This window comes from Lepisosteus oculatus, chromosome 5 (assembly GCF_040954835.1).
Source record: "Lepisosteus oculatus isolate fLepOcu1 chromosome 5, fLepOcu1.hap2, whole genome shotgun sequence".
NCBI lineage: Eukaryota > Metazoa > Chordata > Actinopteri > Semionotiformes > Lepisosteidae > Lepisosteus > Lepisosteus oculatus.
Genome location: NC_090700.1, coordinates 51,542,667 through 51,675,057, shown reverse-complemented (window position 1 = coordinate 51,675,057; position 132,391 = coordinate 51,542,667). Strand labels below are relative to the sequence as shown.

The 132,391-nt window shown below is 36.6% G+C and overlaps 2 protein-coding genes across 7 annotated transcripts; one reads left to right on the top strand and one right to left on the bottom strand.

The window, feature by feature from the left end:
- Positions 1 to 10,867: 10,867 nt before the first annotated feature.
- LOC102698332 (ubiquitin-like protein 7) lies at positions 10,868 to 18,089 on the bottom strand. 2 transcript variants are annotated; one of them, XM_006628853.3, is made up of 11 exons: positions 18,042 to 18,089; positions 17,552 to 17,741; positions 17,125 to 17,244; positions 16,621 to 16,703; positions 15,376 to 15,460; positions 14,854 to 14,911; positions 13,892 to 14,025; positions 13,410 to 13,459; positions 12,507 to 12,680; positions 11,636 to 11,764; positions 10,868 to 11,183 (listed from the first exon to the last, which is right to left on the bottom strand). In XM_006628853.3, exons 2-11 carry the CDS (start codon positions 17,739 to 17,741, stop codon positions 11,046 to 11,048), a joined length of 1,161 nt encoding a protein of 386 aa, XP_006628916.2. In that variant the 5' UTR covers positions 18,042 to 18,089; the 3' UTR covers positions 10,868 to 11,045. The 2 variants fall into 2 exon arrangements, with proteins under 2 accessions (XP_006628916.2, XP_015198856.1); XM_015343370.2 differs by lacking the exon at positions 18,042 to 18,089 and adding an exon at positions 17,904 to 17,985.
- Positions 18,090 to 26,285: 8,196 nt separating this feature from the next.
- cd276 (CD276 molecule) lies at positions 26,286 to 101,038 on the top strand. Of its 5 annotated transcripts, none has more exons than XM_015343784.2 (8): positions 26,286 to 26,573; positions 35,685 to 35,783; positions 45,891 to 46,241; positions 51,170 to 51,466; positions 73,050 to 73,184; positions 79,645 to 79,808; positions 83,444 to 83,485; positions 88,008 to 88,042. In XM_015343784.2, exons 2-6 carry the CDS (start codon positions 35,738 to 35,740, stop codon positions 79,788 to 79,790), a joined length of 975 nt encoding a protein of 324 aa, XP_015199270.1. In that variant the 5' UTR covers positions 26,286 to 26,573; positions 35,685 to 35,737; the 3' UTR covers positions 79,791 to 79,808; positions 83,444 to 83,485; positions 88,008 to 88,042. The 5 variants fall into 5 exon arrangements, with proteins under 5 accessions (XP_015199270.1, XP_015199269.1, XP_015199268.1 ...); XM_015343783.2 differs by lacking the exon at positions 88,008 to 88,042 and adding an exon at positions 99,903 to 99,917 and having other exon boundaries at positions 26,289 to 26,573; positions 73,047 to 73,184; XM_015343782.2 differs by having other exon boundaries at positions 26,289 to 26,573; positions 73,047 to 73,184.
- The last annotated feature ends 31,353 nt before the right edge of the window (positions 101,039 to 132,391 follow it).

Below are 132,391 nucleotides of genomic sequence, written 5' to 3'. Positions count from 1 at the left end.
TGTAAGTGACATTTTGTGCCTACAGTACATGAAATGTATTTTCTCATCCCAGCTGAAGGAATATCTTATGCTTTTCCTTGCAAGTCTCAATCCAGCCTCTCAAATGTGAAGTTTAAGTCAATGCTGTCTAGAATGCAAATCTTACCACAAAATTCACAGTTTTAAATGTATCCTGAGTATAAAAATCAAACTTAATTCTAGCATGTATTTAGAAAAAGTATGTGTATTATGAATATTAAATGCTTCTGGCATCTTTTAGATGTGATGTGCTCTGGTCACATTATTGCATAACCACTGAATCACTTCATTAGTGAGACAGCTGAGTAGGCACAGGTGATGAGGTTACCTGTTGAATTTCAAGCCTGGAGAAAATCAAGTATGGGAAAAGAAACAATAAGACCTATTTATTATGTCTTTGTGCCACAAGTATGTTTGAGGCTGGCTCAAGTCACCTCGGGTGGATCAGGTGATTGATGACGATGTGACATTTTGGCTCTACATTGCTCAGGTCCCGAGATCTCATTTATTACCTCTCCTGTGGGCCTATCCTTACATGACAATATTCCAGCAGGTTAATGCATGTCCTGTTGTTTCTTGTGTAACATCAGGTTTCTTGCAAGTTGAGGATGTGATGTGACATCAACACCCTCTTCTCCAGAAATGAGGACCATTAAATATTTTTAGGTTGTGGTAGAATGACATAGCATGCAGGGCTCAAGGAACAGGTACTGTATATGCTTGTATACCAGGCTACGTGAGAGGAATGGGACAGAGGAGCACAAGACAGCATCTGCCACTGAGTTCAAAACATATATTGCATATGTACGGCTTGTAACAGTAGCCACACACTCTAGTAATCTGTGACTTTTACAGTAGACCCCCTGTTGTTCACCCCCATTAAAGACCAATGTTAACAGGAATAATGAATTTACTTCTGTCTTGCTAGTTTGAGGGGCAGTACAATGGCACAATGGTTAGTCTGCTACCTCTGGGTTCCTGGGTTTGATTCTGGACCTTGAGTGCTATCTTGGGTGCTATTTCCCCATTTTTTTATGGGTTTTCTCTGGGTGCTCCAGTTTCCCCCTATAGTCAAAATACATACTGGTAGGTTAATTAGTATCTAGGTAGACTGGCCCCTCTACTGGTGTGTGTATGTGTCTGCCCTGTGATGGACGGTTGTCCTGTCCAGGCTCTATCCTGCCTTGCGTCTGTTGCTTGCTGGGACAGGCTCCCCTGTGACCCTGAATTGGAAAAAGTGGTTAGAAAATGGATGGAATGTCAGTTTGCTAAAGTGTCAATGCACATACTACACAAAACTGAATTTGTTTATAATTTATTAGAAGTGCAACTGTTTCATTTTTATGTCATTTTTGACATGCTCAGTTGTAGTTACCTCTGTAGTATATGCATTCTAACATCCGGCACCCCAACCATCCTGTATTGGGTAAAGTTGACTCCTACACAGGAGTGAACAAATCAAATTAGATTTCTGTCTGGTTAAAGTATGGTTATCATTTGGAAAAATTTGGTAATAATAAGTCTTCAGTAGAAAGTAAAATGATTTCCCACTCATCTTTTTTTATGTGGTAAAGACTTGTACCATGCGACAACGTAATTGAGCTGCAACAGTTGCACTTCTAATAAATTCTATGAAGAGGCTTTACGAACATCAATTACCAGAATTATTCTAGTCAATTGTGTTCTCAATAAAAACAAGCTACAAGTATCAAAAGCAATTGGAATGAGTCAAACTGTGGAACACAAATCTCATGGTGTTAAATTTTCAGGTGTTAGACTATTATGGATTTTGTCATTTCTGTTTTGTTGTTAAAATAACAAGCCCCAGGCTAGGTATAATTAATTGTTTTACTGAGCTTTCACTGTAGGGATGATGATGTGAAAAATAGTCTTGTAATTTTCTTCCCTGTAACTGAATATACTAGCTTTTCCTGAGTTATCTTGGTTATCAAGCTTGATATGTTTGTGGAAGAAAATGTTTGTTAAATTAATTTAGTATTAGTATTGCTGTATCCCTTATGTTGGGTCTTTTTTGAAATATAAAACAAATTAATTTGTTTGATTAAGAGCCCTCCCTACAAATAAGAGACTTTCTATACATATTGCTTTAACTGTTTGAGACTTCTGGGCTCTCAATGGGGAAATGTAGTGCTACTACTGTATAGAATATAAACAGAAATCTAACAGAAATAATAGAGGGTTTATATAATGATTTGTGAGATTTTGACTTGAGGTTGCTGTTTTCTAAGCATATTGAGTATTGATTCAAATTATCATAGAGAAATCGCTAGTTCATAAAATTGTTGGGAAAATATGTTTTCCATTTTCCAAACAAAGATTTGTTTGAAAAATGATTTAAAAACATCTTTATGTATGTCAGTATATCTCTAAATTGTTTTAAGATGTCTTCAAAATCTCATCCCATTTTGAGATATATTGAAATACACTTAAAAAAGAAGCAACGTTATACACATTGGAAGATCTCTCCATTTAAGATGTCTTCAATGATTGTATATCTTTCAGAATATTGTAAATCATTACACATGTTATTAGTCTTGAGAACATTTTGTTTTTCTATGCAGTCTGGGGTTACTGATGCCCTGTTTGTTTTAAGTTAGAATCTAAAGTTGTTTATACAGTGTGCATTTTATTCCAAAATGTAATTACTTGTGATATATATTAGGGCAGCACAGTGTTTAGCATTGCTGCCTCACATTGCCGGGGCCCTGTGTTCAATTCATGGGGTGGTATTTGCATGGAGTTTGTATATTTTCCTCATGTTCACTTGGGTTTCCTTGGGACTCTTTGGGACCCAAGTCCAAAAACACACTGGTAGGTTAATGGCTTCTGCGAAAATCGTCCTTGGTGTCTGTGTGTGTGTTTGTGTCTGTCTTTGCCCTGCGATGGACTGGGTATATTCTGCCTTGTTCCCATTGCTTGCCAAGATAGACTCAGGCTCTCCTGCAACCCTGTATTGGATAAAGCAGTTAGACAATGGATGGACAATATACAGTGCCTTGCGAAAGTATTCGGCCCCCTTGAACTTTTCAACCTTTTGCCACATTTCAGGCTTCAAACATAAAGATATAAATTTTTTATTTTATGTGAAGAATCACCAACAAGTGGGACACAATTGTGAAGTGGAACGAAATCTATTGGATTTTTGAAACTTTTTTAACTAATAAAAAAATGAAAAGTGGGGCGTGCAAAATTATTCGGCCCCTTTACTTTCAGTGCAGCAAACTCACTCCAGAAGTTCAGCGAGGATCTCTGAATGATCCAATGTTGTCCTAAATGACTGATGGTGATAAATAGAATCCACCTGTGTGTAATCAAGTCTCTGTATAAATGCACCTGCTCTGTGATAGTCTCAAGGTTCTGTTGAAAGCGCAGAGAGCATCATGAAGACCAAGGAACACACCAGGCAGGTCCGTAATACTGTTGTGGAGAAGTTTAAAGCCGGATTTGGATACAAAAAGATTTCCCAAGCTTCAAACATCCCAAGGAGCACTGTGCAAGCGATCATCTTGAAATGGAAGGAGTATCAGACCACTGCAAATCTACCAAGACCTGGCCGTCCCTCTAAACTTTCAGCTCAGACAAGGAGAAGACTGATCAGAGATGCAGCCAAGAGGCCCATGATCACTCTGGATGAACTGCAGAGAACTACAGCTGAGGTGGGAGAGTCTGTCCATAGGACAACAATCAGTCTTACACTGCACAAATCTGGCCTTTATGGAAGAGTGGCAAGAAGAAAGCCATTTCTCAAAGATATCCATAAAAAGTCTCGTCTAAAGTTTGCCACAAGCCACCTGGGAGACACCCCAAACATGTGGAAGAAGGTGCTCTGGTCAGATGAAACCAAAATCGAACTTTTTGGCCACAATGCAAAACGATATGTTTGGCGTAAAAGCAACACAGCTCATCACCCTCAACACACCATCCCCACTGTCAAACATGGTGGTGGCAGCATCATGGTTTGGGCCTGCTTTTCTTCAGCAGGGACAGGGAAGATGGTTAAAATTGAGGGGAAGATGGATGCAGCCAAATACAGGACCATTCTGGATGAAAACCTGTTGGAGTCTGCAAAAGACCTGAAACTGGGACAGAGATTTATCTTCCAACAAGACAATGATCCTAAACATACAGCAAAATCTACAAAGGAATGGTTCACAAATAAACGTATCCAGGTGTTTGAATGGCCAAGTCAAAGTCCAGATCTGAATCCAATCGAGAATCTGTGGAAAGAGCTGAAAACTGCTGTTCACAAACGCTCTCCATCCAACCTCACTGAGCTCGAGCTGTTTTGCAAGGAAGAATGGGCAAGAATTTCAGTCTCTCGATGTGCAAAACTGATAGAGACATACCCCAAGCGACTTGCAGCTGTAATCGCAGCAAAAGGTGGCTCTACAAAGTATTAACGCAAGGGGGCCGAATAATTTTGCACGCCCCACTTTTCATTTTTTTATTAGTTAAAAAAGTTTCAAAAATCCAAGAGATTTTGTTCCACTTCACAATTGTGTCCCACTTGTTGGTGATTCTTCACATAAAATAAAAAATTTATATCTTTATGTTTGAAGCCTGAAATGTGGCAAAAGGTTGAAAAGTTCAAGGGGGCCGAATACTTTCGCAAGGCACTGTATATTAAACCCCCGGACCAGATATGACAATACCCTAGCAATATTTAATCAATAAATCTTGATATATCCTAATTACAATATTGTAATAATAGTAACACTTTTTAATTTCCGGATGGATTTTTCTTTTTAGATATGGATGTTCTACTGTATGTAATTCCTTCCTACTATTCAACAATAAACAGAAGAATTACATAATTTAGTAGAAATATCTATTTTTTTATCCCTTTTTTTAGTAATTATGTGATGAGGTTTCTAATCTAATTTTTGATGACTAAGCATAACTAGCACAACTAGGTAAAAGTTCACTGCATCAGGTTGCAACAGCTAGCTAGCTGAAGAGTTGATTTAGCACATTTCTGTTTAAGAATGGGATTCATGATAATGTAACCTTTGATTTTACCCTTAGGCCCCCTATCATGTGTTAAATATAAAACAGCAACCTGACATGGACTTAACATTTAACAAAAAAAAATCCAATAGCCATCTTTTATCTGGACTGGAGAGATTGTATTCATGTAACCAGTCTTCATCTCTGGTAGCATTCACTCTCAGGATTAACCTTGAGCTATTGTGAAGGGATTATGTACCAAGGGTTAAATCATATGAAAGGAGATTGGTAACAATATCCTTTTTTGACAGAGGTGACCTAGAAAGAAAGAAAGAAAGAAAAAGGACATTGCTTGAAAGCAGCAAATTCATTCACTGAATATTCTCTAAAAGGCTGTGTCAGTCAAAGTCTAATTTTATATTCTGCTCAGTCCCTTCAAACTGGAACCAATTTCAGGTAACACTGCTGATGCTAATGGCCCATGAGCCACATCATAAAAAGTAACTGTCTCTGTTTTTTTGTGAACGTGTTAATTAAGGATACAGCTTTAACTGAAACCTACCATTACAATCTCAAGCATTCTGGCAGCTTGATTAGCCGTGCTTTGTATGACTAAGTGTCCCATTAGGCCCGGGATAGAAAAAGACCAGACAAAGGTAATGACTGGGTCGGCAGCTCAATTTTCAGATTAATTTTGCCCATCACAATAATCTGCTGTCTTTAATCGGGGTGCTAACACGGCAAGTCTCACTGTTACAAACACTTTAATTCAAACTGCCTCTTACAACAGCAGAGCTGTTAAACCCAGGAGTAGAGAATTAAAGACTGGTACTTCCAGCAGGTCCTCAGGTAAGTGGCTGTATACTGGCATATCACATTAAATCTTCACTGCTCCAGTTTTCCAACATTTTTCTTGAAAATGAAATGACATACTTTGAAGAAAATGGCAGTCCTCACCATGAAAGTACTAAAACACAACACCTGCCTGCTCAAAATACTAACAGGAAGAAAGTAGCAATGCTAATACTGATAGAACACACTGGTGCTTGCTGGGAAGATGCCCGTGTACAGTACTTCAGCTGAAAAGCTCACAATCAAAAAGACAAGGTTCTGGGGAAACAAATAGCTGGGAGGCATTCTGCACCATTTGCCTGTGCACTCCTCCTGTCATTGTGCATCAGCCATGTTTAGTTGCCTCAGGGAGACGTGAGGCAGCTCAACCCTTATATCTGCTATCCACAGCTGCCCGTGACCTCTCCCCTCACTGGATGCTCTCCTCAGGTCTTTCCACTCTGCCTGCAGCCATGGCAACCCAGGAGCTTGCTCGTGCGTCCAGGCAGGGCTGGTCACCTCTAACTGAATGGGTGACATTCAATGAAAACCTGATGCTGTGACTACATAAAGGAGTGCTGGCATTTCTCCGCATATTGAAGAAGCATATATAGTATTGTAAATGTCTGTACTTTTGTTTTGCAAGATGTTTTTTTTTTTAAATTTAGATATACAGAAGTAAAAACAGTGATTACTTGCATTAGTCTGTTTTCTGTGATGTTCTTATTTAATAATAATTAATAATGGCTTACACTTATATAGCGCTTTTCTGGGCACTCCACTCAAAGTGTTTTACAGGTAATGGGGATCCCCTCCACCACCACCAATGTGCAGCATCCACCTATTTAACAGGGGTATCACGTATCATTTTAATGGTTTTCTTTTTAGCATTAGAAATTTCATTTCATGACTCTTTTAAGTGAAAAAAATCTCAGTTGATTTATGGTAATGGACATTTAACCAGAGAGTCAAATGCTTTTTTTTTTTTACAAATGGATTAGTGTTGGTACATGAATATAGAAGTATAATAAAAAAAATAACTATGGTATATTAAATAATGAAATCCCCACTGCTCATTATGGGTACCGAATTAGTGCTGAATGCTTTTAGTGTTATCAAGGTACTTTATTTGGTTAAGCAGAGACAGCTGTCTCTAAAAGACCACAGGGGTGTCAGGTTTGTTGTATATATTCAGATACAGAGAGTCTTCTAAACTTCTTTGTATATGGTCCCTGTTTTACAATGATAAATCATGGCTATATCATGATCAACAGTGGCCTGACTCATATTACCCTTAGGCAGCAAGCACAGAAATACAATCAGTGCTGTCATTGACAGACCACACTGGACATGTTTTCTACCGACAGAAAATCCCACCTCTTCAGATTCTCTCCTACAAGAACAATGCCAGGCATGGGGTATAGTCCCACCCATCAGCTTATTTTGAATTGCATACAGAGTTGATTTGTTTGCTTTTCAAAACAGGAAATGAATATTGAAAAAAAACAATCTCTAAAAGTCCTTTTAAAAAAGTAAAATAAACAAATCTGAGCAGCCGCTTTATCTCACTAATGCTTTTTTTTTCTTGAAACCTGAACTCTTGTTTCCATAGCTACATGTAAGGCTTGTCTCCATAGAAACATTTCAAGTGGTACAATACAGGTTAAAGCTTTAATAGAGGTGTACAGATACAGTTCTCTCAGAGGGCTTTGCTGTGCTGCAGAAATACTGTACAGGCTCCTGTGTTAAACTTGATCTAGGATGAATTTAAGGACTGGAAGGAAGTGATGGCAAAGATGTAGTGAATGGAGTGTCTTACACGATTGTTATATGGAAGTCTTTTCTCTTTTTGAGGTGAATTGTACTGTACAGAATTTTTCTGCATTCTATACCTTTCTTTGCAGTTTCATGGTGAAAGTTAGATTTCAAAATGGCATGTTGATTTTAGTGGTGGGATGCAATGCATAATCAATAAACAGTAAAGGGCAAAGGATGTGTGAACTGAAAGTTTCGTTGACAACACAAGTACAAAACAAACAGTCAATTTAACAATAATTACACGCCCTACAGGAGCCTCAAGTGTGTAAAAACAATTTCTCAGTGCTATCTGAGAGGAAGAAGAGCTAAGCAGTGTGAAGGAATATTTATTTGCAGCTTATTATTTTCTCCACGGACACTGGTTAGAGTTGTTAGCTTAGATGATTAGGCAAAATGCATTCTCCTGTTTTCTCTTTGTTTAGTCTTTGCATTTCCAGGCTCCTAAAATTACACAGCTTGTCCAATGTTCCAAAATAGATTTTCTAAATATTAGGAATTTTAAATTATGCCTTATCTCTTTATGAAGATTTGCATTAGGCCACTGGAGCATGCCTGTTGCTTATCACAATATTCCAGCGAGCTCTGTGTCTCATGATCTTAGGACTCAAGCAAAAAAAAAATGTGTTTCTTAAAAGGAAAGAAAAAACAGACTACCTTGATGAAGATACTATTGAGTGAATTCCATTTATTAAAATAGCATCCACTGGGCACCTGCCAAATAGTGCAGTCCACTAAAGTCACCGTGAGACAACGTGTGACCAAGGACTTATAATTGTAGATAATAGTATTCTTTTACATCCATGTGTCATATTACACTTCACTGTCGTTTGGTATCGTTTGAAAATAAAAAAACCCAAGTGCACCATTATTCACAACACTTTATCCACTATTATAATTAAAAGTCATCTTATCAGATTCATGATTCAAGAAACCTTAAATTTCTTTTAAGAAGTCTTCTCAAACTAAATTTACCTGAAGAGCCAAGGACCCTTTTTGAATTGATGAGATTCATTTATTACCAACACTTGCATTTGGTAGGAAGTACCTTGCTTTTCTTCCAATTCCAAGAATTAACAATATATTACATATAAATATGCCATTTTTACTGTATGTAATTCATTTTTAAAAGGGGTGATTTTTGGAAGCATAGTTGTCAAGTTAATATATTTATATTATTATCTTACACAAAAAAGGGCAATTTCATATTTGGAATGCAAAATATTATGATCTTCTTGACCGGACAAGGCTTGTTTTTCAGACAGTTCATTTCCAGTTATTACTGCTTCAGTTATTTGGCTACAAAGATTCTAGCAATCAGGGCTGCCTTTAGAATATCCTTTGTTTTTTTAATATTTATTTCCTGAATTATATTCATCTCATATACAGTATATAATAGTTTAGGATATGTCTTAACTCATCTTTTAACTGTTGTCCAGGGAAATTACTTTAGTCTTTTCTGTAACTTCACTTTTACGAAGAGTACTCTTTAAATACAGAGGACTCTCCACTTTTAAAAGTAGCTCCAGTTTCCTATTTTAAATGGAGCATCAGGCAACATTCAGAATATTCACATCACAATGTTCATAACATGTTGGAATGGTTTCTGCTCCATCCACCTACTGTATATTAGGGCCATTAGAGACAAACTATTTTCCCACAATCTAAAATATATATCGAAGGTGTTTTGATGATATATGAGAATAGATAATATGCAGTGAAAGGAGTAAATAATAGCTTAATTCAAGTGTCTGCAAAATGAGCACGAATTTATTGTATACAGGTGCATGCAGTGTATTTCAAAAACTGGGCCCCAGCTGTGTTTTAGTATTTTATAGTGAGGATCTGAAATCAAATGATTGAGCTGCGCGGCTTTGATAGACAGCAGTTGCCAAAAATAAAGTACAGTAATTAACTAGAATTGAAGGCTTTTTAAATAGCAGCTGGCAGGGGTCTTTAGGGTTTTTAAATACCTCTGAATCTTGAGAAAATGATGAAAGGACAAGAAACCTGTACAGAAATTGCATCTATTCAGGCAGTTGTATGAAATCCAAATTATTATGTTTGTAAGAAGGATATGCAACTCAACTTTCAATGGTAGCAGAGAGCCTGGTTCAACTAAACTACCAAATCAAACATTACATCATGGATTGTCAGTAAGAAATCAAAAAAAGGTTAGGTAAGTAAATAAAAACAAACACATTTTTAAATGCTGCAGTAAATTAACTCAACAAAATCCTATTTTGTTTGTTCAATGACAGATTGTTATGCCAGACAAGTGATACCTATTCTCATGTTCACATCAAAATAAAATCTGGCTTCAAAGAACTTGTGCATCCTTGCTTGTGACACACACACAAAACGTGAAATCCCTTGCATTAAGTCATAAAAAAATCACTCCTTTTGAATATCTGTTGAGGGTCAGTTTACTCAGTAGGTCCATCTTAAGACTTTTTTTAATCTTTACCAGTTCAGACAGCATTGACAGCCAAAAGAAAAAAAAAATATGATTTGAAAGTCTGAGCAAACAAAACATCTTTCCGCACAAGGTAAAACATGACCTTGAAAAATACATTTTAATAAACCTAGAAGCTTAGCCATCTCCTCGCCTAAAAAAAAAGATGTAGACCATAAAAAAGAGTCTGTATATATTTATTCTTTATTTAAATAAAAACTTCCATTTACCACCAGGGTGTATCATCAGAGTAGGTGTCTAAACTGAAGGAAAGCAAACAAGCAAGACTGACACCTTCATGAAATTTTGCACCCAAGATATTTTCATCTCATTTAAAACTGGACAGTCAGGTGCATTTAATGGAAGTGCTATATATATATTTTACTGTTTCATTAAGCATGTGTCTAATGTGTCTAATCACTAACTGTATATCTGCCTGTTGTTCACTAAGGTATGCATGTGTTATTTGTTAAGGTACTAAACCCTTAAAGCCTTTACTCATAAGACGCAATGTGGTAAACATTGCCCCCAAGTGGGGAATTCTGCTCCTTACTCAATTTCTATTTCATTAAACAGCACTCTACAGAAACAATGATAGATTCACTTTTTATACAATTTGCAACTGTATGGATCTCACTTAATGCTTTAACTATCAGGGTCGAACCATATTTTTGAAAATACTGCGGTTAGGGGGCTTGAAACATTTATATGTTTCTTTATTAAATTCATGCTTTTCTTCAGAGATGGCTGAAAAAGGTAAGCATATAAAACATGGGAAAATTGATCTCATACATCTTTTATTTGTAGCATTAGGGTTTTTTTTTTAAAAAAAAAGCACATGGGAAAAGTCGTATTAAGGGCCTAGAAATTCCTGGGGGTTGGGGAATCAGTGGGTTCAGTTCCATTGCGTCACAAAGTGGTACTGTACAGTCAAATCCTGAATGGGTTCACTTGTAGATCAAGGGGCTCCCCCAGCAAAAATAAGCTCCAAAGCAGCCTGTATATCGCCTCCCGTCGCCTGCAGTGCCCTCAGGATCAGCTCCTCGTCTTGGATCCCCATGTCCCGTAGCTGCTGTAGCTGAGACTGCCATTGGCTCTGTGAAGATAAGCCACAATCTAACACTGCTGAAGGGAAAGGAAAAAAATGCATCCCATTCTTTTTAGTAGGTAAGCTAGTTACTGGCAAAACTCCTTACTGATACATTAAATAATAATAATAATGAATAATGGTTTCCATTGAAAGCACTGCTCCTTTCCAATGCTAAGCACTATACTGTAGTATCACACAGAGAAAGATTTTTAATACATTTTTTGGTTTGAGAGGATAATTTTGCCTTTCATACATCAGATCACAACACAAACACAGCACATGTCAATGATGGGGCAAGAAAAGAAAAAGACTGAACAGCACCCTCCCTGTCACTGTCAAAGACCATCTATGAAAAGAAGGGTTATAATCGCGTTCACACTGTGCTCGTGTGGTAACCAGGGTCTGTGGTTTGTTGTTCTCTTCCATTAAAACTGAGTCGCTCAGCTTGTGCAGCTCACCTGCAAGGTTGAGAGACTGGACACCTGCAGTGCCTGCTGCAGTGCCTGGGTGAAAATATCATTGGTGATGGGCGTTCCTGCAGGCATTCCTGAAGAACCCATGACAGGTGAGGCCCCAGATGAGGCTCCCTGAAAAAATAAGCACGCATACATTAAAAAGTAAAGCAAACAGTATGAGTGCCCATGTCTAATCTATCTGTTTGGTGATCTAGGTTTCTATCAAACATACTGTCGATATTAAAACCAGTTTATGAAGGCTAGTTAGCAGCACACAGTTTTGATCAGGAAGTTGAAAGGGGTTGGGGGTGAGTCAAAATGTTTTAGAGAAGGTTTAAAGAATGTTAGTAGAAAGCATCCTTACTTTTGGTATCATGGTATGTATAGCCTATGAACAGTAAGTATTATATTGCAGATCAAAGGAAAGCTCAGCTTTTCATTGAAGACCACTCCCACCCTCTTCATTCCCAATTTCAGCTGGGACCTTCAGCGAGGCCGTTTAGAATGCCTTTGGCCAAGAAAAATGTCTACATTAAATCTTTTTTTCCCTCCCAAACAATCAGTATATAAACACAGCTAAGTGACCATTTCCTGTGTGAAGCTATCAGATTAATGCAATGATAGTGTAACATGGGCAGAGCAAGATGTGTGTGCGTATGTATTGTTGCATGGCTAGGACTATTGTTTCTTTTTAACGTGTATTTATGTTCAGTCTTGATTTTTTATGGAGATGTCAATGATAAATTTCCACTCCCTTGGATGGACAATTAATTTTTTTCTGATCTTTTTTTAGATCCTTTTCTAATTATTTACATATTTAATTTGTTTTTACTTTGATTTTTACATGGCTTATGCAAGGAACTGGAGGAAGCACCTGGTTGCCAGTGGTAGGAGTGACTGCACTGCTTTCCGGTGTACTGGCAAGGGCAAGGGCGGTAGCTAGTTCACTCTGAGTGATGGGCCGAGGGCCAACAGCACCACTGTAGCCGAGCGTGGCTGGCCGTGTGCCAGGGGTCCCTGTGCTGGTGGAAGGGGTGGCCCGGCTGCCCTGTGGGAGAAACGCAGCAGACTACAACATCAAAAGGAGAACAGCCATAGACTTCTGACAAAATACCATCAGCATGTGCAGATTTTCTTGGGCCAGTGATGCAATGCAATTTCTTAACAACACTACTGTAGAGTAGCACTATGTAGATTTACATTCAATTTAAGAAAAGGAGAAACCTTTACACAATATTTTAAAATAATAAATTTGTCTATTCCTCAGTTGCTTGGAGGACCAGGTGGTCTTCCATCTGGTCATTTCCTTCATAATTCTGGGCGGTAATTCATTAATGAGTGCTGCAGTGGCTCTGTGGCTAAGGATCTGTGCCTGTGGCTGGAAGGTTGCTGGTTCAAATCCTGCAGCTGGCAGAGGAATCCTACTCCGTTGGGCCCCTTAGCAAGGCCCTTAACCCCAACTGCTCGAGGGGCACCGTATAAATGGCTGACCCTGTGCTCTGACCCCAGGCTTCTCTCCCTGTCTGTATGTTTCATGGAGAGCAAGTTGGGGTATGCAAAAAGACAAATTCCTAATACAAGAAATTGTATATGGCCAATAAAGTGATCTTAATTGCTTCAACAAACTGCATAGTTTTGAGAATTGTGTAATACCCATCAACAGGCCAGAACTAAATGTTTGTTTCTGCAGTGGAGTCTGTGATATAGCTGCAATACTGAATTCCCAGGTCTTTTTGAGATAGTGTTGACTTTTAAATTAAACTGGATTTTATCTTACCGATTGGAAATCCTCTTCATCATCAGACAGGCCCTCAAAAAGAAATCCTCCTGCAGTGCAGATAAAAAAGTGCATGTATTGTATTAATCCTCTGGTGAAAGCTAGTAGATTAAGTATCAAGAGTTTGGGAAAGGTCTTCGCTTATCTACCCGACAGATTACCAGATTGTTAGTAGCACAACACAACCAATGGAGAAGAAAAAGCTGTCATTATAAGTGCAAATGCTCTTCGAAGCTTCCCATTTTCTATTGAAATGATAGTTTTGTCCTAATCCCAATAATATCATTGGTAATATTCACCACTGTATAAGACAGATCTGCAGTTTCACTAAAAATGTGTTGAAACAGAAACTAAAAAGAAATTCAAAACATCTGCATTGACTTAAAATAACCCTCCTTCTTCGGTGTTACCTCTACTGGATATAGATGTCAAGACCTCTTAGGACTCCCTGAAACATCTAGGACACAACAGTCTATAGTCACCTGGCATGTCGCTGTAGGAGCTTGCCGAGACATTGCGAGATGTGCTTGCACTCTGTGGTGAAGGGACACTTCCAGCCACTGAATGTAGGACCAGAATGATAGCATTGACTAGGGCTGGGTGCGAAGTGATCAGCCTAGGAAAGGACAAGCAGGAGTCTTAGAAATTCTGAGTTAAACACCTCTGGGTTCTACAGGTAATGGGAATATGTACAGTTATGTACGTTACTGTAATATGTATATTATATTTGCAGGTTTCTGGAAGAATGACTTTAATAACTAATTTGAAGGTAGTACTCAAAAAGAAAAGGTGCTGTAACAAATCAAACCTCACTGATTGATGTAATCCAAGACATAACACAATCCTGGGAATATGGCTGCACAGATTGAACAGCAACAACTGATAAATTAAAAAATAAGATGTCAGAGGTAATGAAGTAATGAAGTAGGAGGGCATGTGATCTTAAAATTGTATGAAAGGGGAACCATTGATGCACTGTGCTTTAAATGAAAGGGTTTAAAGGCTATGTGGGCATATACTAAGGATGAGAATACAGTGGAAGCTTTGTCAGAGGACTATCATTTAGTAGTTGGAATACAAACTATTTTCCTATGACTGAAGTTTGAGACAGAAGACAGTTTAGAATTGTGGGTCTTTGAGACAACATGGCTGAGTGTTCAGGGCTCTAGAATTGAGAGTTCGGCATCATGATCTACTGCTTGCATTGAGAGAACTGAAAGACAGTAGAGCTGTTAGGGTTAATGAATTAGGAAGTAGTGTAAAGCTACTTGAATTGTGTAGGTAAGAGGGTTACAGCTCAGAATTAAAATGGTATGTGAGCTACCGATTAAAGAGACACTGATAGCTTTTCCTAGTGTTTTAAGATGAACCTATGGTTTTAATAAACTGGGTGTTTTTTCGTTGCAGAAAATAGGTACAGAATATTCTGGAAGATGTTACTTACGTATCCAACATGTTAGGGTCAGTAAACAACACAAACAGATCTTTGTCTTGCAGCACACCTAGAAAAGCAGAATAAGAATACATTTTCACACTTCTGAAGTTCCAGGGTATGTCACAAAGCATCATCTCTAAGACAATACTGCAAATCTATACCCGTAATTTAATACTACTTTTATTGATATTGAATATCGAATATTGAAAGGTGAAAGGGTGTGCATACATTCCTCTGAATAATTCAGTATTGATGCTTCTGGTGATGTTTATCCAAAGGATATATAAATATAAATAGAGGTTTTCTTTATACATTGGGTTCAACTCTGCATATTGACATTTTCTGAAATACTTAAAAAGTAGTGAATAATTTAAAAATGATGAAGATGAGGACAGAATAAATATAAAATGCTCTAGAAGGGCCAATAGTCAATTACCCAGCACAGACCATTAGTAGTCAACCTTTAAAACTAACAACTCCAAGCAAGCACGTATACAAAGACATGGATACTCAAAGGATGTTTCTACTTGCCCAGTGCCACCGGATCACTGCTCAGGCCTGGCGTGGCTACAATGATCTGGTCCAAGGACTCCCTGTTGTTTAACATCTTAAACACCTGCATAAGGGGAAAAACAATCAGCTTCCAAAAGGATGACACAATGGGCATATGTTTACATAGCTATTTGTGAGGCAGTGCATCAAGTCCATAGATGATCAAAAGAATGATTGGTAGTAATCATTAACATAAGGTAAACTAATTCTGTTAAAATATTAAGAAAGCCATTTTAGAACATCAATATCCAACACTGAGCAGATAGTTATTGGTGAAATCGTTAAGCCAGCCTTCACAGACCAGTCTTAAGACAAACTAAGCCTCAAGGATAAATATGACATAAAATAAACAGGGAGGAGACACATCCCAGAAGAGAGGGGAAGGAAGACTAGAAGTGATTAGGCCATTAGAACATTTGTCCTCCTTAAAACAGATTACGAAACTAGAATCTTCACAGTGCTGATCTCAGCACTTGAAGGGTACTATACTCTTAAATAATAATACTGAAAATATTGATATCCTTCATTGTGAATCCACAGCCTAAAGCACATCCCTCATTTGTTAGTGATGTGTTATTCTGAACAAGGAAATAAGATTCCCATTTCCTTAGCTTCCAATCTAAACAAAATGAGTCCTTCCAGAATCCTTATTTATTAGAATACAGGTTCTCTCTCTGCCCATTTTAAAGTGTTTTGACCTCATGTAGAAAACTGTCTATAGAAGGCAGAACTTGGATGACACACAGTAGTGAACATACCTGTATATAGCCAAAAAATGTATATTATATATTTGTTTAACTATCTTTATAAATATTTGTGTTGCCAAACTATGCCTGAGCAGCCAAAATCACACATTCTATGTACCACTGGTATTCCCTGGCTATAAGGAGTGTAAGTATGGTCATTGCGAAATACTTCGGAGTTATCTGAGGGACTTTGTGCTTTGCTTCAACACCTGAGAGAAACTTAAGGAAATATTATTTGTTGCCCCCTCTGAATCTGTTACTTCTGTTCAGAATCAAACAGAAGTGACAGATATAAAAGTCACTGAGCAGAACATCATTTCACAATGCAAGTAATGCAATGCTGGGGGGCTGTTTTCACTTTTCGTAAGTAAAGCATCTTTTGTCTTCCAAACACAACACCTCCTTTTTAAACTATGAAACATTTTGCTTGTTTGTTGAAACTTCTAGTATGAGGCAAAGTTTCTCAGTGCAGTCTCACCGAGTCTCTATAAGCAGTACTGGTATGTAGAGCTGCCTGAAGCACACGGAACTCCCTGGCAGCAGCTGTTCTGTCCACAGGCTCTGAAAAGGAATTGTACAGCACAATGGAAAACTCTGTGATGTCACAATATAAAGCCAGCCGTGAGACGGTTCGTAAATTCCATAGCCATTCATTTCTGAATTTTAAAAAAAGAAGGCTTCAGTTCAAAGAAGTCATTTAATTTCTGCTTGTAATTTTGTCATAAACTTCAGTGCCCTCTAAACTGGCTTAATTTATTTTGTTCCCCAGCAGGACTTCAATATTGTATTAGCATGAACATAAATCAAGATTTGATACTTTTTTCAAAAGACAGAACAGTGATTAAAAAGCCAAACAATGCTGTGCATAAGCAATTTCAAAGAAAGTACAGCAATTTCGCTCCACACTAAATTACTGAAACAGACACCACGTACTTAGCACTAAATGGTTCTGTGTAGAGAGAGTGGACTGGCTCATACACACCTGGCTTGACTTCTGGTTCTGGCCACGATTTCTTTAAAATGTGGACAGTTGATCCTGGCTGAATCCCATAAAATTCCAATGTCTGCTCATCTTTCAACTTTCTGCCACAAAATACCAGTTCTGAAATATAAACGCATACGTTTGAATTGGAGAGACAATCCTGTGTTCTAGCTGATTTCCAAACGTTGCACCAACACGCTGTAAAAATAATGTACTTTATAATCCCCTGCCTCTTGATTGATAGAAGGTTATATCAAAAAGTGTGCAACGTCAACTTGGGCTACCAGAATCCAGCGGGTTTTCTATGACTATATATCATCAATAGCTGATGGCTTTTGAAAAATGTTATCCCGCCCCCACCAAACGGAGTTATGTACCACTGAATTAATGTGAAAGGAACATCTCTTGAAAGCCAGTTTTTACTGACCTATAAACTCCGGATCAGGTACTAAATCTGGCAAATGGGCTGCTACCAGCTGCTTCAGTGTGGCGATACGATATCCTCCCGGTGCCACATCTCCCGGTTCCGTTTCGGGAAACTGCAGAACCGACTTGGGGACCGAGGGCTGGTCCATCAGTTTCAGTGAAATGCGCCACTCTGGAACTGCCATAGTCATCTGAAGGAGGCAAAAATATAAACAGCATACATTGAGTAGAGTAATAAAGAAAAATTATGCATATTACATGTTTTAAACTCAACTGGATCAGATTTATCGATTAATAACACTGGTTGTTTTTAACATTCGAGATTACGACTGAACATAAAAAGACTATTATACCGTATCTGACTATGTAACTAGCTATGACTTAAAAACTGAATTTCATGAATTCAGAAAAGTTTTTTTTAAAATAGAAGTATAATGTTAAATGAACACATAATTAAAAAATAACAAAAAAAGAGAAAGAGCGATGTTTACACTTATGCTCTGTCACCTGGAAACGGAAAAAGTTCTCGATGATTTCTGGGATTTGTAGTTTTTTCCCTCTGCACACGCCACTCTGTTATTTATAGAATTAAGAGGAAAAACTCTGCTGCTAATAGAGGTGCTAGTGATTTTGACTGAACAGTGCCTTCGACTTCACATTTTGATCAAATGTAAGCATATGGATCAAAAGAACTCCACTTGCATCCAAACAAAAACGGTATTAAAAACGCTAAATGTTTTACCAATTTCTACCATAAATTTATAACGTCTTCCTGAAAGACTGGTTAGACTTTATTCAATATATAATATTAATAACGTAGTGATACAATATTCGATATACTACATAGTTTGTCATTTTAAATGTCTGCTAGGTAATGTTTTTGAAATAAAAACCACATACCAAAACTGCGGAATTCCTTTAACTTAATTTTTACCAATACACCGCTCAGACCTGACTAAGAAATTGATAAATTAACGTAAAATGTCCGAATTCATTAGTTCGTATTCTAGTGTAATTTTTGGGGGAACTCCATTACCCAGAGACCTTTGCTGTCTCTTGGGCGGAGAAAAGGAGAAATGGCTCTGTATAGAAGAGGAGGTGGAAGGTGTTGCGCTGTGTCAGGGTGCACTAATAACCAGAGGAAACTCAGCATCTGGCGGCGGGACATTTGTGAGCTCCATTCCCCTTTGCAACACAATGCGTGCTCGTGTCTTGAGCCTTTCTCTTTTTATTATTTCCCCCGTGATAAGGAGAAGCAGCAGGCATGGTTGGGAGCAATCGGCAGAAAAGACTTTCTGCCAGGCAAGGGGACAGTCGTTTGCTCGATGCACTTTGTAAAGGGCTCGCCAACCGCCGAGCATCCAGTGCCAGTGCTAAACATGGGGTCCTCCGAAAACGAAGACCTGACGGAAAGCAAGAGTGGTGGGGATGAGAGACCGGCTAGGAAAAGAGTTTACAAGGCACTGCTGGAGGACACGGGCGGCGGCCCCCCCACGGGGTCTGCAAAGAAACTTGAAATAGACGGGCGATACCCCCAAGGCTCCTGGGAGCAGGCCACTGTTGAAGCCATCATGCAGTTACGCAACTTCGATAGCCCCAGCAGCTCCCTTGTGGCGCAGACGACCATCGCGAACCTGAAGGATGAAAACGATTTCCTCCGTGCTCAAAACAGCAGTCTTAAGGCGGAGCTGAAGTCAACCCAAGAGGGACTGGAGGCGGAAGTGAGAGCAGTCAAGGAGGAGCTGGAGACGGTTAAAGGGGCTTGCCGGTGCAGGGTTGAATCCAGGACAGCGAAGCCCGCTACGGCGGAAGCTGTGCCGGAGCTAGAAGGTGTAACTGTAACTGTAACTAAAGACGAGTTGGATGGTATCGCTGTCTCAAACGAGGAGGAGGTCCCTGCTAGAGGAGATACTGCTGCGTGCATCCCTCTTGAAATTGGCACTGTAATCCTAACTCGGACACTCTAAAATTCTGCTTTGTTTTATTGTGTAATTATTTGTTACGGATTTTTATTTTGCAGTCGGAAGGAGCATCTAGACAACCGTAGCAGTATACTATATACTGAGTTTCTGGAGTTCTCAACTGTATTTCCTCTATGTCTTAATGCCATATTTACAGAAGGTTCCCCAATTAACTTTTGGTTTAGGAAGAGGTATGTTAGACACTGGAAATGTGTACGGATCACGGAGAAATCTGCCACGGTGTCTTTAAGGATTTTTCATCGTGTGTGTGTGTTTTTTTTCCAGGACTTAAAATGGTATGAATCATACCTCAGTGATATATTTGTGGATATGATTACCATAATCACCTTTGTTTTACAGTTACGATCTATTTATTTTAAGCTTCTCTGCCAAGGAGAAGTCTTTATTTTTTTTTTGTTTTGGTAAACATAACAGATTTGGGAGAAAAAAAAGTTTCTTGATATTTTAAAAGAACAAGCAGTTTATTGTTTTCTTTTAACACCGTGTCAAAAATAATTTTCGTGTAAAAATAAAGGCCTTTTTTTGTCCTCACAGATCTCTGTTCTAGTCTTTGTGATTGTAGGATAGGCTGTTGTCAAAGCCTACGTACTGCAGAGCTGAATATGGGAAAGGAAGCAGAGATAACTCCTAAGTGGTGTGGCCTTTTTACAATGGATGGGTTTGCATCACATTCTTACAGCTTCCAAAGAGGAAAACATTCCCAAAAAACATTTACTTGGTGTGATATTGTACACAGTATTTGCAAAACATTTACAAAGTGCTACATGCTGAAATGTTTTACAATAACCATGTTATTGTTGGAATAAAGGTGTTTTTTATTGGAAAAAATGCATCTTTTAGTCCCATAGGTTTATACCTCTCAATCCGCACACGAGGAAAAGTAGAGCATTATGCAACAGGCTTCTGTTTAAAGGGGAACAGTTACAGTAACTACTGTATTTAAAGAGTTATGAAGCTCTATGTGAATGGTTATGAAGCTATGATTTGCTGTATAATGTATGCATGTAAAAAATAGAAAATGGTTATCATCTTTCTAAGAGTATTGTTTATTCAAGTTTGGTAATGACAAATAAGTCTTCTAATTAAAACTAGTGGCTGGTTAAAAGAACATAAGAAATGTTACTTTCGGAAGAATGGCATCTCCAGTTTGCATCTGCCCCAAGGTTAGAGCTTTGGTAGTAGCTTTTGATCTAAGGATCTCATCTGTCTGTGTCGGGAAAGATGCCAGTGTCTCAGCTTCAGGCCCAGGGCTGGGGTAGATTTTTAAATACCCCTCACAGCCTGGGTACAGTGCTTCCTGTTCTAATTTCTAAATGCACTTCTACATAGGCCAGCAGCCATATCACCCTGCAACTCACAACTGGAAACCCACTGAAGCTATGCAGGTGTAAGCCTGGTCAGTACCTGGATGGGAGACCTCCTGGGAAAAACTAAGGTTGCTGCTGTAAGAGGTGTTAGTGGGGCCAGCAGGGGGTGCTCACCCTCTGGTCCATGTGGGTCCTAATGCCAAAGTATGGTGAGGGGGACACTATACTGTAAACAGGCGCCATCCTTCGGATGAGACGTAAAACCGAGGTCCTGACTCTCTGTGGTCATTAAAAATCCCAGGGCATTTCTCGAAAAGAGTAGGGATGTAACCCCGGCATCCTGGCCAAATTTCCCATTGGCCTTTACCAATCATGGCCTCCTAATAATCCCCATCTATGAATTGGCTTCATTACTCTGCTCTCCTCCCCACTGATAGCTGATGTGAGGTGAGAGCTCTGGCGCACTATGGCTGCCATTGCATCATCCAGGTGGGGCTGCACATCGGTGGCGGTGGAGGGGAGTCACCATTACCTGTAAAGCGCTTTGAGTGGAGTGTCCAGAAAAGCGCTATATAAGTGTAAGCAATTATTATTATTATTATTAAAGTGGACTTTCTTTACTGAACTTAAAGCTGTTGCTCACCATTGCACTTTGGTCAAACATTTTGCTCTATCCAGCATACTGGACCATTTCAAAGAACAGTGGAGAGGCACGAATGGGCTCTAAACCACTCCTTAACAATATGTTGTCGTCCACGTCTAACATCAATCTCCCCAACATATGGAAATTGGTAGGGTAGCAGAAATTCTTTGGCATTGTTTCTGTGTTTAAAATGACAAATGCGCTTTTAAAACTGAACACTTGCATCATATTTTAGGTTTTAGCAAGTGGAAAGTTAAGATAGATCTGTTAATGCGCTTAATGATACATGACCACAGAGGGTGAGTCAACTCCTGAACTGTCTGTACAGGGCAGACAGCCTTTTAACTTCCAGAACTCATTCACTTTCAACAGGAGACCAGAGAAGACACCTATCCTATCAGCCAAAGACTTTGCTCGTTCTTCCACTGCAATGTTTTTCATTATGTAGTCAGTGCTTATGTCAAAAAAATTAACAATCATTAATAGATATGGGCTTGCCACCAAAAGATCCGTCTCTCCCCCATGATTCCAAATTGGATGAAGTGATTGGATAATAGATAAGGATTAATTTGTATAGCAAACCAAATTATGTCATTACATATTGGGGTGGTATTTAGTGCTCCTGCCTTATAAATTCAAGGGCATGTGTTTGATTCTGGAGTTTGACACCATGTGGTATTCTTTCTGTGATCCTGTGGGTGTTTGCCATGTACTGTACTCCGGTTCTTCCTAAAGTTGTGTAGAGTAGGTTTGATTGGCTAATATAAATCAGAATATGAGTTTATTTCTAATTAAGATCATATGTTTTTTTAAAGCAAAGCATTTGTTTAAGGAATCTTCATTCTCTTTCCATTATTTTTGTTTTCTAAGAAAGCTGTGTTGTGTTGGAGTATCTAGATTAGAATCACCATGCAAGTTTCTCCAGTATGTACCATTTCAGAAAAAGATTCTCATGCTGAAAAAGAAGAATATACAGTATGATTATAACTCAGGTTTATTGTCCAGGTCTTACTAAATTGGCTTGTTAGCAGTGTTGGCAAACCTTCCTGTGTATGTTTATTGTCTTTACACAATAAACCCATAATAAATAAGTGAAAACAACAAAAAATGTAACTCACTGTAAAATGTGAGTAAAGACATGTCCCTTTTCCACAATTTCAGATTTAGAAAGATCATGGATGTTGTTTTTTTCTTTGTGATTCACAGATGTTGTGAAAATGCATAAAAGCAGGATTTGAAAAATGGATTTGAAAAAAATTCCACTCTTTAATATGCTTCCAAAGGGTAATTGTAGGGACGCGCCCCATACTGAGTCACACTGGCAAGCAGACAGGAAGTAATCTGCTGGAAAAGGCTGATGTGCAGATTTGGAGAACAATGAGTGCGCATATTTTTTAATAGAAAATGCTGTAGATTAACTTGAAATCACCACAATATTTGTGTCTTGTATTACACTCAGTAAATATCTGCATTCCCTTTGTAGATAAGAAATATTATTTTAGTTCACAGTTTTGACATCTGCAACCTACAGTAAGTAAACTCTGAACAATATTTATGACAATTAGATTACACAAAATATTTCCTGTAAATGTCTCCTTACTCTATGTACTAGTAAAATAGAGAATATTTAGGACTTTGAGGGCAATTTTAATAAACTATTTCAAGTTTTTAATTATGTTTTCATGTTTTTTCTCAGCAAAAGAGGCACATTTATACTTTTTACCTTTATAATTTGTTGTCTTTGATAATCTCATCTCATCTCCTGGTGAGGTTCACATTGGTAACTGGCCAGGGAAGAGTAGACCAGAATTCCCTTTCCCCAGTAAGTCTCCAGCTCCTTTGGGAGGATTCCCAGGTGTTCCCAGGCCAGCGTGTGTCCTTCTCCAGGGTCTTTTCCCAGTGGGCATGATACACCTCCAGGAAGAGGTCCCAGGGGACATTCCTCATCAGATTGTTTTTTTCTCAGAATAAACTTTATTTCACAACAAATATATCACAAAAGTACACATTCATGCAAAGTCATGCAATCTCTCATTTCTACTGTATCACAACAGTTCTTTAAAAGGGTGATTGTCTTTTATCAATCAGAGCAAGTGGATGTTGGGGCTGGATTTGCACAATGAAAGAGTCCCTCCAAACCCTATCACTTGCTGTCATCCATGCCTTTCCCCTGTCCCGGCTCTGAAACTGCGCTCGTCCAGTCCTCCGCAGGACTGGACTGTACAGGGCCCACAATCCCTTCCAGCACTCCTTTGCTGTTACGAAGCCCCAGGTCTCACTTCATCCTCCTTCTGAGGTTCACAAGCATCCTCTCCTCCAGCTCCCTCGCTCCCCTTTTCTGTGTGGCGCTGGATGAGAGTGTTCCTTTCGTTCCACAGTCCTTGTTTTGTTAGGGATACCGGCAGCCATAGCAAGTACTGTGTCCCTCTGTCCAATCTGGTCGGTGTGAGCCCCAGCATCTGAGCACCATTTCCACTCCCAGAAGTTGTGTAGTGTTGTCCATTCTGCCCCACAATGCTTTGGCGAAGGGGCGAAGGGGCAGCTCCAGAACACATGCTCCTGTATTTCTTTGAAACAGTGTCCCAGGGGCAATGCGGGTTCCTGGTGACTGAGTGTCTGTAGAGGACCTTTCTGGTCGCCAGCCTTTGGTGCACTGCCACTCAGTTGAGGTCCTTTAGCTTGTTGTCCAGTTCTTTAGGCTGCGTTCTTCTCTGGGAATCCACAGCCTCTCTCTGGCTACCAGTTGCCCTCTCACCGCCTTGTACAGGGCCCTGTGGTTGGTGCAGAGCTCTGGCTTTCTCGTGGGCTCGTACCTCCAGCTCCCCTTGACAGTGTGGGTGTAGGTCTCCGGTCGCTTTTCTGCTTTTGGTCCCAAGAACTGCACCGGTGGGAGGTCGAGTCCATTGACCCTGTCTGGGTCATCCCTCAGGAGAAACCGGTATTGGCGTTTGCCAGTCCAGACACTGAGCTCTTCCCTCACGTCCTGGGGCTGGGATATCACATTCACGTGCCGTGTCAGGAAAGCTGTAACCAGCTCCGTTTGGCACATGGGGGTCATACATTAGAAGCGTGATGGTTTCTCCTTTCTCATGGGTTCCAACCGTGAAATTACAAACTGGAGATTTAGATCCCAGCTCCCTACATTTTTTGTTACCTTCTGGTATCTCTCGTCGGAAAGCCAGGAAAACCTCCATGTACCTTTCTGATCGATTCTGCAGGATGCAGAAGACTTCCCCCTCTGTGTGTTGTAGCAGTACCTGGAGGACAGGCGGCATGAAGTGGCAATGTGTCGGCATCTCCTCTCCCATCTTCTTCCAGTGGAAGTGCACTGTATTCCTGGTGTTCAACATTCCTGAGGAGGGGAACAAACACGAGGCTGTGGTGAAAGACAAGAATAGAGGGAACGAGTCCTGGCCTTGTTTTGCTCGGGGTTACCCCAGCCAGGTGCAGGCGCAGGGAGAGTCACAGGGAGAGAGCCTTCGCTGGTCTTGAGGAGGGAGATGATTACTGGGTTTATTTTGTTGGGGGTAAATGTTATATATACTGTATGACATATGACATTTGCAATGGTTCTTTTTGCCCCCTATTGACAAGTCAGAGGTGAAGTACCCTTGCTTGTATAATACTTTTTTAAAATCCATGCTCATATATACAGTTGGTTGTACTTTATCATGTGTGAGAGAGAATTTGACTGCATTTTGCACTTTTTTTTCCATCTTGGTTCATTTTGCTCTGGAAGCCAGTTATTTTTGTCAACGAGTCAGAAGAGGACGAAACCACAATATCCCAGTTGTGAAACAGGGAAAGGCTGAATTTCCTGTAGAGCACATGATAGCTCCATTTGTTGTCTGGGACAGTCACTCACTTTAGAACCACAGTATATGATTTCTGAATCCTTTGTCTGGGTGTTTCTGTCTGCATAGCCTGCAATATTTTTTTTTAATTGGAAAAGGATTCTATATTGCACTTTGAATGACTATTCTGACTAACCACATAACTACAGCTTTTTATGTTATTCTGTACTTTTCACAATGTGTGTTTGCTAAAGAAAACATGAATTCATCAAAAATAAAAAAACGTTTTTTAAAAAAGAATATACAATGAAGAAAGGGAGCATCATTATATGTGGAATTTTTACAGTTCGATAAGCGCGACATATTTGTACGTTTATTTACAGGACGTCTTTGTGTCTGCATGTCTCTTTGGCTGTTGTTATAATACTGTTGCTTAATAACTACAGGAACACGTAATTCAATCTAGAAAAAAAATAGGGTATTTAATCATATTGTAACGCTCCCGGGGTTCGCCGACGGGAAGAAACAGGCGGGTTGGCAGGACCTTTATTAAAGACGCTGAGGGGGGTTACACACATTTGGACAGTGGAGATACAGCACTGCACTGCAACACATCTTCACAGACACAAGAGGGAAGAGGGCGTCTCCGGCCCTCGCCTTACTATATACGGGCCCCTCAACCCCCAGTTCGCAGCCTGCCTAGCGTGTGCATGGCTACAGCGCCCCACGTGGGCGCTACAATATCAATAAACTTTACTAATCATTTGAATATATGCAAGTTTTCCTATTACACATCTGAAATGGAATCTTTGGATTAAATGTGTATTGCAGCAAAAAAATACAGTACATTACAGACACTGTTAATAACTACTCAAAATGAATTGATCTGAGCAAAAACTCGGCACCTAAGCGCACAAATAGATGAGTAGATATCTGACACATAAAAAGGCACTAAATGGTTAATTTGTATAGGAGGGGGAAACCTTTTTTTTTCCCAGTGCACCAGGAGGGAAAAGTCCTGCCCTGATACATGACATCATGCTGGACAAAAAAGCCGAAAGAGCCGACTAGGAAGGAGGAGTTGGATGATTATTTTTTAGTTCCGAACGGACAGTCACAAATGGCTTCGAGTCTAAAGGCTTTTTAAAACGCCGAGCTTAGACGACACTTTATAACGTTATACCTTGAAGTAACGGAAGTCAGCGGGAATGCATAAATTAAGGGTTGCTTTATGAAGCTTTTTAAGATCACTTTTACTGGCTGAAGGGTGCACTGTGAATAATCTGTTTTCTGGCTGGTAAGTTCTTTGTCTAATTTCAGCATCAATATACTAGTTTTCCAAATAATGGTTCCTTGGATGATATCTTCTCATATCTGAGAGTGAAAGATATGAGAGAGTGAGTTGTAGAGCAATGCAGTTTCCGACTTTTTATGGCTGACGTCCACATTTTTAGCGAATCCCTTTGTTTTGTATTTATTTGTTATTGTACAGTATCTATTTTTCCTCAATAAGATGTCCTCAATCTTCGCATGATAATCCTAAACTGCCTAAATTAAGAATATTAAGTTAATACTAGTTCGTTAAATGAACTGTTGTGAATGATACGCGATTTTATTGTTACATTCGGTCATTCCAATTACTTATTAGAACTAACTTAAAACATAAAATGTAAGTAACTACAGTCTCGGTGCGACTGTTTTGAAATGAAGCCTGTGACTTGTTGAGGTCGGAGCTTTTTCTATAATTAAATATAATAGTCAGCAATAGTAAATTAAACGGACTTTACACTTGATTTTCAGTGAATAGACGTTTTAGATTCTAAGAAAGTGTCATTATTAAAGATACCTGATTCAACTAGAATGAGGAATCTCCATATTCCTAGCAGGATAACAATTTACTTGGTTATACGTAAGCATTGGTAATAACTTGTTTCGGGACGAGACTTTGGGAAAGTTTCATTTCCTTGAAGCCAAGTAAAAGAACTGATTGTCAGTGTGCAGAATCCCCGTGTTTCTCTGCTGATTATTCTACATCCTGTGAAATAACTGAAGTTTGTGAAATTAAAACGTTCTTATACATATTAAAAATGTAAGAAGTACGAAAATTCATTTTTTTGTGAATATCAAAAACACACATTCCCACAAAATATAAATACGCCTAGGGCTATGAATAAAGATCTTTCTTATTCACGTATTATGTATTTTAAGCAATATTACTGTTGCAATATAGTATAGTAATGTTTAGTATAGTAAGTATATTTCTACAATTGTAATGTTAAATCAGGGTAGTTATCATGAATAAACAATAATTAAACAATTAAGCATTCCATAATTCAATGATAGATTAAGATAAAGCTTTAATACATAATTAAAAAAATGCAAGTGCTGAAATGATTTCATGAGTGAACCCCTTATTCTTGTAAACACTTTGATGCCTCATTATAAAACACAGTCTGGTCAGTTTATCAGGATACTGAAGTCTTGGACTGTGCAAAATAAGAATGCCAGTCTTTAAAATCTATTTTACAGTTGGTGTTTCCCCCCTGATGTTAATTTGCTGAAGCTCACTTGTTTGTGCCACAAAAACGATCACTGAAGATATAATCATAATTAATAATTGCTTACACTTATAAAGCACTTTTCTGGACACTCCACTCAAAGCGCTTTACAGGGATCCCCTCCACCACCACCAATGTGCAGTATCCACCTGGATGATGCGACAGCAGTCATAGTGTGCCAGAACGCTCACCACACACCAGCTCTCAGTGGGGAGGAGAGCAGAGTGATGAAGCCAATTTATAGGTGGGAATTATTAAGAGGCCATGATTGGTAAGGGCCAATGAGAACTTTGGTCAGGACGCCGGGGTGTACTCCCGGTCTTTTCGTTCCATTTATTTATTCCATTTTATTAAAAAAAATGGGAATGGTTCTTGTGAATATGCTATTTCATTTTAAAGCTGAGCTTTCAAAGCCTCTTAATGAAAATTACAGATCTCACATTTTATTCTGCCATTTACAGTATTTAAGAATATGATTTCGACACACAGCTGCAACAGCTGCATAGTTGTTATTATATCAATTTCCCAGGGTCCTTGATACAATCAGAGTAGTGCCCATGAGAACTTATTGAGATAGCATTTTAATTAGACATGGTGTGAGACATCATGAATCTGAGCCACAGCTTTTTCCAGAGCTATGCAAGACGTTGAGCAGTTTTAACTAATCCAGCACAATAGAATATAAAAGGATATCTTTTCCATGTATTTATTGTTTATTCAACCAAAATAGAATAAATACACACAATTAGAAATGGAAACATGAACAGAAGCGGAATTCAAGTAATTGGATCTGATTTTATCCTTTAGACTCATTTTAGATTTTGCCTTGTGATGAAGATTAAGTGGTAAAATATACATCTATTCTATAGGTAGCATTTCAAAAGCTTGGATTTATATCTCAATATATCTATTACTCACATTAGCATGTGGAAATGTCATTTTTTTGCCTGGAAAGACAAAACTTTCATCAGTTTTGTGTCATCAGTTTTGCCTGGTGTCAGATATTTGATGTTTGTTATAGCACTTTACTTAGTTGAGTAAAGTGGTTTCCTTGATCTCATGCAGATTTTTTCAGATATATTCATTCAATTAAAATAGAAGGTCAAACTGTGGTTTTGTTGCTATTTAAAAATAGCATCAAGGAACAGTTGGATTTAGGACAGTTATTTTTTAATACTTTTTGCACGTGTCCTAGGTTTTTATAAAACTAAGAAAGCACTCAAAGTTGTTAAATTTGTCTAATTTAGACAGTAATAGGCTGATAACACCAAGTTGGATGAAAACCAATACACTATGTATCATAGTCCTTCCAGCATACTGATAGTTATAGTTACTAATGTGTATGACGTCTCCTGCCTGGTTAAGAGAAGTAGATAAAGTGATAGTTACCCTATGCTTGTGACCTGCATTGGTCTGAGTGGAATATCTCTCTACTTAAAAGGGAACTAATGCAACACATGTATTGTATGATCTGCATGTAGAGATGTGCAATTGTGCTCTGCATATGCATGTAAGGACCACTATTTTGGGGAGGAAGGGTTAATTTCATTATTTGCTGCCTATCCATATAAAACAACCACAAACTGTATTTTTATGTTTACTGCTCAGCATTCATGATTCCTGATACATTTTAAGACGGATCAGGCGTTACATATGATGAATGTTGTTGCTTAAGAACAGTGGAGCGGTGGCTAAGGATCTGCGCCTGTGGCTGGAAGGTTGCTGGCTCAAATCCTGCAGCCGCCAGAGGAATCCTACTCCATTGGGCCCTGGAGCAAGGCCCTTAACCCCAACTGCTCCAGGGGTGCTGACAACGGCTGACCCTGTGCTCTGACCCCAAGCTTCTCTCCCTGTCTATGTGTCATGGAGAGCAAACTGGGGTATGTGAAAAGACAAATTCCTAATTCAAGAAATTGTATGGGGCTAATAAAGTGATGTTATGTTAATTACCAGTTATGGCAGATAAGTAATACTCATAAGTCATTCCTAGTGCTGCTGCTGATTACATCTTAAACTAAAAAAGAACAACAATAATAGCAGTTAGCCTAGATGTTAATATTATTATTCATGGCTTCTGAGTCTTGAATGTGGCTATAGAAAGTGACATGGGTTGTTTCTGGGAAAGTTAAAATGTTGTGCTGTGTGCTGTAAGTGGTTAGTGTTAATATGTAAAGTGATTTACTGTACAGTGCTCTGTAGCCCTTTTAAGATGTGCTTTTAGTCTGTTGGAAGGCCATGTAATGGTCATTTTAGTTTTAATTTATGGTCTTGAATATTACTGCTGGTAAATGACTTTATTACGGAAGCGTACAACAGTGAAGTCTTGGTGAGAAATATTCATTAAAACAGTGATGAATAATTAATAGTATAAAAATGGTGGCACAGTGGTTAGGATTGGTGCCTTGCAGCTCTGGGGCCCTGGGTTCAGTTCCTGGAGTGCTATCTGTGTGATGTTTACATGTTCTCTCTGGGTTTGCATGGGTTTTCTCCGGGTACCCCGGTTTCTTCCCGCAGTCCAAATACACTGGTAGGTTAATTGGCTTCTGGGGAACTTTGTGCCAGTGTGAGTTCATGCATATTTGTGTGCCCTGTGATGGACTGGTGTCCTGTCTAGGGTGTCTCTTGCCTTGAACCCAGTGCTTCCTGGAATAGGCTCTGGACCACCGTGACTCTGAATTAGATAAGCAGTTATTGAAATTGATGTGATGTTCAATTGATATAAAAATGCAGTAATTAATGAAAGTCAGCTTAAAATTGTTCTAATGTTTCTTGACTGGGAAGCTTTACTGGCCTTGTTGTTTTTGAAATTGTTAGGTTTTGAGGTTCAACTTCCTTTAAGCTGCCCTTACCTGCAGTGCCTTCTGTGAATTGCTCTGAATTTACTATGTTAATCGGGGTTTTAGAAAAGTTTTGATTAATGTCAGTAATTTTAAGTTTGTATTAGCATATTAAGTGCACAATTTAGTAAGAAAAGTATGCCATTATTTAGTGAGGGATGAAGCAACAAATCAAATGTAAACATAATGTTAAATTCTAGCTGCTTTAATAAGGCAGTCATTGTTTCTGAATATATAAACAATTCCTAAGAATGTTCTGTAATTGTAAATCAAAAAAGGCTTATTTGTGTAGTACAACATGTCCCGTTTTAAATACACACTTATTTTTTCCACATTGTCCATTTGAATATTTTTTTAAACACAGTCATGTTTTGATTTATTTTTTAAATGATCTGTGTTTTTCAATTGAAATAAGGTCATCAAAAGCTAAGCACATCGCTTTTGACACCACAGACATTCTCTGAGAAAGAGTGTGGCCTTTGGTTTTGAAGTTAGTGCAGCAACAACTACAATACAACCTAGCCCGGAGCTGTAATAGGAAAATACTGTACCTCACAAAAATAAAACCTTGCATCAGCAATCCTATTTATAAAACAGTGAACAAAAATGCAAGGTTGAATATTACTGCTCTCACCACATCCTTTTAAGCTTTGAGAACATATGGAAGCAACAATTAAATGGAAAAATCCTGTTTCAGAAGAAAGTGGTGCTTTAAGAACTATCTTTAAGTTTCTTTCTGTTTTAATGCCCTGGCAAAATAATTTTACAGTGGTAACCAGTAACCTTATTAAGATGCTACTGAAACAATCTCTAGTCCAGTTTCCATACTATGAAAATAATAGAAGAAGTGAATCTTCCAAATTAATTGGAGCTAGTTCTACAGAACACTTGAATCAAGCAAAACCTGGTGTTGAGGTAACTTCATGAGAACTCTTAAAATGATTCTGTCACTGTGGAAAACAAATGTAAATTTATTTAAAAAAATAGAATTTCAGAGCCCATACAAAACATTGATTAACTGGGAAAATACAGTCTCTGCATAAAAAAAGTGTCTCTGCATAAAGAATACAGTTGGTGAAATGTGTGAAATGTAGTTTGTACATTTTTGTATTAATGTGTACTGCAGGAAAATACCATAGTTATCAGTATTAAAAAGTTTCATTTTAGATAGAATGCTAATTTAAATTTGATTACTGTATGTACGTGAATGTGGTGTTTTTAGTCAATTATTAATAATATAAAATGTAATTTATTACTTCCTCTAGGACTGTTCTGCTTCATTATCCAAAACAATGTGGTTTAGCTGTCTTAATTTAAAGAGAAGAATGTTAGGTTTTTGACTAAAATCAAAAGCTTTGATTAAAATTGTTTGTATGCATTAACATACACAAAACACTAAATGTAGTGGAACAAAATGTGGTCCCTCCACAAAGCTGAGTAAATATTGTCCAAAACTATTATAAGAACATGACGTTTTGTTATCCAACTCAATAATGTTTTTAATGTGCCATGTAAACCCTTATTGACCCATTTTGACAGTTTAGGCTGATCTCGTCAAATCGTAGAAGGTACATAAGGCTAGGTCTGGTCAGCACTGCAAAGGGACAGACACCTCTAAGGAAAATGAGGTTGCTGCTGCAAGTGGCATAGATGGACCAATATACAATCACTTTATTGGCCATATCCAATTTCTTGCATTAGGTATTCATCTCTTCACATACCCCAGCTTGCTCTCCAAGAGACACACAGACAGGGAGAGAAGCTGGGGGTCAGAGCGCAGGGTCAGTCATTGTACAGCACCCCTGGAGCAGTTGGGGTTAAGGGCCTTCCACTGGGGCCCAACGGAGTAGGATTCCTTTGCCAGCTGTAGGATTTGAACCAGCAACCTTCCAGCCACCGGCACAGATCCTTAGCCACAGAGCCACCACTCCGCCCCCCTGACTTCATGGTCAGGATTGGTTTTCAACTGACATAGTCCTAACTATTTTGTCATAAAATTCCATTGCACTATTTTGGTTGTTAAGGTTTTGGTTGTTAATCCCAGTATCCTGGATAAATTCGTGGTGGGCTTGCACAGTCTGTGCAGTCCAGCTGATCTGTCATGTAGTGGGACCCTTGGAGGATTAGTGCCATGTGTCCCAAATGGGGGAGGAAGTGGATACCATCCTATATATTTGTATGTACTGTATAAACTGTACAGTGGGCTCAAGAATTATTGGCACCCTTGATAAAAATGAACAAAAAAGTTGCTGAAAATAAACACCACAGACACAGACTTATATTTTATGCCCAAGAAATGTGAAAACTGTAGGCTTTTATTCAAATAGTTATTTCAAAACAAATGTTTTTAAATGAGTAAAACTATTTTTTGTTTCTAAAAACATAGGTATCAAACTTATTGGATCCCCTACATTTTTTAAAAGAAAATCTGAAATGAAATTCTGTTTATTTAGATACAACTCACCCCTAAGGAAATGAGCTTTTGGGCTTCCTGTTTTGCTAGGGTATAAAAAAAAGATGACACAAATGAGAAAATCTTTTGTCATCCATCACCATGGGGAAGGACAAAGAACTGACAAATAAAAGAGGCAAATGTCTGCATGTCTATTTCATTAAATGCCTATATAAATACAAGGAATTATCATTATAGATGGGTACTATTATTATATTCACATATGTGTGATATGTCTTTGTACAGTGTACATAAGTTGGGAGTTGATATGATGCTCTCATTAGACTGTCTCGTTTAAAGTGTTTATTGCAGGAGCTCTGAGCACTGCCAAATGAATGGATTAACTCGCTCTGGTGAATCCAACTTATTTTGAACAGAGCTACGGTCCCTGAGGGGAAATCCTAAGCAAATGAGTTTATGTGTTTCCCCACCTTATTTCCTCTGGCATGATTGTTTCCTGATGGGCTGACTAAGGGCAAGATGTAGCAGAGAGTGTGTGGAACAGGAGTGAGGCAGATGTTCTTTCTGTCTCTGGAGGAAGTGGTTCTACAGTATGTAAAATGCTTGATGCTTCAGCAGTTTTTGGCGAGATTTTTTGATAGATTCATGGCTTAATTTTCAACCAAAGTTTAAAATTGAAGGGGTTAAATGCATGTATTTGGCAGAGAAACATTTGATATTCTAGAAGCCCTTAGAGGCTTTTTCAGCTTGTTTTTGGGAAGCTTTTTTAACTGCTGAAAAGCAGCCTCCCCTGAGGCATTAACTGTATTAATGAATGAGTGGATTTATTGCTGAATCATTTCTAACCTTTGAAATTAAGACGGCTTTCATGTGCTTACTAGTGTGAATTGCAAGTGGAAGTTTTCTCTTAATGTGTCCTTAGCCTGGAGGGATTAATCATGAAGAGTAACATTACAGCCCTTCCTAGTGTAGGTAGCTTGCTTGGCTGTTTCCTGTAGAGCCTTAGAGGTCTGTCCACAACTATAACTCCTCCCCTGCCTAATTAGTAGGATGAATCTGGAGATGCCAAGTTGGCACATGTTGACTGAAGTGCTGTTTTATATAGACACTTAGACACTTTAGGCCTGCGCTTGCTAAGGTCTGCTATGTAGGAGACTCACGATAGCTGAGTAATTATCAACAGAAAGTTTCTAAAGCGCACGTGAAATTGGAACGGAGCAAGGACAGCTTTGGGAAAAGCTGGCCTTCAAGAAAGCATACCCCTTGTCCCTTGGATGAATGTCACTTACAAGGAGATTATATATAAAGCTGAATAAAATAAAGAAAAACAACTTATATTTAAATTAGCACATTGATAGGGCCGGTGCGGTGGCTCTGTGGCTAAAGGTTTGCTGGTTCGTATTCCACGGCCAGCAGAGGAGGCCCTTAACCCCAACTGCTCCAGGGTCGCTGTATAAATGGCTGACCCTGTGCTCTGACCCCCAGCTTCTCTCCCTGTCTGTGTGTCTCATGGAGAGCAAGCTGGGGTCTGCGAAAAGACAAATTCCTAATACAAGAAATTGTATATGGCTAATAAAGTGCTCTTATCTTAATAGAAGAAAATTGTACATTGTAGAGTGTATAATGATATAAGCTTTGGTATAATTTACTATGGTGTGTTTGCTGCAGCTTGACAATATTTGTTGATCCTTGCTATACTGTGTTTGTGCATACTTCTTTCCAAAATGCACTATTAGTGAATCTGTAACATAAAACTTTTTCAAAAAGCAATATGACCCAAAGTTGGTAAAACTTTCAACATCAGATTTAAAGCTGTTATTTAAAGGTCTGTCTTTTTAAAACTGAAGCAATCAAAACATTTCATAATCAGCTCATGCACTAAAGATTTTTTTTTCTGATGAGAATCCAAAGCTCTTTGAGTGATGTCAGACTGAGAATCTCTCTTAAAAGTAATTTGTTGTGACTGTTTTTGTACTTAAATTATATATAATAAAAGTATGGTAGCAGTTACATGTGTACTTCTCTGTGGTCTAACAGGTCTGCTTAATTCAATTATATAATTGTTTGCAGAAGTTGTTGGACACCTAAAAAACACACTGCGAGTAAAAGGGTAAAAAATAGATAAACTAGTAAATTGTACGTCCATGACTACAGTGTGTTACTAAAATATTGTGAAACAAGACTGAGCCATAAAGGTTTAAAAATAAAGTGCAGGCCTTAGTCCTCATTCAGCAACAATTCAATCCTGGCAACATTCCTGAAACCTGACACTAAATTTGTAGTTCTGCTTGTCCTCTAAACGTGGCAATTTAGTAAGTTTTTTTTTATTCTTCTATCTTTATATTCTGTGTAGTTGCAGTATCCTTCCATATCACAATTAAAATTTTTATACTACACAATAAAGATTTTTGTCATGGTTTTTAAAAAAAAGTATAATTATGGCAAAGCTTGGGACCATAATGGACTGTTGCCTAAACAATGTATCTCTATTGGCTGTCACATTTAATGTATACATGTGTATATATATATTTTAATAGGCTATAACGTGCATTGGTTGACTTGCATTCTTCAAATTATTGTCCTCGTTTTTTTTTTGCCAGGTCAGTATTTGAAGAGACGTTGTGGAAAAGAATTCTTGATTACTGCCTTCAGAATGCTCCTCTTCCTTATCCCAGCTCTGCTTGTAGTGAGAGTCTTTGGTGAGTTCTGTCAGATCTAATTATTCTTTAAAAAACAGACCTTTTAGAAAGCACAATCTGAACGTTCAGATATAAGGAGTTCATTTTAAAGATGTTTGTATTTCAAGTGTTACTTTGTGTTAAATATTTATAAATCTAGGGCCTGTTTTTGGTCCCTGGCCAAAGTACTGGTCCCAGGATAAATATCCCTGTGGCTGTTTATCAACTTCAAAGTCGTGGAGTGTTATTGACTTTGCAACGGGATTTTGGCACCATGCTTTGCAGAGGGTTTCAGTGCTTGCAACAGTTGCTGAATCAACTTTGAGGCATGGGCTTTTTAACATTTCTTACTAAAGAGATTTTTATGATGGCATAAAATGCATTAGTTTCTTGCATTTGATGACACCCATCTGGAGGGGGCTGTTTTAAGCACGGCCTGCAGGGCAGTTCATTCTAGAGATTATAGGGGGCATCAAGACATAACTTTATGCCCTAGTTTATTAGCTTTTCCAGCTTATAACATTTCTAAGAGAACATGCAATACTTATAATGTTAAATGGTCATGATACAGTCTCCCAACCTGAATTTCTGTAGGTTACAAAGAATTTGGAAGTTTGGGTTGTATACTGTATACAGTACAGGGCATTAGAATGTCTTCTAAGACATTCTTCTAAGACATAAGACATTCTAAGACATTATGTCTTCTAAGACACTCATTTCACAGTTCTTTAATTTCCCCCCTTTAAGCTTAACTTTAACTTTTTAAAGCCTTTGAAACAAATAGTTCTTTTATAAAGCAAGACTTTCTACTTTCTTCTAGGATGAAATTCAATTTAAGCTTATTATTCTCTATCAGTGGTACTAAGTCTAATTTGAATTTACTCAAATTGTCTTTTATAGATTGTCTTTTATAGACAATTGGAGGCAAGCTGAGCGTAGATTCACTTGCAATAAACCATGCATAATAAAACCTCAATTGTTGAAAACTGCTTAATCACTTGAACACATTAAGTATTGCAATTAATGGTACAATGGAAATAATTAAAAACCAGGTACGTTATGATTATTCCAATGATCCCTTAAAAGGAAAACTTAGACACTTAAACATTCATGTCTGCAATGTATGGTTTTTATAACCGCACTATAGTGCCATATGCTGCATAAACAGAGTTTCTGTGGAGTTAGTGGTCTGTAATTAATGGCATGAAATACCCCTGATTGGTGCTTTAAATTCAGTAGATGAAAAAATGGCATTCTCCATTAAATAGCCTTATTAACCAGTGTAACACCCCTGGTTTGTGACTTACTAAATGTGAACCTTGGATTGCTTTTCATGGGTGCTTGTGATTTGTATTGAAATTGAAGGCGCTTTTTATGAAAGACCACTGAAAGAAAGCTGCTAAAATGAAATATTTGTTTCTTTTACGATTGCCTTCCTTACCATAATTTTCCATTTAAATAACACTGAAATCATTAGGATCCTGTGGAGTGATGGACCTTTACGTGTAATTAAGAACATACCGTTCTGTTTCAGATTTGATTTTTGTTGAATACCTCTGTTTTATTTAGGTTTAAATGGCATTACTCAGGAAATAATAAAATGTCCATCGCATAGCAATTTAGTCCATTGTAGGTTTTTATGAGCTGTAGAGCTTGTACAAAAAATTCCTGAAGCTCATAAAACCTGAAATGGTTCAAATTTCTATGCAAAGGATGTCTTTATTCTGTGTATTATACAATTAAAGTAATGGGACAATGTACAGACATAAGAAGCTTCACAATTTTCTCTGATTCTGTCAAGGTACAGTAGGCTGCTACAGTTCCTTAACTTCTAGTTTAGGAAAAGGCTGCATTTGCTGGGTCGAAAAACAAAACCGTCATTTGTCTTAAAGCAACCCTAGACTCATGACCAGATACTGCTGTCTTACACAGTAGAATCCAGCAAACCTTGCTGTATTAATGAGTAACAAGATATGTATGTAAAAAATAGGTTATTGTAAATCAACTTTGGATAAACCAACTAAATTAATACCAGTAACGTTATATTTATAGGAGCATGCAATTCCAAGCTGGTCTGAAAGTGTTCTGTTATATGCTATTATATGATCAGATGGTGACCCTGTTATTTTAAATTCATAGCCCCTGTGTTGTGGTTACCTCTTTCTCCCCAGATCCTATTGTCTGTCTCTAGTCCATCTTTTCTTAATGTTCTCACCAGCCTCAGAGCTAGTACCTTATCTCTGTTCTGTGGCTGGCAACCTTACTACGTATCCTCACGGGAGTTCAGTAACGTGTTATAGGCAGGACATGGAACAATCCCAGATAACATTCTTGCCAATGCCAAATGAGCAATACATGACAGGGGTTCTTTTGTTATTGTGTTACTTAAAAGTCGCCTCCAGGTACAGATTCATGTTCTAGCTCTTGTACTGCACATAGACTTACTACTGTATTTTGGTTCTAGGGGAAAAGAGAAGGTTATGTAGTTTATTTATATAAACTTGTGGATGTTACGAGGTGGGATGTTACAAGGGTTGTCGGAGAGTTGTAGTCTAACTGAATGGGCTATGTTGAGATTAATCTTTTTTAATGATAGAATTTTCTGTCTTGCTGTCTATCGTATAAACATACTGTATTTCATATGTTTTATAAGCATGGAAACGTTTGACAATACAACTAAAGCATCATATTCTGAAAATCAGTAAAGGGGAAATTGGGAAGTATATTAACCTCACATTGGCTTAGATCTCGAATCATTTATCAGCGGAATTTATGAGCCTTGTGAATGTTTTTGTTCTTTTGCTCTCCGAATTGTCAGTTTCTCCATCCAAATCTTAAAAGCACCAAAGATATATTGGCAAGAAAATTTAACCAGCAATACATATTCATTTTGCCTCACTCTCCATAGGTCTAAACCAGAATTAAAATGAATAAAAAAGTACATTAGCTTGCCTTACGAAACAGAGCAGCTTTAGAATGTTCTAGACAAAAAAGTTACATGAAAACCAAAGAATCTTTTGTCTTTATGTCATTACTTTTTTAATATCTCATAGGAAAATAACGAAGTGATTACATGTACCCATACACTTTTTTATTTTTTAAGTAAATTAAATAAAGGGACAGGGGAAAAGTAGTGAAGTTTTGTTTTTGCACATGGACACAGATACTTAAATAATTAAACAGGATGAATAAAAAAGTAAATGTCTATGAATATTTCTAGTATTTTTAAAATAAAAGTAGTTTTTCCCTGAACTGTAGAAAAACACTAGTTAACCACAAGGGGGAAGTATAAGATCATTTTTGTACCTTCTCCACTGAACAGAATATCCAATATATGTGTGATTTATGTTTACTTTGCTAAGTCAAGCCATCTAGCAGTTTGCTATCATGTACAAACTAAGGCATGAGGTCATTACTGTGTAGCTATTATTAAGGGTTATGGAAGTGTGCTGTACTAACATTTATTTAGCTGCAGTCCTGCATTCTCTTTGTCTGGCATGATGGGACTCTAAAAATGTATTCTCTTCAGAAGAGGGAGGTATTAAAAATGTGCCTTGCAGTTCAGCTGTCAAAGGACAGGACTGTGTTGAATAATAATTGCAGGATATTTATGTGGTGCATGAAAAATGATGTTGTCATTGCTTGCTTGCCTGATGAATTAAGGGTTCCTTTGTTTACTGATAACTGTATGTCTTATTGCCAATGTATCAAGCACCCCTTGGTGGCAAATTACATATGACAGAGACTCATCAAATGAATAAGTATGCTCTTGAGCGGTTCTTGCACATGTTAACCCTTTATGTATTAACAGTACTTAGAAAAAGCACTATGTAGATTGCATATACTGTTTCTATATAAGCTTAGATTCTAATGTCAATGTCTGCTAGACCCAATGCATTGCATATGTAGCATTTTTTAAAATTTGGTCCTTAAGGGTTGTAATGTGCATTTAAAATATTTTGGGGAGCATCCTAATGTAAATCAAAAGCAAAATGAATCGATGAACAGTGTGTTGTGAATTACCTGTCATCCCTAAGAGAACGGCATGAAAGCTTATCCTTCCTCACAATGAGTTTTAAAAATGAGTTTATTTTATGCTGATGGTGAGGTGCATGGCAATGTCTCTTATGCACTTAAAGAGAAGATGACCTATAAATACAATGCAGAGATTGAAATTGTCTGGAGCATTAATTCTCTTCAGTTTCCTGTATTGTTTGTTCAAGAGAGCACCTACTGACATTAACATCTCATAAATGCAGAGGTTTTGAAGGACAGAATTGTAGGGAAGCTAGTATATATTAAGGCATTTCTACCATTTTCTACCAATTAAGGCATTTTCTTACAAAGATGGTGGTCTAGCAGCATAATATCCACTCAACATTCAACATTTACATGACAGTTTTTAACACTTCATCTGCTGACACTTGAGAGAAAATTGAATACTTTATATATACAAACCTACCTAAAGCTATGTTTTTAAAATTATATCTTTGGAGGCCTTCATTTTTCGGAGTTCTTAAATCTTAGATAATAAGAAAATGAAATAAAGTACCAGAGCACTGTGAGGATAAAGTTTGTTTTTTAAAATCTGCATTCAGATAGTACTAAACAGGTTTATTACATGTGCAAATAAGAAAGACGTATCTTTTCAAAGTACTTTAGACAGCATTGGGGTTTTTTATGCACAATGGAATGATATCATTTAAAAAAATAATATCAAGAAAAAATATAGAAGGTTTGGTTTCATTATATCTCATAGATCAAGATCTGTATAAATTTATTTTCAATTAAGTCTTGGAAATGCAGTTTTAGGGTCAGTAGGTCATTACAGAAAACCCAGGGAAAACATGTATGAAAAAGGGGTATGGATTGGAATAACAGGAATGTAGCAGTTGCCAGCTGGATTGGGAGGTGAAAGAATGAATGCAGAGTCCATAGTGCATTAAGGTTTGTAATACAGCCTATGAACACATAAGAATTAACAGAAAATCTTCTACTGTACCTATGGTGCATTCAACTCTTTTGCATAGGAACCGATCTGGCTAAGTGCACAAAAGGTCCACACAAGACTAAACAAATTGTGAATCAAATATCAATATAACTCTTGATGGCAAAAGGCTAGAATCCTCGCTTGATTCCTGTTCTAAGTTTAAAAAATAAATTAAAAACAACAAACAGAAGATGATACCTGCTTATTTGCAGACAAACAAGGGACCAAACATGAGTACGATTTTGGTTTATTTTTGCATATTCTCCTGCTTTGAGTGACGTATTGTGATTGTCAGTGTAAATAGAAAGTAGTTCAGCAAGGTGGTAGTGAAGCAGTACTGCTGAATCATTTATTTTTCATCAAAACATGAATAGCCCATTTAGAAATAACACTTCACCATAGTAACACAATAATCAGGGGCAGACAGTCTTAGCAGGCCAAAGTCTCTGTTAGAATCCTTAAAAATGCTTTCATTTATGTTAGCTCTGAGTGTGGAGATTAATGCAGCTTCAAGTACCAAATTGTAAATGAAGAATTGCATGTGTTAAGAGCTTAATAGTACTAAAAACCACTCATACAGTAATTAAGAAATTGAACATGATGCTGCACAAAAGAAATTTGAATAGAAATGCGAAAGAGCAAATATTGTACTCTAGCATCATGATGTGGTAGATTATTTGTAACATTGTGAGTATAGCCCTGTACACTATGATCAGAGCTACAAATGGTGTGAGAAATATTCTACCTCGTTTCAGACACAGCCTTTTTACAGTTTTTATACTTTTGACATCTAATCCTGCTCTCTAAAATGAAGCCTGTTCCTGGAGGATCTCAACTGTTCAGAAGAGCTGTATCTGATCAGTAGCTGGAGGGGAGAGCTGTAAGGAGAATCATATGTTAGATAAAGATGTGTCTACAGAGCCTATTCCTTTTTGCCTAATATTCCATTTTATTGCCTTACCTTTGTGAGTATGGAACTCTGTTGTGCAACAGATGCCATTGTTCAGTCTAACCCTTTTGATCCTTAATTCCTTTATATCTTGTTATGCAAATTACTCTATAACAATAGAGAAATATTTGCCATTCAAACCAGTTATTCAGAAAATCTAGCTTCTTTTAAAAGGAATGGTCAAGTGTAAGTATTGATAGTAAGGGGTGTATTTTCAAATACTTCACATGATTCAATGGATAGACATTGATAGAGATTTTCAGAGCACTGGTGCAAACTCATTAGGTTTCTAATCAAACATTAGTTTGCATTTTTAATTTAGTTTTTAATCTAGAAGAGGAGCAGCAATGTCAAATAAACACAATTCAAATGAAAACACCAGTGGATGATGTACTGTATAATCACGTTAAACAAGTAAAACAACAAATAGACAATATAGTTTAAAAAGTGGCATTGAGCAGTCATTTATATACAGATACAATTTCTGTGTTGTGGTTATGAAAAAGTCTAGTGTCATTGTGAGAATTCCTACATGAAAAAAAGTTATTTTGTATACTGTTGTTTTCCAGAACAAAGTGTATGTGACTGCAAAACCAATAACTCTCCACATAACTGTAATTTAAAGTTGTGCATTATAGAACTAGATTTAGCCACGCACTATGAAATAGTGATTGCTGATAGGTGGCAGTGTAACTGCAGATAGAAAATTAAATTTATACCAATTCAGATGCCGAGGTGAACTCCAGCAATGGCATAGAAATGGTACTTCTGTATTGCTGAATATGTATGGCACCATGCTCTCTACATCACTATACAGTACATTGTTTAAACACCTATACCCACATAACTTGTAACTGGGGCCACGATAAAATATGAGTGTCACAACCTTCATTCGAGCACAGAATTATAAGTAACAGTAAGAGGTTTTAAAGTATTTTCACTTCCAAAAATGAAAAATAATGAATTGAGGCAACATTTTCTACCATGTAGCTTGCATTTCTAACTGTCATATTTGAATGTTCTGCCAGCAAACAAAAAATGTGGATCAGAATATTTAATCATTTCCATATACACTATATCAAGAACTTATATTTTGGTTTCTGTTTAAATAAATGTGAATTGTGAAATTTTGCCTGTGACCATGAGAGCCATGAAGGTCTCTGTAGTCTTATGTTCTTGCTGTAAACTCTACCTTTCACAGTATGTGGCCTAGTTCTTGGCACACAGAATAATCTCTCTTCTCAGAATGTAAGAGACAGGCTTTGTTCACAGGGCAAAAGCAGGTTTGAAATGTAAGTTGGGTCCTGACCCAGGAAGCCTGGCAAGTAAAGCACAGATTTCAAATCACACACTGCAATTTATTGCTGTTGGATTAAATCCCTTCTGTAGGAAATTAGCTGAAACAAGCACGAAGAATAGCAAACTCTGTTTCTTTGTCCATAAACCAGCACTCGACTTTGAAAACTATTTAGGACCAAAAAATGAAAACTGGTGTCCAAACATTATTGTATAACCAAAGTAAGGCAATGTTTGTGTGTACGTGTGGGATCACTTAATAGATGTTTAACACACATTAGTCTCAACTAAAGAAGTAAAGAATGATGGAAGCCAACAAAATCCTGTAGTAGGACAATACCTGTTTAATTGAATTTATGATCACTTAGTTTGGAGCACTGAATATTAAAAGAAAAGATTAACTTCATTTCTAGATTTCATTAAAGCATTTCGTGGCAAGATGATGAGTTAGAACAGTTTGACACAATGGGAATCGTTCTACCCTCCTTCGTTCTACTCATCCTTGGGAATGAGTCCCTCTAAGGCAAACCAGTTTGCTGCTGTAAATAATGTGGGAGGACCCACATTATACACTTTCCTCTAGACCAGAATTTCCACCCCAATGCTCCAGTATTATGAAAGGATGCACTGTGCTGCAGGAAATACTATCCTTCAAATGAGATGTTAAAGTGAGGACCTAACTATTTTGTTATTAAAGATTCAATAGCACTGTTGATAAAAGTAGGACTATTTACCTCTGTATTCTGGCAAGCCAGATTTATGTTTTTTTATTATATTTCTTGAATTATTAATGTAATTTGTAAAATAAAAGTAGTTCAGAAAGAGTTCATGTGCATGCTCTTGTACATAGCAGACTGCCAAATCACTATTAGTTGGTCAATATGATACAGTATATAACTGATTGACATAGCATTAAATGTCAAGGATAAACACAATTTTGACTCTTACAACCCACTTGAGTTCAATATGTTTTGTGATGTGTTATAAATGGTACCTGTTGTTATGTGTTATACTGTACATGTGCAATAGAGTAATGTGCAATGTTTTTCTTTTCTCCTTTTTTTTTCTTGTTTGCATTTAAACGTCAATAAAAAAATTCCCTCAGGGGACATTAAAATCTTATCTTCTTATAACAACACTTAATTCAGCATCCTCAGAACTGGTGATGGAGAAATCTTCCAGCCTTGCTTGTTAAATCAGGAAATAGTTCAAAGGCAAAAAAGCCAATCTGAACTGACTTTTAAATGTACATTGCTGATTGTAAGCTGTTTTTTATACAAATATCCAGAACATTAATTTCTGAAGTAGCAGAAGGTATTTGCATGCATAGGAAATTTACATATATAAGTACATCTAACTGTAGAATACAAATAATTTCTTTCTTCGTAGCCGTAATTGTACTGATCTCTGAAAGTTCAAGACTGAATTGCAAAAGAAAAGATAAATGAGCTTTGAAAAACACACAGCCTTGGTTATAAATTGTTGCATGGGAGTTGTGACGATCAAGTATTGGATCATATAGCACATTTGTGTATTAATATCTTTGCTTCCCTCCAGTCAATTAAAGCAGTCATGAGCAGTCATGCCTGCATTGCTCAAAACAGATTATTGACTGACCAGTGCACTCCAGAAGACATTCTGAGTGATGAACTGTCCTTGGATTCTTTTATCTTTAAGACATGTGCTGGTGTTTTAGGGAGATCCCTTTCCTCCCTTATTCACAGTGACAGATGGGTACGCCTTCTTGGTTTACTTTCCAGTCCCGCCAGTTTCTGAAGTTGTTCACAGGCTGTCGGGTTGACAGTGCGAAAAGCATTAAAGGCTCTGCTCAACAGGGAGCAGGAGCAGTGACTGTAAGTCTGCTTCAAAACTGCAGGTTCTACCAAAGTGATGTGCACTGAGGCATTTACCGATGTGTATGGTTTGTGCAGAGACGGGGACCATTGGTCTCAATTGCTGCTCTTGGCGTGTGTTCGTAAACTGACAAACCTGTCTGTTTTGCCGTTCCCTTCACTTTGTAGTGCTAGCATGCTGAGCAAATTGGATGTTTTTGCTTCTGGTGTAAATATAGCTTTCTTTTTACAACTTGGGTTCAAGTCTTTGAAAGCAAGCCCACCCAACAGAATAAGAGCAAAGAGCATCTTGCATTCATATTTGACGAGTTCTCCACACAGTTTTACACCATTGGCTTGGTTTCTGGGGTGCTTTTGAATCTATTTCAGACTCTTCAGAGCATAATGGTTCTTGGCCCTAGCTATTGCTTTACTAGATATCTGCCTACCTGACATGCCTTCAAAAGCAAACATGTGGACCCCCTGCTGTGCTCATTTGTACCTGGAAAATCTGCACAGCCAGCAGTAAACCCAGCTTGAATGCAAACTCATGAAAACAAAACTCATAGAAGCAAAATATCTTCAAAATCAATTTTGGCTTTATTTGTCACAGTCCATGTGTCAAACACGTGTATATATGTGTTCTTTAATATGCTGTACATTAAAGACATGAAGAACTTTTTGTAACAATTTATAAAAATATGTATCTGCACATGCTACCCGTGGGTTCGTTTTTTCAGTCTCCACAATTGCAAGACCAAAGCTACTTTTACTTAATGGTCTTAGTGTCAAAGAACAGAAAACATATCTTAGTTCCATTTTGCATATCACTACTCTTTTGTTTACTAATGTTAAAGATTACAATACAGAAATGTTTGTTCAAAAGAAATGTTATTTTCCAAAAGAAGTATCCTATAAATGAATTTGAGGCCAGCAAACAAGCAATTGTAGTCCTACACTCCAACCTGAAGATGTGCAAACATTTGCCCTTCAGATATGGTGTATATCTAATGATTTTTGATGATGGGTTACACTGACACATTTCCTTTTCTTTTTTATAGCTGTCTTAGATGTCACAGTTCCTGAAGTTCCAGTAGTGGCTCTGTTTGGAAACGACACAACCCTCAACTGTTCATTCTCCACGGGTGAAACCTTTAATCGCTCAGACATAAGTGTCTTTTGGCAGCTGACTGACACCAAGCGTGTGGTCCACAGCTTCTATGATGGGCGGGACCAGCTGACAGACCAAGGATCCAACTACATCAACCGCACTAGTCTGTTTCTCAAGGAACTGGACTCTGGAAATGCATCTTTGCTTCTCCGTGGTGTCCAGATTGCTGATGAGGGCAGCTTCATGTGCTTTGTCCGAATCAAAGAGTACAAAAATGCAGTATTGCTGCTACAGGTTGCAGGTAAGGTTGCTTAATGGGAGATGTCACCTCTTCATTTACAAATACTTTACAGGAATTCGGTGTTGTACCTAAAATCAGTATGGGATATATTATGCAAATTTAAAACGTTTTTTTCAACAGATCATTTGAAAACAAATTCTTTATACTTCCTCACACCAGACATCTAGAAAGATATCTTTGTACCAGATGAAAAAGGCAACACAGTCATACAGTATGTTGGAATTATAGGCAAACAAACCTTTGAAAGAATTATAGGGGTATTTCACAGTCTTTTTTGTCTCTCAGAAAATCTTCTTAGTTAATTCCAAAGAAAAAATGTTTACTTGGATTATCTTACATTATCTTTGCTCTGCAAAGTATAGGTGCTTCTTTATTGCATTAGCATGTGGAAAACATTTGAACAGCTGTGCCCATTTTTTATACAAACTGATTCAGCTACGTTAAAGAAACAGAAACTTCTAGAATCCAACAATTCTTTTTTTTCTTTTTAATGCATTTTTCTTTTTTTTTGGTACTATAGGGACACCTAGTAACACCCATGTTAAGATTATCTGGATATGACTTTGCAATACTAACAGAAAAATCCATCAGTGTAGCAATATAATATTTGAAATCGAATCACTAAGTCAGGACAGAAGAACAGTGATTCTTAAATGAGTGTGTAATTCTTTTTCAATATAATAAAAAAATGGAAGCTGAGACAACACCCCTTGATGGAGTCAACTTCTTAGATTAAATTTTACAATTTACAAAAAAGCTTATTCTTCCCTTTTCTCTTTTTTTCTGCTCTTCTCTTTTATACATTTATTTGTAATCTCTATCTGATATTCAACCTCTTATACCCTTGAAATGATCTAAGTGAGCTTAAGTCATTTGCTCAATGTCCTGCTTGCTAGGACAGTCTCCATTGGTCTCTGAAATAACTAACTTAAGCAATCAAGTCTATGCTTTATGACAGGCACATCAACTGAAGAGTACCAGCACATTCCTACGTGCAGTGTGGCATGCTTGGCAGTGTTTGAAAAATAAAATTGTCCCTCTGGAGAAACCTGGACAAAGTTGCAAATTGAGGAACCTGTACTCAGCCTGGTGGCACCAAGGTTGCTAGGTTTTTAATCCATTCCTAATAGAGGTTTTTACCAGATGGATTACTTGGCATTCATCCATGTTAGGGGATTTTGTATATTCAGGTGGCAGAACAAAAGAATGGCCCTGTCTCTCCTCCTAGAACTCTAACCTGTGAGTTTACTTAATTGATGCAGGCCCACCAGCTTAAAATTAACACCAGGAGCATCAAGCTAAAATGAACCAAAATCACTAGGACATCTCATTAAAACCAGCCTACAGCACCGCATTTGAATCATTTGCATAAGCTTGTTTTCAGAGTGCTTGCAGCTATTGAACATGATATACAGTACATAGATGCTCTAGCTTTCAGAGCCCTGCTTCTGTGTGAACTATTAATAAAGGTAACTATCTTGTGACTGCTGTTATAGTGGTTGGTATTACTGTTTTTCTTAGAAGAATTATGGTCCCTAAAATTAGACATTAGAAATGAGATTCCTTTCACAAAAGTATCATAAAAAAGTAGACTAGTACTTTTACATCTTTCAGAAACAGCGATATGCTTCTTTTCATACCTTAAATACGGTATCAATAAATATAGTTTATTCCTATCTTTTCTTCTGTGGGCAGGGGTCCCAAAATTGGAATGTGATCATGTTTTCAAAGGTGTACAGTATAATTCATACTAGGCGTCCCAAAATGCTAAGAGCTTTTCTGTCACTTCCAGACAGCCACGGTATGGTGTACTTTGACAAGACCAATTTGGTATTCATCAAGTGACAACTTGATTCACAGGGGTCCATTTTTGTTGTCAAAAACAATCTGTTACTATTGTTTCATTAAGGTGCAGTTCCCTTCAGGAATCGTGTAACAGTGAAAACACGCTGGTGTTACAGTTCCAGCCACCAGAGGGCACCCCAACCACTAGTGCCTACTTCCATCTGTGCAGCAGGGGCACAGATCAAGCAGATGGCAGTAGCCAGTCCCTGCTTGCCCAGTGTCCCTAACTCACCACGCCTCCCCTCCCCAAACCTATTTAAACCCTGCTCTTTGTTCAAGCTGTGTTCAGTATTGTTTACAATTCTTTGAGCTCTTGATCTAGCCTTTGCTGAATTCTTCCTGGACTCCTTGCCTGGCTTTTGGATTTTGGCCTGTTTCCTGACCTTGGCTTTTGGATTGTGTTTCTGGGCTTGACATTAAATTTGTCTTCTGGATTTGCACTTTCGCTCGCCCCTTGACCCTGGCTTTGGATTTCCCTTATTTACTGTCTTAGGATTTTTATGACCTTGAAACCCACATATGGTCCATTCCTTGTTTTCTGAGCTGTGGACAAGCTTAACAGCTGGCATCTATAACACTTCAAAAACAAGTGCTTGGCAGTCACAGGCTTTTCCCAGCTTGGACCCACACATGAACCTTGTAAAACAGGTCCATTTGCAGCTGTTATCCAATGAAATAACATACTTTCCACCCACCTCTGAATGGACCACTTAAAAAATAGGATTGGAAGTAGTTTTAATTCTATGATTTTTTTCCGTCATTTCCCTGATGTAAGGAAGGCATCTTCCATAATGTCAATAACTGAATTTGTTGTAATAGATATTTATGATGCTGGATTGTAGTTAGGTTCAGTAAATCACACTACACACCCCCAATAATTTGGCCAGTTTAGGTTTAATGGATGCCCATATGTAAAAAAAAAAAGAAATGTTCCCTCTTAGAAATAGAAGTCAATGCCTTTAATCAATAAACAACCCCCAGCAAAGTCAATAGCCAAGATAATAATGTTTGATAATTAGACTTCAGTATAGCTGATCATTGATAGCAATCATTGGTCAGATTATCTAATGTTACCTTCACAGCCTTTGGGCCTTTAAAAGATAAATATGTGCACTTCATCAATCACTTTGCCAGTCAATATCTACACAAGAATTAGTTTTTGATGTCCCATTCTGGTGATCTCTTCCATTATTATATTCAAAACGATGCACTTATGCACGGAGAGGAATAAAACCTTATTTTTTCTCAAATGAAAAATAAAACATGAAAAAAATATACTGTATTATTCTTCTGTTTGCTTTACCCCTGCCCAATTTCTTTGTGTAAAATCAATAATGTTACAATTGCTTGCAGTCGATACTACAAGCAGATAAACAAAGCAACTAATAAGCCACAGGAAAAAAACTATAAATCACAAACTTATAATATTTCAGCATAGAGAGAACACCAATAGATACATGTAATGCCTTAAGTGACGTGATTACGATGCATGTTTAGAAGGAGGGATACAATGTCTGAAATGTATTGATTTCACCTTTCAGATTAATTGAATTTTTTAACCCTACTGAAATAGAGCTGTCACTTCAGGCCATTTCTTGTTTTGACTGACAAGTTGCTACATCAATCAAACGTGGCCTTATTGATAGCTTTTACTGATGTCAATATGGATTTTGAAGAAACATTTAAATGCATTTTTCTATTATGACTAACCCACTTAATTGTTGACTTTTATGCCACTCCTTATTGTTTTTCTGGATTCATGTTTGTTAGGCCACTTGTCATCTGTCCGTCTTCTATAACAGTATCTACAATTATGGGAATCATCTCGAACTTTTTTTGCTGAAAATTGTGAACAACTCACATTGCAGTCATCGGGTTACGCAACGTCTAAACCTTTTCGGTTGGGGAGTGGGTATACTTTGTTTCGCAATTATATGATTGCTTCAGGGATTAAAGGCAACATTTCAAATTATCTACACTGTACCTTTATTGAGCTCAGGAAACTCAAAATTAATCTCTCGTTCCTTTTTAATTATTGCATTTTGCTCACGTGCTGTAATGCAAGTTTTGATTCCAATCTTTATCCAAATAAACTTAATGTCAAAAGAAACATTTATTTCATTTGTTAGAATTCTAAGTTGAATTAATACTTTTGCCAATGGTCCACTCTTTTGAATTACTCCCATTCACTGAGCTCTACAACTGCATTGCTATTGTTGTGTGTACTGTTAGCTTGAACAGGAGATCCAAGGGGAACTGCAATGCTATTTTTATATTTTGAAGTTAAAAAGAATCAGCACTGATTGAGTGATTTTCAAATAACAATAAAAGTAAAATCTACACAGTAAATTGTACAACCTCCAATTTACATCACAATGTAGATTACATTTTCAGGTATGCGCAGCGCCTGTGATTCAGCATGAGGCAACAAAACGTCTGGTAATATGATGTGGCCTTATTACATTGCAATGAAGCAGTCTTGTGAATATATCTCTTTTAATCCAATAGAAATATTGCTCTTGGTTTTGAAATGTTTTTTCCATCAAGTACTACTTGTTAACTCAGCATGCAGATCTTGTTGGAACATTTCTGCAGTGAAATGTCTGTTGCACAACCTGTTCTTGTTCCTCATACATCACAATTCATTAGTCATTATGGTGACTAGTGAACAGGAAGGGCCGCTTCACATCTCAGTTCACTCAAACTTGAATGCGAGTTTGCAACAACATGAGGACTTACAGTACTTGTACAAAGTTCTCAATTTTGTGCTTAATTAGAAATGTGTGCTTAATTTGAAAAAAACAAACAAACAAACAAACAAACATTTTCAATACCATTAATTAATTCTTTTTTTTTTACAGAGATTTAATAAACGTTCTGAGAAATTGGGACTGCAGTTCCCCTTTAAGAGTTCCATTTTGTCTAACAGATAAGAGAAAGTTAAGCTGTTATGTACTGCACATGTGATACAAGATAACCATTGAATTGTGACATGGCTGCACCTTTAGATATATCAAAACTCTTTAAAGACTAGTTGATGAAAGAAATATTCTTTCTCTGATGATCTTTTGTCTGAATCGCAGCCTCCTACACCAAGCCCCAGGTGCATGCGGAGCCTGATTCCAACCTGAAACCAGGAGATGAAGTGGTCCTAAGCTGCCTTTCCTATGGTGGCTATCCCCAGGCTACCCTTCTGTGGCATGACAACAATGGCAGAAACCTGACGGGCAACGCGACTACTTCGCAGGTGGCCAATAAAGATGGACTGTTCCACGTGCACAGTGTTCTCAAAGTTATTGTGGAGGCCGACAACTCTTACAGCTGCCTGGTAAAGAATGAAGTGCTTGGTGAGGAGACGCACTCCTCCGTCACAACCACAGGTTAGTTCTTTTTTCTAGAAGGTAAGTGAGTCTATTTCTGACATAATGATCCCACTTTGGCACTCTTGCAAAAAGGAGTGGCAAAAAGATGAGTTTTTGCCAGTCCTCTTTTTAACTCCAGCTATAATTTAATGTACTGTAGCTCATCAAACTATAGATAATTAAGCAGTGAACATACTGTAGGTAGAATGCAGTAGCTGGATTAATCAGTTCTCTCTTGTGCAAGTATGACCACATCTCTGTCTGTCTGTAGTCTGTATTCCAAGGTTAAAAATAGTCACAGCCAGGAATTCTCTAGAAACAATGTTATTCACTATTTCATTAAATGTCACCTCATGGAGTGGATACCTATAGCAATTGTAAGGATTTGTGTACTTCCTACTTTTGAAGTTTGTCATGTTAGAAGACTTTGCAGCCAATCAACTTCATCATTCAGGTCAGGTTCACTGGGACAGATAAGTCATTAAATGACTAATTTGGAATTGGAAATTGGAGTCCTGTATCAAACAAGGTGGTGACCTGGTCCATGTATTAAAAAAAAAAACCCTCAATACCTTCTTATGAACTGCTACACAAATTGTTCACCCAAAAGCAGAACCTTTTCTTCTTCCTTGAATTTTTCTACAATAATTTTTATACCAGAAATAGATCATAAACTACTTTGACAAACGTGGCCTTTCACCCAAACAGATCCTAATCAAAAAGTGTTAGGCCAGTACATTCTGAACATTTATGCATGCATGTCTAACATCAACTGGATGAATATATATGAAAATGGGATTCCTGCATATACTGAGGTGACTATCTGACTGCAGATAGTGTTTGACTATCTCTAGACTTACCATGTACATTAATGTTTTGTAAAAGCGGTATCCTGGTCAAGTCAAGATTGCTATTTTATAGCTGTCCAGTACATGACCAGTACTGCAGACTGCTACAGTTCAAAACATTTTACTCGTACAATACGTTACTTCTAATAATTTGTGACACTGAGACATCCTGGGAACTGCTTTGAGTTTTAAAGTATATAAATAATACACATATATATTATATATATAATATAAATAATGCTTATTTATCAATTCAGTTTATTTCAAAGTTAATAAACACTAAGTCACCTTTAAAAGTTATATTAAAACTTCTAAGTGAATTAACTGGATTTAAATGGGGGTATCAAGCCTATAATAAAAACTCATAATAATATAATATAAATATTAATATAAACATTTCAATTGAATCTATTATACTCCTTGCTAGGATAAATCGGTGTTCAGTAGACATAGACAGTCATTGATTTTTAAGTATAGTATATTAAGATGTATTAACTTTAATGTAATAGTAAATACCATTTCTAATAGTCTCTGACTGTGACATATAAATTAAGAAGAGTATCCACAAACACTGAACTTCATAATGCATCCTGAGCAGTTTATCTCCCACTTTCAGTTAATTGTTCTTTTTCTTTGGCAAACCTTTCCTCACAAAAATATAAAAGTGAGTATATTATACAAAGTTATGTTTTTGAAGGTGTAGCAGTTTCTAAAGTTGAACTATTAAAAATAAGACTGATACTGATTCCATCTAAAATTGTAACTAAAAGCAAAAAACAATATTGTTGTACTATTCAGTGTAAAGTTGCATTGAAAAGTGTATTTTCTGAAAAATGCCTACAATGTTTTGGACCAGAGTTTGGTTTGCAGCTTTTACATGCAGGAGCATTGAAAGGAGCACTCCTGTGTGGAAAATGTGATAAGGAAGAGTGTTGGCAGTGCCTTCCTGAGTGTCATAGCATTACAAGGGGTTGCCTGAGGTCAATCTTTAGCACACAGGTTTCTCCCTGTCATCTTGCTGCTCCCCTGGTCATGGAAATGAACGGAAAGGCGGTCTTGACTAAGTTCATTTTGGTGTCTTTTCCACTCCCAATGTAAATTAATGGACCTGTGTAACTGTTTGCAGCCATGGCAACCAGACGCTGTGTTGCATGCCAAAAGGAGCTAGGTCAATGTGCTTGCTTTTTATAGATTTATTTAACATGTTATTGAAGATTTATGTGAGCTGAAGAAGGCTGTCCCTTTCCCAAACACTTGAAAAGCAAGATTTTCTATCTTGAAAAGTAGGCTAATCTGAAATCATCTCCTTTTGTCTCAACACGCTCCCATAAGGTAAGACAAGAAAATCTCATAAAGCAGTACCCATACTTAAAATAAATCTGTAATCAATAGCTGTGGACTATGTTTCTTCTGACCTTTACCACACTGCCCTCACTCCACACATCACTTGGCACCCACTGCTATTGCTCAAGGCTGCCTGACCTTACAGTTACAGTATATACATGTATTCAGTCACTTGTTTGTATTACCAATTGAAATTCTTAGTGAAGTTGTAACTACACCACAGGTTAATCACATTATTTACACGGTTACCTTGAAATTTACCTACATTTTCTGCGCTTAGGGCCCAACAAAGTACAGGTTTTTCACTAGCGGTCTACTTGCCTGGCCACAATGTAATAATTTAGTCTTTATATCAACAAGATCAATAACATACATTAAACAGATATCAGTTATTTCCACCACTCAGTGAATTGATTTTTCAATTGCTATAGTGTGATGTTCACAGTAGCACATCTAGAACAGTCTAGAACAAGCTTTTATTCCTAGAATGTTCATAGCAGATTAAGGTTTGACTGGTATTCATATAACTGTGGGTTGGAAATACATAATGCTTTCAGAAAGCAGTGATCTGCTTGTAAAACAGTGTGATTTGGATCCACATTGATGAGGTTTATCTTCAAGCTGTTCGTCTTCCAGGAACTTTAATATCTTCTTTTGCATCTTTGCCTAGCAAGTTGTATGCCAGTACTTTGTAATTTTTCTTTGTATTAATTCAGAAATCATGTAACTTCTGTTTTCTACCCACTGTATGATCCACATATTTGTTGTGGGGTATAAGAATTGCTCTTTTAAAGATTAAATATATTTAATGCACTAGCGAGAGCTAATATTTATGCACTATAAGTCAAATACTTCAAACATTTAAGAAAGTCACATTGTCATGTACAGTATAAACACAGAGACAATACTTAAATTATATAATATAACTTAAATCCAGTTATATTGAAAATTACTGTATCCTGTATCATTTTGTCTCTTCTTCTTTAAACTTTTTAATAAATGTGATACTTTTTTAATATGAAGTATCACATTTATTCTTTATCTTTAAAAAATTTTATTGTGGTATTGGTATTGATCCATTTAGGATGAATAGGTTTTGCCTGGCTTTCCTGCTCCATTTGAGATCCATACAGCAACAAAAGGCACCATTTTCCAATGGCATAAAGCAATTTTAGAATGATAGAATTAGGTCTTATGCAGTTAAGGCTTGGTTGCTTTATACTTCAGCTGTTTTAGTACTTGAATTCCTTTGTTCTTTTAAAAAAATGAAGGCATATGCATAGTCTGCATGTAATGAAACAAGCTCTATTCAACACAATGAAAATAAAAGAATGAATGAAACTAGTTATCCTAGAGACACAAAATATAAACACTGACCCCCACAAAAAAAAAATCTCAAAGGGTAGAAGTATTATCTTAATGCTTCTTTTAAAGTGGAAGTGCAGTCCCAATGTATCAGATCATTTATATAATCTCAGTAACAAAATAAATTATTTGACGGTATTGCACAATTTAGCAAATTCTGATTTAAGCACAAAATTGTGAACATTGTAAAAGCACTGCACAGTCACCATATTTTTGTAAAGCCCTGGTCAGTCCCCAGATGTAAGTACAAGTAAGTAGTAGTTGTTGGCAAAACCATCTCAAAGTCTAGGGCAATATTTCTATTGGATTAAAAGAGAAGTATTAACAAGCCTGCTTCTTTACAATGTAATATGGCTACTTCACCTCACCAGAAGTTTTGGTTGCTTCATTCTGGATCACAGAATATTGTGCTGCACGTACTGTACCTGGAAATGTAAATTGGAGGTTTAACACTTTACGGTGTACATTTTACTATCATTGTGGATTAAATTGCACTCATAAATACATATTCTTTCTAACACCAGATCACCTTTAAATGAGATTCTGCTTGGTATGGCCCAACAAAAAAATGTTGAATTGCAGTGTTGGTTGGAACATGAATGGTTTGCTAAATTTACTTGCATCTGGCTACAGCAACTTCTGTGTACAAATCAGTTGTAACTAAATTTTGCCCTCTGTAAACATTGGATTTTCTGGTATTATTCTAATACATTATGTTTCCAGATGTCTTCAGGGTAATGGTTCACCCCTATTTTAATTGGTAGAATCTACCCATCTGGTCCCTAAGTCACTAAAGCAAATGGTGGAAGTTCAGAGCAAAAGTTAGCTTTTTGGTATCTCCATTGCGTTTTCATTATACACAGTATCACACAAATATATTTACACACATTAATATAATAGGTTTGATAGATTTGATCTTTTATGTTTATAATTATATATTATGAATGTTGTTTAAATCTGGAATGAATCAGGATGAAATTATAAATTAAAAATGTGATTCAATAATGAGGAGGCACATTAAAATTTCACAGTTTAATTTGCTTTTTGTGGTACTGAAGTACTTTATTTCAAGGTCTAAATAAATAGCTGAAAACACAAACTGTTTTTCTAAAAATACACTGCACCTCTGTGTATTGTGCAGCAATGCAGTGTTAGCGTTGGATGTGCCTTCCCTGGCATGGCACAGTAGGGAGTTTAAGTCCCTTTTCTGGCAGGCTGTGTGTTATACACCCTTGCAAAAGATTTTTTCAGGTCCTGTCAATAACCTCTCAGAAACACTTTCAAGTTCTTTTATTCCTTTCAAAATTACATGTCATCTGCAGAGGTCCCATTGAGACAGACAGATGAAAAGGTAGGTGTACTGTAGCTTTGTTCTCTCTTGTTATCCTAGATACCATTCTACAATTGTGCCAAAAGAGAAATCCTGTTAGACTTTGGATAGTTTCCTCTAAATACCCTAGACTTACTGTTAAAAACAAAGAGAAAATATAAAAAATAAGTTGGATGGTCATGAAGCATTTGTCCAAGTTTTATTATTGCAAATCTCTCAGAATGTCTAGGTCTACGAATTTGACAGTTTAGCTTGATCCATGAGTCTGTGTGACTAGAAATCCTTAAATATTCATGTCTAAATTAACAGATGGTGGTAATAGACCTTGTGAGAATTTTCCACATTAGAAAAGGAAATCGACCTCAGTACATGATCTCACTGTTATTCATCACCAAAATTATCTTAATTTGTGGCTGATGTTAAAGTTCAAACTGCCTAGTAAATTTCACTTGTAAACTATGAGGTTAGATCCAAAAGGCTCATGAGCCAGGTTAGAAGTACAGACCCCACTGCCAATTTGATTGATAATAAAGGCATCCAGCAAAGCACATTTTCTGCCTTGTTTTTTAATCAAACTGAAACAGCAGTCAAGAAAATGCAATTTAGATCTTCCTGAACTCCACCTCATACTGTTAGCTATGCATCCTTGTCACTCCAAGACAACTCGTCATTAATTACCCTTTCTTAGTTGGTAGAACCCTGACTTGGACCAGGACCCATAAGAACTAAATGGAACCAACATTGATGAAGATGAAATCATAAATGTTTGTTGAACTTGTCTGCTTTACATTATTTCTCTGTATCGTCTGCTTAGTATTGAATTGAATTATCATGGGTGATCAACCTGTCATACTGCTCTAAGCATAATCTGAGGCTTTAAGAAGAGAATAGTCATTATAAATAACTCCTTATTAAAGGAATAAGGACTTACTTCTTTCTGTAAGAAAGAATTCCATTGTACCAGTACATGTACCGGTTACATATGGCAATGAAGTTCAAGTTCAAGAATAGCTTACATAAAATAGGACATTGCAGTTTACATAAGCTGTAACCTTGTCTTATTATATTAGACAGCAATGTGTACTAGTATTTAGAGCTTTGGCCTGCAGGAATATGGGGTCAGTTCCCTGATGGGATGCTGCTGTTTTACTCTTGAGCAAAGTACTTTTTTTTCAAATTGCTCTAGTAAAATGCACCATGGCATAACTTTCAGATCATGAAAAGGCTGTAAATGAGTATTTATTCTAAATTGGCCTATATGATTAAATTAAGGTTTGAAAATGCTTTGTGTGATTAAATTGGTTTATGCCATGCTTACATATTCCTTTATACTGCATATTGTTATTCTGAAAGGGTTAGACACCATGTCAAGTGTTGATAGAATTTATGACAGGAAATTGTGAAACAAATATATAACATAAAATTTAAGGAGCACATAAAAGGTATATGTTGGATCTATTGAGACGTTCAAGATAGCCCATAACAAAGGCTTATTTTCTATGACTTCTTTTTCTGCATTTTGTGATGGCTATGTGCTGCTCATTTTCTAATCTAATTTAAATGCAATTAACAATGTTACAGAAGCTGAAAAGCTCACAGTGAATGAACCTCTTCCAGTAGCAGCAGAAGCCTGCTCCCTCAGTGAATGCTCTATTAATTAGTGTCCATGCAGAAGCTGAGCACAAACAAATGTTTAATTGACTTTATTTTGTTTAAATATATCACAATGGCATCCAACAAAGAAAACAGCAAAGCAACAGCACATACAAACTGAAAATAGATGATAAAAGAATATAACAAAACAAACCCCAGACATTAACTGAAACAGAGATTGACAAGAATTGAGAAAAAAGTGGGAATTATGTGAATTTGAAAGAATGTGGGAATGATGTGAATACAGAAGAGGTTCAAGATGAGACAAGACCAAATATTTGATACAACATGTATCTTTGAAACATTTGATACAATAGCCTCAAGCAATTTCTTCTGTTGACAGTCCTTTATTGAAATGACTTAGGATACACTCACTATGGATATCAAATACAGCTATGTGACTGTTCTTGATTTCTTTTTATTAAAATCTATTAAAAATGGAAATTAAATAAAGCACGGTAAGGTGTCAAAAGAGCACATGGTTTAAATATATAAACACCTCTCTGTTTCTCTTTGAGTCTAGAACATAACGATTTAATACAGTGAAATGAAATATATTTTACTTGTATTGCAGGTGGATTAATTCTTTACTAAGTTTGTGCTGGAAATGATCAATTTAACCAACTTTGCCTTACATTGGTCTTACATTGTTTGTGTGTGGATCTTTTTAATATTTTAATATTTTTAACTATGTAATCCTTAACTGTGTGAAAGCACAATTATCAGTTTTAATTCCTTGTTTGAAGTTAGCTTCTCTGACAGGATTGGTCATCCTGCAAGTTAAATTATATTTCTCCTTCCTTGTGAGATCGGTAGCCCAGCACCCTCTAAATTACCTGGCTCTTGTCCCTGAATGTGCTATAGTAATTACAGCTGTCACAAGCAACGAAAAGCAATAGCTGTCTGACTGTGAAGAACTTAGTCTTGTTCCAAGAGGTTCATTTTCTTCCCTTTCTGTTCCAGAAAACTTCTAAAGAGAATGCCAGAATTATTGGCACCCATGCACAGGCAGGGTTTTCTGTAGATCAATTTGATGTTTATATAGAGATGCACAAAGAACTCATGGCTTTATTTCTTCTTTTGGGCATGAAAGTACTGTATATATGCCATAAGGAAAGCTGCAATTTACAGAAGCAGATAAAGAACTCCCCCTTCTCTTTCTTCTGTTTATCTTTTTGGAGTAATTTATTTACCTTCAATGAATGTAAAGAGCTTTAATTAAAATTTTAAGGCATGTGGGAATTTGAGTTTTCATATGATGATGAGCAGTTTGGAAACACAAGGCCAGTTAATTAATTTTGATCCTGTAGTTATTTTTGAGAAAGGTTGGTTAAAATACTTACCAAGAGTTCTATAGAATTTGCCTTCTGTGACATTTTTATTGTTCCATAAAGCAGGGTTATAATTCTTTTAGTATGCTGTTGCAGTTTGAAGTCACGTGCTTACCATAAAGAAAAGGCTATTGTCTTTAACTGTAATATATTTTCAATTAGAAGAGGCATGAAGATTTGCATCCTCCTGGAAAGGTACTGTTTTCTCTTGATAGCTGAGTGGAACCATAATTGATTCTGAAGTGTAAAATTAAGCTCAAGCATGGATCTCCCTGCTTTTTTCCTATTTGGAGGCAAGTGTATTCTACCCAGGAGAAGATAGAGGAAGGTTATATTCTGACATTTGCCTAACAAAGACAACTTCAATTTAATTTGTAAAATTTTTGGATTTATAGTGTAACTAGTAATGTACATAAATTTTATCTCCCAAAAAGCATTTGAAAAATAAAAGTGTTCAACGTGCTGGTTTGGTGTATGTCTTGTCTTTGACTGCTAGCTTTGAATCTTGAATAGGAGGATTTTGCTGGTCTACAGAGATCTGCATGGAGTACTGACATGCAGAAGATATGATGGATGGATTAAAACCTTCATTCATTTTTTTCTTTTTTAATTGTATAATGTTAGCATGCCCAAAGGGGTTGGGCAGCCTAGAGGGTTTTTGGTTCCTCTCCTCCGTTGTCTTCTGGTCTTTTCTGTTCTGTATTCACATGTATGGTCACTTGCATTGTTAAGCACCTTGGGGCAACCTTGTTGTGAAAGGCGCTATATTAAATAAATTGAATTGAATCTATAGCACCTTTAACTCTTTCTAGTGTGATATTGTTTTCTTCTCTCTGTCCATATCACTTACAAAAAAGTAATTCTTATTTAAAATGTTAAAAAATACAGTATATGTACTGTACTGATCTCAGTCCATTTCACACAATCCTGTGCATGGCTTTTTTCATTTTATTATTCCATGATATAAATTAAAATTATTATTACTACATTTTAATTTAATACATAACGTTGGATCTCTGGACAGCCATTTTAATATTTTCTTTTCTGAAGGGTCTGTTATGACAGAATGGTAAAACTAACACTCAACAGAAAATCCAATCACTTCTCATTCATTAAAATGCATTTTGCCTCTTTACACCCGTTTACATGAAAAATGATTTAATGCTATATTAAACGATCCAGGATGTCCCGCTCTTTGTCCTACATACAGTATGTATAGAGTAAGTGACTGGGCAAAGACTGATCTTGATGCAAAACTGTCCAGACCCCACAAAGGAATTTAGGTCAAAATTAGGTCGGCCACTGGATTAAAAACATGCTGTATTTATCAGGTTAAAACAAAATTTGATGAATTGAAGTTTATCAAGAAATTGTCTGCTCTTTATTTTGATGCAGGCCATTTAAATTGTTTTATTTTCACATATCAGATTGCTATGTGCACACATCTGTCTTATTTCTGTCTTGATTAAAAAATGGTAGTAAAGCTCAACAATGTGAAAAATCAATAGTTAGAAACATGAGCATTGTCTTTAAAATAAAAAATATTAAGTACATGTATGTCTTTTCGTGTAACAGAAGGGGAGTGGAGGCACAGTGGCATGGTATTTAGCGTTGCTGCCTGGTAGCGCTGGGACCCTGGGTTCAGTTCTGGACCTGTGGTGCAGAGTTTGTATGTTCTGCCCGTGTACACGTAGGTGTACTCTGGGGGCTCTAGTTCCTTCCAGAAGGCTTCTGGGAAAATTTGAGGTGGTGTAAGTTTGTACATATGCATGTTTGTGTCTGCGTGTGTGCCCCGCGATGGACTGGCATTCTGTCCAGTGTGTATCCTGTCTTGCTCCCAATTCTTGCCGTCATATTTTTGTAGTAGCTTGTCCTTTTTATGTGTGTTTGTCTCCATGATGTGTGGAAATGTTATGCTTATTATAGAGTTCTGAGTTTATGGAAAGAAAAGTGTCCAAAGGGAAATAAATTGTTGCTGCTACTCAATTATTAATCTCATCAAATACATTTAATTCCATCAGTCAGTTCCTTATATATAGGTGCAAATTAAAAGACTACATTGTATTGGATCAGACAAATATACACACAGTAATATTATTAATATATCGATTTGATCACTTCTGTAACTCCAAATCGATTTAGTTTCAGTTCTTTATTGAATTCATGAGTGAGTGAAATCGATCATGGCAACGTAGATCTTTTTCTCCTTTCTGGCATCTTATAGAGGACAAGGTAAAATTATCAAGGGAAATGAAAACATTGCGTCACTTTTCTTCAAATAAAATTGAATGAAAGTTTATTGTGATGGTAATTACACTTTCTTTATCTTTTTGTTTAGATAAATTTGCCTCTGTATTTGAGATTATATAAATGCCTGATATAATCCCAACTAATTCATTGCTAACTGCAGAAACTGAGTGCAACTCAAACTAGCAAAGATTTTTGCCTGTTTTTTTAAACTTGGACTTGATCTATGATTGGTATCCATATATTTGACTTCAAAAAGGTTTAATCATGTTTCTACAGCTGAGAAGACTGGCGAGTCTATGGATGTTCTCTAATACATTTGTCTAAGGAGCATTACTGGATTCATACTTCAACTCTGTGCCAGACCCCTTTGACTCTGAAAGCTTTGCTTAATCGATGTTTTCTCCTTGTGTGTATTGCCTCTCCTGGTTTCTAAAGATATTATCTTGAGAGTCTTAGTGTGCAAACTTAAGAAAGAGTACAGATGAGTTTGGTTTGGCCTGGGCTCTTATAAAAAAATGATTTGTGATTATGAAAGACACAGTATGATTTAATTAATTTATCATTTTTATTAATTGGATTGGATTAACTGAACTACAGTTTAAGTTGGAGGATATCATAAAAACGAAGGCAATTTCCTTTCATTATTTTAATGTCACATAAAATATAGCAATAACCTACCAGCAATGTTCTCTATCAACTTCAGAAATGATTCCATCATTGTTATATAATGAAGTTTCTCTTAGCATTTTTTCAGAGTCTTCTATTATTTTTATTTTTCTTGTTATCATTATTAGTGTTGTCATTGTTATCTTACAAGGATCTTTTCATCTATCATGGTTGAGACGATTTATGTCTGAAGTTGTCTGGAGTTATTTAGAAAAGAAAAATTAAAATGAAAACAATTGAAAAAATACAATTCAAAGTAACTGAAACCGAGATGTACACAGTCACATGAATTCAAATTATATTGAAAATGATTTTATTAATGTGAATTATTTTAAGGAAATGTTTGACAATTGTCCCCAAATGCTGAGCATCTAATGCAGTACTGATTAGAATTTAGCCCTTTTCCCTCAATGTCTGTGACAAGCAATGTTGAAAAGTGATGATACATTGTTTGAAACATAGAATTATTTATTTCTGAGTAAGAAATCCAGTTGAAGATAAAATAATGGGCCAAAATGTTGCAGCTCATCTCCAAAGTGGTATCTGAAGATGTACTTATTCCTTAATCTTTGCAAAGTTACATTGTGCCTTCCACAAACAGGGCCTCCTAGGCTTTCCATTCTGAAGACACGTATGTCTTTAACTCAGCTTAATGTACAATTGACAGAGCAAATTGCCAGTACTCCCTGTAGCTGTCACTACTGATCGCCCTCTACAAATCTTTAACTCAAGTCTAGTCTGCTTTAAAGCTCATTAAAAATTTAGAGAGCAAGAGTTTTTAGTGACTTACTGGTCCAAAGTTTTCTGCTGGTTAAAAAAAATCAATAGCTTGCTTCACTCAGACATCTTAATGCCTGTCTCTCTGAAAGGAAAGAAAAGGTGATTGACTCTTTGTCAGCGAGGAAACGTCAAATGTGCCTTTAAAACAGACTCATTCTGAGTCCACTTTAGCACTCTAGGGCTGTGTAATGTGAGCAGAGAGACTGTAGAGCAGCCAAATGTTGAGTGGTATTAACTGTCTGCTCAACTAGACTCGCCAGGCCAATTATCATAGAAACAGTTTTCCCTTCAGGAAATTTTAGATATTAAAAATAAGCACAACTAAAAAAAATCAAAACACTCAGAGCATATTTGCTTTAAATAGTATACACACTTCATTATACATCCTACAGGGGCCTTTTACTCTGGAAAAACATCATATTAACTCTCAATTAACAGGTACAGGCTAATAAGGTTGTTTGGTCATGTTTTAGTGCTACGTAAACAGCTTGTGGCCTACCCTGAAACTGTTATTTTAGTGAAATGTATTGCGATCTGTCCATTGTAAACAGGTTTTTATTACAAAACATACTTAAAAGTATCGTGTAGTTTTATGGCTCATGAAACCTGTCTGGCTCAAAGCCGCGGCATGTTGAACATCTTACTCATTAACGTGTTTTATTTAAACAGTTATTTCCGCTCAAATCGCAAACTGAAATCCTCTAAAGATGGATGTTCTCATTTTCCATAAGTGAAAGGAATTATCAGAATTTACCCTTTTTGTCCATTATATAAAAGAATATTATATAAATACAATAAGGGGAGACAAAACAAGCATTCCCTGGTACTAATATAAGATAGTATTGCTGTTTCTCTTCTTTACCCCATTCTTTAAAGATATAGTCTTCTGTGATCGAACAAGTAATACGATTATTCCCTGCTGAAAAGAGAGCAAAGAAAACACAATATTTTGGCTGTGGAGCCTTCTTTGGTTGTGAGAAAGACAGGGCAGACAGAAAAGATTAAATAGCATAGGACAAAAGCTGGGAGAGTGGAGGTGGTGGGAGCAGGGGAGAGGCAGAGAGGCCACTCAGGTGGTGCAGAGGTGTGAAGTTGAAATCTGCATATGAATAGAAAAGATGACACGAAAACAAGTCTGTCGTTGAGAGAAGGGGGAAGGTGTGAACCAGGTTTCAGGATAATTTTGTTTCTGATGTCTTTCTGTTATGGGAGTTAAGAAACCCTTCTTTGAGAACGCAGATGGAGAGATCAGTGTGATCATGGCCGTCTGAGGTGAAATTAGAAAATATGGGCTTGGAGAAATCTTTAATCTTCTCCCTAAGCCCTAACGTGTTCTCTGAAGCAGTCTCCTAGTCTCCTTCCGGTTTCCCCAACATAGATAGCTGGGCATTTCCTGCAAGAGATACAGTAGATGAGTTTGCTGGAGGTACAAGTGGTTGCCTGGGTGATCTGGAATTCTCCTGAGGGGCCTTGAACGAGTGTGGTGTTAGATGTGTACTTGCAGGTGATACAGCGAGCTCTGTTGCAGGGGAAAGTACCTGGTAGGGATGATTGTTGAGGGTGGTCAAGGGAGCTGTGAGCAAGAAGGTTACGCAGATTAGATGGTTATATGGTCATATGAGATGATGGGGTGGTCAGAAAAGAGGGCCCGGTGGAGGGATCATCCTTTATGATGGAAAAGTTGTCGTAAATAGTACTGGGGGTAGAAAGTGTGTTAGGGTGGAAGGGAAGCACCAAAGGAATGTGGTTGTTAGGCCGGGGGTTCCTGAACAAGTTGATTGTCTGGAGGCTGATTTTGGCTCGGGAGAGGGCCCTTTCAATAACATGGGTGGGGTATCCTTCTGTTGATGGAAAAAGGAGTGCATTTTAAGTGCTTGGTTCTGGAAATCCATGTCATCACTGCAAAGTCATCGTAGCCGAAGGAACTGTGAAAAAGGGAGAGTGTTTTTAGTGTGTTTGGGGTGACATGAGCTGTACAGTAAGTTTACATAGAAAGGACAAGTGTGACATTATTATTATATTATTATTATTACTTTGTTAAATTGAACTTGACCATTGGTTTTTGTACCTAATAAAATATCCAAGAGCTTGCATTTTTAGAGCTTTTCTTTTTTGTGGAGTTACAGATTGCTTGAACTAAACTTGTTTAATAAATCAGAGAAAAGGCCTTTGTTATTATCATGAGCTTTGAGGAACAGCGATGCTCTCTAACAATAGTAGTGTACATTACAATTAGACCACACATAGTCTTGGTGAAAGTGTGTACTCTAGTTTAATCTCAGTAACATTTCATTCTTTTTAAGCGTGATATAATGCTCTATAGTCTGCTCCATGTTTGAAAAAAGAAAATCACATATTTCAAGTTGTGTCTCAGAAATTACCTTTATCAAAAATAAAACATCTGATGCCCTTAATAACAGTACATATAGATTAATATTCTGTAGTGTTAATAACAAACTTTATTCCTTTGCCCAAATATCTCAGGACCATTTTATAACTGTGATAGTTTTTTTATTATGCTCAACTCAAGAACCAATAACAGTAAAATTCTCATCCTTTGTCAGTTGTTTAAGGAGATGTTCCTAATTTATTAATTTTTGAATAACAGGTGATTTAGGGTGACCTACAGTATCAGAAGAACTGGACTGGGGCTGCCCAGGTCCAGGGTTGGAGACCCCTGATCTATACCTGAGTGCCATAAGAAGAATGACACTCTAATAATCTATGCTATGCTATAAAAAGCTATGGCAGTACTTGTTGTCTGACAAAAGTTTGTTATATTTAATTAACTCCATCTTTTCAGCTAAATTGACTGGATTGAATACTGAGATTCCAGTTTCTCACACAAGGAGTTCTGTTTGTAAGAGTTTACAATGTGGAGTTGTATAAACAGTATAAAAGCACTTTAAAAAATAATTGAAAGATTTGCACCAGGAAAGAATATAAATGACCTATTAAGGTAAACTTATTAAGTTCCGTCATCTTCTACCTTATGGAAAAAGGCAAAGGTTCATTTACCTAAACCTTCTCATGATATCTAATGGGAATTAAACAATACAATAGCTTTGTGGGGTTTGATTAAATTAGAATGATCTTATGTTTTTGGGGTATATCCCACTGTCTTAGTGCGCAGCCTCTCTCATTAAAATATATTTTTATCTTAATGACACTCCTGAGATGCTATACTAGTTTTTACTTCAGTTGTTTCCCTAGAGATACGCTCATGAAATAATAAGATCCAATTACAAACGCTCACAGATTACACACCTAGGACTCATTAGTCACAGCATACTGTTCTCCATCAGTCACTTGAAAGTGATCCTGACGCTGTGCTGTGTGCATAATTACACAGGCCATGAGTGTTTTCTGCAAAGTCTGTGTGCCACAAAACAGTTTTAACAAGGCTTCCAGGCATTGTAAAGCCTACTACGATTTTTGTATTTGCACAGATGTTCTTCCTTTAAAATGTCTGAAAGACGTTTTATACCCTAAATTTTGGTTGTGGTTTCCCCACACATCTTACTCAGGACAAGCCTGATTCATTCTGATTTTCTTAGCACACACCTGTCATGCAGCATGATGTCTTTTGTGTGCAGATCTCTTCTGTCCGGTTGTTTCCACCTTAACACTAAGTTTACTTTGAACAATTCCATTGCATGATTGTCTGTAGCCATTTTCCCTTTATTGTCATTTGCCATGAGTGGACATCTGTTTGCTCTAGTATATTGTGAACAAAAAGTCAAATGATGACTATAGTTGTATAGATGGTATATACAGTACAGTGCCCTGCCAGAATAAAATGAAAGTGACTGTGAATTTTTTATTTTATTGATAGTAGACACATATATTTTTGCCCATTTGTACTGGTTTTTAGTCCCATTACCCCATACACTGGATAATACTTGGATGTGATATGGTATAATATCCATTGTAGTTCCTGTTTACCACTTTGGTCTCGTTCTGTCAGGTCATGAAAGAGTGTGCTCTTCAAATTCCCTGATTTGGTATGAAATGGGTGTGTTTTCCTTTCCCTGTAACTGGGCCCATATGTGCTCTATGGGCTCTATGGGGCTATGTAAACCCCACAACAGAAATGTAGTCTGTTTCTGTCACACCTAAGTGAAAAGAAAACTGTCCTGGACCCCCCATTTCTTAACAATTACAGTTTCCAGTTTGCCCATTCTCTCACATTTTGTGAAACGGGCAATGGCAGCTCAATTATAATCTCATTTTGCATCTAATGAGTTCTTTGAACCTTTTTAGTTGGGGTTTCGTGAGAGACAGCATTGAAGCAGTGCTTTTTAAGGTAGTTAATGATTTGCTGATGGCTTTTGACATTGGGTCATTTAATATTCTTCTCTTTCTGGACAAGTGCAGCTTTTGATAATGTCAATCACAGCATCCTGCTGAATCACATGCAAAATTGTGTGGGATCACTGGTACTTCCTTCTGTTAGTATGGCTCCTATCTGGCTGTTTTAAATCTCATGTTGTCCTGCTTTACTCAGAGGGGTTCTATGGTGGAAAGCTGGGACCTTTAATATTTATTATTTGATTCTGGCTTAACATTCAACCCACATGTGCAGCATATGGTCAAAACATTTTTTTTTCACCTCAGAAATATCGCTATACTACACCCTATGCTATCACTAACTGTGGCTGAAAAGCTGATCAACGCATTCGTGTTCTCTCGAATTGACTACTGTAATGCTTTACTTGCTGGGGTATCTAAATCTACTTTGAACACACTGCAGTATGTCCAAATTTCAGCAGCCAGGATACTGACCAGGTGTAGTGCAAGTGATCACATTACACCTATCCTGGAGTCCTTGCACTGGCTTCCTGTCAAATTCCATGTGGACTTTAAAATCCTTTAAGGCTCTGCATGGCTTGGCTCCTCAGTACCTGTCTGAGCTATTATTGTCCTACTCCCCACCTCGCAACCTTCGCTCTTCTAATTCTGCTCTCCTTACTGTCCCCCAAGCCCGTCTACATTGTATGGGTGACAGGGCCTTCTCCTGTTATGCTCCCAAGCTCTGGAACTCTCTGCCCAAGGATATCAGAGAGTCACCTTCTCTAAACTCTTTCAAATCCAGACTCAAAACCTTCTTCTTTAGAAGAGCCTTTACTTAACTAGTTCCGTTCTTTACCCCTCTGCTCCTACTTTTCTTAGTAGCACCATCCACGGTCTCCTCTGTATATTGTAATTGTGTTTTATCTTGTGTATTCTTTTATTTTATTTATTGTTGTTCTCATTCTGTAAAGTGCTTTGAGAAGCCACCTTTAAAGGCACTATATAAAGTAAAGTTTATTATTATTATATTATATGTTGCTTCTTTGTTACATTATTATAACAAATTATTCTGTAATGAACATGCATTTCACTGTTGATGATACTCAAAGATACCCTCAGACCAAATCAGATACTACTTCTGCATTTTGTGCCCTTTATGGGATGAAAATGTGGATGGAAAACAGAACTTCCTTAAGCTAAATGCTGTCCATACTTAAGCCTATGCTCACAGACTTCCAACATCAGCTTTACAAAGTTGTGGATTTCAGTGGTGCTTTTGTATAAGTCAGATTCTTCATGGAAGCCAGAAATCTTGATATTCCATTTGACGCTGTGTTGTCATTTTAAGCACATTAGGAACATCACAAAGTGTACAGGATCTTTCTTTTTGTCAGGTCAGACATACCTTAATTCTGGTTTGACGCTGTGACAAAGTAGAGTTGAGTTGCATAAAGCCCAGGAACAAGGTCACTGTATGTTAGAGGGTAGAGAATTATGAAACTGCACAATTTAAACAATAGAAGGCCTTGCGAAGTACACAGTAGAATAAGGAGGATACAATTTCCTCAATGTGGCAGATGATTTTGTCAAGTTAAATTGGGGTTGTAGTGACCATAGAGCTGCCACTTGAGGTCACCAAAGAGATGGTCAAAGAGTTTTCTTGTAAATAATGTTATGTTAATTTTCTGAAATGTGGGGATGTGCACCTAGGTGTGTGTTTGTATATACAAGGTGCCTTTGGCTCACTTGGTTGTCAGTAGATTGGTTGAGGTAAGAAGTGATTTAGTTTATTTTGTAACACTATTTGTTCATATCTGTTTCTAACCCAGGAAACCATATTATGTGGGCTGGCTCTGCAGACCAGCTCTTTGTAAGTCTAACATGATGTTTTCACTTGAGGAGCTTTTTTCTTGTTTTGTTTTGCTTGAATGTTTACTTAAAGCTAGGTTTCAGCATTGACTTTTATTTCATATATTGAGTGTGGAGTGTTTTCATGTGTGAAGGTCCTCAGTGGCCATCCTGAAGCAGGGATCTTCTACGCTTGCAAATTTATCATGTTAATGTGTTATAGGAAGGGTTTCTTTTGTGTACACTAAAAGCCCTCCATTTGTAAAACATGTAGAGTTTCAGCCTTTATTGAGTCCTTGACTAAATTATTAGATTTTAATGAAAGCAATTGGTTTGACGCATTAGCTTGAGTGGAGAGAAATCCGGTGGCTTTTAAGCACTAGAGGGTGATACCTTTGATTTGAGAGTAAACCTAAAAATTTTATTAAAACATTTTAGAATATTAAAGTTAATTTTTTTTACAGTTTAGCAAAAGTAATTTTGATCCATGTATTTTGATGCATCAGAATAGTTTTTGAGAAATAACAAATTCATTAATTTCTTAAAAAAAAAGTTTTCCTATCAAAATACTTTGCACAAAAGCAGTTTTGTATTTTTTTACAATGTGGTTTTGTTGTGTTTTCTTAATTGTAATTCTTTAAACACTTTGTAATGCATCTCCTTAATCCTGCTATTTTTTCCCAGTTTTCCCCTCTGAACTTTACCAATCCTGGCCTCCTAATATTCCCCATCTATGATTTGGCTTCATTTCTCTCTTCTCCTATCCACAGATGTGTGGTGAGGGTACTGGTGCACTTTGGCAGCCATTTGCCATCCAGGTGTAAGCTACACATTGGTGGTGGAGGGGAGGAGTGTCCCTATTACCTGTAAAGCGCTTTGAGTTAGGTGTCCAGAAAAGCACTACAGAACTTTAAGGATTATTCTGCTGTTAGAACAGGACCTTTAGATTCCAGTATTGCACTGGTGAAACTTAACTTGCCTCTAAATAAAAAACAAAAAGAAAAAAAATTACATCTGCTACAGTACATCAACAGAACTTAGGTTTGTTCCTCACTGTGACAAAGAGATAGAGAAGGGGTACCTGCTGGGGTAGTTAGCTGCTCACAACAGGAAAGCCAGTGAAGGTGATGAAAAAGAGGAAAATCTTCAAGTAAGGTTGAGGGAGCGTGCTACTGTGGTTTCTCACAGATTCACAAAGCTTAAACTTCAGCCTTATGATTCATATCCTGCAGACACTCTTGTTTTACTGCAGCTCCATATCAGGCTACCCCCCCCGCTGCCCCTTTGCCTGTCTCTCCCCCCCTTCCCAGCAGAAAGTGATTGAGAGAGAGGTCTGAGAGAAGGAGGAGGTTGGAAAAAGAGCCATTAGTGACAAATCTATTTTTGAAAAAAACAAAATCACATCATCAAGCAAAAGAAGGAAAAACACAATCTCATGGCCGGGGGGTTTACTGGAGAAATGATAGCCAGCAATGGCATTTATCTTTATCAGCCTGGCCCTTGGGACAAGGGAAATGCACATAAACTTAACTCTTTCCCCCCTTGCCAGACACACAAGACAGAGAATAAAAGGGATTTATATCAGACTGATGTGAAAATATCATATCAGTTGTGAGAGGCAGAGCTAAGTCTCTGATAGGCAGATTGGAAGTCAGTTGCTAATATAGTTACTAATTTCATATAGTAATAATCTGCAACCACAACTTCACCTTTCTTGTGGTTGCCAATTGCAGCTGAGTTTAATTGTCAAAAAGGGGTAACTGTTAATGAAATTCATAGCAATTCATATGAGTATTTGTGTGGTTTGTATTGGTATTTGCCATGACAAAAGCTGTCCATGTTTTTTAGATATGCTGATGCTTTTCCTAATTTTATAGATCTAGATTATGTTAAATTTGTGAAATTTGCAGATAACTGAAAACTGAAGGAGTAGTAAGTACTATAGTAAAAGGTTTAGAGACATTATACTGGAGAAAACACCTAAAAAGGTGACACAATAAAACAAGTGCACAGTAGTATATGCAGGTGAACTGTAAATATAGGACTGGGTAAGCTGATCTTGAAGAAACTACCACTGAAAATATCCAGGTTCATATACAGACATTAGTTTGATCCACTAAACAAGGAGAATAAAAAAACTAACTTTTAGGATATAATGGTTATCATGAGAAAATTAAAAGCATATGATTCATATCAAACAGTTATAATGCTGTGTACAAATGAAAATAAAAAACACAAATATATCAACAAAGTCAAACGAATGGATCACTAGAGAAACTTTAAATAGAGGACACAAGTGGAAAATAAGGGGAAATGCATACAAGACAAGAAAAGGGTACAGTTCTTTACAAAAATGGTTGTGAGAGCTTGGCACAAGCTATATAGCACTTTAATGATCCTTGACGAATAAAGTGTATTTATATTTCAAATTTTTAATGATGTATTTTCTAATAACCTAAATATAAATGTGTTCCTCACTCAGCAGTGTCATTATTTAATCTGTTCATATTTCTGCACTATTGAATACCTAAAAAGTATGTAGCAATACATGAGTTGATAATGCTTTTAATTTCCCCATTTCATTTTCATTTCTCAACAAAGGAAAGAAATTGTTTTAAAACGTCAAAATAAATTTAATATTTTGGCAAATACATTTTAATGCAGTTATTATACTCTGGTATTCTGAAATAATTCAGTTCATGTTAAATTTATTTAAACTTGTGCTCCTTGCTGAGAAATCCCTCTTGTAACAATAGAACTCTTTTTAAAATCAAATAATGTTGATGACAGTCATTATTTAAATACTGCTTATGTTCTGAAACCTCTGGCTCTCTTATATTCTAAGAGAGAATAATCAAAAACGATAATTGTGAAAATATTCTAGTTACACTACTGTCGTATTTCTTCTTTGCAGTAACAATTCCTACTGAAAGTGAAATAAGTACCAGTTTCATTTTGAGATAAAAAAGTGCTATTCTTTTTCAACAGCACATATTGGCCTCATCTGGCTTAGTAATATAAAGTGAATTTTCTTTCCAGTCTTTGCTTGGATTTTATAGATGTTTACCAACATTGATCATCTTGAGTCTTACTTTTTTTTCAATTACCTCTTTGTTTGTGGTGCTGTTTTGGAGGCCTGTTTGTTTTAGAAAACCTGGGTCTACTGTAGCATGCACTTTAAAGCCCCAGGGAGAATGGGAGTCTTAATGTTCTTTTGTTTCACTGTCCCATTGTTTTGGCAGTTTCATTTTGTTAATCTGTCATCACCCTTGTGGTTTAATCTTTTTCTCTTCCGGACTAGTTTCCCTAGGTATGTGCTTGCCACCATAAAAAATTGCTATTACCTGACCACTTTTCCGTCTGTACTGTACGTGATAAATTATGCTAACTTAATTGTGTTGAAAACAAAACGTCTCTATTTAGCTATGGTTAATTAACACTATAACATTGATAGCAAATGAATACAAAGTTATTTGCTAAACAAGTATAACAGTTTATAGCTGAGCTAAATCCACTAGTGTGTTAAACATTATCCTCTTCTATTTCAGAATTGTATGACCGTATCTGATTACATGTGTTACACAGCAGATTCGTAATGCACTGCAAAAGAGCAATTTTAATCCTGAATAAGCATTTCGAATCATTTGTGGTTATATGGGAAGAACTTGCACAGCTGGGGAAATGTGCTGTAGTTTACAGTGGTCTTAAAAATAACAACAAACTTTTACTGATGCATAAAAGTCTGGTTAACATATTTGTTTCATTGTCTGTAGATTACAATTCGGCACAATGATTAAATACAAAAAAATGTGATGTTGAAAATAGCTGAGTGAAGTGCTATCATTCTGTGTTTGACTTCCATGGCAACCTTTCTCTTTTCTCTACCATAGCAGGACTAAACAAGGGATTCCCACCAGTGGCTCTGTGGGTGACTGTGGGCCTGGCAGTCTGCCTTTTTGGACTGCTCATCGCCTTGGCTTATATTGGCAAGAAGAAGATCAATGAAAGCTGCAAGGAAGGAGAAGCAGGTAAAGTAATGGAGGAAACTAATGGATATTTTGGGATAAGGCAAAGCAGAAGCACCAGAAATGTTAAATGCTGAACAGAAACGATGGTTTTTAGACATGTTTTTTTAGGACATTCGTGATTTATTTCCAATTCTGTCTCTGTGTTGGTAGAATATATTTCTTCAGTTTCACCACCAGTGCCCTTATGCTGCTGATAAAATGTAGTTAGACCGCTTCTTATCATATGCTCACTTCACTTTGCTGCCTCTAACATTGTGGGTATTACATTAAATCAGGTAGAGTAATTTTGTACAAGAGGATTGATTGTATGTTTATTTAATATAAAAATAGGTCTGATTATGTTTTTTTATCAATTCAAATCCATATTTAAATACTCAATTCTTTCAGTATGGATCCACAATTAAATTACTTCAGCAAACAGCAGCACTTCAAGATACAAACCCAATCAGAGTACTGTATTATTCTGACTACACCTGGTTCTGTGATTTCATTAAAATACAGCTCCTTGTGAAAAGACTGACGTATGTGTGGAATTCCTATCAAGCAACGTAAAAAAAAAAAGATTCTTTGTCTTGTAATTGTCACTGAAAGAAATGAATCTTGACTTTATCTGAATTAGATTTACTAACTTCTATTCGTCTTGCCGACATCCTTCTTTCTTTGAATGTTTAGCTTGGGTGAACACGCTGCCGCAGGACCTCATATCTCTTACTCTGCCTGATTGGCGAATGGTTCATGAGTGTCGTCCTCATTAGCAAGCACTGTAGTACTCTTGCCCCTTTAAGCCTTTCAATTATTTCAGGCTTCTTCTCCAGACTTAATAAGATGTGCTGTATCATCATATTACATAGTAGCAGGGTTAGTTGAGGAAAATTGGAATCAAGAGTGTAAATCATCAAAGCCAGGTACAAAAAAGATTTTGAACAGAATGCTTTTTTTATATATTCATCCTCATTATTAAGTATGTGTTTTTAAATACAGTGGATACATGTATCTTGAATATCCATATTTATCCTATAGGACAAAAAACTGCATATGATAATCTGAAAAAAAGTAGGGACTGTAAAATGAGTTACTGACTGGTAAAATAAAAAAACTAAGTGTACTTTGTATGCTGACAGTGTATCGGGGTAGGTTTTGCTGCAGTATGATAGTTTTTAAAGTTTCTATGTCATAATTAACTGCATAGAATGACTTTGGATGGTGGTGATGGTATGGGGGTCTACTTTTAAAACAGATGGCTAGCTCAAAGCTGAAAGGATGCTGTGAAAGCTAGCAGTGTTGTAATGAGGTAACCTCAGTGTAGGAAAGACATTTAATTAAAGGTCAGATGTTCAGTGTTGAGCACCCAGAGATTTTTAAATAAATCCAGAATCTTAAGAGATGCAAAGTCTTAACTCAGTTCTCAAACTATAAATTGAAAATGAAAGCTGTTTAAAACTAATCTACTGTAGTAAGTATGTCACTGTAGGAACTCTGGTGTTTAGTTTGTCTTTCTGAAAATGGAGTAAATATAGAAATGTAATTCTTGCTGTGGCAAAAAATAATATGGACAAAAGTGTGGGTGGGATGTTTAATAATTGAGATGACTGATTAAAAATGACCCTGGTTAAAAAACAAGGTGAATGCCACTTCACAAACCATATTTCTCAGATATAGAAATGTTTCCATACTGGGTGATCCGCAATAAAAAAATTATACTCAAGTGATAACCAAACTAAACTCATTTGTATGACAATAAAATAGATACAATAAAAGAGATAGTCTGTTCGGATTTAGAATATGTAGGTCTTTCTTAACTAAATTCTTAGACTAAAAAAAATAATTAATACATTATATATGTATATAAAATATATACTGTAATATACTGTATATATATGTACAATATTTTCCCAGACGTGTGATAAACATACTCAAAAAAGATTAATTCTAAAAACACACAGTGGGTGTTCTGGGTAATGCATATACTTGGATTTAGAATTGGTTAGTAGATGCTGTAGCAAACAAGGTTCAGAAAAAGAGGTAGTGAAATTGGAGTGACTTAATATAGAAATGACAGGTTTAGCAAACACTGCTAAACATAATTAGCCGTAATTAAGGACTTACAACACCTTGTTGATGACTTTTAATGCGGATAAGTACAGGGTGTTGCATGTAAATAGCAAATATAAACAAGAAATACACTAAGAGGCATTAAAACTACTACAAATGATATCGGCTGCAGTGCTCATTTGTTTTGTTTTTAATGGCTCTCAGTATATAACAACAGAAACACTGAGCTTGAAAAACAATGAACAATGCACGAATAAGATCATGTTTAGAATAGTGTATAATAACAATAATAATGATGTGTTAATGATACAAAAAGCATTGCTGCTCTGGAAATAGTCCAGATAAATAAATGGGAAGTCTTCCACTAACAAGCTAAAAGACCTGTTTTCAAGTATTCAATTTCTCAAAGGCATTTACAAAGTCAACCTAATAAACTACTTCAAAATCAGCTATGAAAAACAAACCATGTGGAAATAATGGGGAAGTGCATTTAAAACTGAGAACAGAAGGTACTTTTTTTACACAAACCATTGTGGGAGTATGAAATAAGTTATTCAAATAAATATGTTGAAGTTGATATCCCATCTTTTTTATTAAATTGATCCTTAAATTAGTTACTCATCGAGCTAGATGGACAGAATGACTGTTGTTGATTATACTGTTATATTCTTCTGATCTTATGACTGAAGGAATTAATCAAATGAGATCTCTTGGAAAAACCTCATAAACCTCAAGGAAAGACCAACAGATTTCAACGAATGCAAATAGCAAAGGGCCGGTATTACGTGAGATGCTCTGAAATACACTGTCACTGACTGTGAAGTGGCACTAATTCGTAAGACTGTCTAGTTAAGAATGAAATCCACAAGCAACTCAAAGAGAGAAGATTACTGAGTCAAGGCACAAGTTCAAAGCTGATCCATGGTATGAAGAACACATGGAAGAAAGACAAGGCATAGATCATCCATCATTATCATCTACAATTATCATGGCTGAAAATTAAAGAAAGTGTCTCTTTCAGCAATGACAAGCCATCTGTATTCAAGGTTTGAAAATTTAGGAATTTAGAGTCAGTCTTTTCTAGTCGGTCAGTCAGTCTCAGCAAAAACTAACTCTAGAAGAATTTGGAGATGAAAGGAGAGAGAGAAGGTGTTGACAATTGGAAGAAGCATTTGGAAGATATCAATGTCTTCTGTCAATGGTTCTCTGAATTTTTTCCTGAAACAAATAGTTAGAAAGAATGGGATCCTGATAACTCTTGATGAAGCAAAAAAAAATAACAATAAGGCAGCACAAGGTGATGACAACCCTCCTAAATTTTTCTAGCGGTGGGGAGTGAAACTGTTATCACAGCTCTGCATTTACTTAATAATGCAGAATTTGAATGGATGTTTTAGTATTAAAATTATGCAAATGTTTTATATAAATATAATATAGCCTATTTTACATCATTGTGCATTGATTCACAAAATAGCTTATCAAATTGTTTGCTGCTTTAATGAAGCTTTAGATACAAGATAAATGGATGAAGACATCACAACACTAAGAACTGACAAGACTAAATAATGTAACCAAACAGTAAACATTTCTTTCTGTGAATTGTATGAAATTTGAAGAATTTACAGTATAACACTTCAATTGAATTGAACACCATAAGCTTAAACTGGTTATAATCCTTCTAGCAGCGAGGCAGCATCCGAATAGAGAAAGAGTCTCTTCCAGCTATGACAAGCCATCTGGATTTATGGTCTGAAAATTTAGAGTTAGTATTTCCCTGAACATAACCTGCAAAATTGTGTCAGAAACCGATTTTTCATCTCTTCTGATGTAGGTGTCATTTGCTTCATGATACATTTTCTTTGCTCAAAGTATATAGAGATGTTGTTTTGATAAAAATAAATATAAAATGTCAGTTGGTTTACCAAGAAAGGCATAGCTATAACAAATAGAGAAGTGCAACCTAATTTAAGCTGTCTTATCTTTTAATGGAGTTCATTGGGACAGACAGATTGAAGTAGACTTTTAGCGCTCAAAGCTTATGTGGTACGGGAATAAAGCTGAAAACTAGTCTAGAGTGAGGTAACTCATTTTTCCTGTTATAATTTGTTTCCAATGGAGTATCTGTCTATCTAAAGTGACTCAACATTGGGTAGAATGATACAGGAACCAAATATTTGTGATTGAAAAATTGTAGTCTCTTAGCTCACCTTTTAACTCTGGAGTCTTCACTGTTTTCAGTTTATTGAGGTAACCAGAAGTTTACGGATTAAGGGACTTTGAATGGCCTTTTAATGTCTTACTATACGTGCCTGAAGAATTTTCTAGCTGCCTGTATAGTAATTCTGATCCCTTTTACATTGCGTCATTTCTTACTTGGGTAGAGCTTGCAAAATGTTGATGATTTGATACCATTTGAATATGGCACCCTTTCCAAGAGATTGAAACCCTTTAGCAACCCTCACAAAGTTGTCTTCTTACAAGATTAAGATTGTAAGAGTCATGAACTGCAAAACATACAGTACTTGGACATTTTAGCCAATCACCTGGTTCCCTTTGCTAAGAAACTCAACTTTGGCTAAAAAAGGACATTGATACGACTAGCCTCCAGTCTCCAGAGCTCAAATCCAATCAAACATTTGTGATTGAAACAGAACTAAATGGTCTACATGACCTAGAGCAATTATGGCTTGAGGAATGGTCAGAAATTCCCCTTCAGAAGTGCCAGAACCTCTTGTCACTATGTACTGTAGGAGAGGAGGCATTTTGTCAGTGTACTCCATTACACTAATCCTCAGTTATTAAGGATTAGATAGTATTCTAAAAGTAAGACAAAATATACTATTGTAGGAAAATTCAAGTACAGTGAATTGTTCTTACAGTATTTGCAAAGTACAATATGGTCTAATTTCTTTATAATTTAAAAATAATCATGTCCATTTCTTTTTCATATACAGGTCATGTAAGGAGAAGCCTCCATATAAAGCATATGCAGTGCTATTTCATATGTTCAGGTTGTAAAACATTGTAACATCAGGTCTTAAACTGAGCAAATGGGTAAAGTGAATTCACATCTGAAAACCTAGAATGTAAAATCTGGATTAGAGTATGCTAGAGGAGGTGAAGGAATAATGAGATTGCTGTAGCTTCTGGCCATAAAGTGCTGTGTAAGAAATGTCAGAAAAGATAAAAGGCCATGGGAACAGGTTGAGGGCAAACTATGGACAGAAGGCTGCAGATATGAAGCAGGATGATGCTGTAGTTAGATGTGAGGTAAATTAGGAGCTACTCTGTCCACAGCGGCAAAATGGAAAACCTACCATTGCCGTGGCTTGGCATAATTTCAGCAATAGCGGACATACGCAAGGCTAGATAGCTTGGACATGGGCAAATAAATTATAATAGTAAATGTGCAAGTCAGAGCTGTTAGTAGGAGTGGGTCATAGATTTTCTGGTTGGCCAAGTATATTTGCATAATCTAGAGGTTTTCTCACTCAGTGTTGACTGTATAATGGAACATGCCTGCAGTGAACACTGTTAACTCCAGCCTCAGTCATGTGTATACAGACAAGTCGATTAGCTCTGAGGCATGCAAATCCATCCATCCATCCATCCATCCATTTTCTAACCACTTTATCCAGTTCAGGGTTGCAGGGGAGCTGGAACTTGACAAGCAATGAGTGCAAGGCCAGGTACACCCTGGACAGAACACCAGTTTGTCACAGGGCACACAGAGACACAAACACACACACCAGTGCTAATCTGACCACTTCATGTAAATGCAAGTTGTTATAACCATAGATAATTATAAAAATAAATGTAATTAATATAACTAATATAAATAATCTCACTGATGCTTTTATACAAAGTGACCACTATTTATACTTTCTTGACACAAGAGTTCATCATCAGTGCCCCACTTGGGATTTGAAACCACAACATTACAGTTAATTCTAGAGTACACAGACCTAACCTAATAGCTATGTTTTACTAAAAATACAACAAAACAAGGGAATGATTTCACTTCACTGAGTGGACATTAAGTCAAAGATTCACTAGTAAATGGAAACTGTGCTTTAATTCTAATCAAATCGGAGAGCAAACTAGATAGTTGAAACAGTCTTCAAGTGGATAGATCTTTCCAAATGGCCAATGATTTTTATTCTATTTTTTTATATACTCTAGACGTGTTTTTTTTTTGTAATGATAGTATTATTGTCATGGTCACACATTACTTTGAAGAGCGTTACAGAAGGCAGTGGGCTTAAATCTTAATGAAATGTTTTTTGCAGTGTGCTGTGCAGTGTATTTAAAAAAATCATCCAAGCAAATATCTTAAATATATTATCACAATACTGAGAAGTAGAATTTCGGATGTCTTGCTATTGTCCGGTCTTTGCTCCTTCTTTAGGCCTGAATGCAGCTTTGCTTGAAGAAACAAGTGAAATTGAATTGGTAGTCTCAGCACTGGTCCCAGAGGAAATAAGTTTGAATTATAAAACCACCACACAATTCGTCCCACTTCAGAAGTCTCTACTGGTCGAGGCCCAAAAGTAATAGGCAGAGGATTTTCAGGTCAGTGAGGAGGTATACTAGCAGAGTTATAGTATTAGAAAATGTTTCATTGCAAGAGCTGGCACTGTGCCTCTCCTTAATCCAATACGAATTAGCTTCAATGGGATTTTTGCTTCAAAATGTAATATTGAGGAAAATGAAATAAGATCTAAGGAAATGGTTGAATTACATTTTACTTACATAGTCACAATAAAACTTTGTGTTTTGCATTTGTATCTTTCCAAGAGAAAAAAATAATAATTGTAATTCCCTTAAATACCCTGTTTAGAATAATTTTCCTCCTGATGATTGACTGTAAGAATAAGCACATATAGCATGTCATTGACTTCCAGGTCACCCAAAAGCACTCTTTTTAGTTATTACAGCCATAAGCCAAAGTAACCAGTTGCCACCATGCATTTCCTTTAGAATAGGGCTCACCATTTCAATGTACCACTTGAAGTAGTTTGTTTTCTTACTGTTGCACAGTGATCCAACCACTGCAGGGGCCATCACATCTGGAGGTTATACTTGCTGGTGCTTAATCTTACAGAATGTATTCACCTTCAACAATCTTACATTCTAAGACAATCTTTCATGGCTTTATGAGGAAAACTCAGAAACAAATATGAGTTAACAGATTTCCAGTACTTCAAAGGTTTTAGCATGTATGAAGAATGAATACAGTGTGCTTTCAGTTTATGAGCATGCAGCAAACTGGATTGTAGAAATCTGTGAATTACTTTTGTATTGCAGAGCATAACTTGAATAGTAATGCTGTATACATACAGTACACAAACTCACAACCATGTTTTGTGAGGAAAGGCAAAATGTATTTTTATACATTCCACTCAGGTTTTTGGAAATTCGATGTGTTGAATGCACTGATCCCTTAGCAACCACACTTCGTAGCCTTTGAGTAAATGTTTTTCCCATGAGGTATATTTTGTTTTCTTATTCATCTAACACATATTGCAAACCTTTGGAATTATTCAGACATCACACTTCCTCAGTATTAATTCATGGGCCTCAATATGTGGTTGATTTTGAGTATAAGTCTAAGTGAAAGTATACATGCTGTCTTTGCTATTTGCAATGGAAATTACATACGGTAGATATATGTGTAGAATGGAAGCAAATGCAGATTAATGTGTGCAAAGAAAATATTTTCATTTTTGATGTCTGAGGAGTGTTCTCATGTATATTGCCTGCAGAGGTGTTCAGTTTTGTCAGACTTGTGTGCTGTTTTTTTCTGATGTGAAAACAGGTAGCAAAATGATACCCAATTTCTACACCAGATAATAGAAACAGGGAGGAGGCTTGAAAGCTTTCCTTCTCTTGAAAACATTTCAACAGATGAAATTGATCACCAGGCTCAGAATGCATAGTATTTCCATCTTTAAAGGACCTTTTTATTTTGTTAATACTGCATCTAATGTCAAATTAGAGTACAAAAAAGGATGACTTGCATTAAGCCTATTTGTCCCTATGGGTCAATTTCCTACAGTATATGACTCATTTACTATTGTTCAGGATGTTTGCCTGCAGGGAAAATAAAGACCATAGACTTTAAATATTAATTGAATGTTAAATAGGCACTCACATACTGTACATGTAACCAATGTAAACATTGTTTTTAATAGATTTTGAGTGTTTTTTTTATTTGGCTTCTTTAAATTTTTGTAACTCATCACAGTAAATCTCAGTTTTAATTCTTTAAATTATTTCATGGTGCAGGGGTTGCTGGTTTCTTTTATAACCAGACTCTCCATAGAGTACCGAACAAGCTGAAACCAAACTGAAGCTTTATAATATCAAAAACCCAGTAGGAACATTTACACAATGTGGCATATGCAAAAAAGTTAATTTCGGAAAGCAAAATAAAATGCAGCACTTTATTCATATCACAGTTTGGCAGGTTCTTTCACAGAGAAAATGATACAATGACTTAGAAGGACTGCCTGATACAAAGTTAGTTCTTTAAAGGAGTATCTAAAGCAGCTGTTCTAGGATGACATTCATTTTCTTGAGGCAAAATTTCAAATCTTGCTTGGGTCACAAATGAGTCAGTTTTAACGTAGCTTCCATTGAACTTTTTTTTTCCGCATTACAACTCTGCAGTTTATATTTAATCCTTTTTAGCAATCTTCTACTTCAGAGGCCCCAGGCTAAAGAGACTGGTTACTGAACTACCACATTTTCCTTATCATGATATTTCCACTTGAGCAGGCCTGAGTTCAATAGCTCTGGGCTTAACCTAGTATTGAACAGTTTTGTGCATGAGCAATTTGAGATATAGATTTGGCTTTAACATGCTTGTCTGAGGGAGCTATACCCTGGTCGTAAGTACAAGGCCATCGGACCCCTGTAATAGGTGGAATGAACCAAGGAGCTGCTGCAGTGGTGATGATGGGGTAGGGGGAGGGATGTACAACGATCAGTGATGGGAAAGAGATGTTTGATTCTTGTATTTATACTTAATGTAGCATGGTATAATAGGGCTAGTCCTTGTTCTCAAACATTGTTAAAAACTCCATTAAATGTAGCATTAAGGTAGTTTTGTTAATGTTGCATTGTGATTGCTTTCTCTCCAGCAGGGTGGAACATTTATTTTATATTTTAGGCCATTTATTTACCAAAAAAAACATTGAGTGAATAATTTAGCAATAGAACAATGCAGCGATAATAGCCTTCGATCTTTGAACAGATGCTTAAATGGACTCCAAAATTTACAGTATTAAGAAACAAGTAAATGCGTAGCCTATGTGTGAAAAGGTCACAATTTTGCAAAAAATCCACCCATCCCTTTTCTGATTGTTTCTTCCAGTTGAGAGTCACAGGGGAGCCAGAGCATGTCCCGGCAATCTACAGGCACAAGATAGATTACACCCCAGACAGGACGACAGTCGATTGCAGGGCAAACACACAGGCACTTACACACTCAAAACTAGGGCCAGTTTTCCCAGAAGCTAATTAACTATGTTTTGGACTGTGGGAGGAAACCGGAGCACCTGGAGGAAACCCACATGAACACAGGGAGCATAAAAAAAACTCCGTGCAGATAGAGCCCCAGGGTGGGGAATTGAATCCAAGGCCCCGCTGTTGTAAGGCAGCAATACTAACCACTGCACTGCCCTCCTTTTGCACAGCATATTGTTCTTTATTTCATGTATTTATGTGAAGTACAGTACACAAAATCTTCAAACAAGAAATAAATAAAAAATAACATATCTCAGCTATGTAACTACAGGTCTAAGCCCTAAACCTAGTTGCCTTTTCTGATGGTAATAGTAGAACACTGATAAACTGGAGCTTTTTTCTTTTATTATGATTGTCAGTGATTAACTAACATAACTTAAGTAACGGAAATGCCAACATCCAGTATGTAATTATTTTCTTAGTTTCTTTGCTAACATTTGCTTTTGTTTTTAAGTTTACCTAGGGATTTTGGAACTGATTAAAGGCACCCTTAATGAAGTGATATATAAAAATGTTGAACGAGTCACTTTTTCACTGAAGGCAGAGGTGTCCAGTATTTACCCTTTGAACTGGCAACATCTGGACGTAACCTACACTCTTTCAAAGTGCTTTTGTGGATGAAGAGCACCCCACAAAGACCAGCTTTTAACTTTTGAATTGTATTTTTTTTTTCTCAGTTGAAGAAGGGAAGGAAATTGAAGAGGATGAATCCAAGAAAGGTCAGTTTCGACAATGTTATGGTGATTAAACTCAAGAGGTTTTTAAAATACTCGTATATCTGTAAATGAAAGTTAGTAGAGTACTTGTAGCTTTTGAGTTTCTAGAGCCTCTTAAAGTGTCTTCCTATTTCTGGTTATAAAATCTAGATACTTTTTGAAGCTATCTTTGGGAAAGGAGCCGTGGTTACTCAGATGGCAAGGGTGTCTGGCTCCTGACCAGAAGGTCTCAGGTTCAATTCTAAGTAGGGGCAAGTGATGTAGCTTGCTCTAATTCCTTCAAGACAGCGCCCAGGTCCACTCAGCAAGTACTCCAAATGAGTACTGGGGGTTTATCTTCCAGGAGGTAATAGGCTGGCTGGAGTGTGATGCTGAGCACATCACCTCCACTTCCAGGGTTGAATGGTCAAGGAAAAATGGTGGCCCATGGGCCTTTATGGCCTGAAAAGGGACCTACCTACCTAACTATATTTGGGGACATGTTTTCCTTTAGAACACTACATATCTTTCAAATGAAAGAAGACCATTCGGCCCATGTATCTTGATTGTTTGCTAGCAGCTTAATTTTTAACAAAATGTAGCTTGAAGATTTTTAAAACAAATATTCCAGCAGTTCTTTATGTCTTAAAGTCCTAATAATGATTATGTGAGATACAACATTTGCATTTGAGGAAAGGGCGTGCAGCGGTGAGTAGAAAAGGCTTGAATCTAATTCCAAATGACATTGGATGGCATTGTAATCCTTTGCTGACAATGTACTGCATAGCAGCCATCATGAGACTGACATTGCTCGAACAGGTTAATTTGCAGTAAAGTTAGTACTGTTTACTTTAAATTACCTATTATATGTTGACAGAAGCAAGCCATAGAAAGCTAATTGTTTTGAAGTGAGAGCTTGCTAGAATTATGATTAAGATTTTGTTTTTTTCTATTAATGACACTTTAAAACAAGTATACAAAGTGTCATGTTGATTTTGAAATTTAGAGAGAGGGCTACAGCAAGTTTTCCTGTCAGGAATTTACAAAACAACGAGATAGCTAATAATAAATGCAGATAATCCATTATGTGAAAAGCACTTTCATCCAGAGCAGCTAAATGGTTAAAATGTGGTATTAACAAGAACATTTTCTTTCCTGGTTTCACACTTTCCTAAGAGATAATTTATGTCACACCTGTGCAAGCTCATATGAAAGAAATGTGGAGCTATTTACATAATCAAAGATGCTACTTAAGCACTTGTGACAGCTGCTTTTGTTTTGCCATCTGGCTCCAATGGATCAAACAAAGGAGATGAAATGAACCCAATTGAATCGATCTGGGATGACAGCGAGCCCTTGCATATTTCTGTGTTATCTTAATGAGCTTGCCGGTTATTTTGTGGGTCCCAATAAAAGCTGCTCTGATTGGACATTCCACAGTGATATCCTGCTGTCTGGATTTTCTGATTTAAGTAGGTTTTTAATGATCGTTTGGGGACCAGCTGAACAAAATACCCTGTTTTGTAAACAAGATCTCAAAAACAGCCCTTTCAAAGCAACCTGTCTCTCCCTGAACATCACCTTCTCTGAAGTATTCTATCTAATCAGAGCTGTATACTGTCAGGAGCCTGTAGACAGAATAGAGCTCAACATACTTCACATGCAAGCCTTCTCATACAAGGCTCAGAGGATTTATATGCTTGCAACACAAAATCCTGGGAGTGTACATTATGACCCAGTTCTTTCATGAACAAAGTTCTCTAGAGTTTGGACGTGAAATATCTTGTTGTCAGGGCTTTAACTCTTTAGTCTTCACTGTTATATTTTGCTCAACAATAATTCCCTGCACCTGTGACAACTGGTATTTTATACAATGTTTTGTAAATATTTAATACTGCGTGCGCAAAGTTTCCAAGTGGCTCAACCTGTAAAACTCTCCATGAGGAAGGATTTCAATATCCTGGAGATTATAGGTTTGTGCCAGTTTAATCCTCAGTGATCTCACAGACTGCCTTGATAATGGTGGGTAGAGACTGCAGTGGGACCTATGATTTTTTGTCACGTTGGTTACTATGGACCAAAACAGAAACAATCAGCCTGGAAGTACACATCCTGGACAACACCTGTTTTGCATCTTTATTTACCCAGAGTGAGAAGAGGAATTGAATAGCAATGTCAAAATTAGAATATTACAAATCAAGCAACGAGAGAGAAAGTAACTGATATATAATTGCGAGAATCTGCTGTGTAAGGAATAAAATAAAATCACTTTAAAGTATGTTTTGTGAAAAAGGCAAGAGATGAATGTCAATAATGGGAATTTAAGCAGTTACAAATTGGAAGAAATTCTTACTATGCTGGCCTTAATATTAGGACCTAGACAGCCCCAACCAGTCAAATTAATAGTCACTGTCTCTTCCCAATCACACTAAATTAAATATGATGCACAAACTCCTTGATAAATCTATTCAAAACTGTCATAAATTGTAGTGACATGTTTCCTATCAGACAGCTATATGAGTCATCAATCAAGATTATCACAGTGAAATCACAGTGAAAGTTGCCACTGGGTGTTAAATGATTTTCTACACATATGGAGTTTATTTGTTTTTTTCATATTTGTCTCTGTATTTTTCTTTACATTGTTATGAATACTTAATCCATAGAAAGTAAGACTGTAGTTTGAGGTATGACCGTACTGTACATGCATAAAGGTATACAGAACACTAAGGATACAAAATTTTGAATTTCTTAAACTGAAGACAGCTAAGTCCAATTTTATCTTGTAAAATATAACTCCTGTTCATACAGGTCACAGATAAAACTAAACTAAATTAATCAAATTTCCTTGGTAAAAAGTATACCAAACCTAATTTGTAACCTAAGTATTCCACACATATTTAAAAAAGAATTTTCAAAGCAGTTTTTATTGAATTCTTAGATATATTTTACTTGTTTTTGTCTTTTTGTATATGTTCAGTGTGTGTATAAACATCGTATTTAATCAATATAAAACTTGTAATTTTAAAGAAATAACTTCAGCATTCTCCAATTCTCTCCACGTTTTCTCATGTCTCTCGAAAGGTAATGACATTTTGAGGTAATATGTTCATCTAAAAAATATGAAAAAGCAACAAACTCTAGACTACATCATCTGTTATTTCAAAAGAGGTTTTTGAAAGAATGACCTGTATACCAAGTAGAATAATAAGTGCTTGAATTACAATTGAAAATCATGCTTCTCTCCATCATAAACTTGAACTGAAAAGGAATGATACTTTAAAGAAAAAAGTCTCTGTTTACCTTCAAATATCCAACCACAAATTCTTTAGGATTCAAAGACTGTACAGACAGTGTACCTGTTCTTTATATCATTTGGATTTAAAGATCTAAACAATGTCCATTATTTTCAAATGTTGATTGGATTTTGTGGTCAAATGAAAAAGAGTCATTGTCCTGAATCATTAGTATTTCTCTCAGGGATTTTCCCATATCTATGTGCTTTCAAATCCAATCTCTCACTCAGGTAAATAGAATTCAAAATAAAAGGAATCTTGTGCTCCCATTTCAGAAACTCAATTACAAGAGCACCTAAATACTGGAGCTTAACTTGACATCTTTTGCCCACTGAGCACCTACAAATAAAGTTGTCCTTATTGTGGCGAACAGAATAGCCAAACGCCCAATTGTAGTGTACATGTGTAGTCTTGCAGGATCTTACAGGACTCTTGAGAGATGCAGTAGATTGGTTAAGTCACGATTAAAGAAAATATTGGAAAGAGTCAAATGGCTTTTTTAAATTTAAGAAGAAAAAATACTGAAGATCGAAAGCATGGTGTTTGAAACTAATATTTTGACAATACTTGTTTTAATGACTTTTCAAGAACAATGTGCCTTATTATGTCTGTTTTACAATATTCAAATTTCTCTTACTAAAAACAACTAAAATGCCTCTACCTATTCTGAAATACTTGATACTCAAGAATGTTTACCTCAACATATTATGAACCACAAAGAGAACAGGCAATAGCATAAATACTGTAAGTGATCAGAATCCCCACTCTTTAAGACAGATGTTCAATTTCTGTCTAACCATTTCACTTGCTTCTTTCTGTAGAGAACAGTTTTATGTTTGCATTTGCAGTTGATGATTAAATAGTCTTGCCCTTTTGATCTGTCTTAATGGAGGAAAGGTTGGTGGGAGAAGTATGTGTGTTTGAGGGCAGCAGCATTGGATTGGAAAGGGAATGGGTGTATTCAATAGAGACTACAGTTATTAAAAGTGGGGTTGGATTGACTGCCCTAATGCATTGTATTTGAGCAACTTCTGAAAACAATGAATATGATTTAGTGAGTCATTATGATGGGACTTAATGATGCTTTTCAGAGTTGGGTAGGTTATAGCACACCCTGGATTTATACAATGGCTTTAATTGTGTGGTTTTGTATTATTAACATAGAATGGTTTGTGTTTGATCCTTTACCCAATAATATAGAATGTGGGATAAATGTGAGTTTTAGGTAAATATGTTTCTTTGTCTTGCAGCAATGCAACCACTTAAAACCTAAGGGAACCAAGGTAAGATTATTTCTGTTTAGACATGTATTATATGTAGCTTTTTGATGATTGCAGATACAATAGCCTTTCCTGAGTCCCAGTCTTTAACTGTTATTTTCCACAATTTAATAATAATGGTTTATTGTATAAAACTGAGGGTAATCATTTATTGTCTGGTTTAATTTAATCTAATCCAGTGTACATTATGACAAAAAGTTTTTTAAACAAATTGGGGCGGAGCGGTGTTTCTGTGGCTAAGGATCTGTGCCTGTGGCTGGAAGGTTGCTGGTTCAAATCCCACAGCCAGCAGATGAATCCTACTCCATTGGGCCCCTGAGCAAGGCCCTTAACCCCAACTGCTCCAGGGGTGCTGTACAATAGCTGATTCTGTGCTCTGACCCCAGGCTTCTCTCCCTGTCTGTGTATCTGTGTCTCATGGAGAGCAAGTTGGGCTATGCAAAAAGAGAAATTCCTGATGCAAGAAATTGTATAGGGGTAATAAAGTGATGTTATGTTTATGTTATGTTACTTTTCATCTACAGCTGTATTTGCCTTATTGGTGGTAAACATGTAGAAATCTCTTTTCACTGTGGCTTCTGATGACAGATTTGTAACAATGTAACTCTGCATTAAACCTAAAAAGAATAAATCAAGCTTTGAGAAATCATGATGTTATAATCAGAGCATATACAAAGATGCCAGAAGCTGTTGCTTTTTCTGTAGCATTTTGGTGATAACCTTCAACAGAGCTAAAGGCTGAAATAATATTTTGCCTTCAGACCTGGACATCTAACCTTCTCTGACACTTTGAGGTTCTCCAATTTCTTTTTTAGCTTGGTATGTTATTAGCATATCAATTAGCAAAGCACTTACAGCCATTTATGACAATATTATTATTATTACATCTGTGTATGCAATTCCAGTGAAGTGAGTGTTCTTTGAATGTGTTTCTCATGTGTTCTGTGAGTCTCCTGCTCCTCAGCGGGGTATGGTCAACATGGACAGCATGTAATAAGATCACTTTATTGGCCATATACAATTTCTTGCATTAGGAATTTGTCTTTTCGCATATCCCAGCTTGCTCTCCATGAGACACACAGACAGGGAGAGAAAAACTTGGTGTCAGAGCACAGGGTCAGCCATTAATAGGGCCCCTGTAGCAGCTAGGATTAAGGCCCTTGCTCAGGGGCCCAACAGAGTAGGATTCCTCTGCTGGCCATGGGATTTGAACCAGCAACCTTCCAGCCACAGGTGCAGATCCTTAGCCATAGTGCCAAAGTGCAACTACTCTGTCCCCCCGCTTTTTTTAGATGTTAACTATCTAAAAAATATTATGGTCATTCAGACTCTATTTTCCTAAAATGTATTTAATGTGTGTTAATTTAAATCAAATGCAGAAGTTGCTGTATACTTTTTACTTGGAACCCATCTATAATAAAGCTAGCAAGACAAGGTGACTGTTTAATAAGACATTGCCCAATACGAAACTATATGTTCTTGCAAACATTTATAGATAAAATGCATATGAAGAAGACGAATAACGCTGCTATGTTAATGAAAAACTGGGAAGACAATATATTGAGAAGCAATTATAAAGCAAACAAAAATGAAAGATGGTAGTATTGACTAATACCGCATCTCCTGAAATTTAGAGTGAAATAAATGAAAAATTGTGGTCTTTAATAGACTACAAAAATAGCTCAGTGCTCAGAAAACTGCCTGGCAGCTTCGGTGTTAAGGCTTCTTTTTTAAGATAAAGTTAAGGGTTACCAAAAAAAGCTTTTTCCTGTGCTTTTTAAATTACACACACTGAGGAGTTTTAAATTGAAAAAAAAATGATAGCACGATATATAATTTCTTTTGAGAGCTATTGCAAATAAAATTATCTTCTGCAATGAAATAAAAGCAACAAATTGTGTGGTAATCTGGAACTCAGCACTTGGTTAATTCCTTTTCTATCAGGAGACCTGATATTAATGCTGCTCAAGTGACAGGCCCTGTAGGTACAATTAGTGGCAGATAATGGTTCTCCCCTTGAGCAAAGCATTCAAATAACCTTTATTTAATCTTGTGTTTCCTTTGACAGCCAGTTTAGACATACCCAGTAAAAATGTGTATTTTGTGCTGAGGGGCTTATTATCTAGATTGCAGGTAGTAAAAATGGCACACTATTTAGGAAAGGTATTTAAGCACAGGAGAAACATTCTCGAAAGCTGCTACAAAACACATACAGTATGCACACATACAGGTTCAATGTCCTAGTTAACATTGTTTTACTTGAACCTAAAATGAACCTTTACTTTTGAAAATGTAGAGGTCAAACTTCTGATGCTGTTGTCCAAAATGAGTCCTGACCCTTTGGGTGAAATTTTCTTTTTTATCTATAAAATGGCAGCTTCACCTGCCTGATACTGATTTGGTCTGACAGGATCATAACGACAGAATTTATCCTGAGGGGAAATTTCTCTCAGTGAATGTTAGTTTCCTCTTCTGTTTCTGCATTATTTATGATTCCTTATACCGTTACCCAATTTACATATATTGTTTCATTCAAGATCCAGGGGAAAATAAAATTATTTTATTGACAGACAGTGCATATCTCCTATCGCAGGAGCTGTAGGAGGACAAGAAAAATGATCAAAGAAGATGGTGAAATTCGAACAAATAATAGGCCTAGACATTTATTCATCTAAACTTGACTTTTAAACAGAGGCTTAAGTCCCCTGGGATTTCAAACTCAAGATGAGATTTCTTGAGAGGTTACAAAAATACAATGTCTTATTTGTAAAAAGATCATTCATGTCTTAATTAGCTAAGATCAGTCAAAAAGTAGGGAAGGGGATTCAACATGAATGCTGACCTACTGTCAGTAATTTAATTATCAGTAAATCCTGATATACTACCCACTCAATATTTTGCAGTTGTGGAAGTCCAATATAAAATAATGGTAAAATGACAACAGCAATATAGTGAGACACACAAAGAAGTAACAGACATAACTTATGGGTTTCAAATAGCCACACACCAGCATTACACCTAGTAAGATGCAGGAAATTACAGGAGCCTAATACAGTGCATAATGTAACTACAACAGTAGAACATAACATAAAAGTAATAAATTGCATAAGCCTACTATACCACTAGTGACAGCATGTATACTGCAGTACTCTCAAAAATGAGGCAAATAAAATTTGTGACTTGTTGCAAGCAGTAAAGGGATGTAAGAAATACAAGGGAAATACTAATGATTTTTTTTTATAAAGGGTCTCTTTAAACCCAAGGATGCTAGAAAGAATTCAGTTATGCATTTTCTTCCTCCTGTTCCGATGGCTGCTCTGTCAAATGCAAATCAAGTCATGGATTTGCTATAGCTGAATTGTATTCACTTCTGTAGCATCTCAGTCTTCAAGAAGCTGCAAGGTTGGATGTGAACCCTGTAGGGCTCTACTGACACTGGCCACAGCCCCTTCCATCTCACCTTCATCATTTCCGGTTAGCTTTGTCACACTAGCAATAATGTTGCCATTTCTCAAGTGTGCAACAGCTTTACAGTCATCATACAAATGTATCTTGGAAAACATATCAATCACACTATGGTTTCTACAAGTTCTGTAAACCCTGAATTTTCTATATCCTCTGTATCTACACTTGGCAGTATCATGTCTTGCTCAATGACACCTTCTTAACCTTTCATCCAGCACTTTTGTAATGGATTAGACATTTAGAAGTCATCAATAATGCCTGCCCCATCCCCTGCCATGCTTTGATGGATTCTTGGAGAGTTATTAAACATCTGAAAGATGAGTAAAAAGTAGTTCATGATGGTAGTGTTAAAATCACAATCATAGGTTAAAATCATCCATTGGTCTACTGGACCATACTGATTGTATTTTATGACAAGTGCATAACCATAATGTAGCTATCAGTTGCTATCATCACCAGTTTACTTGCAGGAGGATGTTAACAGACTGACAAAATGCATTCTCTCTGAGCTTTTTACAGTATGTTTCTGAATCTTCTGGGTTTGTGGCACAAATTAATTATAAAACCATGAGTTGAATATTTGGCTTGAACATCTCTTTTGTTTTGTGTGCAGAGCACAGGCACATATAGCTGCAAGTACATTGTCATCCTTGTCTCCTTTTTTGAATTCTGAATTGTACAACAAAATCCTTCACATTATACCTGTGTGTAATTTAGATAAGCGTTTGAAAGATCCAGTGTATCAATATGCAAAATACACTTAAATATACAAAACCTCTCTTTTTAATAGCAGTGAAGGTACAGACATACAGTGGTTATAAAAAGTCACCACCCCCTTTCAAAATTTGTTGTATGACACTCTGAAATTAAAAACAAATTAAATTAGGCTTTTTCCATTTTTATTTACACATAGTAACCCACATTAGCCAAGTGAATTTTTTTTTTAAAACATTCTGAAAATTAATATTACAACAGTAAAATACCTTATTTGGATAAGCGAACACCACCCTTACAATTACATTTGTAAACTTGCTCAGGTATAACCAATCACCTTTTAGATCACACAACAAACTAATTGGCTCCTACCTGTGATCAATTGTGGTGATTTTCAGAATAAAAGCACCTGTTTCTAGAGGATTCCACTGCTTGGAAGCAAACAAATGCAGAAAGGTGCTTTCAAAAGAACTTTGAAATAGCATGGTGGAAAGCCAGTCAGGAGATGGGTATAAAAAGACTTGAAAGGCTTTAAGTATGCCACGGAGCATAGTCAAAACCATCATTAAGAAGTGGAAAGCATATGGTAACACCAAGACCTTACCTAGATCAGGCCGTCAATCCAAACTGGATGACCAAGCAACAAGGAGAGAGAAATCAGAGAGACTAAGAGGCCGATGGCAACTTTGAATAAGCTACAGGCCTTAATGGGAAAGACTGGTCATTGTGTGCATGTGCTAACAATATCACAAGTGCTCCACAAAACTGGCCTATATGGGAGGGTGGCAAGAAAAAAGCCACTCCTTAAAAAAATCCACATCAAGTCATGTTTATGTTTTGCTAAAGAGCAACTTAAAGATTCTGTGGGCAAGTGGCAAAAGGTGCTGTGATCAGATGAGACCAAACTTGAACTTTTTGGCCAGAATGCAAAACGGTACGTCTGGCAAAAACCCAATACATCTTACCATCCAAAGAACACCATTCCTACAGTAAAGCACGGTGGCAGCAGCTTCCTGTTGTGGGGGTGTTTCTCTTCAGCTGGGACTGGGGCACTTGTCAGGATAGAAGGGAAGATGGATGGTGCAAAATACAGGCAAATTCTTGAAGCAAACCTGAAGCCCTCAGCCAGGAAGTTGAAAATGGGAAGGTGGTTCACCTTCCAATATGACAATGACCCAAAGCACACCGCCAAAACAACCATACAGTGGCTGAAGGACAGGAAGGTGAATGTCCTTGAGTGACCTAGTCAGAGCCCCGACCTAAATCCCATCGAAAATCTTTGACATGACTTGAAGAGGGCAGTCCATTAACGCTCACCATGCAGTTTGACTGAGCTTGAACAATTCTGTACGGAGGAATGGGCACATATTCCTCCCTCTAGGTGTGAAACGTTGGTAGAGATGTATCCAAACAAACTCAAGGCTGTAATTCAAGCAAAAGGTGCTTCCACCAAGTATTAGCTCAGGGGGTGTTCTCTTATCCAACCCAGTTATTCTAATTTTTTATTTTTTTAAAGAGATTTTGCTTTCTTTTTTCACTTGGATTTTGCAAGGTACAATTTGTAAATAAAACTGCAAGAAGTCTGATTTTTTTTGTCTTCTTTTTGGGCTTTAGGGCCACAAAAGGTGAACATTTTGAAAGGGGGTGGTGACTTTCTATACCCACTGTATAAGAACTACAGTAAAACCTCAATATTCACAAGTTCTACATTTACAATTTTACCTTTTCATGAGCAATCATTACTGACCACTTTCTCTGCATTTGATGACCAAATTGTCCTTTTCGCAGACTGCACAGTAGGACAGTAAATGTGGTTACCTACTTGGACATCTTCATCTTGCAGATCTACTTCATCTGACCTACAGTTTCTGTAAATGTAACAGTTCATCAGGTGTTATTTTTAGCTATTCAGTTTCCATCAGGAAAGCATAAGATATGTGTTCTCTGTTTTTAAGAATAAATGCTTGTGAGCATTAGTTAAGCTAATAATAAAAGAAGAAGAACAAGAGAAACATAAAATAAGAGAAACACCAAATAGCAAAAACACCTCTGTGGTTCTCTAAGATACCACAGTGTCAGTTCTTACAGAAAAGGATAGCAAAAGAAAATAGAAGAAAATTAAACAAACTGATTTTTTTTTTAATTTACTGTATTCAGTTTAATTTAAAATACTATCAATAAATACTAGCACTATTTCTGAAATAATTAACAGTTATAACAAAAATACTATTTTAGAAAAGCTGAAGCTGGGGAGTTATACTCTGGTTTTCCCAGTTTGTTGTCAGTTTGTGAAGACTTCAAACTACCTTATCTCCGGTTTACTGTTTTGTGAATACTGTTTTACTGTGAAGCTTTTTCCTTAGAGTTAGAGGGCAGGAGAGAAATAAGTAATGGTTTTTCTGACCTTAATGATGCAATGAAGGATGATTTAACCTAAGCAAAAGGCGACAACAATTAAAAAGATAAGGCTGGATTACTTATAAGAAGATGTGGAAGGAACAAATGAGCAACCATTTGATAGGTCGATAGGTCTGAATTTTTAGGGAAACTGGAAGTTTTAGTCATGGGATGTCATGGTAATTATAGTATTGTTGATAAGAACTAAATTATGCAAAGACAGTACTGAAGGGAAAGATGACAGCAACACAGCAAGGTGAAACTGAGTAAAGTAGTTCCCTTCACGTAATGTGCCTGTGATATATTTAATGGTAAATAGAAGTGAAAATATAAAGCAGTTTTTTTACTTATGTTTCTGTGTTTTATGAGTTCTTGTGGTGCACAACGCAGGCAGTGATTTATTGCCTGATTATTTATTTTACAATGATAAAACAAACCTCAGACTGCATAAGATGAAAACACTAGTCTACTAAATTTTCATTTTTATATTCATGTTCTATTCATGTTGATGTCTTATCTGTAAAACCATAAATCACATACTAATGTAGGAAATTCTCTTGAAAATTCATTACTTCCATTATGTGAGATGGAGTACTCAGTTATATCTTATTGGATACACCTAAAAATATAAATTTATTGGTAGTGGGGTCTTTGCTTTCAGTGACTTTCAGTAAATGCAAACCTGAATTTTATGTGCACACATTACAACATGGGTAAATCACTAGTCTTGCATCCAGTGTCTGACTCTTTACTAATATTTTATCATGAAATATGAAAGAGCACATTTTATTCTAAATGACAAATTCGTTTAGAATAGTGTACATTACATAAACACTAGACTGTATGTATATGGGAAGCAAAATAAGTTAATAAAATACTGGGATATGTTAAAATAATGTTTGAATTATAGATGTTTTAATACATAATCCATCAAAGAACTGTAATATGAATAAGCCTATTTTAACAAGCATTCTTAGTGTTTAGAGAAGCTCTCTATGATTAAATCTGGAGGATAAAATAGCTCAAGTTTTAGAAAAGTAACAGAAACCTCGTCTTTTTGAAGTTATTATAAATATCATACATTCGTTTATTTTATTTTTTATTTATGATGCTTAATAAATAAGACTTAATTATCTTTGATGCTTTTTGTGTTTTATTGTTTTGGTGAATATTTTGTGGTTATTTGGAAAGAAAAAAATGTATACAGAAATGTAAATTTATCATTCTTGAGTAGTAAACAACTTGAGTATCACTGAATGAACAACAGAAGTCCCACCCTCATGGTCCAAAAAGCAGCAGGGGTGACTTGTAATGTATATCCCACAATGCATCACTCCTGCTAATTACTATGGTGCATGTGGTGGTCAAGGTCAGACTCCAATTATTACTTTTTTTTTTCCTTAAAAGAAATTACATTTGTTGAGTGTTACTGGGAATATTTGCATTTTGTAAGCTCTCAGTCAGAAGAAATTCTTATTTTGACTAAATTAGTAACCATCTCCTAATGAGTCTCATTCATGTTAGTAGAGAAAGTAAATCAAGAAAAGTTACAGAAGTACAGTAGGGAAAAACTGCTTACGACTTGTTTTTTTTTGTTCCACAGTGCAGACTTTCAATCATTTTGGCACAGAAGGAAGAGACGTGAATGTACATTTATGATCTTTAAACTGCAAGTTAGTTCAAAAGAAAAAAAACAGAAAGGAAAAGAATCTTCCAATAGCATCCCTCATGTTGTGAGATTGGAAAATTCCACATTAGAACGTGAAATACAAAATATCAGGTGCCTTGTAAAGTTACCAAGTGCTCTTAGATTCCTAAAGAAAACCTTTACGGCCCCTTGATTTTTCGCTCAAGTCTGCTCCATATGAATTGTGCTGCCTTTGGGGTTTACCACAGGAATCTCTTCAAACAACACTTTGTACTGTGCAGGAGAATCAAGATTAATATGCTTTCACAGCTCCTACTTGCTCCAGGGGAAAACTGTGCTATAATTAACACCATGGGGCCTGAAAAGATTTTAAAAAATAAAAAATAAATAAAAATTATATATAGGCTCTTTAGTGACTTATGACACTGCAATCAGATAAAAGTCCAGAAGTGACAGGCCATTTCTACACGCAAGAGCAATCAAGAAGTGTGTCAGCATGCATTGTCTGCAATGAGGTTTTTTGAGTCTTGTAGGCCTCTGTTTTCAGACAAGTGGAAAGCCAGCAGGCAATAATTCAAATAAGTCTCTTTTGTTTTTCTGTGTATTGTATTTCATAGGAAACAGAATAACTTTTATTTTCAGTCTTCAAATAATTATGAAATATTTTTAGAATGTCTTCAAAAACATTAACTGTATAAGAAAACTCAACAAAAAATCTGTGCCTTTCAGCAATAAAGTGAAACAATATAAAAACAATTTCACAAACATTTATATTACTTTGCATCTACATTCTAAATAAGAATATAAGAATGTTGAAATCTTGCTTCACCCATTCCAAAATCACCACAAAGTCACACTCTATTAACTTGATATTTCCCCTCTATATGATTTGCTGATGTTGGTGGTTAGACGTTAACTGATTTAAACTCAACATGTCAGGTTCTGAGCTATATATCTGAATAACTTGTTCTAAACTCCTACAACCCTCTGTGTAAAATGTTTCCTGTTCTCATTGTCCAGTTACACAAAGCCCTGTTTTGCATTGCACAGTTCAATCTGTAGAACGTCATTGGATTAACATTAAAAAAGATATGTATACAATTTTAGTGGACAAGAGAACAGTCAGTAAAATGTTTAGTGACAGTTGGCTTGTGTATAATTTCTACTGTAGGGCTTCAAGTTCAGTTTCCATGAACTAATGTAGATTTTTAACATTCTTACAGCATCCTATAATACCCTTTTGGCTTATTTTAAAATCATTCATGGTACATCTTGTTAGTTGTAATTCATTAAAGCATCCCGAAATGTTTAGTTTTGTTAAAAAGTGGTTTGATTTTATTTGTTATTGGAGAAGTGGGAGGCAGAAATCACCAGGAGAAATACTCTATTCTCTAATGGAGCTCTGTCCTTTAATTAATGTATTATGCATGTGTTACTGCATAATTTAGCTTATGTCAGATAAGTTGGATAATCTTTCTCCTTTGGAGGAAGATTTCAAGGATGGAGAAGAGTGCCAGGAATACATTTTCAAGGTTGTATAATTTCAAGACTCAGTCATGCAGTGCGGCTACATGCATAGTGGATTATTGACAGCATAAAACATAGCTGGCTAAGCATTATTTTTGGAAATGCCAAAGGCATAAAAGTTCTGTATTTGTATAACTGGCTGACTCCTTGCAGCACTTAGCAAAATAGGTGCTCATTGTCCCTTGTTTAGACATTAAATAGAAACTACAGTAAGTACTAGAGAAAGCCAAATACTGGCAAAAATAAGAACTGTACTTATGGTAAATTCATGATGACTCCTTTAAGATAGATATAAATGTTACTTTTAAAGAAACTTAAATTTAATTAATCAACAACAATATTATATTACTCTAGGGATGCAAAGATGCCTTAATAATATTTGCACATCAGAGATTTCACATATATATTGGTGTAAGAGAAAAACTGCACTACATAAACAAAAAAACATGTTATTTTTTGTTTAGTGATAATAGGAATTACCTTTTTGTTTTTGGAACACATGTCTCTAAAGAAAGCTGCAAACAATATTTCTAAAGAAAGCTGCTTATAATATTTACTAGGTCTAGGTTTGTATTCCCAAAGTGCATTTTTAGTTATTGAACCTAACTTTTAATGTGACCGATAAAGCTGTGAAGCTGTTTGGAGGCTGTATTTGAATATACAAACAATGCAACACTTGAAAAATGCAGCTCTAAAAATTAAGATAAAGTGAATAAATTTGTAATATTTAAATTAATATGACAAATCTGAATGGTCTAGATAAATTGAAAGTGAAAAGAGATCCTATTTCTACGTTATTTCAACCTAAATAGCACCTGCATTTCCATTTTTGTTATGCTTTCAATGCTAGTTTCTCAGTAAAGACAACCTCATTATCATAAGTATCCTCTCTCCTGAAGATATTTTGTATAATTTTATTTTTTCTCAGCTGGTGACATACACATAGGGACATACAATCAATTTCAAATCACAACCTATTTAAACTCCAAAGATGTGTGATTGTTTTTGTAATGGTTTTTGTTTATGTATAAAAGTTAATCAAAAATATATCCAAGAAACTGCTGATTACTTTGTAGTTACAAAACAGATAATTGGAAGCATTTTGCCTGCTGTCTAAAATATTCATAGTTAAACTATATGGTATTTTTTATTTTCCTCATGTACTTTGTTTTCTTATTGTATGTGAGCACAGACATCTTTCTGCTGAATTCCAAAAGGGTTCTAAAAGCCAAATATTTACACAGAAGTGCTCCATTTTCCATTCATATTCATAATCTCTTTCTTTGACCATGCCAGATTTCCATGACTCCAGAATCCATAACATTGACACTCACAACCCATTTCATTTCATACTAAGAATCGTTTCTACTGTTCATCACATGTACATTTCATCCATGGATACAAGTTCAGTTACTCACTACTTTCTTTATGAGTTTTTTTTTTAAGAAAAATACGTCTTAACAGCTAAATATCCAAATTAAGAGTAATTATTATCTGCAAATTCTCTATTTTATAATCAACATCATCTTCATTTATTATATCATAATCTATTTCACATGATAAATTGTGAAAATCACAGTAATCGTGTAGCTGTAAAATTTCCAGTCTACTGCGACTACGGGGAAAGAGAACAGACATCCAGCTTGCATTTAAAATGTTTCTGCTCTACTTTATTGTTTAAAAATCTGCAATGTTTTTATGTTTAGACATATTCTGAATTCCCCTAAAATTCTAAAAGACTTAAGCCAAATATTTACATTACATTTTTTCCATTCATATTCACATTCTCTTTGTCTGAACATGACAGATTTCTGTGATTCCAGAATGCACTGCACATTGAATGCACTTCTGTTTATATGTACCAGGGACATGCTTAGAGGAAACTTGGGACTGTTATATCTGTCAAAATGCTTATCAGTATTTAATGACTAACAAAATAATCAAGACAAAGTTCATAGCATTTGAATCATAATTTCAATTATGCTTTGAACATATACTCCATTCTTTACTTATGCTCCGGTGTAACATTTCCAAATGGAAATGATTTCCAAAGCTTGAACTTTTTTAAAACTAATAAAAGTTGATATTGACAAATCTTCTTTGTATTTTTTCAGGTTTAAGAGGCCCAACTGAGAACCAAGTGCATCAAACAATACCTTTATCTTAAGGTGGCACCAGTTCATTGCTTACTGGAAAGTTACACAGAGAAGTTTTCCCATGCCTAAGAAACACAGATGGCTTTGCTGGACTTGTTGAAGAAGATGTATTTCATAGTGTTTTGTTTTTTTCATTTTCTGTAATGTATAAAGTATTAAACTTCACTTCTGCTCTTCAAAGAAGTGAGGAGATTTTGATGGGAACATTATCCACAAATGTTTGTTTTTTGTGTACCAGAATCAAATGGATTTAACCTTGCATTTTTTTTTAAGGGGAACTGGGTGAAATTTGTATTTTGTTTCACAGCTTTGTTGATAAAGTAAACCCATAAAGTGTACTGAAAAACAGTCTTAACTCAATTTGCAAAACAATAATTGAACATTTTATTTAAGAGAGTGAAACCAGGATTAAACTCTTCTGAAAATGACCTTTGTTTTTTAAGACACTACTAATGTGCCTGAATATCAGTGTTAGAATGCATTCAACTTTGTAGTGCAAGGCTGGAATAAAGAGCAAAACCTGAAGGGGTCAGGTTCTTCATGCCTGATTGATTTCTTCTTCTAAAGACAAACTGGTCCTGTTATCGGTTCACTGTGTGACCGTGCGACTCTCTGATGTATTATGTCACTGTCTGATTTTTTGTATTGCAGTAAACTAGACAAAAACGCTTTGTGTTAGTTACACTAAGGAATTCACCATGGGCTGTCACTTCAATGCAGATGTTGCCATACAATGTTTTTAAAGAATTTTGAAGGTTTTAGTAACTAATGCCACAGAACGGGAAATAAAAAAGCCTTTATTGACTTTTACAGGTATTGTACAGTAGTGGCTTTCTAGTTCTGTTGATGTTAATGTGTGTTGAGAAGATTGATGTACAGAAATATTTTCTCCACTTAAATCCAAGTGTTGCATGTGCAATCTAAAACTGCAGAGATTTGTTACAAAGAAATGTTGCCTCTCTGATCCACAGTTGCCTTCTTTATTCCGTTTGGAACTAAACATTTAAACATTCTCATTTGAAAAGGCTTTTTTACTTGGGTTTTAGATATTGTGTTATGCAGGCATCATTTAAGAATAAAGAAAATGTAGCTGATCTTGCATTTTTTTGTTCACATTGTGCCTCAAAGATGGAAGCAAAACATTTTTAACCTTGGCAAAGTCAGGTCCATGCATGAATGGATGCTTTATTATTTCAGGTTAGTATAACATTAAAATGCATAGCCTGACATCACATACTATGGGGCACTTTTAAAAGGCCATTTTAGTGGATCTGGAGTTATATTTTCTCATCCATTTGTGAGAATCCATACAATGTTTTTACAGTATATGTAATTGTAGAACATGTGGCTAAATGTTTTCTACAAAGATCTTGAACAATCTTAACATTTGACTTTATTTAAATATACCGTATCTACAGACACAATACAAATGATACAGTGTCCGTTCCTCTAGCATGAACTCAGCTTAGTTCAAAATGCGCACTGCACATAATATCTGCTCTAACCTTTTTCATTTTGAAGAAACAGACTTACAAGACCAGATCAGTTAGTAATTTGTACTGACATCACTTTTCTCATGCATATCACACTTTGTGATATTTTTCACAGAATTAGTCAGGTTGTCCCTTCCAATCTGTATCATTTTAGAATTTTACTATAGCCAGATCCAACTTAATTATTTAACAGATTATCAGCACTATCAAAATGGCAATTAAGGAGTTGGTTGTATCCTAATTTTGGATATACACAATACAGCTGATTAGAAGCGCTATGTTGAGTAACACTGGTGCACACTGCAGTCAAAAACCTGACAAATTTTATGTTAATTGGTAGAGTTTATTTTTTCAAGGATTCACCTCAAGTCATTTAGTTATATTGAGCAGTTCACTTCCAGTGTCTAGCTGTTACCCTGACGCATAGGTACAAGTGTATTTTGAATCAAATCCATATAGAGTACAGGCTAATCAAACAGAACAGAAAAGTAGTGCTTCTTCAAGTCATTATCTTTCATGCTGTGCTCCCTTGATCATTTACTACGGGCAGCATACAGAAGTGACAGATTTGGTATAGATCAAATGGACTTTTTCAACTGGGAGTCTCTGACAAAAGTGCAATCCTGTGATCTTTGTGACCCATACCCTCTGCACCGGGATCAAACAGCTTCTAAAAATTTCAGATGAGTAATTGCCACTTCAGTTAGGTTATTTTAGTTTCTTTCTCATTCTGTTCTATCCAGCTCCCTCCCCCAAATCTCTTTGTGTCACACCTGAACTTTGCATAGAATTTTAAAAATCAATTTGAATCAGTCTTCTTAGTTGGGCTGCACAATGTCATTGGATTAAAACCATGCCAGCTAGGGCAGGTTCCCACTTCAAAGCAAATGCACCATGTCATTTCCAAGTGTGGGGTGACTGCTTTATGAGCATTAAATCTGATTTTTCCAAAGGAAGGGAGTGTGGGAACTTTAAAGAAAAATCCAGGTCATGTTTGGATTTGATTCTGTAATTGACCAAAAGGGAAAAAAGAACATTTAAAAAGTAAAGGCAGTTAAAAACTAACTGCAGGAAAGGATTGTGCATCTAAGACTTTCATTAGATGGCTCAGACTGCATTTCTTGCATATGTGCAGTAAAGGTACTAGTTCTATGTTGATCATGTATGTCGTCTCTCTGTATCGGAGTGAGGGTTTTGGTTGTAACATACTGTAGTATGTGATAATTAGCATAGCATGCGTCTTCTATGCTGTGTTTTTTGTATTTCCTTTTTTATTGTTGTTGTTTTGTTTGTAATTTATGCATTTCTTTCCTACATCATAGAATACAACTGGTAATAAAATGAAAATCCATCAAACTCACAACTTACTGCAAAATGGCACCCCTGTATATCCCCCTGTATATCACACAATTCTGGATATTGTAATCTAACAAAATGCTGGGTATAGCATAAATCTAATTAGATCATTTTGAATTAGATATAAATCTAATTATATACAGTGCCTTGCGAAAGTATTCGGCCCCCTTGAACTTTTCAACCTTTTGCCACATTTCAGGCTTCAAACATAAAGATATAAATTTTTTATTTTATGTGAAGAATCACCAACAAGTGGGACACAATTGTGAAGTGGAACGAAATCTATTGGATTTTTGAAACTTTTTTAACTAATAAAAAAATGAAAAGTGGGGCGTGCAAAATTATTTGGCCCCCTTGCGTTAATACTTTGTAGAGCCACCTTTTGCTGCGATTACAGCTGCAAGTCGCTTGGGGTATGTCTCTATCAGTTTTGCACATCGAGAGACTGAAATTCTTGCCCATTCTTCCTTGCAAAACAGCTCGAGCTCAGTGAGGTTGGATGGAGAGCGTTTGTGAACAGCAGTTTTCAGCTCTTTCCACAGATTCTCGATTGGATTCAGGTCTGGACTTTGACTTGGCCATTCAAACACCTGGATACGTTTATTTGTGAACCATTCCTTTGTAGATTTTGCTGTATGTTTGGGATCATTGTCTTGTTGGAAGATAAATCTCTGTCCCAGTTTCAGGTCTTTTGCAGCCTCCAACAGGTTTTCATCCAGAATGGTCCTGTATTTGGCTGCATCCATCTTCCCCTCAATTTTAACCATCTTCCCTGTCCCTGCTGAAGAAAAGCAGGCCCAAACCATGATGCTGCCACCACCATGTTTGACAGTGGGGATGGTGTGTTGAGGGTGATGAGCTGTGTTGCTTTTACGCCAAACATATCGTTTTGCATTGTGGCCAAAAAGTTCGATTTTGGTTTCATCTGACCAGAGCACCTTCTTCCACATGTTTGGGGTGTCTCCCAGGTGGCTTGTGGCAAACTTTAGACGAGACTTTTTATGGATATCTTTGAGAAATGGCTTTCTTCTTGCCACTCTTCCATAAAGGCCAGATTTGTGCAGTGTAAGACTGATTGTTGTCCTATGGACAGACTCTCCCACCTCAGCTGTAGTTCTCTGCAGTTCATCCAGAGTGATCATGGGCCTCTTGGCTGCATCTCTGATCAGTCTTCTCCTTGTCTGAGCTGAAAGTTTAGAGGGACGGCCAGGTCTTGGTAGATTTGCAGTGGTCTGATACTCCTTCCATTTCAAGATGATCGCTTGCACAGTGCTCCTTGGGATGTTTGAAGCTTGGGAAATCTTTTTGTATCCAAATCCGGCTTTAAACTTCTCCACAACAGTATTACGGACCTGCCTGGTGTGTTCCTTGGTCTTCATGATGCTCTCTGCGCTTTCAACAGAACCTTGAGACTATCACAGAGCAGGTGCATTTATACAGAGACTTGATTACACACAGGTGGATTCTATTTATCACCATCAGTCATTTAGGACAACATTGGATCATTCAGAGATCCTCGCTGAACTTCTGGAGTGAGTTTGCTGCACTGAAAGTAAAGGGGCCGAATAATTTTGCACGCCCCACTTTTCATTTTTTTATTAGTTAAAAAAGTTTCAAAAATCCAATAGATTTCGTTCCACTTCACAATTGTGTCCCACTTGTTGGTGATTCTTCACATAAAATAAAAAATTTATATCTTTATGTTTGAAGCCTGAAATGTGGCAAAAGGTTGAAAAGTTCAAGGGGGCCGAATACTTTCGCAAGGCACTGTATATATACAGTATTTCTGTAGTAAAGCAAAATGCATAGGTGATTACCCCAGGTAAGGCTCTTAAATAGTTTAGTTTTAGAGTATGTTTGGTGAATAATGAATATTGTAGTAGCAAACTGTATTCCCTAATGTATACTAGTTTAAAAGCCTTTTCTATATACAGTACATTACATATAGTGCAGTTTGGAGCCAATTTGTCATATTCATAACACCTGCAAGAATGTGCAGTTTTCAAAAGGAAACACGTCTCTATTCATGTTATGTTCATGTTTCAAACGCTTTAATTTTTGTGCATAAATTAGGAGGGAAAGTTCGCCATAATAAAAACAACACTAATCAAATTAAAAAAATCTATACTGAATGTGTTGGTGAACCAGTTGTTTTTCTCACAGTGTTCTATGACTTGATTATGTGGACAGCTACACATAAAGGCTACATTTATTACTCTCACCTTCTATCGTTGGTTGCTGTCACATAATCAGCATGTCATGACCTTTTTGAATTACCTGTTGTATACCTGTGCCAGTAAGAAAACTTATCTACTGTATTTTCAACCATTGTCAGTTTTATTACATAGCTCTGTTGTCTTGCTGATGGATGTATAATTGTCTGATTGATATGCATAGTTATGCAAGAAGTGTGGTATCTCATTGGCAGATTAATTTCACAGTCAGAGTACCCAGGACAGGTATTATATTATAAAGTCAAATTAACAAGGACTTCTTCAGTTAATTTATGGGCTTTCCACCCAACCTTCTCCGTCTAGTTTGAAAGTCTTAAAGAGTGTTCAATCCATTTTTCCCCATTTTTACCACTTTTGCCTTAAACATCTATATTATTGTTTATTCAATTTTAAGTGTGGTTTATTTACTCATTTTTCAAATATTCATACAAAAAACTGACTGGCTGTTTAATTGTAATACATCTGGTGATTTTTTGGTTGCTATAAAACATGATGTTGTATGTGATCTTTACCTTGACCATCTTTTTAACTGTAATTTATTTTTGCATTGCCTGGAGGGGCCACTGTAAGTCAGCTCTTCAAAATGCTGTTCACTGGTAATCAATGTTGCTGTGAGTCATAAGGATGAAGTGAGTCATAGTTCAGGGGCTCATTATTGGCTTAACTGAACCAATGTAACATCGTCTCCTAGCTCCTTGAATCCAGGTTCTTTAAAAGAGCTCTAGAGTTCCTGGAGACATACAGTACTGATCATCAAGAACTTGGAGTACAGATGGAGATCCATCCATGAAGGACAGTCACAACTTGTCCTCAGAATCTCAATGTCTGATCAGTCTTTGTGAACTGTTTGAAAAGTCTTTTAGTTTTATTTTAAGAATTTTAAGTCAATGAAGGAAGAGTGTAATTTCATACCACTAACAAATATAATCTACTTAAACAATTTATTTTTCATTTTTGTCACTTAATATTTCATATATTGTATTTCTTCATCAAAGGACCTATATATGTTTAAAAAAATGTCGGGTTACATTTCTGACCATTTGACAAGGTCAATCTTTTATAATAAGGCCTCAGCAATTCAAAGTGTGGTGTTCCTGTATCTAGACAAGCTATCCATGCACCAATTAAATTGTTCATGACTTCTCTGATAAGTGCTGGTTTAGTCAAAATGTGATGTTTACTTATTGTTGCTAGATTGCAGTTGTTTAGTGCAGCTGTTCTGGAGCTTTCTGTAGTTTTTCTCACACCTGGACATATTTTTAAAAGAAGAAAAATTGAAAGGTCATGAATGTTGTTGCTAACCATGGTTCAATCAACTCCTAGCCCAATTCCTGAGGCCAAAATATTCAATTTATAATTGAAGATTATTCTCTAGTTTATATAGTTCATTTAATAATGACTCTAGAAAAAAATATGAAAAATACCCCCTCATAACACCTTTTTAAAAATCAACATCCTGGACATGGTTTTAAAAAATCTTTGACAGGTTGTTTCTCCTGCCAAGCTTTTTTTTTTTTTTTTTACAGAATTCAAAAGTGAATTTTGTATGAAGAAATCAAATAATCAATAATACAAGCCTTAGCACGCTGGGGAAAAGATCTCCCAGTCTATGGAAATTTAGCACTTGCTGAAAAAAAAATGCAGTGTACTTAATAATTGATGATGAATTACTGGTTGGAGATTTGCCCCAGGGTTTGCTAAGCTGTCAGAGAGTGGAGTTAAAAAGGAAGGTGGAAGGTTGAAGTCAGAGTTGCTGTGCAAATTCATTTCCCCTGCTGGTCAGATTAAAAAAAACACTCCTTAGTTAAATATATCTAACTACTGTATATAATAAGCTGTCGCTCTGGTTAATTTGATTCTATTGCATTGGGCATTTATTTAAAGCCCCTCAAAACCAGGAGGCACATGTCATCTGTGCAATGTACCCTTTTATTTAAATTCTCACTTGCATTGTGCCCATGGGAGTGGTGTTTTTTCCTTCCTGAGCTATGTGGTTTTTCTTTTCATCTCCGAGTTGCTGCAGTGTTCGTGATGGAATTTAGCACTTTTTTTATCGGTACACCACATGGTGATACTGAGGTATGTCTGCATATGTTTCATTATCATTACCCATGAGATATAAGCAAAAATTGGTAAGCTTGAGATGTTTACACATGAACTGCTTTAAAAGGGCACGATATATATAATGGAACAAACAAAAAAAACACACATATCCCCAGATAGTTACGTTTCATGTTATTCAATAAATATCCTGTCTTGATTGAGCAGATGGTGGTAATGTTCAAATGCATTGAATTGACCCCAGGCTCCAAGCAGTATTCACTTCGCATTTAATTGTTTGTGTTGCAGGGTCCTTGTCAAATATTTACACAAGAAACATTGTTTTTCATGTAGTGACTGTCAACAATGGTATTAAACTAATAATGCAATATACAGTATCACATGTGCTTTACAGATCTTGCTACATATTTTATAGAAATTGTTCATTGATTATTTAGGAATATGGAAAGCAAGGGTATTTCAGAGTAATTAAAAAATGTTAGATTTAATTATAATAGTATACTCAAATCAGGTGCCATGAGTATATTGGCAACTTCAACAATAGGGGTTACAGTGCTTTGAAATTGCCTAAACCCAGATTAAGATGGTTTAAAAAGTGAGATGACTAGCATTACCGCAACAGCACATTCCAATATTTTTGCAAGAAAGAGCAAGTTTGATATGGCCAAAATATTTTGATTAGCCAAAACCATATTAGGTTTCACCTTATGGAATAACTCCAGCAATAGTTAGCAATAGCAATAATACAGGCAAAAAAATAAAACCTTTAAGGTTTCAATGGATACCAATTTTAAATTTCTAGAGGTATTTGAATGACAAATATTTAAAGAGCTGATGGACATCCGAATAAGAAAATCACAAGATCAGTCTTGCTGAATGTGTGTACCTAGTGGAGCACAGGTGAAAATCTTATCAGTCTTTATACAGCAGTAATAAATGCTACAAGAGCACTATTGTAATTATTGGCTGGTGTTGTGTATAATTCAGTGAAGTTGGCAGTACAGTGGTGTTTCACTTCAAACCAGACTCTAGAGGAGCTCAAATTTTTTGACAAAGGTTCAATCAAAATGTAATGTGTAAGATGCCAAGTTTCCAGGAAGATTAAGGATCTATGATTGGTAAATTACAATGTATGTATATATATCAGTCAGATATTTTTGAGAAGAATACAAATATGTTATGTACTGTATGTCACAGGTGTCGGAAGTGGCATGCCGTTGAATGACTAGATGAGCAGTAGAGACCCTATGCGTAGCTGTAAAAGGGGCAACACAGAAGTTAGCCCAGGCTCAGGCAGTTAGATGATGGTGGTATTGAAACCTATCCCCTCAGGCCACAGTTGTTGGGCGACCTGGTAATAGGCAGGTCTCACAAAATAATAATAATAATAATAATAATAATAATAATTGCTTACATTTATATAGCACTTTCTGGACACTCCACTCAAAGCACTTTACAGGTAATGAGGACTCCCCTGCACCAATGTGCAGCCCCACCTGGATGATGCAACGGCAGCCATAGTGCACCAGAACGCTCACCACACATCAGCTGGGAGAAGATCAGAGTAATATAGCCAATTCATAGATGGGGATTATTAGGAGGCCATGATTGGTAAGGGCCAATGGGAAATTAGACCAGGACACCCCTACTGTACACCCCTACTCTTTTCAAGAAACGCCCTGGGATTTTTAATTACCACAGAGAGTCAGGACCTCGATTTTACGTCTCATCCAAAGGACGGCGCCTGTTTACAGTATAGTGTCCCTGTCAGTATACTGGGACATTAGGACCCACATGGACCACAGGGTGAGCACCTCCTGCTGGCCTCACTAACACCTCTTCCAGAAGCAACCTTAGTTTTTCCAAGGAGGTCTCCCATCCAGGTATCCTGGTACTGACCAGGCTCACACCTGGTTAGCTTCAGTGGGCTGCCAGTTGTGAGTTGCAGAGTGATAGACTGCTGGTAAATCTGTACCCTCAATGCTGAGCCAGGAGCAGAGCAGACACAGGAAGTACTGTAAATAGGCTACACAACAAGACACACCGGAAAAGCCATGAATAATCACAGGGAACTAGGAACAGGACAGATGTAGAGCACCCTCTACGTGTACAGGGCGTGGCAATGTACTGTTCATGAGCCTAGATAAAAAGAGATATTGAACAATTGTAATGGCTTTGAGTGTAAAAGGGTATATAAAATATTCTTTTAAACTTTAATTCATGCAATTCAGTCATTATAATTTTTAACCTACCCTTTTGGTATTTTACATGGGGTGTTGGTTTATTTTATATTTGATAACAAGTGTGTTATAAGTCACTTCACTTGTTTTAGTCTTTATTTCCACTTTGCACAAAAGTTTCTTTCATTTGAGGCGTAAACTTTTAAATGAATGGCTCGGGCTGTTAAAGTAAGGATTGGAGACTTGAAAACACCTGTTGTATAACAAATTAAAAATACTCTTAAAAAGTGCACATCCTTCAGTTGAAAAGTAATACAGAATATAAACAAATATAACTTAGTGCCTTGGACTGAATTTGCAATCAGTCAAAGAACTGTCCATGCATTGTACAAATAGTAAGTCTGCAATGATTGAAAAATAATGAAAATGCAAAAGAGTATTACATTTTCTAAAGTCTTAGATAAAGCAGAAGTGAAATATTTCTGGTCACATGAGAGCAAAAGGAGATTTTGTCAACATATTGTGTCATCAGTGATTTTCCAATACAGGGGAGAATGCCAAGGATTTTTGTTTCTTGCCTTTATTAATTCATTGTGGAAATACTTTCCAAATTAGTTACCAAAAAACTCAATTCAACCTAGGACTTTCTGTTTGTCTACTACAAACTACAAAACTACAAACAAAGCTTCTTACAAAAGAATGTATCAAGATTGAAGAGGAAGCAAGAAAAAAGCTTTTGCATCTCTCTCTCTCTCTCTTTGGGAAATGAGATACTGTAAGCTTTTGTGTGTAACCTCAGGTCTGAGTTGAGAATTGGTTATATCTTCCTAAAATAAGTAAGAGAGATGAGTCGATAAGGGCAAGGAACTGCTGTTGACACCAGCCTAATTTGAAACAGAGGAGATAAAGTCCATTCCTGGCATTCAAGAAGAAAGGGAGCTGATAAAGAATGGCTGGACCGAGTAATTGAAAGCTGAGTGAGGTAAGATGGATGAGCTAGGCTTGTAATTAGTGCCTGTGTTAATAAAATGAAAAAGGAGAGGAAAAATGGAAATAGTGTATGAGAAGCTGGCTGGAGCTCCCCAATGAAGTGAGATAGCATCAGCAAAGAGTATCTGCACTGAATCTGCCTGCAGAGCTGAAGTCTGAGTGAATGCTGATGAGCACATTGCATTCTTACCCTACATCATGGCAACCCTGGGCATTCTGACAAACCACAAGCAGTTTCTGAGATTCAGTGATTTGTCTGCAACGACAAAGTGATCTGTTTGTGTGAGCTTCTGGGCCTGGGTCTCAGGTGGCAAATTCAGCTTAAAAGGGGTGGTTGGTACCTTTGCAGGAGTAGTTGCTATCCACTCACCTTAGAAATATTCTATTCAGGTTCCCATTGAAACAAGCTTAAATGCATATTGGACAAAAGTCATGGAAATGTAAAATCTGATTGTATTACTTACTTAGGAAAACCAGAACATTAATTTTGGCATCAAAGTTGGTTAATAGTTCCATAAGTTTGTTGTCATATTGACAACTTGTAACAACAACAATTTGAATGCAGTACTTCAGTAAATTATGCGAAACAGATGATGAAGTGTTGATAATTAAAAACACTTCTCCAATTTGTATTTTTCAGTTAAAGTTATTAATCCTGCACCTTTCTATGCAATATAAAAATGTTACTTTTTCACAAGCTTTCATTATTTTTTCTTTAAATGCTTAATTTAATAACATTTCACACTTCAACTGATAACATGCTTTCTATCCATTTTTCTGCAAGACTTAAATAGGTATTCATTAATACTATAGCTGTAACCCAAGCCCTAATGCTAACCCTCTCTGTACCTCTAAATCCATCCCTAACCAGAACCGTAAATTTAAGATGTGTTATGATCCTTATTATGTATCATTAATAATTATGTACCTATTATGTTTTTGAAAATGCAACCATAAGTTAAATTGGATGCTATTAAAATCTCATACTTAATTTTGATTAAGGAATGATAAGCATGTAATGCAGCATTTCAAAAGAACCACATTATTTCTTTCATTAGAAGATAACAAAGATGGTGCTTTTTTGTTTTCCATAAATTGTATAGAAACATACATTTTCTTTATGCAGAATTTTCACCAACCACGTGACTGGGTTTGGTTTGCCAAAAGGATGCTTTGCACTTCAGAGTTTATTATGTAGGAAACAAACTTACCTCCATACTTCCTTAACACATTGAAGTGTTATTATAAAATAATTAAGTAATAAGTAAGACAGTCATAAATTATGTTTCTGTACATGCTCATCCAGCAATCACCCTTTCTTGCAGGGCCCCCAGCTTGTTTGTTGGGCTTTTCTAGCTACTTATATACAGAACCCAAATCCCATAAGGCAATTCTTCCTTGAAGGAACTTCTCTCATGTTTGTATTTAAAAGGAGAAAACAAATTAAACGAAAGGTTGTGGATATTGTTGCTAATCATGGTTCATTCAACTCCTAGACCAATTCTTGAGGACAAAGTAGTATATTTATAATTCAAGAGACTTCACATTGAGTAAAACTTTTTAAAATATGATCCCTCATTGACCTTTGCCACAAAGGTCAGCAGCCATGTTTTTTTCTCCTGATATGGCAGTATCAGCCATTTTAAAACTCTGTAAGATTACTGGTAGTCATCTTTAATACACTTTAACCTATACTAGTAGGTACTACTACTAATACCTCTTTAGTACTGAGTCTAAGCTGCAGACCAAAGAAGATATTGAACAGTTTTCAAAATAAAACAAAAAAGTTTGGGGGGTACACTGCGGTGAATTTTGGAAGAACAAGGGACAGGTAAGTACCAGTTACTGCAATTCATCATGGGTATCATATTTATATTTACCTGGAGACATATACTATATGGAGGAAAAAAGAATGGTTCTTGAAGTAATAAAAAAACAGTACTTTGAGCTCAAAATAACAACAGAAAACATACTAACTTTTCAAATCCATGATTGTCGATTTTTGCTTTTAATGATTTGTTTTGAATAGATTTTCTGGAAAAATTCTATCCCAGTTGTCATTCTTAATATTTATACAGTGTATATATTATAGTTTATATTATGATAACATAAGCATAGTGATTATTATTGTTGTTTTTGTTGTTGTTGCTACAAATACTTTTTTTAACATAATTGACACTTCTCAGCGTACTTCAGGTAAGTCAAAGAAAATTAAATTACTTTGAAGTTATTCAGCGTTTGTTATTCACATACTAGCTTAAGATTTGGCAGAATCTTGAGGCAGAAGTAATTTGTTTCACACAATTTCCAGAAGGAAGTGTATTCCCAATGGAGTTATTAGTCCCAGATCTACAGGGATGAAAGAGCAATTCACTCCCCATATTAGCTTATGGAAAGCACTCCTCAGTTGTGGTTAAAATCAAGTAATTGCTGCTACTTTCCATGCAGTTACTTCAGAATTTCAAGACATCAATACAAAGAGGTATTTTTCTCCACTCATTCTTAACTATATTAAATTATTAGGAAGTCAACCCATTAATAGATACATTTAATTTCAGAAAAGACCAAACACTGGATTTGTTATTCTCCAATACCCTTGTGCCAACTCCAGTTGGACTCCAGTTGGACTCCAGTTGGACTCCAGTTGGACTCCAGTTGGACTGTCTGTCTCCCATTGCTTCTGGGCATGCTTACCAAATTTAAAACACTTTCCCCTTTTACAGCAACTCTTGAGAGACCTGGGTTAAGTAGGTTAAGGTTTCTTAACCTACTGGGTTAAGAAAATGTTATGTGAATGCCACAAAGAAAAAGTACTTCAATCCCAAATTTGTTATGCAGCATCATCCATGAAAAAAACAATTCATTTATCCAAAGCAATGCCATGTTTTTAAAATTAAAATTTTCCAAACATAGACACTATTTGCAAAGCCTTTGATTTCAAAATTCTCTTTGTCAAATTGAAATGTCTGCAAAGGGCAAAGAGGGTACTGCCAGGATATTCAATATGTAGCACCTGCTATGAGACTTTTTCCAAAAGATTGATTCAGCAGTTTTTTCAGGGTCAGTTACGTGCCTTTAAAAATGCTTTAGCAAGCATGTTTTTCAGAGATTACCCAAAGTATCTACAACATGCATGTTTTTAAGGGGGTTCTTCAGACAGCCTATTATTGTTGTAATGCCTGAAACATGTACTGGAATGTCTGTAGTAAAGAAAGCCTTTGTAAGTTGGTAAATTTTTCTCCTACAATGCATTTTCTATGGTATAGCAAAATACACAGTTGCTGTTTTTTGTACTTTTGCTCGCCTCCAATCAATTTAAGACCTTGTACATTATGTTCATGCTAATCACTTTTTGTATGTATTTTTTTGCCTTTAGTTTCAAATTTTGTTGAAGATTATATACAGTTCTATACAAAATATTTGACCGCCACTTTCTGCAGTTGTGTTTGCCACTATGCTCCTCAGTTTACATAGCATTACTATTTTTTCCTGACTAAATTCCAGCAGATCCTATTGGCTAAGAACCATCAGTGTACAAAATCATTTTGCACAAATCTAATGTTTTTGTTGGAATTTTCAAATGCACATCATTTCTTAAATTCATGGGATCTATGACAGAAACTTGAATTATAATGTATGACAAAATGACACCAAGAAACAAAATTAAGCAGAACAGAAAACTGAATAACAACCCATTGCCACTTCCAGAATGTGAAAACTCCTAATACCTCGCAGTCATTTTCCATTTTTCTCAGATGACCAAGGAATTATACAAGGAAATTCAAAAATACAATACATGTCAACACTTTTGCTGGCGACCCAAAGGATGAGCTATCAGTCAGTATAGTGAAGAAGACAAGCTTTTGAAGGCTCTTGTTCCATTCACTAGAGACATCATAAATCCTGTGCACCTGCATTACTTACTTTAGTATTCTAGTGGTAGCCAAAGATGGTAGAATTGTGACAGACACTTATTTAAAAAGTAAAAATCATCACTTCTAGTGTCCTTCAGCAGGACAATAATAAATTAAATTGGCAGTTACTAATCTCCAAATTAGCCAGAAGTTATTCAAGCAGGGTTATCTCCTTCTTCATTACTATGATGCTATCTCTGCTCTGACACTGCACTGTCAGGAGGATACCCATTTGCTTATTCTCTCCTACTTCTTCTGAAGGTGAGACTGGTTTGTCTCCAGAGTGGTATATACTGTACAGCTTTGATATCAGTAACTGGACCTGTTCTTCAGCGAGGCATGGCCGTTCCCCTTCTGAGACCTAGCAGTAAAGAGCAGTCTCTGTCATTTGGTCCTGCAAGGTAAAAACCTACAGTAATTCCTGTTTTCCCCCTTTTTCTCTGTGGAAGACTGTGTCTGGTTCTATGACTCACTGCTCAGCAATGTTCATATTGGTGCTGCCCTGAAAGGGTGTTTAGCTGGCATCTTAGCTACAGAAAGTGCAATGTGAGTTTTGATTATAAAATAGAGGTAATGCAAACAAAATAGCAAAATACATTGTGTTTGTAAGTGTTTATAAAACCTTATTTTTCATTTTAATAGAAAAATTAAAGAGGTGCTCTATCCTAATTTCACATTTACAAAAAATTAAGTTTAATCAAATTATGACTCATTTAAAGGATTGCTTTCCTAGTTGCTAGTTTCACAATTAGCAAATTGTCCTGCTATACTTGGGATTAAAAAAAAAAATCTAAATAGAAATGTTTCAAGATACAAGAACATATACAAGATAAGTTCTCAGCTTTTTACAATGCTGAATATTGCAACTGTCTAAAAGACCCATAATCTCTTATTGTATATATGGTCAGATTTAGCAGCCAAGGGCAGGTTTCACCATTATTAAAGTTCATCAGTGGGGAATAGATAACTTTTACCAGTGTGTGTCTTACAATAAGCACCTTTCAGCAGTATTACATGTTATAATAGTAGCCAGTTATTATGAATTATGGGAATGAATATTAATTAACTCTAATTGTTTTACAATGCTGAAAAGCAGAACTGCCTAAATCATTCATTTTTATAGAGCCTATGAGATCAGGGCACTTTAATAAAACAAAAGCAACGGTTATACACAAATTAATACGGTAAATTAAATAATTAAAATATCAGAGTATGAAAGTGTGTTTTAAGATAGGATTTGAAAGTGCTCATTGGCAGATTTTTTGGGGGTTTACAGACTTTTGTTTACATATAGTTACTGAAAAGAATGGAGCCAAGAACCTGCAGGATGCCCAATGCGGCCAGCTTTGTAGAGGTGAAACAGCAACCAGTTGGAACAAAATGTTTTTTAACAGATAAGATCGGCTAATATTTTCAGAAAAAACGGTATAAACATAGTAACAAAGCCAACACTGAGATCCAACAGGAAAACAAATGGATAAAACCAACATCAGAAATTATCAGTCTATTACTAGTAACAAAAGTCTTTTCTATACTATGCATCAATCAAAACATGGTTCATATTACAGCCCAAGAAACATTGAGTAGGCTGGATTCTAAGTTCTGTTTTTGTAATAAAGTGATGATAACTGCAAGTTTAAATAGACTCCTGCTTCAGAAATCATTAATATTTGCCTTCTAATTGTAGATAGGTAAAGAAGCACCATGAGCCTGAAAGGTGTTCATTGTAAGAAGTAGATAAACACCCATTTTACTTCGTTATCTCATGTTTATGAGCCCTAATAAGGACAAAACCACTGTATCTGCAAACCCTGACTTTATATACAAGAAATTAAACCAGAAGTTTAGCATTGTGAAATAACCAGAGCTAATTAAATTTCATGTTCCCAAGAGACTGCTTGCTTTTAAAAACACATTAGCCATACAATGTGTTCCTTGATAGATTAGATTGATCTTAACAAAAACAATTAATTGTACAATTCATCTTTAAAAAAAAAGAACAATCGGACCTTTCAAAACAATTGCAAGAATCAGGCTCTATTGTCTTCACCCACTCAAACTGATGCCATCCATTTCTAAAACTTTCTTTTTTGATAATCTTGTACTCATTTTTGGCTGCAGATGTTGATGAGAATGTTCTTGAATCTTTTACTCTGGTTGCCTCTGGTCTGCTAAGTTGCTGAGTTGACTCAGTGGACTTAAAATTCTTTATTGGGGGAAAAAATGTAATGCAGTGTACTCTATATATATACTGTATATATTTCAACAGAGTCTAACCTTCTTTTTAAATGCTAGGTCTTCTGTAAGTAAAATTGTTTTTTGAATGTAAAGGAGGGAACTGTTGTTGCATTTATTTTTCTTTTTGTATTTGTTATACTTGCAAATTGCAACCCCTGGTACTCTTTTTTTATCAGTAAACATAAGATCTATTCATATTTTCTTTCTTCTTTGTGTACTGTATATGGACTGGCTCCGGAATTCTCTCCAACTGAGAAGTACATAACCCTCTTTTAATTTAAGACCGTTTTTCACAGTAGTCAGTGTTGCTGAACATTCCATACATAATAATTACACCAGTAAAACTATTTTTTCAAACAAAACATATCTTATTTCCAGACTTTAAAGGCACAATTAGCTTAGCAAAAATACAGTATTGATGCATTAGAATTTACAGCCAGTATAAGAAGTGGAGAAAAAATATAAGAACGCAATATTGTAGAGTTCTGCCCAGGTAGCGTTGGGTCAAAGCCACTCTTTGCACTCTGACCCTTTCCCCTTATTTCCAAACTCACTTCCTACTCCCCCTGTTCCCTCTATAAATGGGTAGCCCTTCCCTTCATTTGCAGCATCCCTTGTGGCAGTGCAGTAGACCTTTCTCTTCTCCACACCCTTCTCTCAATGTCTAGCACATCCATTGTCACTGAAAAGGGCAATGCAGTCTGTGAGCTGCAGTTACTGTACCATCTTCTGCCTCTCTCTGTGCACTGCTGACTCTACAAGGGAAACTAAGTGGGAATTTCTGCAGTATGATAAAACTGCTCCATTTAACAGGAGACCGAGAGATTCAAAATGTCTGCTCAGTGTTTACTCTGCAAAAAGAATTACATTTAACAAGTCTGATTTCCTCTGTTTTACTTCTGGTATGGTCTCCCTAATTAAACTGTTCCGCTCCATGGTGCTCTTGTCCACAGGAAGAAAAAAAATAAAGTCTTGTTGCTACTATCACACCAATCTAATTACTTTTGTTTACCAATGAAACTGCACAGGTCTGACTGAAATGTATTGAAAAGATTAGTCATCCCTTATTTAGTATACTCATCATCCTTTCTCCTTAATGTAGATACATTATTTTTGTGAGGTGTTCAAAATATATTGTGTTTGAAAAATGACACAGACAAATTACACACACTTATGTCAAGCTACAAAATAATTTACTTTGTCATTTATACTGTTGTTTTTTTGGGTGGGGAAAGGTTTTCAGAAATGAATAAAAATAAAAGTCATCTAGATTGTATCAGCAATAAAGGATTGTGTATGGTGACTTAAAACTAAACTGAGATGTCAAGAATATCAAATGTTAGCAGATTTCTAGAAATGCATTACAGTAATTATTAGAAGTAGAGACACAAGTCCAGCATCACAGAGGTCTGCTTCAAATCATGGCAACTGCAGGATTATCTTTTTTTTCCAGGGTAATGACCACATTCACCTAACTTCTGTTGTAGGACTGCTTACTTCACCACATGATTCCTGGCCTTAGGAAATAAGAGATTCTTAGAGATAAAAGACATTTATTTGTAACTTTCATTTTTCATGAATATACATATACGCATGATAACAAACTTTTAACTGTTTTTAACTGTTGCCTCACCCATGTCATGGTCTGGATGATCTTGTCATTTATTTGACCCATTGAAGGAAAATCTCAATGGTCGCAACATCAGTGATGATGAGCCCCAAGTTGCAGAGTAGGAGTAAAGGTAAAATTAAATCATCATGCAGTAACAAATTACAAACCCAACAATTTTAGAGTAGATTTGTGTGCACCCTTTTTGAGTTTAAGTTTCAAGCTTCAAACACTGGGCCTTTAATTTGCAAATTAGTTGGAAACTGGATTGAAGTTTTTTATTCAAAGTGCTGAAGTGCTAATAACATAGCCTCCTTAATTACAAAGCTGTAATCTATGAATATAAAGAATATTGTATGATCACAAGCACAATGAATTCCAGCACAGTCTTCACATTGGCTGTACTTTGATAAATGTAAACCAAACCTTCATTTTCTGATACAGGCTTCCCTTTCCAACCAGGGGTTTGCCAACCGCAGAACTGCTGAATTTGCTCATACACTGTTTCCATGTTGAGTGCCAGTCTTCCCAACTGTAGGAAGCCTTTGCTCATACCCAGTTTTGCCTACAGAAACAAATTAAAATGCCTTGGCTTCTCAACAACTAGGCTTCATTGCTTATTTTTCATATGAGCATGTGCCCATGATTTCAGTGCTCTAAGTGTTCAGTACTTTTGCTATTTTTCAGTCTAAGCATTCAAAATAAATAACCATTCCATCTTGCTATTAATTCTATATTGTGACTTCCAGGTTTAATTACAATTCACATTATTCCATCTGTCCATTTTCAGACCGCATTAATCAATTCAGAGTCACGTGGGAGCTGAAGCCTATTCTGGCAAGCAACGGAAGCAGGGTGGGGTATAACCGGGGCAATCCACCAGTCCAACACAGGCCAGACAGATACAAACAGATACAAATCAGAAAAAAAGACATTCTCAGAAGCCAATTAACCTGCCAGTAGGTTTTTGGACTATGGGAGGAAACTGGAGCAACTGATGGAAACGCATAAGAACATGAGGAGAACATATAAACAACATAGATAGCCCCCCCCCCCCCACCAAACCAGAATTCAACCCAATGACCCCATTGCAAGGCAGCAATATTAACCACTGTGCTACTGTGCCGCCCAATTCAGATTATTGTACTTGTAGAATACCAAGTGATTTTGTGTTATTCCTATCTAGAACCCCCCTTTCACCTTTTAGGTGAAATTTAAAAGATGTTTTAGGATACTTCAATACTCCTAACAGCGATATCCTTGCATCAATATTTCAGACTTACACATTAGCAGTCATTTGTTAATTGGGTCATCTTTAGAATGGGACAAGTTCCTCTGTTCCAAAATAAGACAGGTAGAAACACCAGAGAAGACAAGTGTTAAAGAAGGCCCTGGCATGAAAAAATCATGCATTAGATAGATATTGAAAATCATTTGCGTCTTTTGGAATCACAGACAGCTAGAGACAGATGGTACCCAGCCTGACAAGCCAGAATCACTCTGATTCATGGACATCTGACAGCACTGTATTATTCATGCATGGATTGTGCTTCATGTATAAATGCTAGCACGCCGGCAGCTGCTGGCCAAATGATGCAGGTCCCCCTTACTATTCCCATGTAATCTGAAAGGTAGGTGTTTGTGAATTGGACTTGTTAACAAAGTTTGCTTAATGCCAGAATCCCAAAAAACTCCTGTTTGAGAATGAAAAGAGATATTTTTTCAATCTAATGGTAGAGGGAAATTGACTTTTATTAATAAGAATACATTATCTAAATACAGTAGTAAGTAAGCTTAATGTTTGCCTGGTAACGCAACAACTTTTTCATAGACAAACAGTATACAGTATGTATGATTAGTGGTGATGGATGACTCAGTGTTATTTCATGGTTGTACAATGGTTGATCTCATTAAAAGTAGAGTTCATTGAAAATCCAATCTAGTTAAAAAAGGTTTATAACATGTTTTGTCTGTACTAATTGCTAAGTGATTTGCCAGTGATATATTTTTTCTTTATGCAGCAGACAAATTGAAATACAATTCGTGTGTAGTGTTTGATTTCTGTTACTGAACAAGATTTTTAATGAACTATCCAAGTGTTTCTCCCTTTCTCTTTAAATATAAAATGTATGCACAGTATATTTAAGATGTGTGTTTTGTCCGCTTTTTATGTTTTCTAAGAACTCTGAAACCACTAATTAATACCAGCCATTTAAAAAGCATTCAATGTCATTAAATTACAAAATAAAATACTCCCAAATAATCTGCTCATAAGCATATTACTCACTAGCATGGTCTCAAAACATTTTTGAGTTCTGCTTTACCACAAACGGTCCATTGCAGATTAAATCAAAGAAGGCTGAAATCTGGATACAAAATGTGTCAATACCAAATTAATTAAAATGTACAATATTGGCACAACACTGTTATCCACAGAGTGGGTATTAAACATTACAATGTTACAGAGTAAAATTAATAAAGTAAAATGTTGTTGATGTGGAGCACATTCATCAAATACCTGTGCACCAGAGCTGAAGAAGGCCCACATTTAGATTTACCAGCAAAGCGACACCATCCAACTGTTGCTAACAGCAGGTCAGCAATGAATTACAAACACGCAGGCTTCCTTTACCTGTTTTGTTTTGTTTACATGCTCCCTCCTAATTTATTTTTTCTCACCTTTTAGATTTTAACTTACAAGGAAATACCTGTTTTTGTATTTGTAATGCATAATTTTCTTGGCCTGTACTTTCAGACTAGATTCCAGAGGAGAAGGAGTTAGAGTTTAGAGTACCAACAAGCTACAGTAATATCCTCTGAAAACAGTATTTCTATCTGGCCCATCATGCCATAGATCATGATATCTAATGCATTAAAAAAAGCTGGTAAATGAGGCTTGGCTCTCCACTGCGAACTTTACACACTCTCATTCATCCTTCTCAGTGGCATCTATTTAGAGTTCAGTGGAAAGAAAATTTTTATTTTGCATTTAGATTAACTTTTGGCTTCCACAGGAGTCCTTAAATATTTGATGCGCTTTTCAACACTTAATGCTTGGTTCTCCTAAATAAATGTCTTCTACCTTTTCTTCTTCATAGCTTTTTTATGCAATTTTTGCTTTTCAATTATTCCTCCATTTTTTTTCTCTTTCATTTACTTCCCCTGGTTTATGCAATGCTAGCTTTCTAATCTTAGATGAATATATAACCCAACAGGCAGTCACTAGTGGTGGTTCAAAAAGAAAAATGAATAGTATACAAAACTGAAGAAATCTGCTAGAATCATTAAATACAGTAGGAACATCCTTGTGCTTTTGCAGTTTCTTTAATTGCATTTTCAGTTTCAGGTGTTGATACCATATCATCCCTATCGTACACAAAGAAACTGTAGTGTTTTCAGATTTTCAGTGATAACCACCACAGAAAATGGTGTAATTAAATGCAGGGAATCTCATCTTGCAAATGAGTATAATCTTTAGCATGGTAAGTGATATCTGATTGCTTAAAATGTGTACAAAAGAAGGAACATTGTGAAATGTAATGACAATGTATGGGAGGGACTGTAGTGAGCTATGATCACTATTTCTTTTTTTCAAACCCAGTGGTGGGGTTGATGGAAGTGTGATGATGTGGGAAGTAATCTCTAATACAATAATACCTTTGGTACAGATTAAGGAAACCCTTACTGCTAATTTTGAAGTGTCAAATTTCTCAGGAAAGCCAATGGAAGATTACACAGGTCAAGATCTATAATGGCACAACTTCAGGAAAACAATGTTGAGGTCTTTTAAGGTAATTTGTGGGCATGTCTTCCATTGATCTAAACACAACAGAATACATGTGCAACTGAACAATGTCTTCAACAGAAGACAGCACTGCCAAACTAGTGTTTATACTTGGGGGTGTCATGTCTGTTTCACATTTTTTTATTTTTATCTGTTTAGAAAATGTGATTAAATACATTAGACCTAATTATTGCATTCCTTTAATATTTAATATACCAATGTAAGTAAAGTCCCAAGATAAAAGGCAATAATGGTCAATAATCACTTTCATTAGTGTTAATTGGATTGACAAGATTTAGCTGTCTGTATTACGGTTTGCATGAATGCTTTAATCGTATCAAAGTTTGGCACTTTTTCCAATAGACAAAGTAAGGCAGCAGGATGTTAATCTGTTTATTTTAATTAGAAGTGTCACTGTTGAATATTTAGCTAACTCGTGATCAATTTAGTAAATTAATTGGTTCAATTAAGTCAGGAATGGCCAGTTGTGCCCATTGAGAGATATAGGATGTTGGTGTTTTCATTTTAAATGATCTCTAAACTACTTAATTAAACACATCTACTACAGTAGTGAAAATGAAATTGAAAAATTTAAGTGTGACCCATAAACTTTCTAGAGTGTGGCTGGCCACCCTGTGCCTGCATTTCTAGATTGATTCATTCAGGTGGTCTAGTATTTATTTTTATTTTAATATTTAGAAGGACCAAACCCTATTTGTGATGGAATAGACATGTGATCTGAATTAGTTGAATTGTTGGCATAACTTACTTGACCGAGTGAATGACAATCTGTTGGTAGGGAAGAGGCAATTGGAGCTCATTGTTTTGAGGAAACTGAACGAGAGAGCTGCTGCAAAGGTGCAGATCAGAATAAGGGTTGGGTATGAATGAAGATCCACAAGTGGATGGTCTAGGACATTTTGCGTAGAAGAGAAAAGGAACATTAGAGTTTTGACCTGTCAAGCACACATGGGTACTAAGTTGGTTTAAGCCCCTAAACGCTACTGTGTACAACATAATAGACTAGATTTCAGTCTAATACCTAATACAAGAAAGAGATTAACAAAATAGCCTTTTTGCCAATCATAATCTCAAATTTTATCTACAAAATATAATCATTGTTATGCGCTTAATTTCAAGGGGAGAAGCAGAGGTTAGTAAAGTACAGGAAAGTAGCACCCAGACCATGCTGGAAATCCAAGTGGTCCATTTGGGTTGGATGACTCGACAGCCTCCCGGGCATTAAAACAAACACCCCTGACTCACTGAAAGTTGCTTGAGAAGCGCTACCTCATGACTGGGCTAGGCCCTCAGGGGACCAAGACGAGAATTAGTAGGTTGAGCTGCTGAGAACAGTGTGGGGGTCTGACCAAGGCTGTGAGAACCTCCCCAGGAGGGTTCAAGGGGTTGCTAGCAACCTGAGGTCAGGAAAGTAAGCATCACTAATCCCCCACAGGAAACCTGGGTGCAAAGGCAAAATGGAAGAAAGAGAAAGAGGAGGGTGGTGGAGGGAAATCAAAACATTAGATGTCAATGTTAGCATGGTAAGGGTTTAAATAGAAAAAAAAATGAATGATCGAAGAAGGGGAAAAGCACCCCCCAGGTTCCCCCTTCGCACCTTTACTTATCCGTTTCCATTTCAAGGGGAGAAGCAGGGGTCAAATAAGTACAGTTAAAGTAGTACCCAGACCTCACTGAGAACATAAGTGTTCTGTTTGGTTTGGCTAACTCTGCAGCCTTCGTGGCTCAAAAACATAAACCCCCTGACTCACCGAGAAGCAGTATCTCATGATTGGGAGCTAGCTCTCAGGGGATAGAAATGGAAAAAGAAGACTCCCTTGATTCCTTGAAAGTCACTTTGAGAGGCACTGCCTCAGGGGTTGAGAATGAAGAGAAAGTGCTGCTTGAGAAGGAAGTGAAAGAGGTCCTCTGACTCGCTGAGAGTCACCTCGGAGGCACTGCCACACAACTGGGCCAGGGGTCCCCTCTCATTCATACTGACTCTGATCCCAGGAGGGGTCGACGTTTCACTGCCAATCTGAGTCTGGGGAAGTGAACTTCACTTACTCCCCTATAGATGGCACTTTCTTCACCACGCGTGAGGAGAAGAAAAGTGTGTCCCAATGCATAAGTAAAGAAACGAGAAAAAGAATAGAAAAGGAAGATGTAGAGGCAAGGTGTGAGTCTGATCACACAGTGGAGAGGAAAAAACCCCTTCATGTCAATTCAGGGAAATATCTCTGGTGACTCCAGTGACACAGACACCCCCACTCCAGGAATACTAGCAATAGATAAATGAGGAGCTGAAATATCTGAGGGAGTGGTGTGGAGGTAAAGGTTGACTGCAGACAAGAACCAACAGCCCAGTGCTTTAATAAACTGAGCTGAAGTTAGCTCAGGCAACGGAGGTGGTGGCTCCAATTCTGAAGGAATGAGGAGTGAAGAACTGAGGGTTCAGACCAGCCTTGGAGATTAAAATGACAGTCATTGTGAAACCAGTGCTTGGTTATAACTGATTAAGTGAGTGAGAGAAACAAAGAAGCAGAGGTGTAAGTAAAGTTGGAACAGCCCGGTAAACAGCAGAATAAGAATAATGGAGAGGGAATCTTGGATAGATGAATGAGATGTCGATGGAGAAGGGGATCAGTTTTAGAAGATCGTAGAAAAGTCTTGTGGGATACAAGATAGGTCAGAGGCGAAGACTCAATTCTGGAAAACGAGCAGAGCAACTGGTGAATTCTGTGGCTCTTAAGAAACCAAGAAAAACCAGTCAGACGCATTGCATCCATAAGTGCATCTTCAGATGGCGTAAAACAACCTTGTCTTAGGATGGAAGATAAAATGATGATATCGGAGGAGATAGGCTTACTGGAAGGGATGATTGTAGATTCTGTCTTTTGGATTCCATGAAGCATGAGACAGATTGCTGGAGTGTTTCTAACATAAGCAATAAAGGTGACAAGAATAGTGAGGTCGAACAGAGTTGAAGGCAGGCAGTAGAATGCACAGAAGGTGGTGTATGCTATCCAGGCATATGAGTAGGGTGCATGGATAGATGGAGATAAAGCAACAGACATGTATTAACATGTTGATTGAAGCTGGGTGGAAATTCTAGTCAAAGATTGTGCAACTCAGGAACCTGAAGAGGGGAAGGAGCTGCGGTGGGCATCAGGTTCTGGAATTTGGGTATCTGCAAAAGAGAAAGAGTTGCAACATTAGAAAGTCCATGGAGGTGTTGAGTTCTGATGAGGAATTTATGGGTATAGGAAATCGAGGTGAGATGATGAAGGAGGCATAATTGAAATGCCCCAGCAAGGAAAGCAACTTGCATTTATTAGCAATGAGAGATTAGGGAACAAATATGAGACAGCTTGTCAGCAGAAAGGCAAGTTTAGACTTGAACTGTATCTAAAGTGATGCCCAAAAAATGAGTGGTGAGAGGGGGGCTGGGTCAGGTGGTGGAGAGATGAAAAGAAAGTCATCGAGGAGGTGAAGGAGAAAAAGTACTTGGCGGGTGTTAAATAAAATTCAGCTGAGAGCTTCCGAGATTGAGAGCTGAGTAGAAAAATAAGGGAGAAGCAGAAGCTGCAGCTCTAGGACAGAATGAGGTAGGCTTGGGCTGTAGAAATGCAAATCCTGCAGGCGTTGGCTCTGAGGCCACTAAAAATTCTATGGAATAGGTCAGTCTTGGGAAAGGACCAGTCAACAATATGATTATTAACAGTCAGGATAGCCGCAGCTTTAGCTGAAAAGGCTTTGTGGTCTTCATAAAATAAAGAACCGCAATAGCAAACAAAGATCTGCAATATAGGTCATGTAATGGTCCAATTCCTGGCGCAGGGATGGTAGACAGCACAGGTAACATCTCTGAAAATAGAGAAAGCCAAAATAAAATCGCCAAGAGGTTAAACTTTGAGAAGACCTGGATCACTGGATTTTAGAGTAGCAGCAAGATCTATAAATCAATATATTCAGAACAGGCTAAGAGAGAAAGAAACGAGATAAACGAGATCTCTACCTTCGAGAATCAGGCGGTGCAAATGAGTAGCGAGAGTATGACGATGGACTGTAGTTGCAGCCTGAGAGCCTGAGGCAGTAGCTGTGCAGAGGGTAAAATCTGACAGAGGGACTGGTAGAGGTAGACTGGAGATGGGTGGGGCTGAACCCGGAGGTGGAGCTGAATAGAAGGAGCTTTCAGGTTTAAGCAGATGGGAATTAATGTCATCTACAGAACGAGAAAGGGATTAGAGAATGTGAGAAATCTGCTGAGAAATGTTATCATCTAGAAAGCTCGGTGGCTGTGGACCAGGAATAAAAGGCGGAATCAGTGAGCCAAGAGAAGTTGGAGCTGAAGATACTGTAGTGGAAAGGAGGGAGAACTGGTTCAGCTGAGATGGAGACACATAAAAGAAGAAAAAGACCCAAATGGACAGACTGAGGTGGAATAGGAATTGACTTATCGATCTGAGGAGTTTTGAGAGAGGCTAATCCTTATATAAAAAAAAGATGAGTTGGTTTATCTATGGTGGTGCAGAGGTGTGTAGAGTGGCGTAATCTGAGAGGCTGGAGAGGAGAAGTAGAACTGTTGCTGACCGGTGAAAGAATCCCTGGAGGTCGATAGAGTGAAGCAGCAGAAAGTGTCACGATTATAGTCCCCCCTCCTTAAGGGTGCTCCAGCCCTTTCACTTTAGATTTAATTCTGTGCACCTGATCCCTTTTCCAAGCCCACCTTAAAAGCCAGGCGCTGACGCTCATCCTGGCTCTGCATCTGGTTTCCGCACCGTGCGAGTCCAGGACCTGGAAGCGCCTGGTCCCGTTAAGGTTTTAACCTCTGTTCCTGTTCCTAGTCCGCCGGTTCCGACCCGGTTCGTGTTTTTAATTCCTTGTTTGGATGGATCTCCTGGCTATGGACTTACTCTTGTGTTTTTGGATTCCCTCTATGGATTACTCTTTTGGATTGTTTGCCTCGGCCACACGCCCCCCCCTGTTTTCAGCACCGTATCCCTGCATGACCTTTTCCTAGTGTTTCCCCACTTCTTCGGATTGTGTCGTCCGCATAGGGTCTGGAAAGAACTGTTCGTTACAGAAAGCGAACAATGAAGAAGAAGTGCTGAAGAAGAAGGTCATCCGAGGATGGTAGAGAATTAGGCATGTGAACCATTAGAGATCTGGTGCTTAGAACTCGAGAGACTTGAACTTTAGACATGATTTTTAGCATGGTTAGGGTTTAAAAAAAAAGAGAAAATTGAATGATACAGGAAGGGGAGGAGCACGACCCATCTTCTCCCTTGAACCTTCACCTGTCAATTTCTATGAAGATTTTACTTCTTAACTTAATCACTCACTGTAGTTTATTCATTATGACACCTGGTGGCTCCATTAACGTTATTCAATGTTTGATCATGTGCAAATAATACATCTTAAGAGTTGCCATTGACTTGTTGTTCACACAGCTCTCTCCTACTATCCTGGTGAGATTAATTACCTTGTGATAATGACCCCCAACATAGAGTATAAGTACTTATTTGCTTTAATTATTGGTCCCATTGAGTGGTTTGAATAAAGCAGAAACTTATTTTAATATTAATATTAATAGAACCAATATGAGCCTATGTATGTAATGAAATTAGATGTGTGTATTTCTATTAGTTTTGCCAGGAACCAAGCACCACTAATTCCTGCATTTTGTGAATAATACTAAAGTGTAGTGCTCAGGGCTTGTAAGAACTATTACTGTGCAGGGAAGCAGGACACTAAATATTGTCTGCTACTGTCCTGTATTGTGACCCATTTTTCTTTGCTGCTTAAAAACCAAATCAGGTCAAATAGATTTTCTGCATCCCAAACCCTATGCATTTTTCTCTGCTGCTGCAGTGACAGCTGTGGGAGATGCTGTAATTAGTTCAGTGTTTCTCACAAGAGAGTTAATGAACTCTTGCTCTATCTTACATTCTCCAGATATTGATGCCCAGTTATCTTGGAACAAAAGCCTGGACTGCAATGGAACAAAAAATGAGAAAAAATTGTATTCCAGCAACATCATTTAGAAATTAAGCTGGTGTTGTTACAATATAAGACAGTGGAAAATAAAACTATTATCCTTTTAGGGACACCTGACAGAGGTCTCGTGGTTGTTGGACTAATGATGCATATACAAGTACTATGAAAAGCACACTTTCAAAAGTAAAAAGCAACAAATTAGCATTGGAACCAACTGCATTTGATATTTTTTTAATGCAAGATGTTAGAATCATAATAAACTTCTTTTCACCTGTACACCAATTTTGCAGTGGGCTATGAAACAACAAATACAAATGCTCATCTTTTGTGAGGCAAGAACTACAAGGTCACCATCAATATAGGTCATGAAAATGACTATGAAACACACACAGAAGAGCTTAACTGCAAACTGGAGGACAGAGAAAGCTTCTGGTTATAGAGCTAATATTCATACCAACAGTATTGTATAGACAAGCTTGATTATTGCATATCAGGCTAATACCACAAAGCCAAATCTGGACTACTCCTTGCATGAACTTGAAAGAGTGATTTCCAAGACAACCTGTGACTATCTTTGTCATTATAAACTTTGCATATACATCTTTTTTCTTGGGTAGTCAGAGTCCTTTGCACTCACTCAGGTTATTGTCCACAATAACTGGCTTTATACTTTATATCTAAAGTTTGGTTTAACATTATAACATTTAAAAAAAGTTTTAAGTTACAAGAAACAAATACATTCAAAACCAGTAATATTTATATTTTCTGTGATTGAATTGAAATACCTGTCATTTTGTTCAGTATATCCAAAGCTAGAATATATTTATTTAGACAACCTCAACTTCTTTTGTGATGGAGAAATACTATTCCATAGATTGGAATGGAGATGCCAAATTAAGTAGAAGGGCTTTATTCCTTTGTCAGTAAGTGTCATTTTTTGTTCAAAATCAACAAAGATCACTATTGCTTAAAGAGAATATTTCACAGAACTCTCTTGTATTTGATGCTTTCTCTTCAGTAGGATTTTGACACTTTTCTCACTCTTGTTCTGTTGTGTTTTTCATTTTACCATGGAATTAACCTCTGCATGTTCCTTTTGTACTCTGCATACTGAAGTAATTTTCTGGATCTTTCTCCTTTATACTGTAGCTGCAACTTAAAATATACATGCACACAAACAGTAACTAAATAAAAATGTATTGCAAATGTCTTTTTTTATTTTTACTGCTTATATAAAATTATATTAATGCCTGTTGTTGGCACTGTAAACTGATTCCCATGAAAATGTATACATAGCTTTTGTCAATCATTAGTAAATGTCACTTTCTTATTTTTCATTACTGTAGTTCTGAAATTTAGGGCACTCTGCATATGAATCTACAATGAAAATGCATGTACCTGTATATGCATTTCTTAAACACATTCTTCATTCACTCTGAGAGGAACAAGCTTCTGACACTAAATATATATTTCTACTAATTTGTTTTACTTTTGAAATATTGAATCTGGAGAAGGACATTAATTGACACATTTTGTTTGCTAGGTCTAGCTTTTGGTGTTGCCACTCAGATTTGGTTCATTTTAACTATATATGTATAACATTTTAACTATCTATAACTACTTTACATTATAGAAGAAGATCAAACAAATTAAAGTCCACAGTTGTAAGAATTCTTCATAAATTACAATGCACAGTCCCACTGATTTTCCTGTTCCTCAGGTGACTGAGTAATGACCAGATATTTACAACCTAAGTATGATGCACCCCGAATATTTTTCTTCATTTACAAAAATCATCTATATAAGCCCTTTGGAAAGTCAGCTTAAACATGTTTGCATAAAATACATCACATAGGTGGCACTTGGTCTCACTCTAAACCTAAACATCCCAGTCCTAATGGTCATGGAGGGAGCTGATTTAGCAGTTCTTGGAAAGTCATGTAGTAGCCAGATGAGGTCCTCATTTATTCAAAAATGTTAGTGACTAAATATTATTCCTGCTGAAAGAATTGAGGCACTCCAGCTTTGTGCAACTGCAAAAAGCAGCAGTTGCTACCTTAATGCAGGAAGTGCACATTAAAAGTTACCTATGGAATCAGGAATCTCTGAGACGCAGCATAATGTACAACAGTTAAAGTTACCATTTATATGAGCCCTAAAGTAAGGAAAGCTGTTGACTACATGCCTGCTAAGAGAATCTTCATTAACTGGCTAACTGTTCCAGCTTTGCAGTTATCCCTGCTGTTCTCAAGAGGCCAGTTTCTCATAAGATGAACATTATACTGCTGTGAGGACCTAAAGCAGTCATTATAGACTCCAACATTAATGCAAATACAAGAAGCACTACAGTATGTCCCGTTGTTAAATGCAACTCAGTTTTTTTATATTTTTCTGTTCTTCCTCTCTATCGTACGTGTGTTTCATTATCTTAAAACTGGATTGTATGTTACCTCCACCCCTTATTGTCTGTACATTATTAGACCCTTGAAAAACATTTGGAATTTTCTTGAAGTTTCCAATGGTAGACGTTATGTTCTGAACTGTAAAATAGACTCTACCTGATGCTTCTGTGACAGGTTCCAATTTGCAAGACCCTTAACAGGAATAAATATCTTTCTGATAATGGAAGTTGGATGCATTTATTAGAGAGGTGCTACAGCTAAACAGTAAGCACCTGCTTCTATCCTTTATCCTTTCACATGGAAACACTTTTGACACGGACATAAATTTGTTTGTGAAAAGCATGGTAGAACAGTGGGGCTTTAAATGTAGTAGTTGTGTGTAGTTTTGTGTCCGCAACTACAACTGTGAATGGAAACAGGCAAGTGTATGTCTGTCAAAATTGTAGGGTTTAACAATGTAATAGACAACACAGGTGATCCAATACAGGGAGCTACTCCCAGTACACAAAAAAACACAATCAACATGCTCTGCAGTATCCCAATGTAACATAAAGTTTTCAAAGTTGTAAGTTCTATAATTTCAATGTGTAATTTCCAATTTACTACTGTTCACTGGGCCAGAGATTATCCTGGTTTCCATGACATTAAGCAAATGAGAGAGCATCTGACACCCAACCCCCCTAGGCGGGATGCTGGCTTGTCACAGGAATTTCCTACACTGACCCTGGTCTCCATTTATTCAGCTGGGAGAACTGTAGAGATTGGGGTAATGTATTTCACTCAAGATAAAACAGCAGGGTCTGCAGTGGGAGCTTAAATTCTCAACCAACCAGTTATCTGTACGGAGGCTTACTCACTACACTTTGCTGAACCCCAGAATTATGAGTAGGATGTGAATTTTTCTATACTTAATTTCTAACCTTTTTCTTGACATATAAAACATAAATCAGTACTTGTTGAACTATCTTTACATTCTATTTCTATTCATACTGTAATATTCTGCATATACTAGGCTAATGCTAAAAAAGACCTAAATGAATCCACAATTAATGTACTCTATACAGTACATCTAGTTGTACAGTTGGTGCTACTTGTTACAATTGCGCAGAAAATGATAAAAGCACAGTGTTAATCTTCCCTATTGAAGGTTAAGTAAGCTACTTTTAAAATACTGTACAATGCAAGTCGTATAGTGTTTCACTCTTACTGTGATACATTTAAGAAGATAGTCATTGAATACTGTAGATGTATTCAATGCGACCATTACCAATTGCTGGAGAGCAATTTGCAACTGCAATATGACACTGCAAAACATACCTTTGTGTGAAATTTTAGAGAGTTCTTTTTTCCTCCATCCAATAACCCTAGATGGTGATCTTTCAAATGCCTGACAATTCTATCTGCAATGTGACTTTGTGGTCCAAAAAAATCGTACTCACCTCTGAGTCACTTGTACAGAGTGCGAGACGTGATTTTACAATATGACATCACTAGTGTTGTATCTGACAGCAAGCCAAATTATTCTGTTAGTGATGAAGGGAGTCATATGACCTGAAGGCCCTACGTAATTTATGGGAGATGCTGGGAGGCAAGAGAAATGCACCTCCATCAATCAATTACAGATTGAAAAGATTTATCACAGGGAGAGAACTGGGTAGATACTGAAAACTAATGTGGGCATTCATTATAAAAGGACACCTAATTAACACATGGCAAATAATATATTCCTTCCCAACAAAGCATGTAACCAAGGAGTTTTATTTATAAGTTGTAATTAAATAAAAACAGAATATTAATACAATCACAGTAAGACAATAACATTGACATTAAAACGATCAGATAGCAGGATGAGATGATAAATTGGAAATCCATTCAAAAATTGCCTACTTGTTTGAGGTATAAGACTTCAAAGAAAAGCACATTTTGGGGAAAAAAAAACTTAAAATACATACTAATGATTTATTTTTAATTAGATGCTAAATATTTCACACATTCAAGTCAAGAAAAATAAAAATGCACACTGAGAATTACTGCCAGGTTTAATACTAGAATTCAGAACCACAATCAGGCTTTTAATAACAGGTGTTACTTCAGGTACAGTATGAATGGGATACAGCAGAATGTGCCAACCAGAGAACTGAGAGAGGTCATATATACAGTATAAAGAAGTGAAATGTTAAGTAGGA

Bases quoted from the DNA above. Each gene is read 5' to 3' on its own strand.
- LOC102698332 (XM_006628853.3), bottom strand. From the start codon at position 17,741: ATGACTATGGCAGTTCCAGAGTGGCGCATTTCACTGAAACTGATGGAC. The intron at 14,026-14,853 runs GTAAGTAACATC...GTCCTTTCCTAG, and splicing joins GACCCTAACATGTTGGATAC to GCTGATCACTTCGCACCCAG. The intron at 12,681-13,409 runs GTAAGATAAAAT...TTTCTCCCACAG, and splicing joins ATGAAGAGGATTTCCAATCG to GGCAGCCGGGCCACCCCTTC.
- cd276 (XM_015343783.2), top strand. From the start codon at position 35,738: ATGCTCCTCTTCCTTATCCCAGCTCTGCTTGTAGTGAGAGTCTTTG. The intron at 51,467-73,046 runs GTTAGTTCTTTT...TCTCTACCATAG, and splicing joins CTCCTCCGTCACAACCACAG to CAGGACTAAACAAGGGATTC. The intron at 73,185-79,644 runs GTAAAGTAATGG...CTCCTTCTTTAG, and splicing joins CTGCAAGGAAGGAGAAGCAG to GCCTGAATGCAGCTTTGCTT.